At 46.5% G+C, this 144,179-nt stretch overlaps 1 protein-coding gene across 2 annotated transcripts; it reads left to right on the top strand.

Annotated features, from left to right (window-relative positions):
- Positions 1-48,532: 48,532 nt before the first annotated feature.
- CREB3L1 (cAMP responsive element binding protein 3 like 1) lies at positions 48,533-141,453 on the top strand. Of its 2 annotated transcripts, XM_088461471.1 has the most exons (12): positions 48,533-49,654; positions 97,188-97,401; positions 102,286-102,434; positions 107,811-107,886; positions 109,312-109,469; positions 110,037-110,186; positions 113,047-113,105; positions 113,385-113,453; positions 116,224-116,323; positions 135,155-135,281; positions 136,891-137,107; positions 140,823-140,927. In XM_088461471.1, exons 1-12 carry the CDS (start codon positions 49,562-49,564, stop codon positions 140,845-140,847), a joined length of 1,437 nt encoding a protein of 478 aa, XP_088317597.1. In that variant the 5' UTR covers positions 48,533-49,561; the 3' UTR covers positions 140,848-140,927. The 2 variants fall into 2 exon arrangements, with proteins under 2 accessions (XP_088317597.1, XP_088317598.1); XM_088461472.1 differs by lacking the exon at positions 135,155-135,281 and having other exon boundaries at positions 140,823-141,453.
- The last annotated feature ends 2,726 nt before the right edge of the window (positions 141,454-144,179 follow it).

The raw sequence follows: 144,179 nt of genomic DNA, 5'->3' as shown, positions 1-144,179 counted from the left end.
CTCACGCAGCCTGACCCTAACCCTACCCCCCACAGAATAATCCTAACCTTCTCCCCGCTGTAGCCTAACCCTCCCCCTCATGCCTAAACCTAACCTTAATACTTACTGTTGGGATGCCAGTGGTCAGGATTGTGGCACCAGGATTCCGAACGCCGTCATCCTGACTGCCGGGATGCTAACTACATCCCGCACCCATCTACAGTCTCCAAACACTTCTGTTATATCTCATCCTTCCTCATCACATACTGTACCACCTAACGATGAAAACACAGACACGGCTGATAATGACCCAATAACAACTTCACTACATTATCCACAACTGGAAAAAGTATAACAGAAAAAAGGAAAAAGGCACACAGGGATGCACAGGTCACATACAGAAAGAAGAAAAAAAAAACTCTTGTCGAGGATAAAAAGTAAGGATGTCCCAAAAAGTACAATTGTAATGATGAAAAGAAAAAAAAGCCAATGATAGATAATCTACTGTATATAATAAAATCAAGTGCTGATAAAAATTGTTATCAGATTGGTGCGCGCGCATTTATGTCAAACCGGATGTGCATGGCGTTCGCCTATTGAAAAGAAAAACTTTCACACACACTGAGCACTCGTGGGAAAAAGAGAAAAATAGAGTAAAAGGGATATACTGGCAAAGAAAGAGAGTAATAGAAAAAGAGGAGAGAAAGATGGGGAAGGATCAGAGGGAAAAAAAAAATAGTCAGAAGAGGGGTAAGAGAGAAAGTAAGAGGGGGTGAGAGAACTTTTTTAAACCAAATTATTTATCTAAACCCACATACCCCTTCTTTCTTTATGTGTATTCTCTATACTTATTTGCTTATAACCCTGTTGAAAATCAATAAAGTATTTTCCAAAAAAATGAAGAGAAACCTAGTATGCTTATTAATAAGGTAAGTAACTGTAGATTTTGCTTAATAATTGTAAACGGTGGGCGGCGATGTGGGTGGAGCTACAGCGGATATGGGGTATCAATTTTTTTTTTTTGATTGTCAAAGTTTGGACTGTGGGGTAGTAGGTGTTATTTCTTTGGAAAAGGTAACATACCAATCTATAGACCACCAGGTAAAGCCCGATCCACACTTAATTTACACCTACACAGAAAAGCAGGAACTATATTAAATATATAAGAAAAGCTGGGTCCATACTACACAAGAAATGCCAGATCCTTGCTAAATATATTGAAATCAACTAAATGTTTTGGCTGTCTAGCTGTGATTAACGGCATCAATTGAGTGGGACTGGCCAAGGGGTAAATTGACATTAGAATTAGAGATGAGCGGTACAGTTTTGGCACGGATCTTCCCGCCATGTTCGCATCTCAGGGCCTGATTCAGGCCCGCTCGCTAACATGCATACTCTCGCTGCTGCCGATGGTATGCAGTGTGTATGCATTGTGCGCATGTGTAAACCTTAGCGAAAGTCCACAATGCATTCGCTCGCTGCGAATAGACAGCCCAGCAGAGTGAGTGACAGGGGAAGCCGTTTGTAGGTGGTAACGGGCTGGCCATTATAAATGGGGGAGAGGAGGTGCAAACGCAGGCGTGCCTGAGCATCTCAATGGCGTTTTAGAGGTGTGCATAATTATAAGACAGCATCATAGTACACGTCACCTCGCTTGTTTTTACACTGAAGTGCTCGCAGTGCTTGCGGCAGGGTATGGTCAACCTCAAGCTCTGCGATAGCATCCGATGTACCGATGGTTGCATACACTTCCTGGACATGACGTGCACAAGTGGGCGTCTTAAAACAGGCTGGTGGGTGTCTGCATACACTATGTGATCGCTCTCTAAGAAATACTGGGCGTGCTAATGCATTGCTGTACGGTATCACTGCCAACGCAATTTGCATATACATCGTGCGAGCGATCACATCTAGTGCGCGGCTCTGAATCAGGCCCTCAGAACGAGGCAAAACATCATATTTTGCGGACGTCTCAGCAGAGATGTCCTTGAAAGATGACGGTTTGCCTCGTTCTGAGATCCGAACTTGGCGGGATGAGCAGAGCCAAAACTGATCAACTCAACTTTAATTAAAACAGGTTTTGACCGATTTCTGATAAAGTGACCTTGTTAATCATATTATATATTTATTTTGGATAGCCAGATTATTTCAGTAGCAGCCAGAGTAATAATTTCTACTACTAATGTTTTTTTTAATCTGCATTTGCATGTTTTTAATCTCTTTTCCTAATCTCTATTCTTGGAAAACCTAAATGGCAAGACAGGATCTTCCTCTCCTCATCTCCTGGGCTCCACGGGCAAACTGAAGGCGGACTGTTTGGTGAGAGGAGCACCCGCCGTGGATGAGCGACAGGAGTCAGCATCCTGAGCAGCCAGCCAGATTCCTCAAGATGGCGGCACACAACAAAGACAGTAAGGGGTCTATTTACCAAGCCTTGGATGGAGATAAAGTGGGCGGAGATAAAGTACCAGCCAACCAGCTCCTAACTGTCATTTTTCAAACACAGTGACATGGCATTTAGGAGCTGATTGGCTGGTACTTTATCTCCTTTGACCTTATCTCCATTGAAGTCTTAATAAATAGACCCCAAAGTCCGGAAATAACTGTGCTGTAGGCAGTCAAAGTGTAACATTCACTCCAGCGCAAGCTGCACTATTTTACCATGCATGCAGCACTTTTAAACATAAACATTTGTAGTCTGTTCCGGAGTGCTGTTCTGGATTACATTATTTTCCATATGACCTTCTGAAACGGCATTCTGGAGCACATTGCTGGTCTGACCATTACACTGGGTACGCAGCTGCGTAGAGCGCCACACTGAGGGCGCCTAGTGCCCAGTGATTTTATGGGACCTATTGCCCGCCTGCCAATGCCATGCAAAATCGGGGCAATACCAGGACATAGTACTCACTGCAGCTCCTTCCTGCAGCTTCTCTATGGTGAGACATCCAGAGGACAGGGCTATACTAGACTCTCCCTGCCTGTATGTGTGTATGTCTCTATATGTATTCCTGCCTGTATGTGTGTATGTCTCTATATGTAACCCTGCCTGTATGTGTGTATGTCTCTATATGTAACCCTGCCTGTATGTGTGTATGTCTCTCTATGTAACCCTGCCTGTATGTGTGTATGTCTCTCTATGTAACCCTACCTGTATGTGTGTATCTCTATAAGTAACCCTGCCTGTATGTGTGTATGTCTCTATATGTAACCCTGCCTGTATGTGTGTATGTCTCTATATGTAACCCTGCCTGTATGTGTGTATGTATCTCTATGTAACCCTGTCTGTATGTGTGTATGTATCTATATGTAACCCTGCCTGTATGTGTGTATGTCTCTATATGTAACCCTGCCTGTATGTGTGTATGTCTCTATATGTAACCCTGTCTGTATGTGTGTATGTCTCTATATGTAACCCTGCCTGTATGTGTGTATGTCTCTCTATGTAACCCTGCCTGTATGTGTGTATGTCTCTCTATGTAACCCTACCTGTATGTGTGTATCTCTATAAGTAACCCTGCCTGCATGTGTGTATGTCTCTATATGTAACCCTGCCTGTATGTGTGTATGTCTCTATATGTAACCCTGCCTGTATGTGTGTATGTATCTCTATGTAACCCTGCCTGTATGTGTGTATGCATCTCTATGTAACCCTGCCTGTATGTGTGTATGCCTCTATATGTAACCCTGCCTGTATGTGTGTATGTCTCTCTATGTAACCCTGCCTGTATGTGTGTATGTCTCTATATGTAACCCTACCTGTATGTGTGTATCTCTATAAGTAACCCTGCCTGTATGTGTGTATGTCTCTATATGTAACCCTGCCTGTATGGGTGTATGTCTCTATATGTAACCCTGCCTGTATGGGTGTATGTATCTATATGTAACCCTGCCTGTATGTGTGTATGTCTCTATATGTAACCCTGCCTGTATGTGTGTATGCCTCTATATGTGACCCTGCCTGTATGTGTGTATGTCTCTATATGTAACCCTGTCTGTATGTGTGTATGTCTCTATATGTAACCCTGCCTGTATGTGTGTATGTCTCTCTATGTAACCCTGCCTGTATGTGTGTATGTCTCTCTATGTAACCCTACCTGTATGTGTGTATCTCTATAAGTAACCCTGCCTGTATGTGTGTATCTCTATAAGTAACCCTGCCTGTATGTGTGTATGTCTCTATATGTAACCCTGCCTGTATGTGTGTATGTATCTATATGTAACCCTGCCTGTATGTGTGTATGTATCTCTATGTAACCCTGCCTGTATGTGTGTATGCCTTTATATGTAACCCTGCCTGTATGTGTGTATGCCTCTATATGTAACCCTGTCTGTATGTGTGTATGTCTCTATATGTAACCCTGCCTGTAAGTGTGTATGTCTCTCTATGTAACCCTACCTGTATGTGTGTATCTCTATAAGTAACCCTGCCTGTATGTGTGTATGTCTCTATATGTAACCCTGCCTGTATGTGTGTATGTCTCTATATGTAACCCTGCCTGTATGTGTGTATGTATCTATATGTAACCCTGCCTGTATGTGTGTATGTATCTCTATGTAACCCTGCCTGAATGTGTGTATGCCTCTATATGTAACCCTGCCGGTATGTGTGTAGGTCTATGTAATCCTTCCTGTATGTGCGTATGCCTCTCTATGTAACCCTGCCTGTATGTGTGTATGTCTCTATATGTAACCCTGCCTGTATGTGTGTATGTCTCTATATGTAACCCTGCCTGTATGTGTGTATGTATCTATATGTAACCCTGCCTGTATGTGTGTATGTATCTCTATGTAACCCTGCCTGTATGTGTGTATGCCTCTATATGTAACCCTGCCTGTATGTGTGTATGTCTCTATATGTAACCCTGCCTGTATGTGTGTATGTCTCTATATGTAACCCTGTCTGTATGTGTGTATGCGTCTATATGTAACCCTGCCTGTAAGTGTGTATGTATCCTCTATGTAACCCTGCCTGTATGTGTGTATGTATCTCTATGTAACCCTGCCTGTATGTGTGTATGTCTATGTAATGCTTCCTGTATGTGCGTATGTCTCTATATGTAACCCTGTCTGTATGTGTGTATGTCTCTATATGTAACCCTGTCTGTATGTGTGTATGTCTCTATATGTATTCCTGCCTGTATGTGTGTATGTCTCTCTATGTAACCCTGCCTGTATGTGTGTATGCATCTCTATGTAACCCTGCCTGTATGTGTGTATGTCTCTCTATGTAACCCTGCCTGTATGTGTGTATGTCTCTATATGTAACCCTGCCTGTATGTGTGTATGTCTCTCTATATGTAACCTTGCCTGTATGTGTGTTTGTTTCATGTAAAGCCTATGTGTTATATTTTTTAAGTCTTCATGGACCTATTTGTTTTTTTTTTTTTATCGGTGCCATTGTATGTTTTTTTATTTATACAAAGCTTATGTGTTTTTTTTTCTTTGGGGGGCCCTATGTGTTTGATTTTTTTCCTTTCAGGGGCCTATGTGTTTTATTTCATTTTTTTCTATTGGGGCCAAAGTGTTTTTTTTTCTTCCTATCGGAGGCCTATGTGAGTTTTTTTTTCTTATAAAGCGTATGTGTTTTATTATTTTCCTGTGTTTGTTTTGTTTTTGTTTGTTTTTTATCTAGGGGCAAATGTGTGGTTTTTTTTCCTTTCTGGGCTAATGGGTTTTATTTTTCCCTGTGGGGGCCTATGTGTTTGTTTATTTTCCTGTCGGAAGCCATTATGTTTTATTACTAAGGATTCTGTATGGTCTGATGCATATAGGAACCCAAAATGTTATCACTATTTCATCTAGAACTAGATTATTACAAACTACAACTACTTGTGTCGCTTATGCATGTCAGAGATCAAATTTAAATGAAATGCGATAAGAACATATAAATATGAGGGTTTATTCCACCAAGGGGCTCCAAAATCTTTTTTCGCTTACTAAAAAAATTAAGCTGGGGCCGTCCCTGCTGGAGCGTTCCCTCTGCAATATAGCCCTGCATTTGCAGCATTAGCATACGATTCTTGTGGAACAACAAGATAGAGAAGAAGGATTGATGTCTACGCTGTGGATGCAAAATCTACTCGTTCCAGCATTGAGAGTGGCCAACACCTCACAGGGCGATCCCGCATTGATCCAGAGGATGTTGTAATGATCTTAGAAGGCTAATCCATTATAGAGCAAATCCAACTAAATCTGCTTGACTTGATATTATTATTACAACGCCTGTGGTCCTGGGAGGAAAAAAAACCTCACTAGATGTGTCCTTAATTACACTATATTTAACAGTAAAAAAAGGGTTATCCACATTTAGTATCATTGCCTATACCATAAATTCCAAAAGACTGATAGAAAAGCTTCAAGCGGGACGGAACTTGGCAGCCAAAAAGATACCAGTAACTGGTATCCGGAGTCCCCGAGAGAGGGGTTTAGCAAGGAGATCATTACAAGCTTGCGGTTTCTTGCTCGCCGAGTACCGTGGTTTTCCTAGCAGAGCCGGCCCTGCACCAAACACCATGAACCTGGCATTATTATATGGTTTGCCTGCTTTTGGATATACGCTTGGCCTGTTTTTGGAGCCCTCTCAGTGCAATGCAGATTTACCATTCCTGGAATAACTACTTATTAAAACCCACTGTTGCTATTTGCGGAGAACTGATGAACTCTTTTTGAAGTCACACGCATTTAAATTAAAAACAGAATATTAAAACCACGGCATTAACATATAGCCCAACGCCCTGATGTCTTTCCTTTTTACATACTCTAGCATTACCACAGGGGGTGTCTCGTGTCATGGCGGTGGGGCTTTCACTTGCCATCGTGGTTACTACTGTTGAAAACCGAGGAGATGTCTGTATATGTAAGTATATTGCATTCACATGTTCGCTGAGCTAAGTGGCATCGTGTGCTACCGAGATTTTTAGAAGCCACAATTCTGGAGCCCGGGTCTTCCAGACTACTAAGCCGTGCGGTTTCTTGTAACCCTTTCACCACCGGGAATCTGTGCAGGCTTTTCCCCCAAATGCGACCAGGCTAAAGAAAATCTGCAGCAATGGAATGAATCGGATGCACCGGGAATCACTAAGGGTCTGATTTACACGTGAATGCATGTCAGCCATACTTATATAGTACCTGCATTTGGTGCACAGTGTAATATGCATTTATTCGCCCTTCTGCAGAGTTTTATGCATCCATCTCTATGCTGGTTAACAGGTATAATTATTACCAGTGGGGCTTGTACCTGCTCTATTCCTGGTACTACAAATTCACCTGAAAATATGCCCAAGTTGGATATGGTTGGTCGACAGTTATGTCGACATGAGAATGTTGACATGGGCAAACTGTCGATGTCCACTATAGACAGTGACGATGTCAACATTTATTATGTCTACATGGATATGTCGACATGATGAACTGTTGACAAACTGTTCCTAGTAGTGGGGTGGTGCCATACCTTCTCACGGGGGCTGCAGCAGCTTCAACTTCCTATTCCGGGTCCCGGCGGTCACGAGAGGATGAGTTCTGGTGGCGATGTCTCTGCAGTAATGTTCTGGTAATCATCCCTCCCCCTAGTGCCTAACCTTAACTACCCCCCTGTCCACGTAGCTTAATTCTAACCTCCCCCGCAGCCTGAGACAGTTCAGATGTCAACATTATGAGGATGTCGACATAGTGCCTGTCAACTGTTTGAACCATGTAGACATTCTGATGTCAACATTGTGGTGTTACAAAGTCGCAAGGGGAGAGATAACTGAACTGCGTACAACTCAGCTCGGCTCCGCAGCATGCACAGTGCTAAAATTATGCTGGCGTACGCTAGATGTGTACAGTTCTGCATAGGGACTAATATGCACATTGTTTTCATGCACACAGGGCCTGATTCAGACCCGGTCGCAAGCGCTGTGCGCTCGCAACCGGGTCGATGGTAGGCCAGTGCGCATGCGCACGACGTACCAAAGGGGGCGTGCTGTCGATGTTGAGTGACAGCACACCCCGTTTGGTGGGTGGGCCGGGGGCGTGGCTGCCCCTACCGTCTGGGGCCGGCCCCACTGACATCACAAGTGATGTCAGTGGAGAGTTTTGGCTCGATTAGAGGCGAAAGTTCTCTGGGGCTTGCGGCAACGAGACCCTACCACAAGGGTCTCGTCGCAAGCCCGATGGTCGCGATGGTCTTGACCATCGCGACCATCATCATGGCCGCTCGCTATAGCTGTGGGTGGTCACCCACAGCTATGCGAGCGGCCAGGAGGCCGTTCTGATAAAAAAAAATGAACAGCCCTGATTCAGAACGAGCGTCTCTGTCAGAGCGTCCAGCTCTGAATCAGGCCCACAGTGTGGACAGAACATAAGGTCGATTTCTGTCCAACTGCACACAGCACTATGGCCCTCATTCAGAGCCGCACGTTAACAACAGTACGCTCGTTGCGTTCCGATGTTGACTAACCGCGCATGCGTCGGGGTTACACCGCGCATGCGCGTACGGCAAATTGCGAGCTTTTTTTCTCTCGTTCCTAAAATAGCGTACAGGAAGTGACATGTCAAATGTGATTGACAGAACAGGGCGTTTTTGGGTGTTGACGGGGGTGGAGATGACAAAACGCAGGCGTGGCGAAGCGTTTTTGGGGCGTACATACATTAGCAGATGCGAACGTCAAATGTGTTCGGACCGTCTCATACGTCACTGAAACATCCGCTTTCCCTTCAAAATGCTCGCACAGCTTAGGGTCAGGATTACTCGACCACATTGGCGATGGCCTTCTCCTCCGTCCCGGGACTCAACGATGGTGCTGCGATTAATCGTGGCTGGTCAGTAAAGTAATTAGTGTTGGATTGAAATCCGGCTTGGTATGTGTTTGGAAAGCAGTTTATTGGGATAGCACAAAAGCGTACGCAGGTGGAAATCAGAGCTGCTAATGTCATGATTACATAATCAATTAGCGTACATTTGTGGGTTTTTTTTTTGGCTACAATTTGGTGGTTATGGCCTATTGTAAAAATAATGTCAACATCTTTTAATTAGCTCCCCTTTTTTTTGGTTTACTGTTGAATTTGCATCGCTATGTGTTTTTTTAAACGTTCCTTAAAGAGGCCTTTTTTTTAACATAAGAGGGTCAGTTTTTGCGTTTAAGGCCAGGATTAAATGTAACCCATTTGTACAATAATGTCACAATACAATGTCTGTTTTTTTTGTACAATTTATTGTTTACACACAAACAAATTGGCATAATATTGTATTGCCTTTTTTTGTGGCCAAGATATTTGATCTAAAAAAAAAAAAAACATAACTACTAACATAATCGTAAATACAAAATTTAAAAACATTTCACAAGAAAGGAGAGGGAAGTTTTGACCAGAAAGGAATATGAGCCAAGCACAGAAGGAAAGTGGGAAAAGTCGCCATTGCTGTCACCGTTTTCTCGGCCGTTTGGATGGGTGAGGGTGGGCGCCAGACCGGGTCCGGGATGCCATCGGGCTGGCCTGTCCAGAGGCAGATGTTGTGGCCTCTGGACTAGGCACAGGGCTAGGCACATTTGGAGGATTGCCTGATGTTGTGCCAGAGGTGGAGGATCTGGATGTTCCGGCAGGAAGGGAGGTCGGCTCCACCATGTGCTGGCGAACGAGCTGCTCCAGGGCATCGGCGATGCGGATGTTGGCCCTGGTATTTTCCGCCAGGGCCTGAGCAATGGTCACGTTGGCCGCAGCATTTTGCTCCAGGGCCTCAGCCACCCGTATCAGACTGGCGTCCATCCTCTGCAGAATCTCCGTATGGCAATCCGATTTAAAATTGAGTTCTGTGAGGAGGCCCACTGCCTGCGAGGGGGCACGCCCTGGACTGGCTTCTGCAGGGTCCTCAGCCGGATGTACTGGTTCCTCCCCTGCAGAGTCAGCAGAAATTCTGCGGCCAAGGCTCCCCTCTGGAGCAGACTCATCCGCCTCTGTCTCTGTTAGGAAATTGGAGAAAAGACTCACATTAGAATCTACATATTGGCACAATAGCATTTCTGAGATGGTGACATGACAAGACTTACCTTGGCCAACATGAGGAGCCGCAAAGTCTGGCATGTCCGTATCCATGTTGGACACGCCAAACACCTCCACAGCCTGCACACACCCCTGTGCCATCTCTTCTAAGTCTGTCAACTCCAATGACACAGGGGTGGGACCCCCACCTGTCCCCCTTGCATGCCTAGCCCTGTCGGCAAGTTTTTGCTTTAGACGATATTTGAAGTCTGCCCATCTGTGGAATGAATTTGGAACCATTATCCTTTTTTTAACAATGGGGTTTGTTTATAGGATGGGAAAGTGTTTACTTACCGCCGTTTGACATCCCGGGCTAGACGGACATAATCACCCACCCTATTGACAGCAACGGCGACCTCCTCCCACATTCTCCACTTCTGGCTTTGGCTCATATTCCTGGCTGCCTGGGGCAGGATGTCAACGCACTTCTGGATCAAAACCTCCATCTCCTTGCTTGTGAAATGTGGCTGCCTTTTTTTTTTGGCAGCTTTGGCGGGTTGACTGGGGCCAGCAGTCTCTTCCATGTCATCCTCCTCACCTATTTGGGTAAATATGCAGATTTAGCCACTTCTCAACTTGCACAATATTATGTTTTAAAATACTCATTGACACAAAATGCATGAAGGCCTTACCGCCGCAATTTTGACCATTGTTTCCCTGGTTTGAAGCCATGTCTCTGCTTCCAGCATGAAATCATCCAGAAATTCTATGTGATTTTGTGACGTATTTATACATGCGTCGTTAGATTGCGGCCGCATCATTGATTGTGCGTCCCTATGATTCATCCTTAATTTGTGCGGGAAAATAAACACTATTTATGGCTTGGTGTGTGTGGATTCGAGGTGGGGTTGTTGGAGTGTTGTCGGTGAAGTGGTTTGGATTTGGTTGGTTGGTTGCGTTTGGAGGATTTTGGAGAGTTGTTTTTTTGTTTGTTTTTGCTACATTTCTTTGGTTTTTACGTTCGCATTTTTTTCATTTTTTCTACATCCTTTCCTGATTTGGTAAGTTTTGTGCATTCAAATTTGTGGCCAATTGTTGTATTGTTCTGTTTTGTGGTTAGTTAATTTGTTTAACACTCATTTCATATTTTTTAGTTTTTTTTGGTTTTCGGACCCAAAGAAGTTTTTTGAGGACATCTTATATATTCGAGTTGGGTAAGTCCATTTTTTGTCTTGCATTTGCGAATGAATTACCGCATTTTGGACTGTTGGTGTAGTGACTTGCATTTGCGAATAATTTACCGCATTTTGGACGGCTTATTCATCATATAATCCAGTTTTGCTTTTCCCTTTTCCATTTTTTGGGTCCATTTGAACCCTATTTGACGTACGGTGTGCAATGTAGTTTTCAGCGATGGGCAAATGTGTTTTTCCGTTATTTTCTGTGTTGGCTTGCAACAATTTTTTACCTAAAAAAAAACCCTTTACATTTTTGACGTCTCATTGTTGCCTTTTTTACAGTTTATACATATCATGACAATACCCCGGCATGTAAGCAGCTATGGATGGTATCAGAAAGCTAAGTTTTTTTTTCTTACTTTTGGGGTGGGTCAAAAGCCTTACATTGTAAACTTTGAATTTCAGATAGATCTGGGGCGAATTGTTCTGGCCCTGCTCCCGGAAGACGACCAACCTCAAACTCGTCCCAGGCGTAGGCATCGTAGGCATGCAAGGCCCCAGATATTTCGAACACGTGTCACCCTTTTTGGAATGCCCGATGATGAGGTTTTAAGACGCTACCGTCTACCTCCCAAAATCATCATAGACACTCTCTCATTAATAGAAAGTGATCTTGAGCGGCAAATTGACAGTCCAACAGCAATACCACCACTGACGCAATTTATGGCGGTGTTACATTTCTGTGCCTCAGGATCGTTTCAAACAACGGTCGGAATAGTGGCGGGCATCTCCCAATCCTCCTTTTCCCGGATCCTGAGGGCAGTGATGGAGGCACTTTTCAAGCACCTCCATCATTTTATTCAAATGCCTTTGGATATGGGTGCCCTTAGTGTGGCCAAGGCCAATTTTTACCAAATAGCTGGCTTCCCACACATCATAGGGGTTGTGGATGGTACTCACATACCACTTCAGCCTCCAGCACGGCTGGAGGCCATATTTAGAAACAGGAAACACTATCACTCCCTGAATGTAATGGTGGTATGTGATGCCTCCCTCCAGATCCTGTCCCTGAATGCTAAATTACCCGGAAGTGCTCATGACTCCTTCGTCATCCGGCAATCAGGGATATGGCAGAAATTAACCAACCTACAAGCTGGTGATGCGTGGCTTCTGGGTAAGTGGAGACCTTTAGTACATAACAATGTTAAGCTTGATACACAGTGTTCCTGATGTGGTCTATTTTTGTTCACAGGAGACAGTGGATACCCTTGCATGTCCTGGCTGCTCACTCCTTATTTGGCTCCCACACCAGGGCCACAAAGTGCGTATAATTCCGCACTTACAGCCACCAGGCAAGTGGTGGAGCGCTGTATCGGCCTTTTAAAAGGCCGATTCAGATGCCTCCACCGCTCTGGTGGCGAGCTCATGTATGTGCCGGATATGGTGTCTAAAATTGTGGTCCTGTGTGGGATATTTCACAACATTGCCATAAGGAGTGGTGTCCCAATGCAGCCAGAGGATGCCTTACCTGAGGATGGCCCCCCCGAGGTTGGTCGAAGGTCAGTATGTGGGGGGGCCATACGCGATGATGTTGTGGCCAGATTTTTTAGGTAAGTTTGTTCAAAACTCCAGTGTTTATACCTAATGTGTTTTTTTTTTTGGGCAAACATCTAATTTATTTTTATTTTTCTCACCATCTTCTGTTTGTTCACATAATCTTTGGCACTCCAACGCTCACTACTTCCTGCTACCCTTACCAAACCTGGATCTGGTCCTTTTGGGCATATATTCTGGAACCCATATCGCAACGCCATGTTTGTGGAATCATGTTGGCATGGTCCTTCGTCAACCAGTTCTTGATTTTGTGTTTTTATTTATTTTTTTCTTGGTATGTGTTGTATTTGAATTTATCACTGTGTATTTTTTTGGGGAGTGACCACTTTGTTTGCTCTGTTATGTGGTGAATAAATGTTTGAAGAGTGAAATGGTCTTCCTTTTTTGGGACGTTAACAGCAAGTGTAACCAGGTTAACACAAGTTACATTTGACTAAGGGGTAAACCAGTACTGACGCCAGATGAGCAAAACTGAAATATGTTTTCAGCTTTCCAATCCACACCAAAAGGAAGCCTGGCCCAACCTTGGGATTTGTAAGATTGGCCTAAGCAGCTTGCGCACCAAGTAGGAACCTGGAAAATGTAGAAATCTGACATTGACACTACACCCAAAAAGGGAAATTACATTGTTACTGTTATGTGTTTCTGGTGTCTGTTTGACATACAAAGACAAAACACAATCTAACTTTTACAAAAGGCAAATCCTTGCAGGAACTTATGTCAGGCTAAACTATTTTGGTTTTGGTTTTTAAAAATGATCCACAACGTATATTTGTCTTTAAAATTTTATTGGGAAAATACAACAAAAAAAAAAAATCTAATGCCGAAGGAGGCCAGACAGTCGGTCGAGGGCCACCAGAAGGCCGATTACATGGTGGCGCATCTGCCCCACAACATCCGCCACCTCTTGGCGACGCCTCTGTTCCTCTGTGGGTGAGAAAAGTGTGTGGGTTAATACAACAATAGGGACTCCACAGAAAAACATTAATTAAAAAACAAATCACTCCTAAACCCAAAAACATAAATAAAAAGTGTGGGCTGGCAAAAATACAAGGCCTAGGTACAAATTCCCACAGGTATGATATGTGTATGCTTAAATCACCAGGAAGAGGTAAAGGCAAACCTTCACAATCAACAAAAGTCAAGCCACAAAAACACGAAGAAAGGCACGACACATGATTACATACAAACAGTTTGTGGTTTAAAAAAAAATAATAAAAAACATACCGGGAAAAAAATCGGGAGCTCCGGCAAAACCTCCATGATCCTCCTCGGAGGATCCGTCATTCCCCAAAGAATGGGGCGGAGTTATGCTGGACTCCGGGGAGGGGGTAATTGGAAGAGGGGTGGGTGGAGGAGAGGGGGAAGTGGGACGGAGGGGAAGGAGTCCCGACATTTCCGGGAGAGGGTCTGGGAAGGATGGGGAGGAGTGGGGAATAGGGGAAAGATTTGGGGTGGAGTGTTGGCTGGGGGTTGGGGAGAGTGGGCGGGAACGCCGACGTTGACGGCGGAGTCTTGGCTGTCCCCCTAAAATATGTCAAATAAATTGCGTTTAGTTTATGGACAAATCCGGCCAAACAAACAAAAAAAAAAAAAAAAAAAAATAGCAGTAGAATTATAAATTCATAAAAAGAGGGAAAACATGCAGACGCAGATATGAGTACAAATAATAAATAGAACAGACAGGAAAACATGCAGACGCAGATATGAGTACAAATAATAAATAGAACAAACATGAAAACATGCACACGCAGTTTGCCCCACAAACACAAACATTAAAACCACAATACATAACACTTACTTGCCAGGATCTGCATGCGAAAGCATGCCAGCAAGCGGGGCGTTCGCCGTTGCAGGTCGGACCACCTGCGCTCCAGCTGGCCGATGTTGCGGCGTGATCCAAAGGACCGCAGGCGGGACCGTACCTCCGCATACGCGGAGCGCTTCTGCCGGTTGGTCATGGGTTCTGGCTGGCTGGTGATCCGGCGATCCATGACCTCCGTAAGCACCAGCAGCTCACGCCTGGTGAATGCGGAGGCTCTCATGATGGCAATGGTGTTTTTCTTAAAAAACATTTTTGATAAAGTGTGTAAAAATTTTCTGATTGGCTAATGTATTTTGGAAATTAACAGGAGCAATTTTATTGGTTAGTGTATGAGTCATGTGTTCGACAGGGCCAGAAATCTCTGGAGAGTTAGGATAGGCTTGATGCAGTGACATGCGTAAGCAAATTTAAATAAAGAAATGAACCCAGGGAAATATGCGGGGATACACAGCAATAGTACAATTGTTTAATTGTGGTTCACATGTTTTTTAAACAATACAAGCGAATGTTTCATCCGTACGTATTCTGCGGGTAAACACAAACACAGACAAGAGTAAAGTTTCTTTCATTGTGTTGAAAAAAAACAAACAATTAAGCTAATTGATACATTGATTGGCATGATACGATTGATGGAGGTAGGCAGAATAAAGGAGCAGGTAATCGACATCTGACAAGGCCACTTCCTGTTTATACTTGTGCGTGCGTTCCTTTCAAGCCATTTCGGGGATGTACGCTCGCTATTTCGTACGCTCGTTAGTTAGAGGAGGGGTCGTCAGAGTTTTGGGAGGAATTTTAGATGCGAACGAAAATACGAGCGAGCCATTGAATTTAAATATTTTTGTACGTACGCCTAACGTACGTGCGCCCGCTTGCGAGTGGGTCTGAATGAGGGCCTATGCTCATTATTCAGCGTTAATTTGTATTTCTGCATCACTCTATGGGGTCTATTTACTAAGCAGTGTTAGGAGACAGAGTGAAAAGTGATAAGAAAGAAAGTGATAAGGTGCCAGCCAATCAGCTCCCAACTGTCATCTCACAGGCTGTGTTTGAAAAATGACAGTTGGGAGCTGATTGGCTGGCGCCTTATCACTTTTCACTCTGTCTCCTAACACTGCTTAGTAAATAGACCCCTATAACTGGCATACGTCCAGCATGTCGACATTCAGAATTTTGACATGTACAGAAGGCCTGATTCAGAGCCGCTCGTAAGCGGCCGCTCGTTCGCTCCGAGCGATGTTCGCACATCTGTGCATGCGTATGGGTCGTAATGCGCATGTGCCAGCGAGTGCCTGCTAATTTGAGTGACAGGATGAGGCGTTTGTGGGTGGTAACAGGGGAAGGTGCTTGAAAACGGGGAGTGGAGATCCGAACGCAGGCGTGCCAAACGGTCAAAACGGGCGTTTTAAGCGTGTGCATAATTAACAAAGCAGCGTCATCGACCACGTCACTTGGTTGTTTCTTAGCCTGAACTGTTCGCATGATTGCGGTAGGAAAATCCTACCACAAGCACTGCAGGCAGTTCAGACGCCTTTCGATGTACTCGATTAATCTAATAAATAGTGGAGATGACGTAGGATGCGAGCGGCCAGGGGGCGTCTTTACAAAATAGCGAGCGCATGTTTCGTTCGCTCGCTCAGACATAGAGGCATCAACAGACCGCAAAGAGCAAGCGCTCAATTTAAATAGCCGGCCCCTTTTTCTGAACGAGCGAGCGCAAATAGCGTCCGGCTCTGAATTAGGCCCAGAGTGTCGACATTTACAATGTTCACACTGAGAGAATGTCAACATATGTGGTTAGAGTTAGATTTAGAATTCTGTCGCCGTTTTGCACCAAACCCCTTTGATGATCAAGTCAATTCTGCAGGCAGTTCTGTGGCTGCTGTCCTTTTCCTAGTGGCACATGCATGTAGGTTCGTACATACATATGAACAGCCAACCTAACCCCATGACCAGTTTAGGCAACAGGCTCATAAAAAGCCCTGATATACCTCATAATGAAATCAAACTCTCATCCAATCACACATGAGAACTTGAAAATAAGCATTAATCTAATTGTTCTGTATCAACTGGCTCCTACAGCGAAATCCACATCCAAGTATTCTCCCCTCACATGTGGTGGATTTGGCATAGACATGTCGCAGTGACACACTGAGCTGGGAATTTTGCTGCAGATGCATTTACAGACTATAACATGTTCCTATGAATTGTCCTTATCGGGATAAAAGTGCTTTTTAAATCATCGCTGAGCTTGGTAAAAGAGTGATTGGCATGCCTAAGTGTCAGTCCATTCTTCTAAGTCCATTAATGTCTCTCTGAGGTTCTTTGTAAACGGGCCGGATTCAGATCTGTACGCTATTGCACCAACGCTGCGACTTGTGTGTGCAATAATATACTAATGAGCAGGAGGCGCATTGTGTAAATAGATGCCTCCTGCCGGCTTTTGTGATCCACTGCTGCGTCCGAGGATGCTGCCATCGGATCGCTTGCATGAACATCGCCCATCTCAGTTACTCTCAGGTTACTCAGGATGGCCGTGAAATTCATGCAGCCGAGGACAGTAACGCTACGATGGAAGATGCAGACACCGGCTTCGGCACGCCTTGAAAACGGTGCCGTCATGACCCTGTTTTCATGGACACTGGTAGTTGCAGCCCCTTCCCCACCACCAAACAGAAGTGTTTAGGAACAACAGCAACTCAGCCACGAAGCGGAAGACCACGTAAAATCACAGAGCGGTGTCAACGCCTGCTAAGGCGCACGGTACGTAAAAGTCGCCAAAGCTCTGCTGATTCCATAGCTGAAGAGTTCCAAACTGCCACTGACATTTAACGTAAGCACAAAAACTGTGCGGTGGGAGCTTAATGGAATGGGTTTCCATGGCCGAGCAGCTGCATGCAAGCCTCACATCACCAAGGCCAAGAGTGGTGTAAAGCACATCGACATTGCACTGTGGAGCAGTAGAAACATGTTCTGTGGAGTGAGAAATCACGCTTCTCTGTTTGGCAGTCAGATGGGCGAGTCTGGGTTTGGCGGATGCCTGGAGAACAGGCAGCCGTCAGAAATTGTGGGGCGCGGGACTGACAAAATAGGCAAGCCCACCCCCCGTGTTTCTGCAACTCAAACCCCACAGTGTCTCCCTAGACAGCACCCCTTCTGTCTCCCTAGACAGCACCCCTTCTGGCTCCCTAGACTGCACCCCTTCTGACTCCCTAGAGTGCACCCCTTCTGTCTCCCTAGACTGCACCCATTCTGTCTCCCTAGACTGCACCCCTTCTGTCTCCCTAGACTGCACCCCTTCTGTCTCCCTAGACTGCACCCCTTCTGTCTCCCTAGACTGCACCTCTTCTGCCTCCCTAGACAGCACCCCATCTGTCTATCCAGAAAGCACCTGCATTCAGACACTTACCCTCTCATGTGTCTTCTGGCTGCTTCTCTTCACACTGCGGCTGGTTTCTCTGTCGGTGGTTTGGCGCATGTGATGTCATGACGTCATGTGCTCCTTTTTGCAATAAGGAAACAAAAAACTTTTATTTGTACCAGGCAGCCGCAATCCCCCCACACATTTCTCTCTCTCTCTGCGATCCCCACCATATTCCCCTCTCTCTCAGCGATCCCCTCCACAATTTGCGCTCTCAGCACTTCCCTCCATAATCCCCTCTCTCTCTCAGCAATCCCCCCAAATTCCCCTTTCTCTGTCAGTGATCCCCCCACTTTCTACCCTGTATGTAACTCCGCACATACTCCTCTCTGTCACACACACACACATACACACTTGTCAGCAGGGCCGCCATCAGGGGGGGACTGCCGGAACTAGAGTCCCAGGCCCAGACGGGATGGGGCTTAACCCGCTCCTCCCACCGATGCACATGCATAGCCCGCAGTGCACTACCCACTCCACCAAGGGACAGATTCCACTCTTCAATCCACGATCGCAATGGGGGAGGAGCCAATTTGGCAAGCCCTGTCCCCATACACCCGTGAATCGTGTCATTGTAGAGGGGGCGGGGCCTAATGATGTGAGTTGCCCAGGGCCACCTGCTGTTGCATCAGAAGAAGTATGTATGTAGGTGTCTCTGTATGTGTTAGTGTGTATGTATTATAATGTATATATGTGTATGAATGTTAGTGTATATATATATGTATGTATGTGTTAGTGTGTATGTGTATATATTATAACGTATATATGCATACCAACATTTTACTTTCACTGGTCGGGAAAGGGGACGTGGCTTATCCATAAAGGGCGTGGCCTAGCGGCACGCCCCCGTTTACATCACTATGGGCGTGTCCAGTATCTCCGAGATGCTGGGCTACCCACAGGCTTCCTCCCTGCACTGTGAATTGATGCCCCCCCTACCCCAAAATCCTGCGTTTGCCCCTGCCCTTTTTCACTACAATTTTTTTTTTCCTTTGACACGCCGCTGGAAGGAGGTGCTGCAATGCGCGAGGAGCAGAGCCAGCCTGGAGGAGAAGCCAGAAGGAAGAAGCATTCTTCAAGAAGATAAGGTAAGTCATGACTCACGAGACTTAGCAGTAGTGCGGGAAGGGGTCCTGCCTATTTTATCAGTCCCCGGCCTCACAATTCCTGATGGCAGCACTGCCTGTCAGATTTATGCCACACACAATATAGTTCCCCTTACTCACCTTCGTATCATCTTCTTTCTGATGGCGGCACTGCCTGCCTGACTGCATTGTACCAACTGTGAAGTGTAGTGGATGAGGGATAATGGTATGGGGCGGTTTTTCAGGGTTTGGGCTAGGCCCCTTATCTCTAGTGAAGGGCAATCTTAATGCTTCAGCATACCAAGACATTTTGGACAATGCTATGATTCCAACTTTGTGGCAACAGTTTGGGGAAGGGCCTTTTCTATTCCAACATGACTGTACCTCAGTGCACAAAGCAAGGACTATAAAGACATGACGAGTTCGGTGTGGAAGAACGTGACTGGCCCACACAGAGCCCTGACCTCAGCCCCATCGAGCACCTTTGGTATGCTCCATCCACCAACCACCAGTAAGTGTGTCCATTTGAAAGTGAAGGAGCCTTGTGGTGGCAGTGACTACTCTCCAACTACTGGGGTCACCATTGTGGTGCGTGGTTGAAGCATGCAGTCGGTGAGTGCCTAGTGGCCGAGTGACACCAGTAGGAGTAGTCAGTAAGGATATATTACTGACAGTACAAGGTAATGCCGGACTGGCTATCTGGCAAATGCCAAATAGCCGATGGTCAGATAGGCCGGCTTGGTAGAGCAGTTTTGCATGCAAAAGGAATGTGGCGTACCGTGAGGCCACATCTCCACGACTCACGGCATGCCACCATGAGGGAAAGTTGCACCCCTTTTCTGCACATGGGCTGTTATGATACACCTGAACAATTGCATAAAACCTCTAGAACCACACTACAGAGGTCTTCTGCCTATAACAACTGCCCTTTTCCCATAGAGGGATGCTCTCAACGGTACTGAAATGCTGCCAGGTCTTAAAATCAGGATAGTAGAGGTCTATATAATATTCAGGTGATCACAGGGTTAATGCAGGATTAGTAGAGTACAATATGTGAGTACAATGAGAATGTATATTGAATCTCGTGTTGTTTGACAGTAACAGCAGGAGCTGTGTAACAAAAGGTAGCTTGATAAATGGTAACTGCAAACAAATGACACTTTCCAATATTAAGTAAGGTGATACTTAATTGGTAATGCAGGGAGCAGGAGACCATAGATCAGAATGGATTAGCAGACAAGGATTCAGGATACCAGCAGCACAGAGTCTTCACCAGGTATTCAGAATGGGATCTGTATGAATGACTGCCGGACCTACTGTATGTCCGGCGGTTCAAATCCTGATGCCAGAAGACCTGCAGCAGTGAAGATCCTGACAAGGTAAGTAACTAACTATCCCCAACCGTTCCCCCCACCTAACCCTAACCTACCTTTAGGGGTGCCTAACCCTAACCTCCCCCCCTAGTGCCTAACCCTAACCTCCCCCCCTAGTGCCTAACCCTAACCCCCCCGTAAGTGCCTAAACCTAACCCCCCTCTCCCCACAGCCCAAACCTAACCCTCCCGGGGGGGTGCCTAACCCTAACCTCCCTCCGGGGGTGCCTAACCCCCTCTTCCCCTAGCTTAACCGTCCCGTGGGGGTGCCTAGCCCTAAGTCCCCCCCGGGAGCCCCTAACCTAACCATCCCCCCCACGGCTGTCTGTGCCCTGTCGTTCTGTATGCCGGGCGTCTGGCTCCAGGCATAGGGATAATGATAGGCATCAGGATTTCTACGCCTATCATTAGTCCCCTGTCGCGATTGCACATTCGGGAAGCCGGCGGTCAGCATTTCGACCGTCGGCTTCCTGACTGCATCCCATTCAGAACAGCTAGTTTACACATGAAGCTATAACTGACAAAGAGGTGAAAGCCTGGCTGCCTTTTAACACACACACAGACCAAACACCAAACATCAATAAGGATCAACCCCCTGCAAGTGAAATAATTTACAGGTGTGATGCTGCACATAGAAGAGCAATTAATGCGTATCCCAGCAATGAAACACCAGCTGCAGACATTCCTGTGCAGCCTCTGATCACATACATTGCATCCTGGTCTCCTAGCAATGACCTGGGCCAGCATGCAAAGCGGCTACTGACATTGGCATTCAGACCTCCAACAACCAGCAGGACCTGGGGAGGTAGTGAAACGCTGTGGTGGCCAATGCGGCTTCTAACACTAACAATTACGGGACCGATTCTTGGCTCCGGTTCGTCGCTGGTACAAGGAACTCCAAGACAAATCTGTTAACATCTAGCGGTGAAACGCGCGTCGGGATGGACGGATGTCTACGGCTGTACGGCGCAGCATCCCAGCTACAAGCTTGTACCCTTAATCGGGACTTTATTGCTTAGCTACGAGGGTATTTACCTTTTATTATGCACCACTGCACATCGACATGTGCGTTTTATGCTTCTCCCTATCCCGGGGACTATAGCCTCAGTTATTACCCCTTTATAGGTGATACCAACAGTGGAGACAACAATAATACACAGTTAGCAAGCCTTTCTTTGCCTTCTATAAGGATTTATGCTTACCTTATATACACCATAAATGGGCCCTTATGTGAACCCGTATATAAATATAAAGATATAATATATAAATAAGGCTTCATGTTACACAATATCATATTAGTTGCAGCTCTCTAGGAGGTTAAGGGCTTTTTCCTCACTGTTGGAATGTTTTGTGCATTTAACATCTTGCAATGTGTGGACAGATATGATTGAAATCCCTGCTTTTATGTTATGAACTGTTTATATTTAACGAATCTTGTGCCGATTTTTGTATCAAACATCTAAGTTTATTTTCAATCTGTCTGCTATTATGTATATATGAGTGTCAGATTTAACATTTCAAAGCAATACAATTGGGTGATCGCTTATTTCATACTGTTTTGTGGCAGAGCATTTAGACTCTGTTATCTCTGCTGCTCTTTTGTATGTATACTTAGAATATACTGAGATAATAGTTATGAAAGTTGCATGATACATCTGACACCTTACATATGGATGATTATTACCATAATTGTATTTTCTCTTTACCTCGTCATTCATTATGATCTACTAATACTGTATGAATCTGATATGATGTTTATACATGTATGTAATCTACTTTCTGTGTATGATTAGAGGAGTTGGAAACACACTTACTCACTCATAGTATATTTATATTAGGGGTGTGCACCGGCCACTTTTCGTGTTTTGTGTTTTGGTTTTGGATCTGGATCTCTCTTCGTGTTTTGGATCTGGATTGGTTTTGCCAAAACCACCCTTCCGTGTTTTGGGTTCTGGGTTTTGTGTTTTGGATCTGTATTTTTTTGAAAAAAAGCATAAAAACAGCTAAAATCACAGAATTTGTAGGTTTTTCTGCTCCTATGCTATTATTAACCTCAATAACCTTAATTTCCACTCATTTCCAGTCTATTCTGAACACCTCACACCTCACAATAGTGTTTTTATGTCCAAAAGGTTGCACCGAGGTAGCTGGATGACTATGCTAAGCGACACGAGTGGGCGGCACAAACACGTGGCCCATCTAGGAGTGATACTGCAGTGGCAGACAGGATGGCAGTTTGAAAAACTAGGCCCCAAACTGTACATAATGCAAAGAAAAAAAAGAGGTGCAAGATGGAATTGTCCTTGGGCCCTCCCACCCACCCTTATGTTGTATAAACAGGACATGCACACTTTAACAAACCAATCATTTCAGCGCCAGGGTCTGCCACACAACTGTGGCTGAAATGATTGGTTCGTTTGGGCCCCCACAAAACAAGCTGGCAATTAATGTGTCCCGGCACAAACTGGCTCTACGGAGGCAAGATGTCATCCTCATCCTCCTCATCCACCGATTCCTCACCCTCTTCAGTGTGTACATCCTCATCCTCACAGAGTATTAATTCGTCCCCGCTGGAATCCACAACCACAGGTCCCTCTGTACGTTCTGGAGGCTGGTCTCCCTGGAAGAGTTGATAATTCATTTTATGAACATCATCTTCTCCACATTTTGTGGAAGCAACCTCCTACGCCTTTCGCTGACAAGGTTCCCGGCTGCACTAAACACTCTTTCGGAGTACACACTGGAGGGGGGGTAACTCAGGTAAAATAGAGCCAGTTTGTACAGGGACCTCCAAATTGCTTGATTTTCCTGACAGTACAGGTACGGACTATCTGACATGCCTACTTGGATGCTGTCACCGATGTAATCCTTTAACAGACAGACGCACGCTTGTCGCTGCTGCTTTGAGGATGCAAGTGCGGCTACAGCCTACACAATTCACAAAGACAAAAAAAAAGAAGAATATTTTTATTGTTTGTGGAGCGCACTTTGAGGGTTACACCACCCTTTAACAGACAGACGCACGCTTGTCGCTGCTGCTTTGAGGATGCAAGTGCGGCTACAGCCCACACAATTCACAAAGACAGAAAAAAGAAGAATATTTTTATTGTTTGTGTAGCACACTTTGAGGGTGTCACCACCCTTTAACAGACAGACGCACGCTTGTCGCTGCTGCTTTGAAGATGCCAGTGCGGCTACATCGCACACAAGTCACAAACAGATTAAAAAAATAGTTTTTTATTTTTTGGAGCACTTTGAGAGTTACACCACCCTTTAACAGACAGACGCACGCTTGTCGCTGCTGCTTTGAGGATGCAAGTGCGGCTACAGCCCACACAATCCACAAAGACAGAAAAAAAAGAACAATATTTTTATTTTTTGTGTAGCACACTTTGAGGGTGTCACCACCCTTTAACAGACAGACGCACGCTTGTCGCTGCTGCTTTAAGGATGCAGGTGCGGCTACAGCAAACACATTTCACAAAGACAGAAAAAAAAAGAACAATATTTTTATTGTTTGTGTAGCACACTTTGAGGGTGTCACCACCCTTTAACAGACAGACGCACGCTTGTCGCTGCTGCTTTAAGGATGCAGGTGCGGCTACAGCCCACACATTTCACAAAGACAGAAAAAAAAGAACAATATTTTTATTGTTTGTGTAGCACACTTTGAGGGTGTCACCACCCTTTAACAGACAGACGCACGCTTGTCGCTGCTGCTTTGAGGATGCAGGTGGAATCTAGACGGGATTTGGAACCGGGGACACACTACCTCCATCAATTGTCTAAATCCCACTGCACTAATGGCGGATACCGGACGCACGTCTAACACCAACATAGCAGTCAAGGCCTCAGTTATACGTTTTGCTTCAGGATGACTGCTGTCGTACTTCATCCTCATCGCTAGGGACTGTTGGAGGGTCAATTGTTTAGTAAAAGTAGTGATGTTCCTACTTCCTCTCTGGGATGATGAACAACTCCCAGCAGCAGCAACAGCACTAGGAGGAAGTGGTTCTTGATCTTTCCCTATTTTATTTTTATCGGAGAAAGTTTGGTCCTCCATTTATGTTATATTGATATATACGTGCGGCTAAAGCGCACACAAACACAGAAAATATTTTTTTATTTTTGCTGGAGAGAAGTGCACTTTGTGGGTTACACCACCCTTTAAGAAATGAGCCAGCCGGCTCTTTACTTATGGGACACAGGCGCACGCTTCGCGCTGCTCCTTTGTTGATGCACGTGCAGCCACAGTGCACACAAGTCACAAATACAGAAAATATATTTTTTTTTGGTTTGGACTGGAGTGTACTTTGGGGGTTACAGCACCCTTTAACGGTCAAGCCAGCCGGCCCTTTACTTATGACACAGGCGCACGCTTGGCACTACTTTGTTGATGCACGTGCGGCTACTGCGCACACAATTCACAAACACAGAAAATATATATTTTTTTGGTTTGGAGTGTACTTTGGGGGTTACAGCACCCTTTAACGGTCAAGCCAGCCGGCCCTTTACTTATGACACAGGCGCACGCTTGGCATTACTTTGTTGATGCACGTGCGGCTACTGCGCACACAATTCACAAACACAGAAAATATTTTTTTTTTTGGTTTGGACTGGAGTGTACTTTGGGGGTTACAGCACCCTTTAACGGTCAAGCCAGCCGGCCCTTTACTTATGACACAGGCGCACGCTTGGCACTACTTTGTTGATGCACGTGCGGCTACTGCGCACACAATTCACAAACACAGAAAATATATATTTTTTTGGTTTGGACTGGAGTGTACTTTGTGGGTTACAGCACCCTTTAACGGTCAAGCCAGCCGGCCCTTTACTTATGACACAGGAGCACGCTTGGCACTACTTTGTTGATGCACGTGCGGCTACTGCGCACACAATTCACAAACACAGAAAATATATATATTTTTTTGCTTTGGACTGGAGTGTACTTTGGGGGTTACAGCACCCTTTAACGGTCAAGCCAGCCGGCCCTTTACTTATGACACAGGCGCACGCTTGGCACTACTTTGTTGATGCACGTGCGGCTACTGCGCACACAATTCACAAACACAGAAAATAATTTTTTTTTTGGTTTGGACTGGAGTGTACTTTGGGGGTTACAGCACCCTTTAACGGTCAAGCCAGCCGGCCCTTTACTTATGACACAGGCGCACGCTTGGCACTACTTTGTTGATGCACGTGCGGCTACTGCGCACACAATTCACAAACACAGAAAATATATATTTTTTTAGCACTTGGGGGGAGCACCCCTGATGGACAGAGCACCCCCTGGACAACACTACAGCACCCCTTTAGGACTGGGACACTGCACAGGACTTTGGAGTGGACACAGCCCCTATGGAGAACTGACTGCACAACACAGTCCAGCCAGCCCCTATGGACTTTGAAGTAGTGGACACAGCCCCTATTAACAACAGCAGCACAGCACAACACAGCCAGCCCCTATGGACTTTGAAGTAGTGGACAACAGCAGCACTACACTACACTACACTACACAGCCCAGCCAGCCCTAACTCCCACCCTCCCTCTTCTCTGTCCACAGCCGAGTGAGAAAATGGCGCCGACGCGGGTACCTTATATAGGATCCAAAACCCGCGAGACTCGGAAGGCGGGATGATGACGTGTTGCCTCGATTTCAGATCCGAGTCAGGTGGGAAAAGTCGAGCCTGACTCGGATCGGACTCGGATCGGGGGGGCTCGGGGATCTTCGGATTTCAGAAATCCGAACCCGCTCACCCCTAATTTTTACTATAATTATTTTACCCAGACGTCATTTACTCTCTGAGGGGCCTATTCATCAACACAAAAATAACGTTTTTAAGGACATTTTCCTTAAATAATGTTATTTTGGTATTCATGTAGCCGCTTAGCACAGGAGATATCACAGATATCTCCTTGCTAAGTTCCCCTGCGTTAATTTCCACACTCCCCATACATTAGTACATTAGTATGGGGATATTAGTACATTAGTACATTAGTATGGGGATGTGAAAATTGTGGTATTCATCAAATTCCGAAAATTATGAATTTTCGGAATTTGATGCAGTTACTATTCGCCACTGTGAGGTGGCGAATAGCAGAATCGACTTACCTGTATCCGCGTGTGCAGGTCCCCCGACGAGTCCCTCCGGCGCTCTGCTCCGTCCTCAGGCTCCGGAGGCTGGTCGGACATGTGTGCTCCCCAGCAGAGCACAAGAAAGTTTTGAAAAAAAAAAAAGTTTTTTTTTTTTTTCTAATCTGTCATGTGGTCTGCTGGGAAACCACATGACAGACCAGCAGGACGGAGCCGGAGGCTGCTGTGCGGACAAGTAAGTCGGGGGGGGGGGAGGTGAGCGGAGGGGGGAGGGGGGGTCGGGGGGGTACACAAACTTAACGCATCCGTAGGCAGTGCTGCGCATGCGCTGGTTTTACAGATGTAACAGCGCATGCGCAGCACTGTTTCCAGATGCGATAAGGTAGTGTATGCAGGGATAACTATCTATTTCCTGAAAAGCTGTCATCGCAAAAATGACAGCTTTTCGGAATAGATACTTATGGAGAGGTGGAATGATGAATTCCACCTATAATTAGCTAGAACTCCATGCGAGTTCTAAACCTAATTATCTCTAGAGAATTTTTAGGTTTAATGAATAGGCCCCAGAGTGTTTTCTCTACCTCTATTAACTGCGGACAATCTCTAGCGAGTAATTCTCTCATTGAGTGTCCAATGTATTATGTATGACACCCAAAAGCAGAAATGAAATCTGAGTAACATCCCTGTTGTTTCCAGGGGTAAACTGCCCTCCGCTAATCTCTCACTCCTCACAGATAGCATTTGCACAGGTGGGGAGCAGTAGAATGAGGAGAGGCAGCACTATACCCTGACTTTTCTAATACTTCATGTCTGCTATTTTATTATGATATGATGTAATTTAGGGTACACTTGGATATGTCTGAGACATAGAATATTTATATGTTGAATTTGTCAGACATTGATAAATATTTAACACAGGTTGTGTTGTAATATATGATATCAACGATATTCATGTAGTGACACTGTATGTCACAGCAATCAGATGCTTGATATTTATAAGCCCGATGATCTAAATATTTCGCCTCACTACAGATGGACTAATATGTAATAACGTGGATCACAGTGAGATTTTCCTGTTTTTTGCTTTATTATATGGATATAAAATTTTGGCCCTCATTCAGAGCCGTACGCTCTGAGCAGAGCGCACGCTCTGCATGAGGGCCGGGCTCCATTTTCATGGAGCGTCCTCCTGGACGCTCGTATAGCTGTGGGTCACCACCCACAGGCTATACGAGCGTGCATTTTGATGGCCGCGATGGTCGTGACCATCGCGACCATCGAAATTGCGAGCCGGAGCCTGCGGTTGAGGTTTTCAACCGCAAGCTCCGGAGAGATTTTGGCTCTATCAGAGCCAAAATCACTCCCACTGACATCACTAGTGATGTCAGTGGGCCGGCTTCTGACGGGAGGCGTTCCCGTGGGAACGCCCCCGTCAGGGAGGCACGCCCCCGGCACGCCCACCAAAGGGGGCGTGCTGTCAATCAACATTGACAGCACGCCCCCTTTGATCGGACACAACGAGCGAAGGAAAGTCCTTCGCTCGTCGTGTCTGGCGCATGCGCACGACGGAGCTCCCTCCGTCGTGCGCATGCTCAGTGCAGACCATTGACCCACTTGCGAGCGGACAGCCGCTCGCGAGTGGGTCTGAATCAGGCCCTTTGTCTCTTGTTTTGTTATGTCTTATATATGTCACATAGTACACATGGATCTTTATAAGATGTTGTACATGCCAATATGTGATATTGTTTTCATTTTTAACATATTTATTAAAATTTAAGATTTAATTACCTTTATTGTACATTAATTTAAGAGTGCTCACCAGAGGGCCTGATTCAGAGCCGCTCGTAAGTGGCCGCTCGTTCACTCCGAGCGATGTTCGCACATCTGCGCATGCATATGGGTCGTAATGCGCATGCACCAACCAGTCAGTGCGATCGGAAATCGAGCGCTCGCAAAATAGCGAATGCCTGGTAATTTGAGTGACAGGATGAGGTGTTTGTGGGTGGTAACAGGGGAAGGTGCTTGAAAACAGGGAGTGGAGATCCCAATGCTGGCGTGCCAAACGGTCAAAACGGGCGTTTTAAGTGTGTGCATAATTAACAAAGCAGCGTCATCGACCACGGCACTTGGTTGTTTCTTAGCCTGAACTGTTCGCATGATTGCGGTAGGAAAATGCTACCACAAGCACTGCGAGCAGTTCAGACGCCTTTCGATGTACTCGATTAATCAAATAAATAGCGGAGATGACGTAGGATGCGAGCGGCCAGGGGGCGTCTTTACAAAATAGCGAGCGCATGTTTCGTTCGCTCGCTCAGACATAGAGGCGTCAACAGACCGCAAAGAGCGAGCGCTCAATTTAAATAGCCAACCCCTTTTTCTGAACGAGCGAGCGCAAATAGCGTCCGGCTCTGAATCAGGCCCAGGGTTCTTTTCTTTTCTTCGTTTTTGCAACATCTTCCCCCAGACAGGGTGGCATAGTAAGACCGCCATGTCAAAGGCTATAATACAATGACAGATGTAATATGCATTATTTAGTCTATGATATGAAAATGCATCAGCCCTGACAGCTCACAGTCTAGTTGCTATGGGGCCTATTTACCATAAAAGTGACACGTGCACTGAAACCTATCATTCCTTATCATTTTAGAACTGGTGTCAGAGTCCTTTAATCTGTGCATGCGTCAGGTGCCTTCTGTCATTTTTCATTTGAATCCGCCAATGCTAGTGGGTATGGGGACATTGGAAACAATTAGTTTACTTTTGTTGTAATAGATGCTAGTGCAATCAAAACATGATTGCCAGTGGGTATGAGGCCTAACTATATTTATGAGCACTGGAGTACAGGAGACACCCAGTCCACCAACTACAAATAAGTGCCAGGGCCTGCTTGGACAAGTGCAATTACTATCCTTTGTGTCAGATCCCCCTGGTTGCTCATAGACCATACATGCCGACGTTTCAGTTGGGCTTTCTCGGCAGGGGGCGGGTCGCGGCAAAAAAGGGGGCGTGGCTGGGCGGCGACGTGCATTTTGGGGCGGAGCATGGGGGCGTGTCATCGCATCATCGCGGCTCCGCCCCCTTTTACAATGCCGGTTTTAAAGGCATTGTGAGGCAGGGGGCGGGGCCGTGATGACGCGATTCAGCGCGAAACGCATCACTGGCCCCTCCGCTGCTGGGATTTTTATAGTAAGTGGGGGGGGGGGGGTGGACGTGTCGCTGATCGCGGGAGGCTTGCCTGCTTTCCCGGGAGGTCGGGAGCGGCACCCGATTTTCGGGAGGCTCCCGACCAAATCGGGAGGGTAGGGAAGTATGTCATAGACTTTTATATAAACTCACAAGCAGAAGTTAACGGTCGGGTCTCCTGGAACGGGCTGCCACCAATACTAGTGCAGGTGTGCTGGGGTAGTTAGAGCAATAATCTGGGAAAACCCTTTAACACTTTGCATATAGCAGTCCCACAATCAAGCAAACTCATTGCTTCCATCATTACAAATGAGCTCTGGTGGGAACAGAAACCACACATTTTTTGAATTCAATGAAATCTTTGTTATTTTCCTCTAAAACATCATACGGCTAGTTCTTCCTTATGTGTTTAGCTGTAAGCCGCCCCGCTGAATAGTACACATTGGCATTAGGAGGGGCTGACAGCACTGACCACAAACTCAGTATTCTTCGGTCCTAGGGGGTAACTAAACTCTTAAACACATCACTTTAATGAATAAACTTCTGAATCATCAAGTTCCCCTGTGGGACAAGATGTAGAAAGCTACTTCTCAATAGATGACCATAAATGGTCATTAAGATACTGCGATGTGCATTTCTACATTAACATTTTTTCTTTTATGTTATATTTTTATCATTTTCTGTAAAATACTTAGCTAAAGAGCGTGCTCTACAAACAGGGCCGGCAACAGAAATCTTGGGGCCCGGGACATTTATGTGAATCATCCATGGTCCACCGAATGTGCAGAGGTATAAGCACCCTCAGCTCCTCCTAGACAGCCACGACGGCAAAGACGGAGAAGTACCAGTGCCTCACATCATAATGCCGGCATCAATGATTACGCCTTGCGCATGCGTAGTTTATATTTCTTCGAGAAGGTAAACGAGAAGGGGGTTTTAGAGTTTACTTTTTTCTTATCATTGCTCCACTGGCCGATGCAGTTTGAAATTAAATGTATCTACTAAATATAGGCGGTTGGTGGTGCCTAAGTGTTTTAGCCCATCTGAGACCCAGGACTCCCGGGAACTTCGGGGCCCGGTACAGGTGTCCCCCTTGTACCTCCCTATCACTAGTCCTGTCTACAAATACAGTTGCAAAGGACAGTCCAGAAGACATTGCTGGACACATAATTGCTGCCAACACAAGGACTCATTCAGAGCTGTACACTATACTAGTGCTGCAGGAGACGTCTTGTGTACATAGATGCCTCCTGTCATCGTCTGTGATCCTCTGCTGCATCCAAGGACGCAGCATCTCAGCACCATCGGGCAGCAATCAGCCAAGCTTACTCAGAATGGCCGCCGAAACTCCTCTGCCAGAGGCCAGGACATCTGCGTTGGAAGAAGCAGAACATGGCCTCGGCACGCCTAGAAAAACAGGGCCGACACACTCCCATTTTCTGGAGCGCTCCCCATCGCCATCCCCAAACACCATAAGCATGTCAATTGTGCTGTGGCTTTTGGGACCGGCGTTGCAGAACCAGATCTGCACATGTGCAGTGCGGCACATGCACAGATCATATATTCGCGTGAACATCAAAGTTCCGTACATCTTTGAATCAGACCCTAAATACAAAGAGAATTTATATTTACAGCTTTCTCCAACTAAAATGCTGGAGAAAAGCTGTCATAGAATGACTACATAGATCCGTGAGTATCTTGCTAACGGGGCGGGATGTACAAAGCATCGCATCCGCATTGCGGTACATCTCCCCTCTCATCAGGTACATACGGCGGTTGATTACCGCGGTATGTACTAAGATATGCGATGAAAATCGCAAAGGACAGCTCTCCTGATAAGTTTACTTTGCTATGCCCTAGGATAGAGGGAATTCTTGGTTTAACATCCAGAAGTTCCTCCGGTATCTTTTTGCACATGCACAGAAGGCCGCGGGGTGAGATGGAAAGATCTGATTGGATCCCTCTCAGGGGAAGCTTCCTGGTAAGAAGCCCATAGACTTCTATTAGGTAACGCCACCTGAAGACGGCGTTACCCACCGGGGTGCTTAGTACATATGGAAAATGCAGTAAGGCCCCTTCAAACTGCATTTTTGGGGGGTTTTACAGCATTTGTCACTTTAGTACATCCTGCTCCAAAATCTGCAAAATTCTCTGCAATTTAAAATATCTCCACAATGCATCAGTTTCATTTTTTCCCACACAAATTATGAAATACCAGGAATTTCCATTCTATGAAAGTTAATGGTAAGTATTGAGATTAAAGGTTAACTCATTCCTTACTTTCTCACAGTCATTTACAGTGAGATAATTAGACGTAGATGCGCACTCCTGTGGGTCATTAACGATATCCCCAGTCGGCTATACAGTGGCAAACGCAGGATTTCTAGAGGGGAAGCAGTCGGGAAGCTGACGGACGAAATCCCGACCGCCGGCTTCCCGACTGTCTAATCCTGGCAAGGTACTAATGACAGGCGTCGAAATCCCGATGCCTGTCATTAGACCTACGTCGGGAGCCCAACACCCGGCATACCGATCGAAGGTAAGCTGGGTGCCGGGTGCGGACAGCCGCGGGGGGGGAGGGTTAGATTAGGGGCTTCTGGGGGGGGGACTTAGGCTTAGGCACCCCCCCGGGAGGGTTAGGCTAGGGAAAGGGGGGGTTATGGTTAGGCACCCCCGGGGGGAGGTTAGGGTTAGGCACACCCCGGAGACTTAGGGTTAGGCTATGGGGAAGGGGGGGTTAGGTTTACGCACTTAGAGGGGGGTTAGGGTTAGGCACTTGGGCGGGAGGTTAGGGTTAGGCACCCCCCGGGAGACTTAGGGTTCGGCTGCGGGGAAGGGGGGGTTAGGTTTAGACACAGAGGGGGGTTAGGGTTAGGCACTTGGGGGGGAGGTTAGGGTTAGGCACCCCTAAGGGAGGGTTAGGGTGAGGAATTAGGTTAGCGATACTTACCAAAAAGGACGATCGGGATTTTCACCTCTAACGGCGGTAAATCATACCGCCTTCTAGAGGGGGGTTTCCAAATGCTTGACTTTAGAGCGAGTGTGCCCAGTCCATGAAGAGGGTAGAATTAGCACTTATCCAGCTTTAATATGTGTCATACAGTGTATTGTGTGTCATGATACCAGCATATACAGGACCAGCGATCACAGTAAGCCAATAAATGCAGCTGAATGTTTTTATTTCAGATGTGGGCACATTTCCAGAGCATGGGGGCAAGTCCGGGAGTCTGGGGGAGCAGCAGAAGGACCTAGCACTGCCCTGGACATACTGTATGTGTACATATTGGTCTCGTTATGGAGTGGATAGTGTATTATTATACGGTATTAATAAGTAACTCATTTGATGGTCTATAGCAGTGCACCCCTACCTGTGCATGTTTTCCAGATCTCCTAGTTGGTGCACAGGTGTATAGTAAAAGATCCACAAGCACCTCCCCTCTCAGGTCTCCCAATGGGGAATCACAAAAAGTATGTATATATGATTCAGCTTTGCTCCACAAAAGGAGGTTGAGGTAATTTACACTGAACCAGAAGGACCCCCCCTCTCCCACAAACTGCACAAAGTGTGATTTTCACTTGTTTGATAGTTTCCCTCTTCCAACTGAAGATTAAAGAGCTCCTGTAAACACAATCACACGTTACACTGCAGAGCTCCTTACCCCATAATCATACATCATAAATCATACATGACCAGTGCGCCACTTGTAGTTCTGGACTGTGGGCAAGGATATGCAAATTTGAAGAATTCCGTAAATTACATCTTTGCAATTAACTCGAGTAGACAGAATGTTCAGCATAATTATGATCATTATGTGAAATGTCCAAGAAGAGGTTCTCCTAGCATCCAGGGCATATGGTGAAATGATGTCATAATTCAAATATTCCTTCTTGCTGGTTGCAGTACTGTTTATATTGGGTACATTTCATACATTAGACTATGCGATTTTGGCTTCTAGGTTTGGCTGCTGCTGTAGAGAGCACAATCACTCGGGGCACAGGAATATATTAGGGGAATAAACCTGAAAAACATTTGTCATCTTTCGCACTTATACACACTGAGGGCCTTATTCAGAGATGTACGCTGCCCCGATGGTTGGCGCACATCTCCGATGTTTTGGGGTCTGTGCATGCTCAGGACCTGTACTGCACATTTTGCTCATAGCAGGGGTCTGGCTGTTTTGTCGCCCTCGTTTTCCGGGAGGCACTAGGCCAGGGTGTGCGTCGGTGGACCCAGATTTCCTGGCCTGGCAAGTGACCAGGACCGGGTCGTAGCCTGGGATCATCAGTCGCGATGGTTACTCCTTTGGTTAGACAAGCTGAAGCTTACCGCAGCCTAACCAAAGGAGCAACCATCGCGACCGATGATCTCAGACTATGTCCTCGATCACATCGCCGGGATCGCATGCAGCAGGGAGGTGTCTGTTTCCTACAAACACCTCGTGCTGCAGTGGCATTTTAATTGGACGGAATCGCACAGCCACTTGTGTGCGGCTCTGCAATTCTGTCCATCTCTGAATCAGGCCCTGAGTCTGAAGCATCAGCGCCTATTTTACCGTCCCGCGTGAGCCTACTTACTTCCTTATGCTAATGCGAGAATCCACCAGTGTATACTAAAAATCTGTGCGTCTGAGGGCCTGATTCAGCCAGGATGGCAATTGCAAAGCTGCACGCAGGCATATACTGTAGTGTGTAGTGCACGCAGGCAGATTTGCAACTGCGATCCTTGCAGTAATGCAAATGCAGCAGAAGGTGTATGATACTCTCTGCAGCATTTGCGATCCCAGCACTGCTACGGAAGTCGCAGGCTGGTATCACCATCGCGACCAGGGGCGCTGAGAGGGGGGGGCGGGTATAGATTACTGGGGCCCAGCGGGGGCCCGAGTCCGGCGCCGCCCCCCCCCCCCTCACAGCAGCCCAGCACACGGCATGTGCTGAGCTGCAGTGGAGACTGCAGCAGCCACAGCAGTCTCCTATGCCTGTGTGGGGGAGCGATCACACTTATCGCGCACCCCCTGGCTTTGAGCAGGGCTGATGGGGCCCAGAGCACCCCCCTCCCCAGCGCGCAGCGGGGCGTGGCCACGCCTCCCACGATTAGGCCATGCCCCCTATTACCCGGGCCCAACGTGGCTCTCAGCGGGCCTGATCGCGACCATCGGTGGTAGATGGTCATGATGGTGGACGGCGCCGGAAAAATGGGAGAATGGGTCCTGTGCATTGCGCAGATTACCGATAATCAAGAATCTGTGTTCAGCACTGAATCAAGCCCTGAATGTGGAAGCCGATCCCGCCCACTGTTTGTGCATCTGTAGCAAGGTCCAGTGTACTAGTGCGGTCACTGGCCCTGATACTGAGCACCCTCATCTTCCACACCAAAGGGGTAGGGGTGCCTGGGTTCGGAGGGGGCCCCGGGCATCATGGTCCACTGGTGTGGTGGGAGCCGACGGCACCAGTGGGCCGGGATCCTATGTGATCCTGCCCTCGCCCTAGACGGTGTCGGAAGTCAGCGTCAGGCGTGGAGGAAGCGGTGGACCCCCGCCGCTGCTCCACATGCATGATGACGGCGGGTCTGAATCTGCACAGAATCAAACCCCGACAATCAGTATGCGGCAGCTTGAACTGGCCGGCGGCCAGCGAGGGATAGCTCCCCACGTCATTTCCCTAGCCCCCTGGAGCCGACTTACATTAGCCGGCACGAGGGAGCGGCAGTCAGTCCGTCAGACAGGAAGGAGCAATGAAGAGCTCCTGAAGAGAGAAGAAGAAAGAAGATGCCGGAAGTCTTGTAGGGCAGCGGCCATTTCAAAAGGGCTTGGACAGGCTGTCGTCTGCCAGATGAAGAACAACGGGCCGACGCCCACCCGAGATGGGGTTGGAGAAGGCACCAGGGGTAAAGTCGGCGCTAGGCCGTGGGCATTTTAAAGCTGATGCTAGCCGTAGCCATTGTAAAGTCAGCGCTATTTGGTTTGTATTCGGTTCTGTAATTGTACATTCTGTTGTCTACAAATGTTACTGCATTTTTGGGGATATGCATTGATGGAGAATCTAGGTATAGCAGGATAAGTAGCACAAGGGAGTGCACCACACTCAGGCTATCCATTGTTGTTCACTGGGTCGACTAGAGTTAGGGTCCCAGGTGTGAATGGGTAGTTGGGTTTCTGTAGGTGGCACACGCTAGGTGAAAAGAGGTCAGGATATTGCAGCGTGGGGTTGGGCTGTTGTGTTCGTTTGCAGGTGCTGAGATCAGGACCACTCGTTGGGAAGTAAGTGCCTGACCACACCTGCACGGCAGCCGGAGTGCGCCCCGGTCCCCCACCTCACACACGTCCACAGCCGTAACCGTCATTAATAGCATTTGGACTTGTACCCATCCCATGCTGTGTGCGAAATATATATCTGAAACAGGCGTCTGCACGCTGCAATCAAAGCCACGTCCACAACACTCCCACTAGACAGAAGACTTCCGTGCACACGCCGGGCCACCGGCCATAGGGCCTGATTCAGAGCCGGACGCTCTGAACGAGCGCCCGCTCTGAATCAGGGCGTTTTTTTTTTTTAATAGTGCGGCCTCTTGGACGCTCGCATTGCTGAGGGTTACCACCCACAGCTTATGCGAGCGTCCATGATGATGGTCGCGATGGTCAAGACCATCGCGACCATCGGGCTTGCGACGAGACCCTGCGGTAGGGTCTCGGTGACCGCAAGTCCTGGAGTGATTTTGGCTCTATCAGAGCCAAAATCACTCCCACTGACATCACTAGTGATGTCAGTGGGGCCGGACCCGGACGATAGGCGTTCCCATGGGAACGCCTCCGTCTGGCAGCCACGCCCACCAAAGGGGGCATGCTGCCACTCAACATCGACAGCACGCCCCCTTTGGTGCGAGACCCATAACGACGGCTACCCCGTTGTTATTCGGGTCTCGCGCATGCGCACGACGGAGCTCCCTCCGTCATGCGCATGCGCACTAAGTCACCATCGACCCGCTTGCGAGCGCTCAGCTCAGCCCCACTGAGATCACCAGCTCAGCGCTCGCGAGCGGGTCTGAATCAGGCCCTTAGTGTGCTCCAACAAAGGACACCTCAATCCATACTCCCTAGCGAACTCCACCCGTATTCGTACCCCTGACTCAGGGAATGTGCAGAAGCTGATCTCTTTCTTTGGCACACGCGCAGTATTCTGAAATCTGCGAGGTCCATGCGCATTGCGACTTGCATGCGACTCAGAATTATGGCTATTGGGGGTAGCTACATTATGGGCTTAAGCAATATTCATGACATTACAGGGTGTTTTAACTACTACACGCAGTGTTTTGCTATTAAAAGCATTGTCCTATTAAATGTTGGGCCTAATCACACCAAGCAGTGACTTTTACAAGCTGCCACTTAGTAAATAAACCCCATAATCTCATCAAAGTGATTTGACTTTTTTTTTACCGCTGCCAGTCGCTATTGTCGGGGAGCTGATCATTACACAAAATGTGCCCCCCACTAAATATTATTAGTAATTAGCTGGGATGCAATATTTGTTATTGCTGTATATTGATACATATACCCCAAGTGTCTACTAATTGCAAATAAAATTTCTAAAGAAGCAATGAGGGAATTGTGGGATGTTTTTACTGTTGGGGCAAAGGAGACTGTATGCCCCTTGAAGTACCATGGACATAGGCTTAAGCCACTACACAATCGTGTTGTAGACAATCCGGTGCACGACGGGCACAATGTATCGTTCCATGCTGCATGTTACAGCATGGCGTCGTTCATTGCATCGTCTCATTTGCTGCGCAGCAGATGGGGCGTTGCGATGAATGTCCCTCGTGAAGGGGCAATTGGGCATACACACTATAACACGGGTTCCCAAACTCAGGGCCTGATTCAGACCCGGTCACAAGTGCTGAGCGCTCGCAACCGGGTCCATGTTTGCCCACTGGGCATGCGCACGACGGAGCCGGCTCCATTGTGCGCATGCGCCAGACCCGGCTAGCGACGGGCGCTCCGTTGCTCCGGGTCTCGCACCGAAGGGGGTGAGCTGTCGATGGTGATTGACAGCTCGCCCCGTTTGGGAGGCGTGGCCGGGGGGTGGCTTCACAAATGGAGGTGTTCCCTACCGTTTGTGAGCGGCCCCACTGACATCACCAGTGATGTCAGTGGGAGAGCTTCCGGCTCTATTAGAGCCAGAAGTTCTCTGGGGCTTGCGGCCACGAGACCCTACCACAAGGTTCTCGTCACAAGCCTGATGGTCGCGATGGTCTTGACCATCGCTACCATCATCCTGGCCGCTCGCAATAGCTGCGGGTGGTAACCCACAGCTATGCGAGCGGCCGGGAGGCCGGTCCAAAAAAAAAAAAAAACGCCCTGATTCAGAGCGAGTGCATGTTTTCCAGTTCTCCTCACAGAATCACAAGTGAGATAATTAGCTCCACCTGTGGATCTTTTAAAATGTGTCAGTGAACAATGGACCTGATTCAGAGCCGGACGCTCTGAAAGAGCGCTCGCTCTGAATCAGGGCGTTTTTCTTTTTTTTTTGGTGTGGCCTCCGGGCCGCTCGCATAGCTGTGGGTGACCGAACTATATATCGTACGGCGGATCACATAGTGTGTACCCAGCTTAACTCCAGGCCACCTTTTCTATTTTGCCAAAGGTGAGATATTACTTTACAAGCAAATGTTCAGGTATACATTTAGGATACCGGCGGCCGCAATACCGACCGCCGGCTTCCCGACTCCTCAATCCCGGCTAGGGTTAAATGACAGGCGTCTAAAATCTAGACGCCTGTCATTACCCCTACGCCGGGAGACAGGCACCCAGTATCCCGATCGAAGGGATGCCGGGCGCCGCGAGCGGACAGCCGCTGGGGGGGGGTTAGGTTTAGGGCTCCGGGGGGGGACTTAGGGTTAGGCACCCCCCCGAGGGTAGGTGTTAGGCTACGGGAAGGGGGGGTTAGGGTTAGGCACCCCGGGGGGAGGTTAAGGTTAGGCACCCCCTGGGGGACTTAGGTTTAGGCAGCGGGGAAGGGGGGAGTAGGTTGAGGCACTTAGAGGGGGGGTTAGGATTAGGCACTTGGGGGGGAGGTTAGGGTTAGGCACCCCTAAGGGAGGGTTAGGGGGGTAGGTTAGGTTAGTTAGTAGTAGTACTTACCTGGGGACGATTGGGATTTCCAGCGCTGTCGGGCTGCCTCTGCCGGGATCTCTTCCTCTGTCGGCCTGACACTGCCGGGATGCGAACTGCTGGCCATGCGGCCGGCGGTATTACATACTGATTCCAAAGTGCATACTTAAAATATATTTATATCTGAATGTAACAAATCATCTATTATTATTATCTTTTATTTTCAAGGCTCTACGTGGTTTTCGCAGTTTTATAGAGAGTATGCCAAGTAACACACAAACAGCCATCATTGGTATAGTAAATGTAAGCTGACACATCTTTGGAACAACATGGAGCGTATTCATAGTAAGTGCATCACACAGAGCCCGGTGGCTTAGAAGGGGTTAATCCTGGTACTCCCGTAAGGCCAGACTGAGTTTGGGGTCGGACGGGGGCGCGGGGTGTGGTTCCTCTGTCTCCTCATGGATTTTGTCCTCCCATCGGTGCCCACGAAGATGCAGCTTTAATCAGTCTTCAGAAAAGCTACAATTTGTCGAGGGAAATGCAGGACAAACGAAAACCCCAAACTACCAATTCTGTCCCGTCTCCCCACAATCCTGTTTGTGTCTCCTCTCTGACTTGGTCTAATTAGAGAGGGCCACATTATAGGCCTTGTGTACCCCCCACGAGAAGATATATTAACCCTTCACTTATGAATGGCGAAAGGTGGAGTCTTAAACTTTAGCTGTGAAACGGATGTGGGTTGCATGCTGTCCAGACCTCTAAAAATACAGAGAGCGAGGCTGGAATCCTCTTACATATTACATTTCTCTTTTATTTAACTGCTCAATGCCACAAGGACTGCGGAGTAGTGCGACATCAAGGCTGATACCTTATGCTAGGAGAAGGCTGCGCTTAGCACCCAGTCCTTACGGTGTAGCCTAGAGACAGAGGAGGCAGCCACTTATTGCTGAGAAAGCAGACAATTTACTTGGAACCTGTGACATCACTGACGAAAGAGGAAACGTATGTTACTGGTGATGTCAACTAACGGTTTACACATAATGGGCCTGACTCTGAGTTGGACGCAAAGTGACTGCTTTTGCCACAGAAGCCAGATTTACTACCTTATGGTGATGCAAGATTCCGTACTGCTAATTCGGGGGTCAGTGTGACTTTTAAGTGCCTCCCACTGATTTTACGCGAAACGCTGCAACCTTCATTTTTAGTCCAAAGAGACAGATATCTTGTGTGTTGCCGCTCAGTTGTTCTCCTAGATTGCCTAGACTCCTGAGAGTAACCTAGCCTCCGGATTCCACATTCTCCCCTAATGAAGTCAGCGGTCTGGGTCCTCATGATTCCATTTGCAGCCCTGCCCCCTGCTGATCAATGACACAATCGCGGCACTGAGTAGCAGAGGGACAGGGCTGCGATGGTGCACTTCACAGTGCAATGCCCCCCGCACCGGGTGACACCGTGGGGAGGGACGCCACTGCTAACATCTACTATCTGGAATGCCGTTAAGTATGAGAGAGATCAGGACATGGAAACATGGCTAAAAACTCATGAAAGCTTCTGCACTTTTAGTAATGTGTTTTTAATCGGTCTTCCATGAGCTTTTCATGCTTTGTGCGTTTACCATTATAACCCACAGTACTGGTAGTGCACTTTACCGCATCGGCCAAGTCGCGTTCCCATACCATTGTTATGTAGCCCACTGAAAAAGCATTTACATTTTAGTTAAGTATATATTTAAATATATAACATATATAAAATATACATTTTATACGACTAGAAAAGAGAGGACTTTCCAGAAAATTGGGGAATAGGCATCACAAACGGGGGTGAACCTAAACTGACAGGAAAAAAAAGTGTATATACAGTAACAAAGTATATAAAAAAAGTGCCAAAAACAGTATTCGCCAAAATTGTCGCATCTCCTTGTACTCTGTAGGGAAAGGTGTATTTTAGAAAAGTTAAAGGCATACAAAAGCCAATACAAGATATATGTTTGATTTTACAGCATACACAGGGTATGTCTTATTCAGGTCATACATCTACGGACCGATGCCCCGTTTGCCGACGCCGATAAAAAAAAAAAACGAGAAATGGCGGACATCCATCAGTGATCGGGAATAGGGGAAATTCAACAAGTTAAAAATCCCAGACTAGGCTATCTGACCATTTTCGGGTCGGAATCTGGGATTGTAGATTGTCCAACATGTTGGATTTCTTCAAACCCCCGACCCTGGTGTCAGTAGAACTGTTCCGATACAGACTAGATGTATGGGCCCCATAACTTGACGTCTGAATTTATAGATATGCTTTAGGTGTTATAACTAGAGATGAGCGGTACGGTTTTACTCGGTTATGTTCGGATCTCAAAAACGGCATCTTACTGGCTATTTGGCTCTCATGTGTTTTGGATATCTAACAAGAGAAATTCAAATATGCGCTAATTTGGCAAAAAAGAATCGAGCCAAAACCAAACCGCTCATCTATAGCTATAACGCAATGAAAGAGGCCTTCATAGCGAAATCATTCAACCATCCTGTCAAAAATTTGAACTATACACTTTACTACTTTTAGAAATGACATTGTACAACTACAGTATAATACTACCTTTACCTGCGGTAAACATATACTTTAGACAGGACAAAAAAAACAACAACAAACTGTCTTGGTACATTAGCATTTTCCCAAAACAGCCAGAATTAACTGCACATGTGCATTAGTATATTTAGAATTTACTTTGATTCTATGGTGCAGGAAGAGTTAATTGTTTTCAACTGTACCATATGAAGCTTATCTTGTAGGGTTGGGTAAGTAGGGACTGCAGTACAGCTGTTTATATAAGGGCGGGCAGTTAGTGAGATATAGATCTAAATGTTTTCCACTCAAATCCATGTAATTTTTCTCTGAGCCTTTAATTGGTACTTGTCCCTTTAATTACAGTATTACAGAATTGTAGGCTTTGCCCATCCTTAAACGCCAGAACCTCTGAGAGATTGGGCAGAATTGCACTCTTTCAATTGTTCTCTGTTATAGCTGCAACGGCAAAATATACACTACCGTTCAAAAAGTTGGGGTCACCCAGACAATTTCGTGTTTTACATGAAAACTGACTTTTATTTATCAAATGAGTTGCAAAATTAAAAGAACATATAGTCAAGACATTGGCAAGGTTAGAAATAATGATTTTTATTTGAAATAATAATTTCGTCCTTCAAACTTTGCTTTCGTCAAAGAATGCTCCTTTTGCAGCAATTACAGCATTGCATACCCTTGGCATCCTAGCTGTTAATTTGTTGTAATCTGAAGACATTTCACCCCAAGCTTCCTGAAGCACCTCCCACAAGTTGGATTGGCTTGATGGTCACTTCTTGCGTACCATATGGTCAAGCTGCTCCCACAACAGCTCAATGGGGTTGAGATCTGGTGACAGCGCTGGCCACTCCATTACAGACAGAATACCAGCTGCCGGCTTCTTCCCTAAATAGTTCTTGCATAATTTGGAGGTGTGCTTTGGGTCATTGTCCTGTTGGAAGTGGAAATTGGCTCCAATTAAGCGCCATCCACAGGATATGGCATGGCGTTGCAAAATGGAGTGATAGCCTTCCTTATTCAAAATCCCTTTTACCTTTTACAAATTTTCCACTTTACCAGCATCAAAGCAGTCCCAGACCATCACATTATCTCCACCATGCTTGACAGATGGAGTCAGGCACTTTTCCAGCATCTTTTCACTTGTTCTGCATCTCACAATTGTTCTGTGTGATCCAAACACCTCAAACTTCGATTCGTCTGTCCATTACACTTTTTTCCAATCTTCCTCTATCCAATGTCTGTGTTCTTTTGCCCATATTAATCTTTTCCTTTTATTGGCCAGTCTTAGATATGACTTTTTCTTTGCCAGACTGCCTAGAAGGCCAGCATCCCGGAGTCGCCTCTTCACTGTAGACGTTGACACTGGCGTTACCATTTAATGAAGATGCCAGCTGAGGTCTATTTCTCAAAATAGAGACTCTTATGTACTTGCCTTCTGGCACAGTTGTGCACAGGGGCCTCCCACTTCTCTTTCTACTCTGGTTAGAGCCTGTTTGTGCTGTTCCCTGAAGGGAGTAGTATACACCGTTGTAGGAAATGTTCAGATTCTTGGCAATTTCTCGCATGGAATAGCCTTAATTTCTAAGAACAAAAATAGACTGTCGAGTTTCACATGAAAGTTCTCTTTTTCTGGCCACTTGGAGAGTATAATCGAACCCACAAATGTGATGCTCCAGATACTCAACTAGCTCAAAGGAAGGCCAGTTCTATAGCTTCTCTAATGAGCAAACCCATTTTCAGCTGTGCTAACATAATTGCACAAGGGTTTTCTAATCATCCATTAGTCTTCTAACGCGCTTAGCAAACACAATGTACCATTAGAACACTGGAGTGATGGTTGCTGGAAATGGGCCTCTATACACTTATGTAGATATTCCTTTGAAAACCAGACGTTTGCAGCTAGTATAGTCATTTACCACATTAACAATGTATAGAGTGTATTTCTGATTAATTTAATGTTATCTTCATTGAAAAAACAGTGCTTTCCTTTCAAAAATAAGGAAATTTCTAGGTGACCCCAAACTTTTGAACGGTAGTGTAATTAATAATACAAAAATAACTGCTCTCTTCCTATTGGTATCACTCTAGCTGAGTTTTTTTTTTACCACCTGAAAGTTGAATACTGTGGTGGCAGCCATTTTTAATAATGAACCAATGAGAATGCCGTCTGTCGATGCAATAGTAACACAAGTGACATCACTGTGACTGTGTGACATCACTAAAGTATGACCTGTATAATCATCGATCGGCTTATAGCACTGACTTGAGGCCAAAGATGTTAAATGTTGACCATGAACTTCAAGCTGATATTTAAAATCTGTGTTGTTAATTAAATGTATAGACTAGTTCATTCATAGAGCTGATATAACACTCATGTTTAAGAATTGCACAGCTCAGTTGTAAATGGAATATGAACTACTTGTAGATCTTCCACAGCTAAATGGAATATATACTGGAACGAAAGAAAACCCAGCTTTGGGATATCCGCAATATAGACAAGCAAAAAATACTGTTTTGTATTTTATAAGGCTTAGGCTGATGTGACAAAATGAGCATAAAGTACTATAAAAAATAAATAAAAAGAGGATACAAAAATAGTATTTCCACCCATATGCAGAGCCGTACAGATCTTGCGGCGCGTCCGTAATGCATCAACAGCATAGATGCCTGGTCATCTAATTGAATCTATATGGCATATAAATGTGTTTCTATATGCCCCATCCCCCTCCCATTCTGTCTCTCCAGCCGTGATGAGACGCAAATTCCAGTTATGTGCGAGTCTGCACACGTGCATGCATTCTCTCTCTGGGCATCTATACAGCATATAACTTATTTAGGGGCCCATTTATAAACGAGTTTTATCATATGCAACAAGTTTTAAAACACGTTGCGCATGATAAATGGTGCTCCAGTCAATCAGCTCCCAGCTGTCATTTTTCAAACAGATGACAGTTGAGAGCTGATTGGCTGGAGCAGTTTTAAAACTCATTGCATATGATAAAACTAATTGATAAATGAACCCCTGAATACAAGCAATTTTGGAAAATAGATTACATTATATGCTAGTGGAAACAATAGCTTGTCCTCAGCACAGGCACCAACAACATGACTGAGGCATTTATAAACCGTTGTCATCACTACAACACAAGTAACTTTTCTCCGGCGGAGCTGCCGCCGGCAAAAGTAGTAACCTTTTGATAGTTTGCTAGAAGCCCCATTAACAGCAAAAACATCTGTTTCCGCTGGAGAAAGGGCTTTTCCCTGTTTCATAAATAGGTTTGCCTCTTCTCATGTTAGTGCAGCTGAGCGATGCTGAGCTCCCCGCCAATACTGACTAGCACTGGTAAGGAGTGCCTTATTGCTTCACCAGCAGGTCCAGGTCACCCATGCATCACACACAGGGCCGGCTCAAGGCATGTTCGCCCAGTGCTGTCGAACAGGGGGGCCACCCCATAGAGGGCGCACCCTTCCCAACCATTCCCGATTTCAGCGGGATAGTCCCGTTTGTTGGGCACTGTCCCGCTGTTCCACCCGCGTGAAGAAGTGTCCCACGGGTGGTCGGGATGTTGGGCACCACGCTGCCCCAGCTGTGCGGTGGTGCCGGCCTCAGGGAACAATAATGGATGCCGCGCGCATGCACGCGGCATCCATTCAGTGCAGGGGGAGAGCTGGGGGCAGCCCAGCTAATGACGTAGTGCTGGGCTCACCCCCAGCTTAACGTTAAATGGGAGGCATGCAGTACAGCCACGCCCCCAAATAGCGTCATTTAGGGGCTGTGGCCTATATTAATCAGGCCACACCCCCTTTTCAGGGCATAGCTGTCCCTCACCGTACAGGGTGCTACTAGGGCTGGAGCCGGCACTGAACACACATGTTGATTGCACTGGAAGCATCCTGGGCTTCCAGTAGCACATTTATATTATTATTATTAATAATAATAATAATAATAATATTTAGTTAATTATATATATTTTTCAAAATGGTAAATTATTAATAAATAGAAAAAAGTATGATTTATTTTTCAAAAGATGGAAGTTTTTTCATGGCATGTGCGGCAGATCCAGTGTTCTAAGGGGGAGATTTATCAAGGCTAGCCTCTTCAATGTTTGCACATGAGACTTAGGGGCCTATTCATCATCACTTAATGTCTACAAAAGCAGGTGAAAATACATTTTTACCTGTAATTGTAAAAATTAAGTTATCGGGCCATTCTTCAAGAAGGCAACGCAGGAGATATCTCAGATATCTCCTACTTACCTTCCTCTTGCAGAAACTAGTATGGGGACAGAATTCATCAATCTCCGAAAACACAATATTTTTGTAGCTTGACTGCAGGCGCGTTCGCCATCTTTAGATGACGTTTGATCCCGCTTGTGTATCGCAACCGAAGGAGATCAGAGTTGTGAAGGGGGATCCTATGGGATCCCTCTATCCCTGTCCGGCTCCTTCCGGATACGTCGGGGCTCTTGTGGGTCACGCAAGCGCACTTATCCGAAGGGAGCAGTGAAGCACTTCGGAGAGACAGCTGATTTTCGGATCAGCTGTCTCCCCGCCGGAGCAATGATGAATTGCTCCGACGCTCACGGCAAGATGGAATGTTAATTATCGGGGTCCCAATAATGAACATAATGAATAGGCCCCTTAGGGGGAGACTTATCAAAGCTTGGAGAGATAAAGTGGAGAGAGATAAAGTTCTGCGGTAAAGAATTGTTACTTACAGTATCACTATGGATTGCATCAGTTTGATGCAATTTATAGGTTTGATAAGTAGCAATTCATGTACCTTTGCCTGGTCTGTGATGTGGTATACTGAAGTACAACGATCCGGTCTTCTCTGTGGTTTCTCTGTGATTTCGGGATTTTATTTTCCATAACCCTCTTTGCGCATGCGCTGCTGTAATCAGCATACTGCGCATGAATCTGGTGGCGCTGTATGCCATTGCCTGGTGAGGCAATGGCTGATGGGATTGAAATGGGCGGAGCTACAATGGAGGTGGGTCTCGAGGACATCATGTAATCCACTTTCCTGTAGGGATGGCCATTGGTGGGGAGACCATCGATGGTCACCATCGATGGTTTGTGCACCCTCGATGGTCATCTCTGCTGCAGGCACACCGGGCCGAGGGCCATGAAAAATGGGGGTGGGACATAGTGGCCTCCAGGGGGTGTGAGGGGGGCACCTAAGCTCCATTCTGCCACTAAAAAAGAAAAACCATCGGCTCCTGCTCATCCATCTATGGCTCTGCCATCGATGGCAAAAGTAGTTGACATTGGCCAGCAACCACTGATGTGTTGGGTACATCGATGGTCAATGGCCATCTCTACTTTCCTGTCCCTTTCAAGAGATGATACACACACTCCACCATCCTGAGATGTCGAATGCGGCAGAAGCAGAGGAGCGGAAAGCTCAGCTGGAGTATAAGCTTCTCCAATGGTACCTTGCTCTATGAATCCCATGAAGCAGAGAAGTGCCCTGTTTTCAGATAAACAGTACACTTCACTGCTTCATTAATATACCTCAAAGTACCAACCAATCAGCTTCTAGCTGCCGTGTTACAGGCTGTGCTTGAAAAATGACAGTTAGGAGCTGATTGGTACTTTCTCAATCTCCACTTTATCTCTTGCGAAGCTTTGATAAATCTCCCCTAATGTGCAAACACCGAAGAGGTTAGCAGGGCATGATGAGACTTGTAGTTCCAGAACAGCTGTAGAACCACAGGTTGCTTACACATGCTACATAGCAGCATACCTTCCTTATCCATTAGATTGTAAGCTCTTGCGAGGAGGCTCCTCTAACCTTTTATTTCCTTGTGCTACAAAAAATGTATGGCTGCTGTAATATGGTTTTACATCAAAAATAGTATTTATAATAATCTCTAAGTGGATATGGTGTATTAAAAAAAAAAATAGTGTGTAGAGCAGACAGTGGACTAGGGTCCTGATTCCGCAAGGACCGCAACTGCGATTCCGCACGCAGTCGGCTAATTGTTGCGTTCTATACATGCGTATGCATCGCAGTGCGAGTGAGCGAACACTCCACTGCGATCAGTGACTACACAGACCCATCGCAGAGTGACTAACAGGAAGTGCCATCTGGGGGGTGGTGACGGGGGGTGGTCGGCAAAACGCAGGCATGCCAGTGCGTTTGAACGCCGTTGCATAAATAAGCCACTGCGATGCCATATGCAGCCTGTGTACTCTGGGTCTCATTCAGACCCGCTCGCGAGCGCTGTACGCTCGCAAGCGGATCGATGGTTCCCAAGTGCGCATGCGCACAATGGAGGGAGCTCCGTCGTGCGCATGCGCGAGACCCGGCGAGCGACGGGGAAGCCGTCACTCCAGGTCTCGCACCAAAGGGGGCGTGCTGTCGATGGTGAGTGACAGCACGCCCCCTTTGGTGGGCGTGATGAGGGCTTGGCTGCCCAGACGGAGGCATTCCCATGGGAACGCCTACCGTCTGGGTCCGGCCCCACTGACATCACTAGTGATGTTAGTGGGAGTGTTATTGGCTCTGGTAGAGCCAAAAGCACTCCGGGCTTGCGGCAGACGAGACCCTACCGCAAGGGTCTCGTCGCAAGCCCGATGGTCTTGACCATCGCGACCATCTTTTTGGACGCTCGCATAAGCTGTGGGTGGTCACTGCGTGCGACGAGGTTAGCAATTCCTAAGTAAGGTCAGACCTTGTGCAAGTCTGCGTGAGGCTCTGAAGGTTCTCAATGTTACCAATGGTTTCGCAGTCTTGCTAAGGATTGCGGATGTGTGTATGGTTAGGTGGGTGTCCTTATGTTATGCTGTGACGGCATAGCAATCGCAGTGGATTAGCATATCATCTCATTGAGACTGCGTGCATAATCGTTATTGCAATCGAAGTTGCGATCCGTAATGAATCAGGCCAGGAGGGAATATGTAGCAGAAACTGAAACTCCTCCATTGTGTTATTTTCAGATACGTTTGTAGCTATTAATGTCTGTTGCTCTATACTGACCGGCGCTCAGCCGTTGCATATCATTCCTAGCAGGACACAGACATGAGAGCATGGAAGGGTTAAATCAGAAGGGGCGTGGCTTTCGCAAGTTACTGATTCGATATTCATGAAGCTGTTTTCATATTAATGAGAGAAGGCGGAGTCTCTGGGTTCTCGGCTCACGCTGCAGCTGACAGCTGGAGAAAGTCACCGGGAGACACGGGCACAAAGCAGGAGAGACCCCGGCACTAGGGAGAGACTCAGAGCAAGGACGGAGCCCATCTCCCCGGAGGAGAGGCGCAGCATGTGTTGGGGGAGAACAGAGCACGCTGAACCCAGCTAACTAACTATACACTCCTGCCCCCCATTCCAGCCCGGGCATCCCAGTACCCCAGTCCTGCCATTTGTGTCACTGCTTATGCCTGCACAGCACCCCATAACTGTACACCCCTGCACCCATAGATCCTAGTACCATAGTCCTGCCCTCAGTGACATTGCTTATGCCCCCTGCCTGCACAGCACCCTATCATATACACCCCCGCACCCAAACATCCTAGTATCCCAGTCCTGCCTCAGTGACACTGCTCCTGCAACCTGCCTGCACTGCTTCCTATCACTATACACCCCTGCACCAAACATCCCAGTAGTACGGTACCCCAGTCCTGCCCTCAGTGACACTGCTTCTGCCCCAACCCCATACATTCCTGCACCCAAACAACCCCCCTGCCTGCACAACACCCCATCACTATACACACTGCAACCAAACATCCCAGTACCCCAGCCCTGTCCTCAGTAACATTGCTTCTGCACCAACCTGCCTGTACAGCACCCCATCACTATACCCTGGGATGCCTGCCCCCTATTTCAGGCACTCCAGTACTCTAGCCCCATCCTAAGTGACACTACTTCTGCCTATAGGAGGACCCCATCGCTTATGCACCCAGTGGTGGCTCCATTTCTGTACCTAAACATCAAAGTGCCCAAGGTACCCCAAACTTCATAACCAAAATCTTGGATTACACCTAACTCCTTGATCTCATGCCAACTTCGTCCCTGCAGTTTGCACCTGGTTACTTTACAGCTGGGCACTTGCCCCTTCCACCTGATCCCCATCTGGACAGCTGTGCCTGGTGCTGTTCACATGGCCGATTGCCAACTCTTGTGACATATGACAACAAGACCATAAGTGTCCTGGGACCATGGATGGTGTCACCATGCCCCCGGAGGGCAGCTTTCACAGTCCCTTCCTGGAGCTGGAGGACCTGACAGAGGCCGATTTCATGAGCAATGTGGTAAGGGCAGGCATTGCGTGATGACACAGACATATGGGCAGTATGGTAAGGGCATGCACTGGGTGATGACACAGGTGCATGAGCAGCGTGGTAAGGACATGCATTGGGTGATGACACAGGTGCATGAGCACCGTGGTAAGGGCATGCATTGCGTGATGACACAGACATATGGGCAGTGTGGTAAGGGCATGCATTGGGTGATGACACAGGTGTATGAGCAGCGTGGTAAGGGCATGCATTGGGTGATGACACAGGTGTATGGGCAGTGTGATAAGGGCATGCACTGGGTGATGACACAGGTGTATGAGCAGTAGGGTAAGGGCATGCATTGGGTGATGACACAGGTTTATGAGCAGTAGGGTAAGGGCATGCATCGGGTGATGACACAGGTGTATGAGCAGCGTGGTAAGGGCATGCATCGGGTGATGACACAGGTGTATGAGCAGCGTGGTAAGGGCATGCATTGGGTGATGACACAGGTGAATGGGCAGTATGGTAAGGGCATGCATTGGGTGATGACACAGGTGTATGAGCAGAGTGGTAAGGGCATGCATTGGGTGATGACACAGGTGTATGAGCAGTGTGGTAAGGGCATGCATTGGGTGATGACACAGGTGTATGAGCAGCGTAGTGAGGGCATGCATTGGATGATGACACAAGTGTATGGGCAGTATGGTAAGGGCATGCATTGGGTGATGACACAGGTGTATGAGCAGCGTAGTGAGGGCATGCACTGGGTGATGACACAGGTGTGTGAGCAGTGTGGTAAGGGCATGCATTGGGTGATGACACAGACATATGGGCAGTGTGGTAAGGGCATGCATTGGGTGATGACACAGGTGCATGAGCAGTGTGGTAATGCATTGGGTGATGACACAGGTGTGTGAGCAGTGTGGTAAGGGCATGCATCGGGTGATGACACAGGTGTACAAGCAGTGTGGTAAGGGCATGCATTGGCTGATGACACAGGTATATGAGCAGCGTAAGGGCATGCATTGGGTGATGACACAGGTGTATGAGCAGTGTGGTAAGGGCATGCATTGGGTGATGACACAGGTGTATGAGCACCATGGTAAGGGCATGCACTGGGTGATGACACAGGTGTATGAGCAGTGTGGTAAGGGCATGCATTGGGTGATGACACAGGTGTATGAGCAGTGTGGTAAGGGCACACACTGGGTGATGACACAGGTGTATGAGCAGCGTGGTAAGGGCATGTATTGGGTGATGACACAGGTGTATGAGCAGCGTAGTGAGGGCATGCATTGGGTGATGACACAGGTGTATCAGCAGCGTGGTAAGGGCATGCATTGGGTGATGACACAGGTGTATGAGCAGTGTGGTAAGGGCATGCATTGGGTGATGACACAGGTGTATGAGCAGTGTGGTAAGGGCATGCATTGGGTGATGACACAGGTGTATGAGCAGCGTGGTAAGGGCATGCATTGGGTGATGACACAGGTGTATGAGCAGTGTGATAAGGGCATGCATTGGGTGATGACAAAGGTGTATCAGCAGCGTGGTAAGGGCATGCATTGGGTGATGACAGGTGTATGAGCAGCATGGTAAGGGCATGCATTGGGTGATGATAGGTGTATGAGCAGTGTGGTAAGGGCATGCATTGGGTGATGACACAGGTGTATGAGCAGCGTGGTAAGGGCATGCATTGGGTGATGACACAGGTGTATGAGCAGTGTGATAAGGGCATGCATTGGGTGATGACAAAGGTGTATCAGCAGCGTGGTAAGGGCATGCATTGGGTGATGACAGGTGTATGAGCAGCATGGTAAGGGCATGCATTGGGTGATGATAGGTGTATGAGCAGCGTGGTAAGGGCATGCATTGGGTGATGACACAGGTGTATGAGCAGTGTGGTAAGGGCATGCATTGGGTGATGACACAGGTGTATGAGCAACGTGGTAAGGGCATGCACTGGGTGATGACAGGTGTATGAGCAGTGTGGCAAGGGCATGCATTGGGTGATGACACAGGTGTATGAGCAGCATGGTAAGGGCATGCATTGGGTGGTGACACGGGTGTATGAGCAACGTGGTAAGGGCATGCACTGGGTGATGACACAGGTGTATGAGCAGTGTGGTAAGGGCATGCATTGGGTGATGACACAGGTGTATGAGCAGTGTGGCAAGGGCATCCATTGGGTGATGACACAGGTGTATGAGCAGTGTGGTAAGGGCATGCATTGGGTGATGACACAGGTGTATGAGCACCGTGGTAAGGGCATGCATTGGGTGATGACACAGGTGTATGAGCAGTGTGGTAAGGGCATGCATCGGGTGATGACACAGGTGTATGAGCAGTGTGGTAAGGGCATGCATTGGGTGATGACACAGGTGTATGAGCAGCGTAGTGAGGGCATGCATTGGGTGATGACACAAGTGTATGAGCAGCGTAGTGAGGGCATGCATTGGATGATGACACAGGTGTATGAGCAGTGTGGTAAGGGCATGCATTGGGTGATGACACAGGTGTATGAGCAGTGTAGTAAGGGCATGCATTGGATGATGAGACAGGTGTATGAGCATTGTGGTAAGGGCATGCATTGGGTGATGACACAGGTGTGTGAGCAGCGTGGTAAGGGCACGCACTGGGTGATGACACAGGTGTATGAGCAGTGTGGGCTTTTGTGGTTGAATGCTGATGTGCAGATCATCGCATCCGGCCCACTGCATACTCCCCATTGGTGGTCTTACTTTAGAATGAAGTGCGTGATTACAAAGGAGTGGTCCTGAAGAAAGCATGCATTGGGTGCAGAAGTACAGCAGCTAGCTGTCATTACTGTTGCACAGGGAACTTAATGTAACTTTACTAGAAGTATTGAGTGATAATGTTGGAGTTACATTCCTGTTATTTTGTATTGTGCGTCAACGTTGTGTGCTCCAAGCCCCCAGGTTACCAAGGGATTAATGGTTTTGCTACATGAGAAATATATTAATTGATTAGTACATGGCGTGAACGGTTGCAGACCGTCATGCTGTAACAAGCACTCATCTGCAACACTCTCAGCTAGCATCAATGTGCATCTCCTCTCCGCCTTTGTGTAATGTCACTGTTAGCAGTTATGCGATGCCTTAACCTGATTACCTGATATCTCCTGGAAGGTAACACCTGCACATTAGCAAGGCCTGCAGCCATGTGCATGTTGATACATTATTACATCCATCAGACAGGGGTCAAACAAGTCTTATAACTCCAGAAAATGTCAGCCTTGATTGGAGTAGGGGGTCAGCCGTTTCTGCTGGCAGCAGCCCGTGTGACCTAGCTCTGACCCTATGCTCTAGAGCCTGTAGGAACAAGCTTGTGGTGATACCTCTGTAGATACTGACAGAACCACTTTTATGAGCTGTACATTGAAATCTGTGATTCAGGGAACACCTCGCAGAGATTCCATTCAGTGTGTCAGAAAATGTGTTCACAATGTTATTGCTCCAGAACACCAGGGAATAACCATGAGAGGAACTTACATTAGATGCGCTACCAAACGTTCCCACACATGTCTTTAATAAATCAGATCATTGCAGTGAAATAAGTCAGTGGGGGTGAATAACGATACCCAAAAATGTCCTGGCACTGGTGCCGGCGTGCCGCTGCTCCCAGCTTTATGATGTCATAAGCAGCGTTCTACGCCATGGAACCTGTCCGTAAAGAGGCTTGGATGAGGACGGGTAGGAAAAGGATGAATGCAGGCTAAGCAGATATCTCCCCAAGAAAATAGGTGCATCTGGCAAAGCATTTCTGGGACGGGTGAGGGGTGATTCATTACAGATCGCTATTGCGATTGGCATTGCGATTACGCACGCAGTCTCACTGCGAAAATATGGTAATGATTGCAATCGCAATGCCGTTGCAGCCAAACATAAGGACGCCCCCTTCTCCTTACACACATCTGTAATCCTTAGCAAGTCTGCAAAACCATCGATAACATCGAGCACCATCGCAGCCTCACGCACACTTGCACAAGGTTTGACCTTACTCATGAATTGCTAACCTCATCACACGCAGCGAGAGCCCAAGCTGCGTATGGCATGGCCATGGCTAATTTATGCACGCCCCTGTAACGTCGTTCAAATGTACTGGCACGCTTGTGTTTCACCGACCAGCCTCCCGTCTCCACCCCCAAACGCTCACTTCCTGTCAATCACTCTGCGGTGGGTCTGCGTAGTCACTGCAATCACAGTCTGATCGCAGGGGAAGTCTTCGCGCACGCGTTCTGCAATACATATGCATGCGCAGTACGCAACAATCATCTGCGTGCATAATCGCAGTTGCGATCGGTAATGAATCAGGCCCTCAGGCAATTACAAAATATTTATTTTGAAATATAATATTATGTTCATCTTATTGTGGAGTTTACAGAGCTTTTGTCGTCACATAGGGGGAAATTAAATTCCAATTGGATCCCACTCAGGGGGAAATGGGAATAGAAGCCCTTAGGCTACCATAATTATTGGGGATTTGCGCAGCTGAACCGTGCATCTGCTCATCACTGAGAATTTAATCCCCCCCTGACCACGTTTTTCAACCACCTCAAAGGCCTCAGTAATCAGCACTCGACACCTACACTTTCAATGGGATGACGTCTCTCCTGATCTGTATGCATTCAGGGTCTCATTCAGACCCGCTCGCGAGCGCTGTACGCTCGCAAGCGGGTCGATGTTACCCTAAAGCGCATGCGCACGACAGAGGCTGCTCCGTCGTGTGCATGCGCGAGACCCGGCGAGCGACGGGGAAGCCGTCGCTCGGGGTCTCGCACCAAAGGGGGCGTGCTGTCGATGGTGAGTGACAGCACGCCCCCTTTGGTAGGCGTGCCAGGGGCGTGGCTGCCCAGACGGAGGCGTTCCCATGGGAACGCCTACCGTCTGGGTCCGGCCCAACTGACATCACTAGTGATGTCAGTGGGAGTGCTTTTGGCTCTGATAGAGCGAAAAGCACTTCGGGCTTGCGGCCAACGAGACCCTACCGCACTTTCGGCCAATCACATCCTGGACAGGCAGTCTGTACTGCGATTGGCAGATAGTTCCTACAATGGGAAGCCACTGGCCTGCCTTTCTGTCAGTCGTTATGTGCCAGGGGCTTTTGCACATTTCCAAGTCTCAGTTTTTGTTTTTTCCCCTTATACGTCACTTACAGACTGTAAGTAACAGTGCAGCTTAGGCAGGCTACGGGCACCGGAAGCCCCCTAGAGACAAGAGGTAGGAGCTGCCGCTGGTCCCTGACCCAGTGGAGCTTACATTCTATGGGGGGAATACAATTCAGCGCGATGATGAATAGCCGCGGGAGGGACCTCCCGCAGCTATTCAATTCAATGCGCTGTGCGCCTTGTCGGGAAGCAGGTAAGTCAGAGAATGCCGGTTCTCGCGACTTAACCTGGGTGTTAAGACGCGGTAACTGGCATTCTCCAACTAAAGTGCCAGGCGCGCGGATGTTAGTGCCAAGTGCGCGACTGTTAACACCACGCTAAGCCAGCAAACAACTGCACGCCCGGCACTTTTGTCGGATTTCTCCTCGCATTCCCAGGAGGGGGTGCGAGAAGAAATCCTTTAGCCGCCCAAACAGCGTGGTTCATTAAATAGCTGCGAGAGCTCCCTCCGGCAGCTATTCTACATCGTACTGAATTGGAATTACCCCCCATATGCCCTGCCACATGTACACACACACACACACATATGCTAAAATTAATTTTTATCAGGAGCTAATTAACCTACCAGTATATTTAGAATTGTGGGAGGAAACCAGAGCACCCTGAGGAAACCCACGCAAGCTCAGGAAGAACATACAAACTCCACACAGTTGGGGCCATAGGGGTCAGTTCAGTTAGAGGCGATGTGCTTTCATAACCTACCTCCATCTGCCGATCTTTCTGCCCCCCCCCCCTCATAATTGTGGTGCGAGGAAAATAAAAATTTATGTTTTCTGCCAATCAATCATATAGAAACCAATGTAAGAGAAATGTAAATTGTGCCAGTTGCAATAACAATATTCTCCTTATGTCATGACTTATACAGTACATAGCTAATCGTCCAACAAGCAGCATTTTAGGATGGGGGGTGTAGGAAAAGGGGAAATGAGTAAAGAGTGTGGGGTAATATTTTTACCAATGCTGGTGACTGGGCTTCCCCTCGCTGGACCGTGACAGTGTGCGGAGGCGCCGTGCACCCATTTATGATAGGCTCCTAAGTGTGCATAAAATAAAATGTTGCCCACCCATATGTTCTAACGTTCTAAATTACCCGATTGTTCCGGGTTAGAAGTCATTCAGTATTGCTGGGTCAGTCGTAGTGACTGTGGGTCAGGCCAACACACTTGCTGGTTGGGTATCAGTCACCTTTGGTCACTTTTCACAAGTGAAAGTGATTTATTTTTTGCTTGGAGGGGTTGGCGGGGGCCCAGTAACTGGTTTTAGAAGCCATTCACACAGTTCAGTGGGATAGCTATACTATATCCAGTAAGATAACAGAATAGATAGAAGCTCCTATATTATATTATATTATACAGAATGTGACAACCTTCGTACGGTATGCCGGTCCTCGGCCTCCCAGCGTAGGGATAATGATAGCCATCGGGATTTCAACGCCTATCATTAGACCCCTGCTGGGATTAGACAGTCTGGAATCCGGCAGTCGGCATTTCGACCATCGGCTTCCTGACTGCATCCCGACAAGCAGAGCTGGCCCTTAAGGTGCCTACACACATGGCGATCTGCACAAGATCCCACGATGTGTACGATTTCCCCTGAACTCTCCCCAGGCAGCACCCCGGCAGTCGTGTCACGATTTGGAGTAAAAAATGTCCAATCTGGCTTAAGATCTATCGTGCATCCAGTGCATTGTGCCCAGATTGGTAAATCTGCCCTACAGCACGGCAGATCTGAAGATGCGATGTACGACGAGCGGGGACGCGCATCGGGATCGTGATCGTGAGTAGAAACTCATGATTTGGGCACATTTTACACGGATTGTCGTCACGATTCGTCGAAATCGGGCAAATCGTGTAAAAAATCGCCATGTGTGTAGGCACCTTTAATCTCAGCCTGCCAGTCAGTCACATCTGAATGTGACCATCTGTCAGCCAGCGTGGTCCTCACCAGAGGAATGTACATATTTCACCCCACAGACTCAAGTATTTTAAATGTAATATGGCCTAATGGCTGGGTGAAGCATCCTTCATTTTGTTTACATCTCTGTCCTATATCTATTATAATCCAGGGTGCGAGTCTTTATCAATGTCCCTGGGCACAGTTCCATATTGATCTGACATCGCAGCTCTGTTATAAATTACAGAATTAACTGACCACTCTACTGTAGACGAGGTGGTGACACTTCAGTAGTAGGACAGGACTGGCCACAAGCAACACGGAGATCGGATGTTGTCCTCCAAATGACTGCACGTTCGTCTAATAACTTCTGCAGACATGACTGTTCTATGTCTTCTCGTCTTAAACCGTTTGGTGATATTATGCAGCAGAAGATTTGAGGGGTCACCAGGTGAAGAGTCATTTTAACTGTGTTTCAGCTTAATTTGTTTTTGGCAGGATACCAGTTTTGGCCTCAGACTGAAATGTACCTCTCTGAGACACGCAGGAGGCCTGGGTAATATATAACCTGTAGGATAATAAATGAGGCCTGGCATTGTACAGCAAGTTAATACTCAGAATTTCGCTATTCTTGGTCCAACTGGGGTTCTCTGAGCAAACTTTAAAAATATTATGGGCCCCATTTAATAACGAGTGATACTCTTGTTATCACTCGTTACTAATCTGAAATGGTGCTCCAACCAATCAGCTCAAAACTGTCATTTACAGGCTGTGTTTTGACAGTTGATTGGTTGGAGCACCATTTAAGATTAACAAGCATATCACTCGGTAATAACTGGGACCCTTAAATCGGAATTGTTATCTGCATTGTGTGGAGGTTGCTATTTGGTGAGCTGGACCTGTAATCACCCTAGCACAAAGGTCACCAAACTTGGTCCTCAAGGCACCCTAACGGTCCAGGTTTTAAGGATAACCATGCTTGGACACAGGTGACTTAATTAATACCTAATGAACGATCACTCATTCTGTCTTTCATTAACATGCATTACGCCGAATGTGATTTTGTCAGAATTGATGTGCAGAACGTCAAACATCAAACCAAATCAACTGGGAACGACATCACTCTAGTGTGTACTCGGCATTAGGCTACAGGGGATGTAGTCGGCATCCCGACAGCACCAGTATCCCAATTGCCGGCATCCCGAAGGTAAGTATCGGGGTGTTAGGGGGAGGTTAGGGTTAGATTTAGGCATTAGGGGGAGGGTTAGGGATCGGGTAGGCAGTGTTACGATTAGGGTGCGGGGAGGGGGAGGTTAGGTTTAGGCACTGGGGGATAGGTTAGGTTTAGGCACCGGGGAGGGGTGTCAGGCTTAGGGTGCGGGGAGGAGGAGGTTAGGTTTAAGCACTAGGGGAAGAGGTTAGGGTTAGGCACCGAGGAGGGTGGGTTAGGGTAGGGGTTAGAAAAATACTTACCGTGACTTCCTATGGGTGTCGGGATGACGCTATTGGTATTCTGACCAGCGGCATCCCGACAGCCGGGATTACATACCCAACCCGGCTACAGTGATGTCACTGGTGTCAAGTGATCTGGCTGATGGGGACAGGTACACCTTTAGAAAAACGAATCCTTGGTAAAGTGACGCCCTATGAGTCCAAACTAATGTCCGGTATAGAATTAAGGGAAGTATGGGACTTCACTATGCAAACTCCATGCTCCGATATACTGACAGCTAGGAAGTGCTAGTAGAAAAACATTTACAAATCTGGTGATGGGAGTTAGTTCTGAGAATGTGGAAGAGCCCCAGGAGCTTGCACTTACAATAGAGAACAGAATGACTTTTCTGGCTGCCTTCAAACTTTGGACCTTTTATTTTGAAATAATTGTCTGGATTTGGCGGTCCTCTGAGTTTTACCCTCTTATTCATTTAATCTTTCTTTATTGATATATGTAAATATGTATGTATATATCCCTATATATTGCTGGTAACTGTCTGCGTGTGTCCCTGTGTGGCCCCCTCCCACCTCTGTTTTTCTGTCGTTTCCTCCCCCACGACTGACATTTTCCATCCTGGTTCACATATCCTGGAGCCGCCAAAGTGACTGAAGCATACCCTTGATTAAATGCAAACACCAGACGCAGGCGAGTGCCGGTGCTGTACTGTGAGAAGGGTGTGAAGTGTGGGATCAGATCAGAAAACTTGCTCACTGATTAACAGGTCCTGTTATTGTTACTGAGACTGTCTCTCTATAAACAGCAGCCACACCCACCGTTGTGTAGTGTAACTTATTGGCCTCTAGGCGAAGAACCATAAATTAACAGTTGAATACAATTTTTCGGATTATCCATTTGTGCCATATGAGACGTAGGGCCGTATTCAATTACTTTCGCATCGGCGAGAAAGATCCGCCTGCCTGACTTTTCGCCGCCTTCGCCTGTTTTGGAATCAAAAATGTATTGTGCGCGCTCCCGATTTACTCCGTATTCAATTGCCAAACAGGCGAAAACGGGACCCGGCGAATGTGAAACAGGCGAAAGGTGCAGGATGAATTGGGGGAATCACTCTGTACCCCAGAAAAAGATGGGCGGACTTCGGAAATCATTATGGCAGTTTAGTATTAGCCCTAATTGCACTAGTTAGGGTACTTAGGTGGTGGTAATTGCTTGCTATTAGCGTCTTGGTAAAAGTGGTGAAGAATGGCATAAAGCAGTGGTTTTTGGAGCAAATAAGTATTTCCATCAAATTTGGGGTACATGAAAATGGGCACTAGCATATTTTAATGTCTGTAAAGTGAAGTTTTCCAAATAGTGAATTCCTCCGTCATACAAGCACCTGCAACCCAAAAACACTTGGCCCCTTCTTAGAGCACCCCCAGAAGCTTATTTCACTCGTTTTTGAAGTTGTCCCCCCACTTTTTTCATTTTCAGATGCGGTTTTTGGGGTGTTCTTGGAATTTCTTTTTTTGGATGTATTGTCCTTTTTGGGGGGGGGGGCGGGGTGTACCAAGGGTTCTGAATGGTTTCCCAACATCTGCACCCCAAAATATAGATATTGCACTTTTTTCTCCTGCTATTCCGTGGAGAAAAAGTTTTGCCTATTTCAGTGCATTGACTTTTCGCATAGGCGAAACCGGACTGGAAGTGAATACGGAGAAACATTTTCAGGCAAATTTTTTTTTTTTAAAAAAGTGCGAAAACAGCTTTTCGCTCCGAATTGAATACGGCCCGTAGTGGTAAATATACTAATGCGAAAGTGTTGCTCAAAGAAACCAATCAGGTTCTGTCTATCATTTATCTGATACATTCTAGGAAATGCTAGGTAGAATTTGATTGATTATTATTGCCAACACCTCTGCTTAAGTAAATTGACTCTGCAGGGGCGCAGTTACCAGCTTGCCGGGATGGCACTCGCTAGGTGCACCGGTTGGGGAAAGAGGAACACCCCCTGGCTCAAGAGCCCAATAAGTTTAACCAGTGGGGACCCAGTAGCCGTCTGACGCTGAGGAAGGCTCTTCGCAAATTGCCCCAGGTTTTTGGTCCGAGTTGGTCCTGGCTCTGGCCTGCGTCATGAAGCTTCCATGATGACATGACCTAGATGTGTAGCGTAGCTACAGTATAGGGAAATTGAACTTGGAGTCTAGATCTCTGCATATTTTAGTAATGGTTACATGCATGGAAACCTATAGATACATATAGCACTAAAAGATACACGAGACAAAGTAGCCTTGCATGTGGTTAGAGAAAAAATGTTAAGTTCCTCAAATGTTAAATTATACAGTGTACATAAAACAACAGGTGCCCAAAACGATAGGACACAAAATAGTGCAAGATACAGACACGGCCGCCTTTTGAAAATAGTGCACCATGTGCCAACTAAAAGGGCCACGGGCTTGGGTGGCACCTCTATCTCAATCTCTTCCTCTTGCCACTTCTAAAAAATAAATAAATAAACCGAGTAGTGGAGGTGCATACAGCCAGTGCACGCATAGCTCATGGGAGAACGGCCGTAAGGACCAATAGGAAGCAACAAGCAGAAAACTAGAAGCTTCCTATTGGCTCCCCAGCCACCACTGTGGGTTACGACGTCGCCTACCTTTTTGGAGTGTGGGAGGAAACCCGGGGTACCCGGAGGAAACCCACGCAAGCATGGGGAGAACATACAAACTTCACACAGGTAGGGCCCACACAGGTAGGGGAATGGAGCCCACAGCTCTCTAGTGGAATAGCAGAGCTGTGTAATGGATATAGCACAGGGGCCCACATTTGCAAAGGCTAATTATATGTAGAGATATACCATTTTTTTTTTATATAATTCAGTTTTTATTTATTTTTATAGTATTTAAAAAAATGGGGGTTTCATCAGGGACAAAAGATATACTAAGAGGAACAGTTGGGAACTTCAGGAGACAGCAACCGACCATGGCCCGTATTCAATTTGTGGTGAAAAGCGCAAAAAGCGAATGGCTTATCCAAAATGTAAACTGTCGCAATATATATGAGTAACTTGAAACATTCAGTGGCTATTACGGGGGATACTTAGTATTTGAGGTAAACCCCCGAAAATGGGTGTTTTGGGCTATTTTACCGCAAATACACTTTGATAAATGGGCCCCTCATACAGATGGTGCATTACCACCACAGCTTTTCCTACATGTGTTTGACAATTTTTGGATTTCAGTAGACATGATGCATTAGTCTCTTTTCTCTCTACCTGACACTGGGGGGGGGGGGATCAGTGCAAGCCAAAGGCAAATACATTCACTAACTTAACGTGCCATGGTAATAACTAGGGTAAGCTACAACAGATGTGACCCTCTTCCTAGCTCTTCCCAATGACTTTATCGGATCTTATGTACAATCGAGGGCTTAGATGTAGCCGCTGCTGGTCAAGCAAAGAGTCATTTACACTGGCAACTGGCCTACACATTGCACCCACCCGCCCATGGAGAGGTAAAGAGGAAGATACACCAGATATAAAACCAGATATACACTGTCCTTATAGGACAAGAAGGCTGAGTGATATAAAATAGCTCAGGGCCATGGAAGTGCTCATGGTAAAATGGGGCAGTATAGCAGGGTATACTGGACTACAGAAAGGGAGACGTGCTGCGATATGAAGCAAGTAGCCATGTGCTGAAGGCCATAACCAGCAGACAGATGAAGGGTTCCGTCTAGCCTCGGAGTAGTCTTTGCTTACTGTGGGCCTGATTCAGACCCGCTCGTGAGCGCACAGCACTCGCAAGCGGGTCGATGGTCCCCCAATGCGCGTGCGCTAGACCCAGCCAGCGACAGGCGCTCCGGGCCTCGCACCAAAGCGGGGCAGCTGTCGATTGTGATTGACAGCTTGCCCCGTTTTGGAGGCGGACGGGGGGGGGTGGCTGGCCGAACGGGAATGCCTGCCGTTTGGGTGCTGCACCACTGACATCACGAGTGATGTCAGTGGGTGAGCTTCCAGCTCTATTAGAGCCGAAAGCTCACTGGGGCTTGCGGGAACGAGACCCTACCACAAGGGTCTCGTCGCAAGCCCCGATGGTCGTGACCATCGCGACCCTCACCTGGCTGCACGCTATAGCTGTGGGTGGTCACCCACAGCTTAGCGAGCGGCCAGGAGGCCGTCTTTGAATAAAAAACCGGGACGCCCTGATCCAGAGCGAGTGCTCTCAAAGAGCATCCGGCTCTGAATCAGGCCCTGTGTCCCATGTGAGGTCATAATTAGGGTCGGTTGGGACTGTATAAGCCTCTGCGGAGAGCTCATTAAATGTTTGGGGTCCTAAGACTCATGTTCTTAGAAATGTAGAGGACTTTGCCAATTTCCGCAGCTGAGACATTGATAAATCAGTTCTCTGTTACATCTTTTGGGCAGAGATGTAGGATTCTCCTGTGAGTCACACAAACATGAGACTGGAGTACAGACCAAGGTATGAGCAGGACTTGCACTGAAACAGCTGACACTGTCTGATATTTACACAGTTACCTTTGTACACCCCCCCTCCCCCTTCCTTAAACGGGATAATATGGTTTGCTCAGCGAGCCGCTCCACTTACTCAGCCCGCGCAGTTTTGCTGATGCACACGTTTGTGTAGTGTTCCCTCCAACTCTACAAGAACCATATCAGTTTTCAGGTGCTGCATGTCGCATATAAGTGCATGTTATCTTTGATCTGGAATGATAAAAAGATGGATAAAAGTAAATTATGCAGACATAGAATTATCATTGTATAAGTCACTATTTAGCCCTCAAGGGACAGTTGAATGCAAGTCCATTTGCAGACTGTGGGGTCTGTTTACTAAGCAGTGTTAGGAGAAGTGAAGAGTGAAAAGTGATAAGGTGCCAGCCAATCAGCTCCCAACTGTCATTTTTCAAACACAGCCTGTGAGATGGCAGTTAAGAGCTGATTGGCTGGCACCTTATCACTTTTCACTCTTCACTTCTCCTAACACTGCTTAGTAAATAGACCCCTGTATCTTGCACCGTTTTTCACTGCGGATGTCTCAGAACCAAAGCGTATGCAGCTATGCAGTGGCATATCTATAATGGGTGCAGGTCCCTGAGTCAGGGGGGCCAAGCTGCCCACTTTGCAACCATTGCACTGTCTTGCCAATAGGCCACATGTGTCATGTTTCCGGTGAATTCTAAAAAGATATGGCACCACTGCCGGCTCAGGTGAAAGTTGAGACTGACACTGTGCCAGGGTCTTTGGGGTCTGTGTAGTAATCCTTGGAGAGAGATAAAGTGGATGGAGATAAAATATCAACCAATTAGCTCCTACCTGTCACTTTACAGGCTGTGTTTAAAATTGTCAGGAGCTGATTGGTTGGTACTTATCTCCTTCCACTTTATTTCTCTCCAAGGCTTAGTACATAGGGGTCTAGTTACTAAGCAGTGTTAGGAGACAGAGTGGAAAGTGATAAGTGATAAGGTGCCAGCCAATCAGTTCCCAACTGTCATCTCACAGGCTGTTGACCCTTATTTTCTGTGAGGGGGGAGAGAAGTGCAGAGACTGAGGGGTCTATTTACTAAGCAGTGTTAGGAGACCAGAGTGAAACATGATAAGGTACCAGCCAATCAGCTCCCAACTGTCATTTTTCAAACACAGCCTGTGAGATGACAGTTGGGAGCTTATTGGCTGACACCTTATCACTTTCTTATCACTTTTCACTCTGTCTCCTAACACTGCTTAGTAAATAGACCCCTGTGGCATTTATTAGTATACCCACTGAGTGGGCAAAACTGGGCTGTGATGGGTGACAACATAATTGCGAGCCGTTCAGAGTATAACTGCGTAAAGGCGAGTGTACGCATTTAGGGGTCTATTTATCAAGTTGTGAAAAGTGTGGAGAAGTGGACCAGTAGAGAAGTTGCCCATAGCAACCAATCAGCTCCTACCGTTTATTTGATAGAGTGTACTTGATAAATGCTACCTCAAAGCTGATTGGTAAATAGACCCCTTAGTTCCCTGCACACAATGTTGGAGCAATTATGGCTGACTTGTGTTCAATTCTGCATCAGCCCCTTTTAGGTTTGTCAAATTATATACTCTATTAGGGTTAAATTATTGAGATAGATTTAAAAAATTTAATTGTTTGTTTACTTTGAAAAAACGCGGTTTAAACGTAACCATTAATATGTATAAATAAATTTGAGGTCAATTCAATATTTATTAAAGTGTTGGTTTAATGAAGTGGAGATGTTGCCCATAGCAACCAATCAGATTCTACTTCCTTATTTAGCACCTTCTTGAAGATAAGGTGAACAGCCTCTGGCATGTTAGGACAATGCAGGACAATGTAGGACGTCCTTATTTAGCACCTTCTTGAAGATAATAGATAGAATCTGATTGGTTGCTATGGGCAACATTTCCACTTCTATAAACCCGCACTTTAATAAATATACCCCCTAGAAAGCCATAGAGGGCAAGCATCATTAATTATGAATAGAAGAAAGACTGTCTCGCCATCAGCATAAAGAAGGGATCTTTGCTGTAAGAGCTGTGGAATTCCTTACCACATGAGGTAAGGCCCCCATACCCGATGCGATATGCACCTTGCGATGCGACGGACGAGCCAATGGCGCGATCGGGTGGCCGACCCCGATATGCCGGCACCCCCCTTCACTACCCACATAGCGCTTCATGGGATCGCACATCACTCCCCCCAGATCAACTGAACATGCAGAGAGATCTGGAGGTGCGATGTACAATCCCACGGGAGCGCGCACTGGCCGATATCATGCCCACACACGGATCGATATAGCAGCAATATCGTTCCAATCCGTCGGACCGGCTGCTATATAGCCCCGTGTATGGGAGCTTGTACTGATGGTGCATTCACTAGCAGAATGTAAAAATGGATTGGATGCCTTTCTTACTAGCTGTTACAAGCTGCGATGGAACTGTGCAGTTCTTAACCTTATTACATATCAGGCTAGGTCAAAGATATGCAACATTTGTATAACAGGGTATGCTTGCAGTTGTAGTTCCACAAAATCTGGAGAGCCACAGGTTACTTAAATTAGCCTCAGAAAAGCAAAAGACGGGTTGCTTTTGGATGCAACGCAACTCTTCTAATTACCCATGTTTTAATCATTTTAATATAAACAATATTCTATAGACGTGAACTAGTTTAAAAAGTGTTGGAAAAAATGCTTTTAAAATCCTTCTGAAAAAAAAAATGTTTAAGAAAGAAAAACTTTTGAATTTTGGGTTAATTTGTAGATGAGCGTCTCTTCTGCAGGAGCTGTCCCATCTGAAAATGCCATTATTTACCGTGCCAGTCAATGGAGATGACCGTCTGCATAGGGAATGGGTTTAAATCTCCCTAATCTGTTTCAGTGAGGTTATGAGCAAAACAGGGGCAACTTAATCCCCAGAAACATCATCCGTTTTCAAAAATAAATATGAAAACTTTAAAGAAAAAAAAACTGTGTGAAAAGAACTGAGAAATGGGGAATAAAATGCTGGGATACATTGCGTAGGCTGATTCCACGGATTTGGGTTTATTTATAGATTATTTACATTTTAATCCATTTATAAAGCACATTTTATACTTTATTAATACTGTATGACAGTGAGAAATGCAATCTGTTGGGTTCATTCAACTAGAGGTGCATTGGAGCCACACGGGTAAATTTACTAAAGTGAGAGTTTTTAGAAAGGAGTTTTAGAAGAGTTGTTGCCCATAGCAACCAATCAGATTCTACTTAACATTTACCCAGCACCTTCTAGAAGATAGCTAGAATCTGATTGGTTGCTATGGGCAACATCTCTTCTAAAACTCACTTCTAAAAACTCTCACTTTAGTAAATTTACCCCACAGTGTGCACTCGTTGGATAACTGCTCTCTCCTATCTACTTCATCCTCCAATCTCATCTTCCCGAATCTGCTTTCAGTGTCCTTATGTCCCTTCTCCCTATTGTATCTTAGGGTCTGCAGTGTTTCCGCACATTGCTTTGGTTAACTGAGTTGGACTTTGCTGGCTCTGAGCCTTCTCCCCTTTGATATGAAGCCAGTTGGACCTGCTGCCGTCTCTGCCTCATCTCACTCTCTCCAGTCGGGAGAAATCTTTCCAATTCCTTTTTACTTTTGAACTCTAGGATATTTCTGTCCCGGAAACCTGTCATTCAAACAATTCTCTCTCTCCCACCCAGCCCGATTCAGCGTACAGGCCGTCCACTCATGTAAGCAGATGGTCCACTCCTAAGCACTTGGAGTGGGCTACAGTACACATAATGGTGCAGTGGATAATATTCCTCTGTAGTGGAAGTCATTAAATCTCAGGGCTGACGCCCCCAGACTTCTGCTGTATTAAAGTCTGCAGAGAAAATGTACTTTTATTTAGCACATGTTATAGTAAATAAATGCAGTTTTACCTAGAATGGCCTAAAGGGAAAAACAGTAACAGACACTCTGGGGGGAGAGAGAACGTCCCACTGTCTTTATCTGGACTCGTAGGTAGGGCGTGATTCAGAGACGATCGCAAAACCAATCGCGGCTGCGTCTTTTTGCGCAGTGGCTGTGCGAAAATATCTCAGCCGCCGGGAATCGTATTGAGACGCCCACGTACAAGGGCACGACCATCGGGCACACATCTTTCGACCATTGAACTCCTTAGTAACCCTATGCTAGTGCAGAACGGCCTACGGAACTAAGACGCTGGGACCTTAACAACTGTGCAGCACGGGATTGCAGATGCAAGCTATGACATGTCCTGAAACGTTTGCGACATGACTGCATGTAAGTCCCCCCCCCCCACCCCGCCTCCGTCACCACCCACAAACAGTCCTTAACTTATCACTTTGCAACTAAATTCTCTCCAGGCCGCCGTCACAAGACCATTGCGGCACATGCGCAGTGGGACTCTGACAACAGAAAAAAAACATTATTTGCGGAAAAAAAAATCAGCATTATGTCTATGTCTGAATCAGACCCATAGATGGAAATGTATCAAGCCATGGAGGGAAATAAAGGGGAGAAGTTACCCAAGCACCAATCAGCTTCTAACTGTCATTTATCTAGCACAGTCTACATCTCCCCGATTGTGAGTTGCCTGCACATCATAGTTTAAAACTGGCCACTGCTACGGACAAGGTGGCCCAGTGGCCTGTTGTTTTTGTGTGTGTGTCTGAATGGGATGCAATCGGGAAGCCGGCTGATGTAAGCCCGACAGCCGGCTTCCCGACTGCTTTATCCCGGCAAGGGTTAAATCTAGACGACTGTCATTTTTCCGACGCCGGGAGACCGGCGCACGGCATCCCGATCGAACTGATGCCGGGCGCCACGAGCAGGCAGCCGCAGGGGGGGAGGTTTAGGTTTAGGGCTCCCGGGGGGGACTTAGGGTTAGGCACCCCCCGGGAGGGTTAGGGCTAGGGGGAGGGAGGGTTAGGGTTAGGCACCCTCGGGGGGAGGTTAGGGTTAGGCACCCCCCCTGGGGGCCTTAGGTTTAGGCAGCGGGGAAGGGGGGGGGTGAGGTTTAGGCACTTACAGGGGGGATTAGGGTTAGGCACCCCTAAGGAGGGTTAGGTTAGTAAGTACTCACCTACGGACGATCGGGATTTCCAGCGCTGTCGGGCTGCCGCTGCCGGGATCTCTTCATTTGTCTGCCTGACGCTGCCGGGATTCGAACTCCCGGCCATGCGGCCGGCGGTATTTCATACCGCTTCCGTCTGAATAGGGTATGGGTGTAATCATGGATCCTATGATTTGGTCTGGTGTGGGGAGCTTCCTTTTGGAATTCTCCAGGCAGCAATATCTGGTGGTTCTAGCAGTGGGTTCCTAGACGTTCGGAAATGCAGGAAAAGCCTTTCCTTAGCCCGATAACATATCAGAGGGGGAGGTGTAAAATAATTCTCTAGCTATGTTTTGCTGTCTCTTATAACAGTGGTTCCCAAACTTGGTACCATAGCGCGATGTAGTTAGGAAGCCGGCTTCCCGTCACTGAAATCCCGGCATGGGACTAATAGGCGTCTAAATACAGATGCCTATCATTAGCCCCACAGCGAAATCCCGACGGATAGCCACGCGGGGGGGGGAGGATTAGGTTTAGGGTCCCCCCGAGGGACTTAGGGATAGGCACCCCCCAGGACGGTTAGGGTTAGGCTAGGGGAAGGGGGGGTTAGGGTCAGCACCCCTGGGGGGAGGTTAGGGTTAGGCACCCCCAGCGGGAGTGTTAGGTTTAGGATGCGGGGAGGGGGGGTTAGGTTAGGCACCCCCGGGGGGAGGTTAGACACCCCTAAGGGAGGGTTAGGGGGGAGAGGGGAGAGTTAGGGTAGTTACTTACCTTAGTCATGATCTTCATCTGCCAGCCTTCCGGCGTCGGGATTTCATCCGCCAGGCTGAGGTCCAGCGGTCATCCATACTGATTCCGCCATAGCACCCTGGGGTGCCACGGGTTGATTGTTTGCTGTCTCGTATAAGATGGCTACTAACGTCACAACATTTAATAGGCAGAAAGGAGTATAAAATTAATAGATAACAACAAACAGAGTTGACAGCAAAAGCCTGTGTAAAAATGACAAAAAATAAACCCCATAAATGCACAGGGTGAATGTAAGTACACGGAACTCAGAGAAAGCCGTCGTGTAGAGTTAGCAAAGGCCTGTACCCATTTCATGGGAAATCCACTTTCTTAGTAAATCATCTTCACTAAATGATAATAAGGTAATTGCTAAATTATTGTTATTCGTTTTTCTGCTGCCTCCCGCTGGATAAATAACTATGGGTCTGATTCGGCAAGGATCACTTACCGCAATCGCATACGCAGTTCTGCTGCAAAATTATCCAAATGAGTGCGTTCGCAATGCCACCGCAGCACAACATAAAGACGCTTACTTCCCTTTACTCACATCCGTAATACCTTGCAAGTCTGCGAAAACATTGGTACCATCGAGTACCATCGGAGCCTCACACACAATTAAGGCAGGTCAGACCTCACTCACAAACTGCTAAACTTCCTGTTGGTATCTAGAGGTCAGGCTGCGTATGCCATCGCGGGGGCTTAATTATGCACTCCCCTGTAACGGCGTTCAAACACACTGACACACCTGCGTTCACTCGACCACCCTCCCTGTCACCACTTACAAACGGTACTTCCTATCAATCACACTGCGATGGGTCTGTGTACACACTGCGCTCTCATTCCCGATCGCAGTGACTAGTTCGCACACGCGCACTGCGATGCATATGCATGCGCAGATCGAGAAAATCGTCCGACTTCGTGCGTCTTAGCACTTGCGATCCTTGCTGAAATAGGCCTTATATGTCAAAGTTACCTGCGGGTGTGCTGGAGAATTCAGGTAACTTGTAGCGAGTGAGTCAGTGTGAGCTCTTACATCTCTTATTATAACTGCTCCATACACTATTATAATGATCTTTTATATATAGGGCGCCAAAAGGAGTTCGCAGCACCATATATTACAGTAGCACTGGGGACGCTGCTCTAACTACTGTTACATTTTTCCCTCATAGCAACAATAAGGGTTATTAACAAACCAATAGAAGTGCAACATAAATGCTCTTCTGTGACAGCACAGTTTTATGAGTTTTTTTAGGGGAGGGTGCAGAACGTTGGAGCAGAGGATTTGGACAGATGATGGGCATTCCTTGTTAATTAGCAGTATTTCAGAAGACAAAATTAAAAGTTTAAATAAAAAAGGGGAAGGTCCTAAAGAGGTTGTAGGATAAGATGCGTAAGATGTAGCATTTTTACTTTCTACAACCTGTGATTTTACAGAGTAAAGCACTTCCTAATATGTAGGCACTATATAGGATGGAAATTAGGTGTAAGCAGAAAATATGTACAAACGTAGCTGAAAACACATTAGATGTACTGTATTAACTTCATTTCATATAGAGGAGTGTTTGTCGCCTCAATCTTCCTGTATAAGTGTACCAGGACTCTGATGTCACTGCTCTGTGCTGTAGGAGACCCTGCTCCTTCTAGTATATAACTCTCAGTGTGTGGTCCTTGTTTTCCTCTATTCCCCTCCTTAGATCGTGATGCTGTCACATGCCAGGGCCATAACTAAGGGTGAGTAAGCGGTGCCATTGCCCAGAGCTCAGGGGGTGGCACCGTCACTGCCCCAGGGCACCTGGATGTGGCTCGCAGGGTCCCTGGGATGGTACCCTTCAGCCAGTAGCACTACTGCAGAGGAGCGTCCATGAGAGCCTGCTCTGGGCAGTGCTCTGCTTTCTAGTGCCGGTGGCCTCACCACCTATGCATGCCATGATGACATCATGGGTTTGGCGGCAGGGGCGGCAATGAGTCCTGCTTTGGCCCTGTCACGTGCAGCCCTTTCATCACTGACATGGGAGAGATGTTTCACACCTTCTAAAGAGGAGAAGTGAAGTTTCCCATAGCAACCAATCAGCTTCTACCTATCATCAAGTGTATTCTATAATATGATAGTTAGAAGCTGGTTGCTTGCTACACATCGCCACTATACACACAAGTCGACAGATCACACCTGCTGATGATCTAATTTGTTACAGGTTTATTCTATCCCCGCCCACTTCAGAACGAAATGGGTATGAAATACCGGCGGCTGAATAGCCACCGGTTCATATTCCAACGCCGACAGCGCGAAGGGAGAAGAACCTGACCGGGTTGGTAAGTACCCTATCCCTACCCCTCTCCCCCCCTAACCCTCCCTTGGTGGTGCCTAACTTTAACCTCCCCCCTTGTCTAACCCTAACCTCCCCTGGGGGGGGCCTAACCCTAACCCTTCCTCACCACATCCTAAACCTAACCCTCCTGGGTGGGTGTCTAACCCTCCCCCTAGGGGTGCCTAACCCTAACCTTCCCCCAAAAAAACCTAACCCTGCTACGCTCCATAGATTCAACACCCCCCCCACCCCCCCCGGGGCTAAGTGCTAAGACGCCCGGACTGACCTCGATCGGTCTTTCTGTTCCGGCGTTGGGATTAAGATAGGTGTCTTTATTTTGATGCTTATCTTAAGTCCCCCGTCGTGTTTTAATTGTTGGGATATGGACCGGCGGCATGTAGTCCGCCGGTCTATTAACTACATCCCCTTCAGAACATCCTGTAGGAGATGAAGGTTAAATAAAGTAAGGTGCTCAGGGGTCTATTTACTAAGCAGTGTTAGGAGACAGAGTGAAAAGTGATAAGGTGCCAGCCAATCAGCTCCTAACTTTCATTTTGGAACACAGCCTGTGAGATGGCAGTTAGGAGCTGATTGGCTGGCACCTTATCACTTTTCACTCTGTCTCCTAACACTGCTTAGTAAATAGACCCCTCAGTCTCTAGACAAAGGCCCCTTTAAAGCCATCAAGTTGTAAGTGCTGTGACCAGACAGCTGCTAGATCCACAACACATCTCTGTGCAATGGCAGTGTGAGCATTTACTAATATGCTGAGTTGTACGCATTTAAACATACGCTTGGTTTTATAGCTGCCATTATTATCAGCACACACTTGTACCAGCATTCCATCGGAAAACAGACGTATCTTCACATATGGCTCAATTCTACATAGCTCTCAATTCCGTTGACCTGTCCCTGCATTCACCATCGCTAAACCTTGCCTACGTGTGAACGCCCTGTTACGACCCAGTTACGCCACTTCATCCAAAGGCGGAGGTACGACCGAGTTGCATAAGATTCTGAATCGCTCCTAAAATACTGCTCTGTTTAGCCCACCTCATGAGCAGGAGGACACTGGGCCTGATTCAGACCCGCTCGCAAGCGCTATGCACTCACAAGCGGGTCGATGGTGGGCCAGTGCGCGAGCCCCGGCGCTCGCATACAAAAGGGGCGGCTGACGATGGTGATCGACAGTTAGCCCCATTTGGAAGGCGGGGAGGGGGGGTGGCTGGGCAAACGGAGGCGTTCCTGCAGGAACGCCTTCCGTTTGTGGGCGGCCCTACTGACATCACTCGTGATGTCAGTAGGTGGACTTCCTGCTCTATTAGAGCAGGAAGTCCACTGGGGCTTGCGGCCACGAGACCCTACCGTAAGGGTCTTGTCGCAACCCCGATGGTTGCGATGGTCTTGACCATTGCGACCATCACCTGGCCGCTCGCAATAGCTGTGGGTGGTCACCCACAGCTATGCGAGCGGCCAGGAGGCCGCACAAAAAAAACCAAAATGCCCTGATTCAGAGCGAGCGCTCTTTCAGAGCGTCCGGCTCTGAATCAGGCCCACTGTATTTTACATGTCTTTTACATGTGTCACTTTTTGCTAAGAATGTGCTTTTCTGCAGATCTGCAACTAGCAGGTGCAAAACGCGTCAGTTTAATAAATATATAGGGCAATAAGTGATCTTTCTTGGATTTCATTTAAAGAATCTCATTCCATAAAATGAAATCTCTTCTTTGATTTGGTTTAAATCTAAGAGTGCTCAAGTGACTCCACCAAGGAATATCTCGGATCCATCAAACTCGGAAAAGATCTTTTGTGACGTTCCACTGTTGGCAGGAAAGTGCCTGGACCTGGAAGCCAAATTGGCAGCATCTGTGCAGTTGCAAAGTTTACATTGGACATACTTGCCGCCTCTCCCGAAATGTCCAGGAGACTCCCGAATTTTGGGAAGTCTGGGAGGGTGGACCCCAATCCTAGATCCCGCTTCTTCTTTTTTTTTTGTGAAGTGGTCAGCTTGGGGCCAGACCTGCTGTATTATAGCGCAATTCTTGTAATTTAACATTGGTAGTCACGTGCCCTCCACACTTGCTGCGTGCAGATTCAAAAACTACAGTAGACAAGAATGACATCGTTTGATAGGAGGAGCTGTGTGCATCCATGAGTTGTTTCATCATCATATCAACTGCGTGAACATCTGAGTAACCCTTGTTAATAAGGATGTCCAGCAAATTCACGCTGCTGTGGCAAGTGAAGCTGGGGCCGACCCCCCCCTTCCCCCATTCTGAGAACGTCAACCAGTTGCCTGTCGACATTTTAACAATGTCTACATCAGTGGTGTCAAACTCGGGCCCTCCAGCTGCTGTGGGACTACATATCCCAGCATGCCCTGCCAGAGTTTTAGCATGCCCTAATAGCCAAACTCTGGCAGTGCATGCTGGGCCGTGTAGTTTCACTGCAGCTGAAGGGCCCGAGTTTGACACCACTGGTCTACATCATAGCTGTTGACATTGTCATTGTCAACTTTTTGACTACATCCCAGTATGCAGTTGGGAACAGAAGGCGGCACTAACTGTTTTGTTTTTTTTATGTAGAAAAGATAATGTTCAATACATAATTACCGGGTATATCACCGGAACTAATATATCGATGATAATGATCAAAAAATATGAACTAATATATGGATGGTAATGAACAGGAATACATTATGCCAAGGTTTGGAGATAGTATTGTTCACTATAAGCGTTTTATTGATGATGTTTTTATTGTATGGTCTGGTTCCATTGATCCTTTACTTGAGATGGTTCAGGGCTTGAATACCATGGATTCAACAATTAGGATCACGATAACTTATAAGCCTAAAGAATTTATGTTTTTGGATGTTACTATTTTTGACACTGACCTAGGATATGGGTACAGACTGTACAGGAAGGAGACTGACTGTAATGCTGTTTTAAATAGCCGCCATCCACGTCCACTTATAGAAAGTTTACCTATATCTCAATCTTTTCGGTTGCCTAAGAATAACTCAAATCCCATCACTAGAAAAGAAAAAGTGGGAAATGATTAACATACTCCTGGAAAGAGGATACGAGAAACTGGTAGTGACAAATACCTTAAGAAAGCACTCCACCGGATGTAGTTATTAGACCGGCGGCAGACGGCTAAAGCCCGACACGGACTTAAGATAGGCGTCAAAATACAGACGCATATCTTAATCCCGACGCTGAAATGCAGAAGGACGCCGTCCCAAACAAGGAAAATGTGGGGTGTCTTTGTAGTTAGCCGCGGGGAGGGGGGGGAGGGCTAGATTTAGGCACCACCGGGCGGACTTAGGGTTAGATACCCCATCCCGGGAGGGTTAGCGTTAGGCTGTGGAGAGGGGGTTTAGGGAAGAACACCACTGGGGAGAGGTTAGGGTTAGGCATCCCCCTGGGAGGGTTAGGTTTTGGGTGCGGGAAGGGGGGGTTAGGTTTAAGCACTCCCGGAGGAATTTAGGGTTAGGCACCACCCAGGCAGTTTTAGGGTTAGGCACCACTAAGGGAGGGTTAGGGTTAAGTCGGGGGAGAGGGGAGGGTTAGAATACTTACCAGCCCCAGTTGGGAACTCCTCCTGTTGGGTATTTCAATCCCATTCCATACAATTACAATCTACACAAATTGAGATTAAGGATGAGAATTTTGTCTTTTTCACTACTTTTAACACTGGTAGTTTTGCTACTCATGTTTCAATTAATCAGCATTGGATATTGTTTCATCTGATCCGGCTGTGAAGAAATGTGTACCTAAGAAACCTCTGATTGCCTATAGAAGAGGACCTAATTTAAGTGACATACTTATGCTCTCAGATATGGGACCTGTGCCCAAGAGTGGCAGCTGGCTTACGGCGAAGAAACAGGATTGTTTTCATTGTTTAAAATTCACAACTTATAGGAGCATGTCAGTGGGCAAACGCTTTAACCATCCACATACTGGAAATTGATTGAAATTGAACATTGTTTTTCGTGCCTATCAGAAGGCCTTATTTATCAACAAGTTTTATCATGCACAACGAGTGATAAAACTCGTTGCGCATGATAAATGGTGCTCCAGCCAATCAGCTCCCAACTGTCATTTTTCAAACAGATGGAGCACCATTATCGTTCGTTGATAAATGAGGGCCTTTGTCATCTACATTCTTATATGTCCTTGTTTACTGGTCTACGTTGGTAAGACTATAAGACCATTCAGGGATTGTATGGCCACCTAACGTTCTTCGATTAGATTGGCATTGAAACAGGTACCAAGTATCCTTTTTAAGATGCATGCTAATTGTTAGAGTTGTGGCACCAAGATGTGGTGAGAGAGCTATGGAATATTGGGATGTGGGCACCCCTGACCACCATTATCCACACTATTAGTCTGAATGCAGAGCATCCGGCAGAACCAAAAGCACACCATACACTACAGAACCAGCGCTATCATTAGGTGAATCCAGGCAATTGCCTAGGGCATCAATGGTTAGGAGCCACCTAAAACACTGACATGTAGTGACTTTAATACTTACTCAGCACTGGCCACAGTCATGAAACATATGAAGATGTTGGCTGTAGTACCATGGGGTCCCGTTCCGGGAACCCCTGCACTAAGGGAGAACTCAAACACCCCCCCCCCCCCAGCACTGTAATGTCTGGAACTGAAACACAGTGCGACGCTTAGCTCTGCACTGTCAGCAGCCGAGTTAGGAAATTGATACAGGTGTGATTAGACCTGACCCATTACGATGTTTGTTATACCACTGTCATTGGGGTATGTCCGAATTTCTGGGGTCTCAGACTCTGATATGGTTCTGGTGGCTGGGAAGAGGAGAGGGTGCGGGGGTAACCTGCTTAATGCCTCCTGCCACAGAGAACTAGGCCTCAGCCATATACGAGCATATATACATAGAATAAATGACCTGATCACCACTAGTGTCTTGTTGTAGTACTTTGGGAAATGATCAGGGCATCTTAATTATTCTGCAGTCAGAAGTTCACTATTCAGTGTTATGCACTAGCGCAGTGGTGGCGATCCCTGGCACTCCAGCTGCTATGGGACTACATATCCCAGCATGCCCTGCCACAGTTTTAGCATTCCCTAATAGCAAAACTCTAGCACTAGCGTCTTTACAACCTTGAGTGCAGCAAATAGTGCATGACATAAAGCCTCTAATTAGAATCATAGGAGCCGACTCTGTGAGTGCTCTGCAATTCCTGTGCCACCATTAGTCACAGTAACGAGAGCACCCCCAATCTTTTTAAAAGCTGGATCCTATGATTAGCAGCATTATATACAAGGGAATAGCTATACAAGGTGCTGGCAGCATGACTAGCACTGGGCCAATCTTTACCTACCTCCAATCATTGCTGATGCGTCCAAAGAGGACAATTAAGATGTATTACTCATGTTCACAGACCCCACACAGCACAGGAGACTTCCAGACCCAAAGGGTTATATTTACTAAAGTGCTGGTTTTTAGAAGTGGAGGTATTGCCCATAGCAACCGATCACATACTCTCTATTATCTTCTAGAACAGCGTTTTTCGACCACTGTGCCGTGGCACGCTAGTGTGCCGCGAGCAGTTGTCAAGTGTGCCGTGAGGTCAGAGCTGACTTTACTTGTACTTCTGGTCAGGGCCGGCTCCAGGGGTCTGAGCACCCTGTGCCGGCCCATTAGAATGCGCCCTTTCATCGCGCGCGGCGAAGCCGCGTGTGACCGAATTTGGGGGATGTGGCCTAATTAACATAGGCCACGCCCCCTGTGTGACGTTATTTAGAGGCGTGCCTGCATGGCACGCCTCCAAATAACGTCAGGCTGGGGGTAAAGCCCAGCACTCCGTCACTGGCTAAGCTTCCCCCAGCCCTCTCCCGTCAGTGAATGGATGCCGCGCGTCCATTCACACTCCGGGGGTCCAGCACCGCTGCACAGCTGCGGCGGTGGGGGTCCTCAACCTCCCGATTAGACCACCCGCGGGCCACTTCGGCCCACGGGTGGAGCAGCGGGACCGTACTGTCCCGCTGAAATCGGGATGCTGGGGAAGGGTCCGCCTTCTAGGGGTGGCGCCCTTGTGCGACCGTACTGGTCGAACACCCCTAGAGCCGGCCCTGCTTCTGGCCCAGGCAGTGTTGGGCTCTTCAGGGAAGCTAATGTGATTGTTTTTTTTTCTGTGGGGCCCAATGTGTTTTATTGTTTCTGTGGGGGGGGGGGCAATATGTGTTTGTTTATTTGTGATGGCCAATGTCTGTTCTTTTTCTTGTGGGGGGCCAATATGTATGTTTTTCTCGTGAGGGACTGACGGTGTACCTTAATTTTAAAACCTTGGCCCTGATTCAGACTCACTTGCAAGCGGCTGTCCGCTCGCAAGTGGGTCGATGGTCTGCACTGAGCATGCGCACGACGGAGGGAGCTCCGTCGTGCGCATGCGCCAGACGCGACGAGCGAAGGAAAGTCCTTCGCTCGTTGTGTCTGATCAAAGGGGGCGTGCTGTCGATGTTGATTGACAGCACGCCCCCTTTGGTGGGCGTGTCGGGGGCGTGCCTCCCTGACGGGGGCGTTCCCAAGGGAACGCCTACCGTCAGAAGCCGGCCCACTGACATCACTAGTGATGTCAGTGGGAGTGATTTTGGCTCTGATAGAGCCAAAATCACTACGGGGCTTGCGGTTGAAAACCTCAACCGCAGGCTCCGGCTCGCAGTTTCGATGGTCGCCATGGTCACGACCATCGCGGCCATCAAACTGCACGCTCGTATAGGCTGTGGGTGGTGACCCACAGCTATACGAGCGTCCGGGAGGACGCTCCATTTTTATGGAGGGCGGCCCTCATTCAGAGAGTGCGCTCTGCTCAGAGCGTACGGCTCTGAATGAGGGCCCTTGTTTGGTGTGCTGCGAGTTGAAAAAGGGTGAAAATCACTGTTCTAGAAGGTGCTAGATAAATGATAAATAGAATCTGATTGGTTGCTATGGGCAATGTCTCCACTTTCAAATACCTACACTTTAGTAAATATACCCCAAATGCTCATTAAACAGAAGTTACTGCGCACAACTGCAAACAGCACTATAACACACTAATGCCTGAGGGATTCTAACTCTGATCATTTATGACACAATCTGAACATCACAGCCACCAATTAGACCATTATTGTCCTTAAGGAAGGCTGCTTATCCGTGTATTATTACCCAATCTCGTTTTATAATTGTTTTGTTCCCAGTTATAGGGCGGAATTCATTTGTTTTCGCGGCCCGCATCTCCCGTCTAAAGTGACAGGAGATCGCGGGCTGCTATTCAATTGTGCCAGCTTTTCACGCTGATCGCACCCAAAGTGGTCGGGTTTAGCCGCGTAAATCGGCCAACCCCGACCAAAGTGCTGGGCGCGATCGCGAAAAGTGATATTTGGGCGCCCAAACATGTCACTTTTCGCACATTTCAGCTCTCATCCCCCAGGGGCTGCGAGCTGAAATTTAGCGCTTGGCAGAAGATTGCGCCCGACAGGAGCAAGATTAGAATAGCTCCGTCGGGCGCGATAGGGGATGAAAATAATTGAATTCCGCCCATAAAGTGCAATAGAATTTGCGGGCGCTATATAAATGGATTTTAAATAAATCATTTAAGAAGTGGAAGTAATCATCTTACTGGCTTACACTTGTTGCAATATCAATATGAAACTTTATTTTACTATACTTTTTTACTATTGTGCTTAGTTTGTACTGTCAGGTCGGAACCTTTGTTAGTTTCTTTGTTGTTTGTCATACACGTGCTTTGATTTTTTGGGCTCACACTAAGCTCACATTGCACATCTGGTAAATAGTGCAGAGTATTGTGTTATTACTTCAGACCTGCAGTTACGCATGCATGGTGTGTGCTATTGGATAGCGTACATTCGTTGCTGCACACACATGTGACTGCACCATTCTAACCCTGCACTCCCGGGCTGCGCAGCCAGACATAAGGCTCCACACACTTTCCATTTTTGCATGCTTGTTCCCCATTGGCTGACTACTTCCAGCCACCGGCCAATCCAGCTTCCAGGTCTCATGCCGGGTGTAATCTCCTGCAGTACTGTTATTAACCCATTGCTCCCTTTCTCTCCCAATCCTGCTTAGTATACTGCACAGTGAGCTTGCCTGGGAGAGGTGCAATGTTGAAAGGCCTCAAACTATTGTTAAAAGTTTATTTGCAGTACATATAAAGGGTTTATTTTATTCAGAGGTTTTTTTTTCTATGCAAAAAGGCACTCATAAAAGGTTTATGCAAGTTTATAGTACTTTCCATACTCTGGATAAGTGTGCAGATGCTTATTTTATTCATTTCAGGAATAATGTAACTGATTTGTTCCTGTTATAAGAATGAAAAATGAAATTAAATAAAAAACCTTAAAAAAAGCACAGAATTTATATATCTAAGTTTCTTTTCTTTGAATCACTAAAACTGTGCTTTTATATTACGTCCCTTTTAAAGCACTTATTTATGAAGGTGCATACACAAACAACGATTTTTTGAATGATTATCGATAACGAAATCGTTCACTTTCTGAGTTAAAACGATGAACGATTATCATTCATGCGCGTTAACGTTTGTAGTTCAGTCAGACTGACCAACTCAACGATTTTCAGTAAGGGAATATTCAAAAATCGTTTGTAGCTAAAAAAAAATCGTTCATTACATTTAGTAAATGAACGATTTTAGTAAATAATTTTCGTTCATTTTTCCCTTGAAAAAATGAATGAAAATCATTTACTAAAATCGTTCATTTACTAAATCGTGTGTGTATGCAGCTTCAGTGTTGCACAGTACACATAGGTTGGGATGCAAATGATCCGTGCCTTGTGTTAAGCTGCATACACACACAACGATTTTGTTACCAACGATTTTACGAACAATTTTCTGTCAGATTATCTGTCAGATTTTTTAAAGTGTAATGAACGATTTTTTTGAACTACAAACGATTTTTGCATATTCCCTTAATGAAAATCGTTCAGTTGGTCAGTCTGACTGAACTACAAAGTACAAACGTGAATGCGCATGAACGATGATCGTTCATCGTTTTAACTTAGACAGTGAACGATTTTTTGAACGATTGAACGATAAACGATATCGCTATCGATAATCATTCAAAAAATCGTTGTGTGTGTATGCACCTTAAGTAATGATACTGGAGGCGTAGGGTGTTGATTCACCTGGCAGCGCATGCTTGCTGGGAATTGTAGTTCAACAGCTGGATAGCCTCAAGGTTCATGACCTCTCGCCAGCAGTTTCCTTCCCCAGGAGGAGAGAAACAGACCTCAGTTTTATGAGATGCTGCTCAAATAAATGAGCTAGTTGTAAACACGTGTTTTCACATAGGAATAGCCCTGAAATATGGTCTGTTTGATGCTGGTGTGGAGAATCCCTGTTTCTCGTTTTTTATTAACGCACAGCAGATTATAATGTCTTTGTTCTGCTATTAATGCCACTTTTCCACCATATCATAATAAGGATAATGAGAAATCTCACATAATGAACCGGTTTATTTGCTACGCAGTCCCTTAGCTCTATGGGTCTGATTCAGATTGAGGCCCGTATTCAATCAGAGGCGAAAAGCCGCGATTGGTGAAAAGTTTTTGCCGATGCGCGGTTTTCGCCTGTTTCCGAAGTATCGCCCTATTCAATCCCAGGACGTTTTCCCCTAGGCGAAAACTTCACAGGCAAAAACAGGCAAAAAAGTTTCTCCACCCAAAGGCAGGAGAAAAGAAGTGCAAATTCCACATTTTGTGGTAAACATTGGGGGACTTGGTTCAGAACCATTTGCCACTAAATGACTACTTAGGCAAAAATAAATATCTTAATTCACCCCAAAGAATACATGTCATTTTTGGGGTAAAAATTTAAAAAGTGTTTGAAAATGAGTTTTAAGTATTGGGACGGGTATTTTGGGGTGCTATATGGATGGGACAGGTGTTTTTATGATTGCAGGGGGCTGCTGCAGTTTTTTTTCCTAAAGTTTTTTAAAATGCACTTTATTAACTCCAAAATATACTCATTTAAATGTACCCCCAAATTAGCTACAGCAATTATGTTTCACCCAAAAAATAGCTTTATATAATTTTTCACACTAATGCAAAAGTGCATATAACAGCCATTTGACTCAATGTAGGAACCCAAAATACTTTTATTACATCTATTAATACACTTCTATATTGATTACCAGGGTCACTTACGCATTTTTGGGGGTACAGACTGATTTCCCCCCAAAAAATAAGTATTTTTCGCTAGTTTCGCCTGTTTTGCAATTGAATAGTATTAAAGCGAGAGCGTGCAATGTGAAAGTACACGATAACTTTGCCGCAAACGAGGCGAAAACATTGCGCTTTTCAACGCTAATTGAATTCACCCCTTAGACGCTAATGCCATCACAGCTGCGATCTCTCATGGACTCGCCATTGCAAAAATATGCTAATGAGTCACTGTCCAGTGCTTGGAGACACCCATTGAAAGCATCTCACATCTGCCGCTCACGCAGAAAACTTCACCCTTCTGAGTAAGTTTAAGGTGCTGCAGACACAGCGTGTCTCCAGGCATGCAGAGGGGTCTCCCGCTGCGAGCAAGGACGCAGTGGTTAATTTATGGATGCCCAGGAAACAGAACGGTCCAACACGCCTGCGTTTTTCTAACTACCCCCGTTACCTCCCTCGAACACTGATACCTGTCACTCACTTGTCACTCACTTGTGAGCGTAATCGCAAATCAATCGCTGTGCGTGCGCAGTGCGGCTTACGTGCATAAGCAATGGCTAATCAATCTGCGCAAATAACAGCATTCCATCCAGGCCCTATACCTCTATAGGTACCTCTATTCTGTTATCCTCTTATGCATACGAATGTTCATAAAATCTGGAAGGTTAGCATAGAATGGATGGTCTACAAAGCAGCTCGGTGTCGTATCTCAACAGAGCGACTTCCAACATCGAGCATGATGGCCCAGTAAGACAGGAGCCAATGTAAATGTTGTCCTGCAACTAAGAGCAAGAATGGAGAAAAGACACAGAGGAGCATAATCGCACACTTTGGCTCAGGGCCTGATTTAGAGATGGCCGGATTTGCAGAGCCGCACACAACTGGTCCTGCAAATCCATCCATCTCAGATGCGAATGCAGAAGGCGGAGTCAGACACCTCCTTGCTGCATATGCGATCCCAGCATTGCGACAGACGTTGCAGGCTGGGTTCACCATCGCGTCCATCACGGCCGATGGTTGCTACTTTGGTCAGGCTGTGGGAGCTGAAGCTTCCCGCAGCCTGGCCGGTGCCTGGTCACGCAAGAGGCCAGGAATCTGCGTCAGCCGATGAAGACCCTGGCCTCGACCCTTCCCGGAAAAGGGAAGCGACACACCTCAGGTTTCCAGAAACGATGACCAGACACGACCCCGCTCTGCCTCCCAAAGTCCGCAGCATATCGATAATGCTGCGGTTTGGGGAGTGGAGGTCTGCTAGCGAGATTTCGGGACCCGTTCTGCACATGTGCAGAATAGGTCCTGCGCAGGTGCAGACCCTTAATCATCAGAGATGTGCGTTCATCCGCGGATGAACGTACATCTCTGAATCAGGCCCTCAGTCCGCTGCTGATATTGCAAATCTTTCCAAGCTGCTCTGAGACTGCAAAATACCAAAGGCAGTAATGCCAACCATGGTGGCATCACTGGCCTCTTCCCAATGAGTATCTCCTGAGGTTGGTAACATTGGCAGTGACTCACCCTAGAGCTTACCCCTTAAAGACCAATTACAAGTCTTGACAAAGGATAACCTGTCAGCAAGGATATTAAGCATGCTTATTGCAGCAGTGTCGGTTTCACGCACTAAATAGAGCCAGATGACCACACACATATGAAAGACCTGGAGGAGGCCTTTGAAGGAACCTATAAACTCCAGCTGATGTTTATTCAGCAACAATACATCTAGCAGACTTATACAGTCACAGTCACAACATTGACAAACAAAGTCAGCTGTGTAGGCGGCAGTAACTCAGGCGCTCACCTCAGTCTTTACCAAAATTATAGGCAGATAAAAGGACTCACTGATAGACTAATGCTAGCCATATGCTGCTCAATAGTGCAGCCGACCAGGGAAGAGGGCAAGATGAGATGGATAGATAAGATAGATAGATAAGCAGAGATAAACAGCCACTTTTAGATGTCCTGAGGTCCTCCCTAGTTTCCCTGTGAAGCTGGAACTGATCCCGAGGGTCATTCTAAACTGCTTCAGAGTCCCAACATTACCAAAATTCCCCAAGGTGACTATCCAACACAGACAGCTTAGATGTAGGCCAAAATCACTTCAACAGATTCTCGTTTTCCAAAATGATGTCCAAGATAACGCCTCTAAGGCAGCTGATGCTCCGTCCCTTTCTGGGAATATGGATGGTTCAGTTATAAATGTTCTTAAACCTAAATATGAGAAGCAATAGCAATACAAAGCCGCCTCATTAGTAACCTAGAATAAATGCACTTGCATGTCTCTTGTTTTCTCTCTTTTAAGATATTTTATTTGTGCCAGTACTGTAGATTGCACCGACAGTTTAATAATTATTATTAGACTCTTCTATTTATACGGAGAACAGGGGTTCCGTACCGCATTTCACCTACAGCAATTTGCAGGGGTACAATATCCCCATCTTGCCCATTTCACTTTGAATTGGGTGGGATGCGGGAGATCCATGCACTCTTCAGGAGGTTCGGGGGGACTACCTGAAAACTTGGGAGTCTCCCACACCTTCCAGGAGAGTAGATAAGTATCATTAATGAAAAAAAATAAAATATATCAAAATGCAGCAAAACGCGTGATCTTTCCACATTTTCTATAAATACATCATCTCCTCTTCTCATAGCTGCCTGCGCTCATCTCCACTGCTCTCATCTCATAAACTGTCTCTTTGTCTGCTTTAGAGAAGATATCTCAAATGTCTCCAACCATGTTATCAGCTGTCTTCTCATCTAAAATGAAATCCTACTGTAGTATGACAGTGTGCATGTCTAGCACAATCCAGAAAGAACTTAACATCAAACTTAAAAAAAAAAAAAATGGGCACATGGCATAAAATAAAAAGAGCTTAAAATTTAAAAAGCTCTAATCAACCAAAGCCAAAACTGAGGGATTACTATACAAAGAGGAGAGGGCCCTGCACACAAAGCTTACATTCTCAGGGATGGGAGGACACAGAGAGGGATGGGGGAGGTAATGATGAGGAGTGGACGGTAAGGAGAGTTAGAAGGAGGGGTGGTAGGCTTGAGCGAAGAGACGAGTCCTAAGGGCACGTTTAAAAGATGAGAGATTGGAGAAGTCTGATCGGGCATGAGATGGCATGCCAGAGGCTGGGAGCAGTGCAGGAGAGAGGTGATAAGGGGAAGAGGTGATTGGGTAGGTAGAGATGAGGTGGTCATAAAGCAAAGTGGGCAGGAAGGAGTGTGAATGGAGATGGATTAGGCTGGAGATGTAGGTGAGGACATATTGTAGAGTCAGTGGAGCGATTGGCAGAGGTCAGCAGCAGAGGTAGCGAAGAGAGTGGGAAATGAGGGGTAGCAGCAGAGTTGTCGATAGAATGAATGCTGTGACCCTCAAGGGGAAGTCAACCTTACTCAACATTTACAGTTTACATTAACTCTAAAGGGGCTTCACTTATCTGTGGAATTATCTAGCTTGGGGACATTCTGGACTATTGGGCTGGCCACGGTGTAGATGCTACATGTTACTTAGCTTTAGCACACCCTCTCAGTAGTGTCAGGACTAGAGGGATGGCTGTGGCAAACCCTCCTAAGGTTGTCTATATCCCCGTTGATTAAAAAAAAAAAAATTTGGTGGAAAGTTAAGCTGCCCCTCTCCTTTTTTATTGATACTTATTTCTCTTCTTAATTTGTCCCCCTAATGGCGGCAGACCTGGCCCCATGATACAGCTGGGGCTACAGGTCCACAGGAAAACCTCAGGTGAGATCAATTACCTTCCTTTCCCTACATGAGGTGGTGATCTGAGCACAGGTGGGCAACTGGAAACCCCCCTAAGTGTTACAGCATTTAGGTCCATATAGTATCGTAATTGGCTGATCCAATGCATGTGATTCTGGGGCAGTCCATTGTTTTGAAGATCTTATATAATATCTTAACATGACCGGGGATTCAAACAACAATGGGTAGAAAGCTAATGGATTGGATATTTGAGACTCTCTGTGACGTAAAAAATAAATATCATGTCTGGGAGAGGGTTACACAAACCTGCCTAGCAGCACTTAGTTTGCTGATTGTAAACAGATAGTGGGAAGAGGAGACATTGCACATACTCTACTTGAGTGTATTGAACCAATGATTAAAGGCAGAGTTTATTTTTTTTTATAAAAAATAGACAAAGACAGAAGAAGTGAAAGAAAGAGAAAAAAAAGAGAAACATTATTAAGTGCCGTTAGTCTGTACAGTTTTAATGTATAACACAATGGTAAAACCTACTGCTAAACCCATGTGTACAGCATATGTCTTATATCCTGTTCCTTATTATATCCCAGTGCATTTGCTGAGCAGATCTTTAAAATCACACCGATGTAAAACTGGGATCACAGACTATTGTGTGGTCCATAAGGACAGGTTTCACTCCCTGGAACTTGTATTATTAAGGTAATTTATTAAATGTGGCCTAGATAACTAGATATTTAGATATATACATAAATAGACATATTGCCGGAGATGTACTAAGCCTTGGAGAGAGATAAAGTACCAACCAATCAGCTCCTAACTGTCACTTTACAGGTGGTGGAGGTCTGTCCTTGGAGAGAGATAAAGTGAATGGAGATAGCGTACCAACCAATCAGCAATACATTTTAATTTTTCAAACATAACCTGTAACATGACAGTTAGGAGCTGATTGGTTGGCACTTTATCTCTCTGTAAGCATTGATACACCTACCCCACTGTACCTTCTGTCACCAGAGATGGTTGCTTCCATCGCCCTGGGAAATGGGAATCAGAGCTGCTCTATAGATACAACTGTGTCCAATGCAGTTAATATGGCAGAGCTTTGTCATATTCCAGGTCATGAACAACTCTGCCTGATGATAAAGTCATGGTTACAAGGGACAGAAGGTGCAGTAAGTAGAAAGAAAAAGCAACGTATATATGGAAAAACTTCCTTCTACAGTATATGCTTAATTGATATCTTGAAGTCTGCTGAGGGATGTGCCTTTCTTTACTCCTCACGAGACTCTACACTAGAAATGGCCATCGATCATCGATAGTTATTGAACATGGATGGTTAACTGTTGATGGCCGATGGGTTTGCCATCGATGGCAGAGAGCCAATGCTTCTCCGCCATCAATGGCTGAGTGGGACCCAATGGTTGTTTTTTTTTTTTATTGACGGGACAGAGCCTAGCTGTGCCCCCTGGGGACCATTAAGCTATGCCCCCATTTCTGATTGGCACACGGCCCGCTGTGCCCACAGCAGCGGTGACCATTGAGGGATGCAAATCATCAATGGTTCACCATAGATGTTTTTTTGTCATTGATGGTAATCACTGATTCAACCATCAATAGTGACCATCGATAGACACCCCACCGATGGCCATCCCTCATTTACACCCATTTCAGTTCCCCTATTAAACTGCTGCAATGAGGTAATAAACTTTAAGATATCGTAGCTTTGTATTGTACGGTAAGGAGAGTACAGAGCAAGTATGTGAACATGTGGACTACACTGTCATCTCTTGCCTAAATATAGAACATTGGGTTGTGATTTATAACATGTGGACCTTATTTATGAACCTCATTCTATTAACACTGCAAAACGCCTTAATTTTCTATGCCGGGATGTGATGGTTTGCCCAGTGCAGGGGCACCCCTAGTCTCCGCTCTCCGGGAGGGCTCCACAAACTACTGTCTTGTCTTTTTTCTTTTACTTTGGTCAGTTTGCACCTAGAAATCCAACTGCAGCAAGAAGCACACAGAATGGCAGCACGGATGGTGTAATGGTTAGCCTCACAGCACTGAGGTCTTGGGTTTGATTTCCACCATAACTCTGTGGTGTTTGTATATTCTCCCCATGCTTGTGTGGGTTTCCCTGTATGTACTCCAGTGTCCTCCCACACTAAAAAATATACTGGTAGATTATTGGCTACTGACAAAAAATTATCCATAGTGTGTATAAGGAATATAGGCCCTGATTCAGAGCCGGACGCTCTGACCAGAGCGCTCGCTCTGAATCAGGGCCCACCTCCATTAATATGGAGCGTCCTCCTGGACGCTCGTATAGCTGTGGGTCACCACCCACAGCATATACGAGTGTGCAGGATGATGTTCGCGATGGTCTTGACCATCGCGACCATCGAAACTGCGAGCAAAAGCCTGCGGTTGGGTTTTTCAACCGCAAAGCCAAGAGTGATTTTGGCTCTATCAGAGCCAAAATCACTCACACTGACATCACTAGTGATGTCAGTGGGGCCGGCTTCAGACGGTAGGCGTTCCCTTGGGAACGCCTCCGTCTGGCAGGCACGCCCCCGGCACGCCCACCAAAGGGGGCGTGCTGTCAGTCACCATCGACAGCACGCCCCCTTTGATGAGACACTCCGAGCGAAGGAAAGTCCTTCGCTCGTCGGGTCTCGCGCATGCGCACGACGGAGCTCCCTCCGTCGTGCGCATGCGCAGTGGGGACCATCGACCCACTTGCGAGCGGACAGCCGCTCGCGAGTGGGTCTGAATGAGGGCCATAGAGTGTAAGCTTCACTGGGGTAGGGACTGATGTGAATGGCCAAATTTTCTCTTTAAAGCTGCAGAATATGTGTGCGCTATTTAAATAACTGGTACTAAACAAATAATAAATAAATGTGTCCATTAAAAGAATAGGATGACACAGGATTTCTGCCTGCTCTTTGCTTTTACAAAAGCCAAGATAAAATGAGTGTACTTTTTTCCGCACAGCGAGGAACAACTGTAAAAGCGAACCCCCATTGCATATTTTTATCCAGTTTAAACATTTTTACTTTTTAACTGCTCCACAAAATTAGGCGCACCTGTTCACCTCCCTCCCCCCCCCACTACACCCAGCCTCTGCCACTGCAGTGCCAACTTCCAGTCTAATGCAAAGGCCATTATACACCACAAATTCATGGGCTTATGTGGAATTTTAGGTGGGCAGTGCCACCAAAGAGTGTGTGCCTGTAGTGTGTGTATTTGTGTGCCTTTGTTGTCGGCATGTTTGATTGTCTGTGGTGTAGGTGCTTGTGTGTAACTAAGTAAATGGAATAGGTCCCCTAGTAACGTGCTTAGCGCGTTTCGCTGTGCATTGTCACACTGTTCCTCAGATGATGTTTCTATTATTATTCTGTATTTCTATTGATTGTTGATGTTAAATGCCCTTTATGTGCACAGATCGGCCTGGTAATTACATCATTTGTTAGTGTTTTAAATTCTAGCTCTGTTTTTAATTGTATGTTTCATATCCCTTAGTTACAGCAACAAATAAGGTGGCAAACGTAATTGGGACTGATGATGTAGAACAGAGGTCTTCAAACTTGGCCCTCCAGATGCTGTGGAACTACACATCCCAGCATGCACTGCACATAGTTTTAGCATGCTGTTATATCAAAAAGGTGGCAGTGCATGCTGGGATGTGTAGTTCCACAGCAGCTGGAGGGCCAAGTTTGAAGACCCCTGGTGTAGAACATACTGTAGTTCTTTATAGAATGCTGTGGAATATATTGGTAGCATAAACATAAAGGTTAATAATAATTACTATGGTTTTGTTTATTTCAGTATTTGTACACTGATCAAAATGAAGGTGTGAAGGGTGCTGGGGGCTGAGGTTATTTTTAGGCACTTAAGTCACTATAAGTTTTGGGATTTCTGCCTTCTACACGCCCTTTGTGATTGCAGGAATGAATCTAATTTTGCTAGTTTTCCTAACTGTAAATTGCTACTTAGTAGCGTGTCTAATGTCCTTCATTATGTACAAAATGTGTCTTTTCCTGGAAGACTTGTTAAATAGAACTTGGCTCATTCACACCCCTGTAAAACTAGAATAGTCTGCAGCCGCCCATGTCTCTAGTTGCTGCTTGGTTGTGTACAAGGTGGCAGGCAGAGGACTTCTGGTTTTTACATTTCCAAACTGTCCCTGTAGCTATCAGATTACTTATTTCTTCTGCATTCCAAACCTTCCTGCCCAGTGTCAGAAGAGTCAGTAGGTGGGCAGATGTCTGTAGGTGTATATGAATATATCTAATGCAGGGTACACACTGTGCCGATAGCCAGGGGCGCAACCAGGTATGGGGGCCCCATAGCAAAATTTCCTCTGGGCCCCCATTGGTCTTCCTATACAGTGCCCTGTAGTTGTGCTTATTATGCAATACCCCCTGTAGTAGTGCCCCTTATACAATGCCTTCTGTAGTTGTGCCCATTATGCAATTATGCAATGCCCCCTGTAGTTGTTCCCATTATACAATATCCCCTGTATTAGAGCCCGTTATGCAATGCCCCCTGTATTAAAGCCCCTTATGCTGTGCTCCCAGTAGTGCCCCTTTTACAGTGTTCCCAGTAGTGTCCCTTATACAGTGCCCCCTGTAATGCCCCTATGCTGTTCCCCCGGTAATGCCACTTATGCTGTGCCCCTGGTAATGCCGCTTATGCTTTGCCTCCGGTAATGCCCCTTATGCTGAGCCCTCAGTAATGACCCTCATGCTGTGCCCCCAGTAATGCCTCTTACGCTGTGCCTCCGGTAATGCCCCTTATGCTGAGCCCCCGGTAATGCCCCACATGCTGCCCCCGGTAATGCCCCTAATGCTGTGCCCCCTCCGCTGTGCAGTACTTACCTGTCTTCATGCGTGTCAGGGCTCGCCGCTCCAGCTTCACTCCGGCATCTGTCTGTGCCTGCCGCTAACTGGATCTAAATAGATCCAGCAGGCGCGCAGGCTCCTCACATGTTGGGGTAATGCGGGTGACGTCGTCACATCACCCGCACACCCGCATCACTGGGAACGCTGGCTTCTGAAGCGATCAGAGGTGTCTTTAGTCTCTGATTGCTTCCCAGTTGCACCAGAAACCAGCATCCCCAGTTGCACCAGCTACAGATGGTGCAGGGGAGCGCTTCCTTGGCAGGTGGGCTCCCTAAGCCGCCAGCCCCATAGCCAGCGCACCCCCTGCACCCTCTGTAGTTAGGCCACTGACGATAGCGCCACCAACCAATGGACCCACTGACCGTGCAGCCGATTTTGGTAAGCATAGACACTTAACAGTCGGCCGTCCAATATGTCTGGCCAGACATCACAACTGGGTGGGCATTTAAATATGCCTGTCCAGTTGTGATGTCATTGCCGCTGGTTCCTGTGGCCAGCATATGGGTCGGTCGTGTGTACACACACACTTATGCTGGGCATACACTATACAATTATCTGTCAGATTTCTATCCAATCTGGCTGGTTGGAATGAAAACCTGGTAATGTATGGAAGTTGATCATATGGTCTTAAACACTGGAGAACTTCAATATGCATTTGAAGTTGTACTGTATTGAGGCAGGCGTATATGTCTATGGAGGCAATCTAAAGAGTGTTGTGTTGTACACTTTTTTAGCCAGCTAAAGTGTTGTTCGACATGGCAGTGGCAGTATAATAGTGAGAGAGCACATGACTGGCAGTATATTAGTGAGGGAACACATCACTGGCAGTATAATAGTGAGGGAACACATCACTGGCAGTATAATAGTGAGAGAGCACATCACTGGCAGTATAATAGTGAGAGGGCACATCACTGGCAGTATAATAGTGAGGGAGCACATCACTGGCAGTATATTAGTGAGGGAACACATCACTGGCAGTATAATAGTGAGGGAGCACATCACTGGCAGTATAATAGTGAGGGAACACATCACTGGCAGTATAATAGTGAGGGAGCACATCACTGGCAGTATAATAGTGAGGGAACACATCACTGGCAGTATAATAGTGAGGGAACACATCACTGGCAGTATAATAGTGAGGGAACACATCACTGGCAGTATAATAGTGAGAGAGCACATGACTGGCAGTATATTAGTGAGGGAGCACATCACTGGCAGTATAATAGTGAGGGAGCACATCACTGGAGGTATAATAGTGAGGGAACACATCACTGGCAGTATAATAGTGAGAGAACACATCACTGGCAGTATAATAGTGAGAGAGCACATCACTGGCAGTATAATAGTGAGAGGGCACATGACTGGCAGTATAATAGTGAGGGAGCACATGACTGGCAGTATAATAGTGAGAGAGCACATGACTGGCAGTATAATAGTGAGGTAACACATCACTGGCAGTATAATAGTGAGGGAACACATCGCTGGCAGTATAATAGTGAGAGAGCACATCGCTGGCAGTATAATAGTGAGAGAGCACATCACTGGCAGTATAATAGTGAGGGAGCACATCACTGGCAGTATAATAGTGAGGGAGCACATCACTGGCAGTATAATAGTGAGGGAACACATCACTGGCAGCATAATAGTGAGAGGGAACATCACTGGCAGCATAATAGTGAGGAGGCACATCACTGGCAGCATAATAGTGAGGAGGCACATCACTGGCATTATAATAGTGAGGAGGCACATCACTGGCAGCATAATAGTGAGGAGGCACATCACTGGCAGTATACTAGTGAGGGGGCACATCACTGGCAGTATACTAGTGAGGAGGCACATCACTGGCAGTATAATAGTGAGGGAGCACATCACTGGCAGCATAATAGTGAGGAGGCACATCACTGGCAGCATAATAGTGAGGAGGCACATCACTGGCAGTATAATAGTGAGGAGGCACATCACTGGCAGTATAATAGTGAGGAGGCACATCACTGGCAGCATAATAGTGAGGGGGCACATCACTGGCAGCATAATAGTAAGGAGGCACATCACTGGCAGTATAATAGTGAGGAGGCACATCACTAGCAGCATAATAGTGAGGAGGCACATCACTGGCAGTATAATAGCGAGGAGGCACATCTCTGGCAGTATTACAGCGAGGGAGCACATGACTGGCACTATAACAGAGTGGGGGCACATCACTGGCAGTATAATAGGGAGGTGCACATCACTGGCAGTATAATAGTGAGGGGCCACATCACTGGCAATATAATAGTGAAGGAGACCATCACTAACAGTATAATAGTAAGGTGGCACTTCACTGGCAATATAATAGTATGAGGGCACATCACTGGCAATATAATAGTGAAGGGATACATCACTGGCAGTATAATAGTGAAGGTACACATCAATGGTCGTATAATAGTGTGGGAACACATCAATGGCAGTATAATAGTGAAAGGGCACATGACAGGCAGTATATTAGTGAGCGGGCCCATGATTTGAAGTATAACAGTGAGGGGGCACATAACTTGCAGTATAATAGTGAGGGGGGACATTACTGGCAATATAATAGTAAGGGAGCACATAACTTGTAGTATAATATTGAGGGGGCACATTATAACTGGCAGTATAATAGTGAGACAGGGGCACATCACTGGCAGTATTATCTTAAGGGGGCACATGACTTGCAGTATAATAGTGAGGGGGCCCATGATTGGAAATATAACAGTGAGGGGGCACATGACTGGCAGTATAATAGTAAGGGAGCAGATAACTCGCAGTATAATAGTGAGGGGGGACATCACTGGCAATATAATAGTAAGGGGGGCATCACTGGCAGTATAATATTGAGGGGGCACATAACTGGCAGTATAATAGTGAGACGGGAACATCACTGGCAGTATTACCTTAAGGGGGCACATGACTTGCAGTATAATAGTTAGGGGACAGATTACTGGCAGTAATATGGGCTTTAAATGAAAGTTTGCTCGACCTGTTGGTAGATGGGATCTCAAGGCTCAGTGTGCCATTGTTCATGAACTCCCAAACAGGCAAGTCAGAATAGAATGGCATTGTTGAGATCAGGTGACCCCAAAAAAAGATTCTGGGTCCTGGGCCACAAACTGCTCAACTCTGTAGTATATAATTCTCAGAGGTTAAATGCATGTTATAAATATGATCTATTAGGTCAGTTTGCTATGCAGTGGATGTATATTTTATGTTACACCTTTTAATGTGCAGCCCCAGCATGGATATCCTTAAAACCTGGACTGTTAGGGTGCGTTGAGGGCAGAGTTTGGGAAAACCTGCATTAGACAATAATGTATCTATACATTTCTGTGCAGATAATTTTAGGATCAGTGAGTTGTAATGTCAGATGTCAAAGGTCATAACATTATTTTACATAACATTATTTCACCTTCACTACACACTTTCCGAGGTGCTTATCATATCTAGGCGGGATATTTTGCCTTCACTAACATCCTAGAGAAATGCACTTGTTCAGAAGTGTTAGAATCTGTGCAGGACACTGTATCCCACAAATTCTTGCTCTGTACGCTGCCGCTCTTCCGGCCAGCAGGCTGTTAGGTATCAACTATTTTGCTTAAGATGGCTCACAGATGCTACTGCTTGTTCTGGGAGCATTCCCTCTCATTCATTGCCTTAGGCTTTGTTAGGGTTCCTGTGTCACACCTGTGCTGGAGGTAATTCCTGCTAATCCAGTGTGCGAATCAGTGTTCCCAAATGCAATCCTTGTTGTGACCTGGATTGGACTTGGATCTGGCTGTAATCTCCTGCGTGTTTGCTGGATTCTGCTTTTGCTTGCTGCCAGTCTTGACCTTGGAATATGTAGCCTTTGCTGCTAGCTCTGACCTCAGATTGTGTAATGACCTTGATTTGTCTGCTACCAGCCCTGACCTTGTATTGTTTGATGATCCTGCCTTGTCTGCTGCCAGCCCTGACCTAGGATTGTTACTCTTCTGTGCTATTACCCATTAGTGCCTTGTACTTGGTCTGTTGATTGGACTTATGCTATATCTGTCTGCTAGCTTAGTAATTATTCCCTGGTACAGTATAAGAGAGCTTCTCATGAAAGAAGAGTGGGATGGACAAAAATGTAATCAGATAAGCCCATTTAGAACTTGCACTTTCAGTTTATACACAGACACTGCACTTTTTTTAATTACCGTATTTGGATATATTTACTGCATTAGAAGGTGATTACAGATTTGTCCTTATATGTACACCCTGCGCAAAATGTACTAAGCAGCATGTCCTAATACCCAGCGGTTTGGTAGCGGGTTCTAAACCCCGGCGGTTTGGTGGTGGTTTCTAAATGACACCAAAACCACCGCTTAGTGCTTTTAGCCCTAGCCCTGTTCTACTCTATTCTAAAATGTGTTTTGAAAGTGGTTTTTCAGCGGTTTTGGCCTTAGTAAATCTATGGATATCGCTCAAACCTCTGAGGTTTAGAACCCGCCGCTTAGTAAATTTTGCCACATGCCTTGAGCGATGTAGTGTAACAACTTTTTCTTTCAATTCACAATGCAGATGCTGCGAAACACCACCTGTACTAGAGGCGCAGGGCTGTGACTTTAACCGCACAGGAATTAGTTTTGAATGAACAAAGTTGCAGATAAGGCACAGCGGGACTTGGTGTGAGAAACTTGGACACTGCTTTGTAGCACTTTGTATACAGATTCAGGCTCATTCGCACTAAGATATGCAAATGTTGAACATTACATTGATCAGTGCGATCTAGCAGAGTAGTTTTGTCGCATCAAGTTGTTTTATTAGTGCGTATAAAATGCACATTTTAGCAAATAAGACGATCGACGTGGACAAGTCACATGGTACCTGGGTGGCCCCCATTTACCAACGAAGGCAAATACCAGCTGAATTTTTTGTTTGGTATCACTGTGATGCTAACAAAAAATTCACTGGTATTTACTAATACTTACCCCTCCAGCGAGGTTCTCGTCCTCGGCCAGGTCCTCTACTGGCAGCCTAACGATGCCTGTGACGGGGCTCCGGTGTTATGCGCTGAAGCCGGAAAGGCACCGCTGGTTCTCCATTGCCGGCAATGGGGACCGCGTAGCTCTCGCCATATAAAAGATGGTGAGAGCGATGCTGTGGCAGACAGCTGTAATCTTAGATTAGCGCTGTTTGTTAAATGCAGAAACGAGAACATAACCCCTTTAGCGAGCGATGAAGCGGTTAAGCTTAGTTGGTAAATGGGGGCCTATATGTGTAAACTCTGGGCCTGATTCAGACCCGCTCGCAAGCGCTATGCGCTCGCAAGTTGGTCGATGGTGGCCCAGTGCGCATGCGCGGCGTGCGCGGGCCCCGGAGCGAGTGCAAAAAGCACTCGCTCCGGCGCTCGCATCCAAAAGGGGCAGCTGTCCATGTTGATTGACAGCTGCCCCGTTTGGAAGGCGGGGAAGGGGGGTGGCTGAGCAAACGGAGGCATTCCTGCAGGATCGCCTGCCGTTTGTGGGCGGCCCTACTGACATCACTAGTGATGTCAGTAGGTGGACTTCCTGCTCTTATAGTGCAGGAAGTCCACTGGGGCTTGCGGCAATGAGACCCTACCGCAAGGGTCTCGTCGCAAGCCCGATGGTCGCGATGGTCTTGACCATCGCGGCCATCATCATGGCCGCTCGCATAAGCTGTGGGTGGTAACCCACAGCTATGCGAGCGGCCAAGAGGGCGCAACAAAAAAAAACATGCCCTTTTTCAGAGCGAGCGCTCGCTTTTTGCGAACGCCTCTGAATCAGGCCCTCTGTACCAGACATTAATGAAAATGCCCCTTACCTCTCTATTGTGGCGTATTTCTGTATATCTTTCTGGAGTCTGGATTGGCGTGTGGAATGAATATAAAAATACACTGTAGTGTAAAACTAATAATCCAATTTATTAATTAAAACACTAATGTACAAAATCACAAGTTTGCATAATTTTATCTGGAATAGGAGTGAGCGATAGTCCCACAAGGTGGCGTCAGTTAAAAGAGACAAGAAACAATTGCCTCTAATCATGAATATTAGCGCCATAACAAGGTTTTATTGCGCCCTCTGCTGGCCATACCCGCTGAGCGCATGATGTCATGTCAAGGGGGCGGGGCCTCCAGCGTTAGGAATTACAGCACTGTCCGGAGCATCCTCAGGATGTTCCGGGGGGCTGTACACGCTGCAGTGTGCATGTTTGGAGCATCCAAATGACCATTCTGGCTGCAGGGATTTGTTCCAGGCACCCTGCTAGCCAGATGCTGGGGCCGTGGGGCAGCGACGGTGCCGCCCACAGAGTTCTGCGCTCTGTGCTGAGGCATCGGTTGCACAACCCTAGTTATGGAACTGCTGAGGATGACTGCTCTTTACAAGCTTGATGCAATCGAGGAAAAGAGAAGGATTTGGTGAACAGTAATCCAATGAATAAACCCCACATGTTCTGACTTCCTTACATCAGGGTGTGTGTGTGTATATATATATATATATATATATAAAAACATTCAACAAGATCTGGCACTCCCATCAAACGTTAGCTTACTTGATCTGGTGCCCCCACATAGTGTACTCACAGACCCTCCAAAGGTGGAGTCACTCGGACACAGGTGCATAGAAAAGTGTGCAATCATCCACATTTCAGTTTGATAACTGTCTTCAGGATATAAGATATAAGCTATAAGATATCCTGAAGACAGTTAATAAACTGAAACGTTGATGATTCCACAAAATCTGCTCTGCTTTCATATTGTTACTACTGTATAACAGAGAATAGGAGCCACACATCACAGTGAATCAGTGTCTACATTGTGTTACTTACTTTAATTAGTGCCGGTAGTTTCATTCATACAATCTTGACATTATGTGCCATACTTTATACAGGTGGTGAAAGTGAAACTCAGGTGGCGCCTAATGTTTTCAAAACCTAAATTATAACAGGCTGTACTGTTTGCAATCTGCAGCCTTTTTTTATTTATATTGTGATGGAACTGTTTTGTGACTTCAATTATCTTTAGATATACAGCAGCACAGTGCATTATCTATGGTACTATGACAGCTCTCTGTGGGGGAGATTTATCAAATATTGGAGAGATATAGGGGCCTATGTATCAAAGCTTGATGAGAGATAAAATTGTGAGAGAAAAAGTATTAACCAATCAGCTCCTAACTGTCATTTTTCAAACACAGCCTATAAAATGTAAGTTAGAAGCTGATTGGTTGGTGAGTAATATCTCACAATTTTATCTCTCTTCAAACTTTGATACATAAGCCTATATAGCAACCAATCAGCTTCTGTCATTTTTCTGGTATAGCCTGTAAAATGACAGTTAGAAGATTGTTTGGTACTGCACAGTGGTTCCTTCCACCATTATTACTGCAGTCATTAGTCCCCTTGGAATTTACAGGCTGTATATTGGGCAAGCCTAGGAAATATCTCCCTCCATCACGTCTCAATAATGCCCCATAAATGAAAAACAAACATACATTCACTGTTTATCTTTTTCCTCATTGTCTAATTTGTTGTCTCCTCCCCCTCCAGCATTTCTCCGAGGCTCTCGATGATTTCTCAAATGAGCTGTTTAACAGTTTCTTCGATGACCCTCCCCTCCTGGATCGGGATTCCCTGCTTGATATGGAGGTGGATAGCCCAGCTCCGCCCATACAGGCGGAGCACAGTTACTCGCTGAGTGGTGACTCCGCCCCACAGAGCCCAGCGCTCACCATTAAGGAGGAAGATGAGGACAGCCCAAGCGGTAAGTGTTAGTCTACCTAGCGGTTACCCAGCACTTGGGAATGGTGGCGATGGCCAGTTATTTGATTATTTTTCGTAAAGTAGGTAATCTGGGGCTGGCAAATTTCTGTGGCACTAGACGTACCAGCAAGAGGCTGACGGGCATGCCGGGACATGCAGTTGCTAAGTAGCTGTACAGACAGACTGACAAGGTATACTGGGACTTAAGGTGCATACACATGTAACGATTTTTTGAATGATTTAACTATAACGACGTCGTTATCGTTCAAAAAATCGTTCACTTTCTGAGTTATAACGATGAACGATAATCGTTCATGCGCTTTCCCGTTTGTAGTTTGTAGTTCATCGTCCATTTCAGACTGACCAACTTAATGATTTTCATTAAGGGAGGGGACATTTTTCGTTCATCGATGAAAAAATCGTTCAAAAAAATCGTTCATTACACTTCAAAAAATCGTTCACTTTTTCAAGAGAAAAACTGAATGAAAATCTTTCATTAACAAAATCATTACATGTGTATGCAGCTTTACAGTTCCACAATAGCTGTAGCCACAGGTTGCCTGTTATAGGAAATAAATGGACCGCGCTACCCTATGTTTAATGAGACACAAAATATAGATGTTCTACTATCCTTTCAATGGTTCCCCCCTTAGTTCTAATCAATCAGAAGTTATATATGAAATTGGGCGCCAAATAAGTATTCAATATAAAAATGTTTATTAATACTAGAAGGATTCTGGGCGAATATTCATAAAAATACGTAGAATATACATAAAATATATACGCCAGTGGCATACAGAGCCGTAACTAGACTTTTTGGTGCCCTGTGCCAGAAAGAGCATGCCCCCACCCCAAGCCCCCACCCCCCCACGCCCCCTGTTTTTGCATCCGAAAAAGGGCCATGGCATCATGGGGAAGGGCCAGGGAAGAGATAGGGGAGGCCAGGAGATGCTGGGGATAAAAGAAGAGGAAGCTACAAGTGAGAATGATAATAAAGAGAAAAGTAACAGTCCCAAACAGCAACCCCTGCCCTGCGGTGCCATGGCACACCACCCTAGTTACGGCCCTGGTGGCGTATATATTTTATGTACATTCTACGTATTTTTATGAATATTCGCCCAGCATCCTTCTAGTATTAATAAACATTTTTATATTAAATACATGTTTGGCACCCAATTTCTTATATAACTTCTGACAGGTTGCCTGTTGAACGCCGTAGGGTCAGTTCCCAATTGCTCACTGCCTGATTTGTTATCTTGCAGGCTTTTTCACCCTCGGTTTACTTTAACAAAAAGAGACTGTTATTAAATATTATATTTGTGTTTGTAGTTGCTTATTAATTCCAGAATCAGCCTCTAAACATCTGCTGATTCATAAGGATTTTTCCTAGTTTCCTATTATCCAAACCAGCCCTGGCCACAGTTTAATGATTGAGGGATGGCTTGATTTATTCTTTGCTGTGTTTAATTAACCTGCAACGTAATGGTAAACTTTAGTCATCAACCATTCAGTGGGATATCATCCTCTTAGATTTGTTAGGCTGACCAGACTTTATGTTTGCGCAATACAGTTGTTACACAGCGTACATGGGTCCTGGTCTATGACAGCCACGGAATCCATAGGGATCCTGGTCCCCGGATTGATGTTCACAGTTCTCATGACTCAGTGGGTAAGCAGGAATTACCCCAATGAGCACAGGAAATCCTGTAACTTTGCAAAAGTGACTTTTTATCTTGGACAAGAGATCTTCCCTGCCTGTTGTCAGCACTGACAGGTCCATTGTATGCTGGGACTAACAATGGATAGGAGGTCAGCTGTCAGTTCACACTGTGCGTATCGTGTTGGACATTGGTGAGACCTGTGACAAGCTCCTTCGGGACCGAGATGCCCACTTTTAGTGTCTTTAGACAACCATCGGCTGGCAGCGTCAAAACTTGCACCAGACTCCCAGTCAGACCATCTCTATGCACCCGCTTTGCCACCTCCCAGTCAGTGCCCCGGAATGCACAATACATACCTGAGACTGTGAGTCTCATTGGCAATTGTGCTTCTGTGCGCAAAAACTCTGGACGCATGCGCCGTAGAAAACAATCGCTCAACTACGTCCGTCATCTACATTGTGCCTGACTCAGGCCCTATCTGTCTTGACAATAAAAAAGTAATAAAAAAAGAATGTGAAATTAAGTCGGGCCCACAAACCAGTTATAAATGACTTACCAGTAAAATAAACACTGTGAAATGGTTTTGGTCAGAGACATATAATACTCCCGGTCATGGATGGGTTAAACTTCAATTTTAATACCATTGATACACTCATACGTATGGAAGTTTATATTCATCAGCAGCGCTGTAACAGAGCGGCAGCGCACCGTGCCGGCCCCACCCCCTAAGCCCGTGACGTCTGGGAAGTAGAGAACTGCGTTCAAGGCAGCGCTACAGGCTGCAGGGTGCCTGTCCAAAGTGTCCTTTGGATGTTCCAGGTGGCTATGCGGTAGCACTTCTGGCTGCAGGGTGCCATACCAGGCACCCTGCAAGCCACATACGGTACCCGTGAGGCAGCGACGGTGACGCCCCAAGGGCCCTGAGCCCTGTACGACGGCACAGGTCACACATCTCTAGTTAAGGCCCTGTTCATCAATGCAAAGGGATGCATCTCTCTTACAGCAATTTGACAAAATGGACATTGGTTATCAACATTTATATATGTAGCACAAATCTATTCCATAGCTCTTTATATTATCATTGCCCACATTTATATAATCCTGGCTGCCTTGTTGTGAAATGACGCTATTTTTATAGTAGGTGGCATATCTTGCTCTATGTTATAAAAAAGCTGATATTTATCATGGGTGACCTTTGGGCTTCTGATTGTTATGAGTGGTGGAAAGGTCAGGTGATAACTATGAAACTCTCCGAGACCTGGTACTTTTACGGTACATAGGCCACGGCAAAGTGTTCGGGGTTGTGCCCACATCGAGCCCCCACAGAGTGGGTGTGCCACAGCAGAGGCTGGAGGGGGTGTGGTCACACAAACTTGGGGGTGTGGCTACACCTTCCAGGCTGGTCCCAGCCCGATATACTTCAATTCCCTCCTCTCAGTGGCCCTGGAGGTAACAATGAAAGCCCTCTTTACCTGCCAGGTAAACAGTCACCCACAAGATGGGAAGGAGACTTATCTAAAAGCAGAAAAAAGTTACTGAAAAAAGAAAAAATAATAATAAAAAATCCAACAAGATATAAACACACAATAAAGATAAAAAGGCAGCATACTGTCAACTAGTTGAGTCCATTCTGTTGTCAAACTCTATATGATTAATGTGAGAAAACACAGAGGCTAATGCTGAGTTGAGCGAACGCCTGTTTTGCGGAGCTTAACTTGCTTTTTTTATTGTATGGGGCATGCACTGAAACTGTGTGCGCACAAATATGGGCCATATAGAGCCATAGGCATTTCAATCACATCTACACTTATGACTGAAGGTGCGTAATTGGGCTGCATATGAGGTTGTGTTGACACAATTGCAGTCTTGGACTTAAGCGTAAAGTGTGGCCTGATAATAACTGGTTGGAAACCAAGCATACAGATGTGTCCATATACATCTTACCTCCGTGCGCTACAAGTCACGTGGAACATAACGTGCGAGCGCCATCCGACTCGGCCCCGCCGAGCATCTCTTCGTGCGACTTTTTGCCTTCGAATTCGTCTTATTCACAAAATGATGTGAATAGGATGCCCAAGCAGCTTCTGCTGATTGCAATGATATGCGGCATGCCTATATTCTGTGTGCCGCTGTATTTGCATGCGAAATGCTACGTTACATTGTCACAGCCGCTGACACGGTAACGTAGCATTTCGCATGCAGATATCACCGCAATCACACACAAAATATAGGCATGCCGCATATCATTGCAATCAGCAGAAGCTGCTTGGGCATCCTATTCACATAATTTTGTGAATAAGACGAATTCGAAGGCAAAAAGTCGCACGAAGAGATGCTCGGCGGGGCCGAGTCGGATGGCGCTCGCACGTTATGTTCCACGTGACTTGTAGCTCACGGAGGTAAGATGTATATGGACACGTCTGTATGCTTGGTTTCCAACCAGTTATTATCAGGCCACACTTTACGCTTAAGTCCAAGACTGCAATTGTGTCAACACAAACTGATATACAGCCCAATGATGCACCTTCAGTCATAAGTCTAGATGTGATTGAAATGCCTATGGCTCTATATGGCCCATATTTGTGCGCAATCAGCATAAGCTGCTTGTGCATCCTACTCACATCATTTTGCGAATAAGACGCATTTGAAGGTTAAAAGTCGCACAAAAAGACGCTCTGTGCTACCAAGTCACGCACTAGAAGGGCTGTTTAACACGCAAGGAAGTAAGATGTATGTGGACACATCTGTACAGCTAGAAGGCAGGCGCAGAGCAAGAGCACACATGTCCGATTGTCTTCCAACTCTGCGTCAGGCCCACACCGTAACTCAATACCCCCAGAACAATAGGCGCTTCACCCAAGCAGTCAGCCTACTGTACCACTTAAAGCACAATGATGCTGGAAGTCTGGATTACTAACATTTACTTTAGGCTCTGCTGTCTTTCTCCCCTTTCATTCTCATCTGGCCAAGATGCTCACTGTACGGACGTTTTAGTGTCTCATGATGACAAATGTTTGGAGCACTCAGCAATACTATGCCGGTCATTCTAGCAGGTAGGAGTGAGGCTTCTTCTGTGTAACCAGTGAAGCCAGGATCCCTGCCCTGCTGATAAGGCAGGAGAGCGATGGTGCCAAGACATTTCTTGCTGGGTGTGGGAGAAGTGGTGAACGTGTAGAAGCATTTGCAGCAGATAATGGAATAACCTATTTATGTTTGCCTCTCAGAACCTGGCAGTGCGGTCTGGGCCTTGGAGCATGAACTCTGCTCGTTACTGGTGAAACAGGAGCAGAATATTATCTCACAAGTAGAGTCCACACATCCGATTGGGTCCCTGGAGATAACCTCTGGACCAGGAGTACTACAGAATGAGGAGGTGAGTAACAAGGGGTGTGATATGCCATGCATTGCAGCAAAACCAGAGTATGGGAATTAGATGGCCAGAGCCGTAGCTAGACTTTTTGGTGCCCTGTGCCAGAGAGAGCATTGGCACCCCCACCATTTTTTAAATAGGGACGTTGCACCTGAAAAAGGGCCATGGCCTCATGGAGAAGGGCCAGGGAAGAGATAGGGGAGGCCAGGAAATGCTGGGGATAAAAGAAGAGGAAGCTACAAGTGAGAATGATAATGAGCAGGAAAATTGAGAGGCCCAAAAAGCGCCCACTGCCCTGTGGTGCCCTGTGCCATGGGACAGGTCGCACCACCCTAGTTACGACCCTGTAGATGGCAAACAGCTTATTAGAGCATTGTCTAATCCTGGTTAGAGGCTTGACAACACTACTAGGAGACTGACGTTATATTGTGTACTGTAAATACAGTCTTGCTCTAGTGTATTTTTGAAATAGATGTTCTTCAGGTCATGCCCACTCCCGCACTGTGCATTACAGAGGTTCAGTCCAATCACTGAACAACCAGATCTGTCACCATACGGAATCGCACAATCTGATCTGAGTGATCGCTGGTAATTCAGAACAATCTGGTGGTTACATTACACACTGTAGGAAGTTGTCACCATTTGGTTGAATACAATACTCTACATGTGCGTCCAGGTTTAGAGCTGAAACTGTTGACCGTCAGTTATAATACCTTTCACTGTAAATAGCAGTATTATCCCTAATTAGATGAGTGTGTTGTCTATAACTTAGGAAGCCTGAGTTAGGCCAGCCCAAATCAATAAATCACTTTTTATTATTGTAGTGGCTATTAAAGGGTAGGAGGACATTCACTATAGGCTGTCAGCTATCCATGATACAACTGAGCGGTGTCTTACAATGAGCTAACTAACAGAATGCAACCAAACATGCATAATTATCATTATTTATTTGCAATAAGCCGCAAACTTCCGCAGCGCTGGACAGTCGTAATGACAGATTGTACATTAATACAGAACTTACAAGGTTTAAGAAGGAAAAGCACTTGGGTGGGATGTACTAAAGTGAGAAATGCATTAATACCCCCGAAATCCAATTTTTGGGGGTTTTAACGGATTTTCCATATGTACAAAACACCAGAACCCGGTGAGTAACCCAGGTGGCGTTACCCGATAGAAGCCTATGAGCTTCTTTTCGGGACGTCTCCCCTGAGTGGGATCCAATCGGATCCTTCCATCTCTTCTGCATGCGCTATAAGGACACCAGAGGGACTACTAGGTGCTAAACCCGGAAGTCCCTCTATGCTTGGGCATCGCAAAGGACAGTGCTTATCGGGAGAGCTGTCCTTTGCGCTTATCATTGCATTTCTAAGTGCATACCGGGTAAGCTAAAGAGAAAAATTGGGTTCTGATCAAATGAGTCTCCCATATCCAAAATGCTTGGGCCCATGGGTATTTTGGATATCGGAATATTACGTATTTTGGAATATTTGCATACCATAATGAGATATCTTGGGAATGAGACCCAAATCTAAACACAGAGGGCCTGATTCAGACCCGCTTGCAAGTGCTATGCGCTCGCGGACGGGTCGATGTTTGGCCACTGCGCTTGTGCACGCCGGAGCCGGCTCCGACGTGCGCATGCACGAGACCCGGCTAGCGACGGTCGCTCCGGGTCTCGCACCAAAAGGGGGCGGCTGTCGATTTTGATCGACAGCTCGCACCGTTTTGGAGGCGAGCAGGGGGGGTGGCTGGCCAAACGGAGGCGTTCCCGACGGAACGCCTGCCATTTGGGAACAGCCCCACTGACATCACGAGTGATGTCAGTGGTGAGCTTCTGGCTCTATTAAGAGCCAGAATCTCACTGGGGCTTGCGGGAACGAGACCCTACCATCGCGACCATCACCTGGCCACTCGCAATAGCTGTGGGTGGTCACCCACAGCTATGCGAGCGGCCCAGAGGCCGCACCAAAAAAAATAAAAAAACGCCCTGATTCAGAGTGAGCGCTCTGTCAGAGCATCCGGCTCTGAATCAGGCACAGAATCCATTTGTTATATATACAACTATACACACAGCCTGCAGGTCATTTTATACAATATTTTCAATAATTTTGTGGCTCAAACAAAGTTTGTGTACATACATGAAATTCATTTATGTTTCATATACACCTTGTACACAAAGCCTGAAGGTAATTTTGTAAAGTATTTTTAGTTTGTGTACATTAATTGAACCATCAAAAAGCAAAAGTTTCACTATATCAGTGAGGCTAAAAATATTCTGTATTTCGGAATATTCCGCATTTTGGAATATTTGGATATGGGCAGTGGCGGGCTGGGCCGGGGGCAGGGTGCCATGTGCCCCCCGGGCCGCAGCGCCATGCGGGCCGCTGGCCGCGGGCAGTCTGTGTCTCTGTGACACAGGCTGCACCACGCGTGTAGCGCTGACCGGACGGAGTTCGGTCAGCGCTACAAAGTGACTAATACACAGTCGCCGAAGCCGGCAGCTGTGTGTTTGTTTTGAGTGGCAGCCAATGAGAGTCTGTCAGACTCTCACTGACTGCCGCTGCGCCCACTACAGGAGCCGCTCCATCTTCCGGCTCCTGCAGTGGGTAATGGGAGAGACGTCATGTGGCACTACAAGGGGGAGAGCACTACTGGGGGCACTACAAGGGGGAGAGCACTACTGGGGGCACTACAAGGGGGAGAGCACTACTGGGGGCACTACAAGGGGGAGAGCACTACTGGGGGAACTACAAGGGGGAGAGCAGTACTGGGGGCACTAAAAGGGGGAGAGCACTACTGCGGGCACTACAAGGGGAGACCACTACTGGGGGCACTACAAGGGGGAGACCACTACTGCGGGCACTACAAGGGGAGACCACTACTGGGGGCACTACAAGGGGGAGACCACTACTGGGGGCACTAAAAGGGGGTTTACTACTGGGGGCACAACAAGGGGGGGACTACTACTGGGGGCACTACAAGGCGGGATTACTACTGGGGGCACTACAAGGGGGGTACTACTGGGGGCACTACAAGGGGGAACACTACTGGGGGAACTACAAGGGTGGATTACTACAGGGGGAACTACAAGGGGGATTACTACGGGGGGCACTACAAGGGGAGGACTACTATGGGGGGCACTACAAGGGGAGGGGCTACTACTGAGGGCACTACAAGGGGCGCGACTACTACTGGGGTCACTACAAGGGGGAGACCACTACTGGGAGCACTACAAGGTGGGGACTACTACTGGGGGCACTACAAGGGGGGGACTACTAGGGGCATTACAAGGGGGGGACTACTACTGGGGGCACTGCATAGGGGGTGCCACTACTGGGGGCACTATATAAGGGGCTTACTACTGGGGGCACAAGGGGTACTGCACAGGGGGGACCACTACTGGGGGCACTGTATAAGGGGCACTGCATAGGAGGATCACTACTGGGGGCACTACTGGAGGCCTGCATAAGGGGTCCTCTCCTGGGGCACAGGGGGCACTGCATATGGGCACCACTACAGGGGGCTGCCCCTAATCTTTATTTTTACTTTACATTAATTCCATATGGACCCTCCTCCTCCCTGGAACACTTGAGGGGGGGGGCGCCATAGCACGCACGTGCTCCGGGCACTCTGGCTACACGCTACTCCTCTGCCAGGGCCACCTGCATGCATTTGCCCCCCAGGCTAATAGTTGCCAGCCAGCCCCTGGATATGGGAGACTCAACCTGCAAGTGGAGAGAAGTTTTGAGTGTGAGAGGTGGTTATCAGGAAGTAGGCGAATTCTAGGAGAGTGAGTGGGAGAGTATCTCTCATGACGAGGTCATAGACTTACAGTATGTAGGGAGGGAGTTGGTGAGGGCTTTGTAGGTGAGCACGCCTTGCTTGCATTGAACTGTTGCATCAAAGTGAGAAAGATTTTAATATCTATAGCAGAGGGTATAACCAGATAGCAGGAGGTAGCCGTAGTCAACACGTGAGGTAATTAGAGAATGGATAAAGTAACAAAGGAGGAGGAGGCGATAAGGTAAGGATGACATAAAGACAGTGAGTTTGGGGAGCTGGGAATGGTCTTATGTTGTGTACTATGAGGGAGACTGGATAGTGCACAGTGATACTAGGTGCAGAGCTCAGAGATGGTTACTTTGGGGGCAGGGGCGTTTCTAGAGAGGAGGGGGCTCGTGTGAAGTCTCCGACACGGGCCCCCTCCTCTCCGCTCGGCGCCGGCAGCGCACTGAGCTGTGCGCAGCCAGTGCCGGTGTTATAGACTCTGGGCACTAGAGTGTGTCCAGGGTCTATAGTGCATGCACAGGTCACCGGGAAAATGGCCGCGGCGGCCATTTTCCCTGTACTGCGCATACGACGGGAAAATGGCCACCGCTGCCATTTTCCAGTTGCTTTACAGCGCCGGAACCCCCGCCGTCGTGGGACTTTGGAGAGGTAAGTAATATTATGGGTACAGGGTGTGCGGTGCGGGGCCCCCCTGGACCCAGGGGCCCCTGTTCCCCGCACACCCTGCACCCATTATAGATACGCCCCTGTTTGGGGGGTATTCATGAAGCACGGAGAGAGATAAAATTGTGAGAGATAAAGTACCAACCAACTTGTTCCTTAAGCCGGGTACACACTAGACAATACATATCGTTCACATCGGGCAGTGTGTACCCGCAATGTCGCTGACGAGGCGCGCTCCCTGCATGCAGGTCCGACGGGGTGATATAGTCAGCGGGGGGCCATGCTGCCAAATGCAGCCGCAGACGACATCGTGCTGGGTGCACGTTGTTAAGTGTGTCCCCAGCATAACTGTCACTTTGCAGGCTGTGGGGTCTATTTACTAAGCCTTGGATGGAGATAAAATGAACGTAGATAAAGTACCAGCCAACCAGTTCCTAACTGTCATTTTGCAAACACAGCCTGTGACGTGGCAGTTAGGAGCTGATTGGCTGGTACTTTGTCTCCATTCACTTTATCTCCATCCAAGGCTTAGTAAATAGACCCCGCAGCCTGTAAAAAAGATAGTTATGAGCAGATTGGTTGGTACTTTATCTCTCACAATTGTATCTCTGTCTAAGCTTCATGAATACCCCCTTTTAAGCTTTAGATAGTGTTGGGGGACATCCAAGTGGAGATGGCAGATAGAGAATTGGGCACGCAGGATGAAAGGGCAGCCAGGGAAGGAGTGGTAGATTTGGGTGGCATCTGAGGTGGTAGTGGAAGCTGAAGGACAGTATTAGGTCACAGAGAGCAAAGCAGGGGGCACAGCCTTGAGGCGTTGTATGCTGATAGTACATAACATGGAATGATAGAAATGATTGACATTTCCAGCATTTCGGAGGTGTTTAGGTCTTTACTAACAGTCACTGACTGTTCTCTCTTTTACAGAATGTCTCCAGAACCCCAATATCGCACATAAAAGTAGAGCCAGGAATACCAAACCACTTGCTAAATGCACCACCAGGTGAGTGATAATTTACACTTAATATATTTATTTGTACATATGATTCCAAAATGGTTATCCTGTGCTATAAAGGGAACCTTGATGAATAGACTATTATAAGGCTCTCAGTGCCTGGTGCTGGACAGAGGGAGACTACATATTTAGTACAGACAGTGTGTAAGATCAGTACAATTATACTGACAGCGGAGTCCTCGGTGATCAGTGAATCACATTTATGAGTGTTAAAACCATGGCGTTCATCAGGAGGTGAACAGAACGCAATCAATGTACCATGAACAACTCAATCATCTCCAGTGACTCTATTAAGCTCTCTGTGAAGTCTGTTGGGGCACAGAAACGGCGTTTAGTTCTCATGAGTGCAGGAAACCGTTATGGGCAGCACAGACGGTGTAATGGTTAGCATTACTGCCTCACAGCACTGAGGCTGTAGGTTCGATTCCCACTACAACCCTAACTGTGTGGAGTTTGTATATTCTCCCTTGCGTGGGTTTCCTCCGGGTACTCCGGTTTCCTCCCACACTCCAAAAAGATACTGATAGGTTGATTGGCTCCCAATAAAAAAAATAATCCTAGTGTGTATGTGTGTGAGCATGTGATAGGGAACATAGGGGGTAATTCAGACCCGTTCGCGGGCAAAGGACGCTCGCAAACAGGTCGATGTTCCCCCACTGCGCATGCGCATGACGGAGGGAGCTCCGTCGTGCGCATGCGCGAGACCCGGACTGCGACAGCCAAGCTGTCGCTCCAGGTTTCGCACCAAAGGGGGCGTGCTGTTGATGTTGATTGACAGCACGCCCCCTTTGGTGGGCGTGCCTGCCAGACGGAGGCGTTCCAATGGGAACGCCTACCGTCTAGAGCCGGCCCCACTGACATCACTAGTGATGTCAGTGGGAGTGATTTTGGCTCTGATAGAGCCAAAATCACTCCTGGGCTTGCGGCAGCGAGACCCTACCGCAGGGTCTCCGTCGCAAGCCTGATGGTCGCGATGGTCAAGACCATCGCGACCATCATCATGGACGCTCACATATGCTGTGGGTGGTCACCCACAGCTATGCGAGCGTCCAAGAGGACGCTCCATTTTCAGGGAGGAGGGCCCTGATTCAGAGCTAGCGCTCTGGTCAGAGCGTTCAGCTCTGAATCAGGCCCATAGATTGTAAGCTCCGCTGGGGCAGGGACTGATGTGAATGGCCAAATACTCTCTGTAAAGCGCTGCGGAATATGTGTGCGCTATATAAATAACTGGTAATAAATAAATACACAATTGGCTTCCATGAGCTGGTAGTTCTGGTGAGCTGATTTGTCAGACAACCACCTTTTCTAACCCTATGACACGCACATGTTTCATTTAATATGCAAATTACTTGATGTGACCCAGTGGTGTATTGTATTATACTCCTCTTTTACTTTTGCTCTTTCTCACTGTAGATGTATTGGGGGTCATGCCTCTTACTCCTCCCAGTAGTCATAGCAGTGATAGTGATGAATCTCAAAGTCCTCGCTCTCTTCCACCTCCCAGTCCGGCCCGTCCAGCGGCTCGCTCCTCCCATGCCATCTCCTCATCGCCGCTGCTTACCGCTCCTCATGTGAGTATGATGTATTTCATCTATCTATCCCACTGAGCTGACTGTCTAATCCAGTGGTTCTCAAACTCGGTCCTCAGGACCCCACACAGTTCACATTTTCTAGGTCACCCAGCAGGTGCACAGGTGTATTCATTACTCACTGACACATTTTAAAAGATCCACAGGTGGAGCTAATTATCTCACTTGTGATTCTGTGAGGCAGGGCCGGCTCAAGGGGTCGGAGCACCCTGTGCTGGCCCCCTCCAGAGCGCCCTATCTCGACCGAAAATGGGTGCGTGGCCTAATTACCATAGGCCACGCCCCCTACATGATGTTATTAGGAGGCTTATCCGGTTTACCCCAGCCCTCTCCCGTCATTGAATGGATGCCGCGCACACTCTATGGGGGGCGCCCCTGTGCGACCGGTCATTTCGAACACCCCTAGAGCCGGCCCTGCTGTGAGGAGACCTGTGTTTGGGTTCCTGAGGACTGAGTTTGAGAACCTATGGTCTAATCTAAAGCTATGAGTGGTACCTGCTGCCGAATCCAGCATTATTATTACAGAGTGATGTGCTTTTTGGTACTCAGAAACTGCAAGGCACATCAGGACCTCTGATGCTGACGGAGGAGGAAAGACGTACCCTGGTAGCAGAGGGGTACCCCATTCCCACCAAACTCCCCCTCACTAAAACAGAAGAGAAGGCGCTGAAGAGAGTCCGCAGGAAGATCAAGAACAAGGTGAATAGGGAGCTCTATGGGATATAAACGTGAAGCCTTAATGAACCCTTGACCCACGCATTTCATGACATTGTACTTCATTTGCATACAATTCCATATTGTTACTGAACTAGAAACGCGTCGGGCCACGTGTCTCCTTCAGCTAAATTATATGGTACAAAATTTGCCAGTGTAAAAATTAAATTTTCAGCTTAGACCTTTAAATGAAACTAGGAAGCAACATTGATGAAACAAAATTCTTTTATTATTATTATTCTCAGTGTATTTAAATAGAATAAAACTGGGCAATTCATTTAATTAGAAAAGCAAATAGATATTATTATTGCTGTTGGTAATGCATCGCCTCTCTAGCTTTCTGGGTAAGGCACTGCTGCTATTACTAAAGCGTCTGTGAATGAGTTAAGGTGCGTATCCACTAAGCGTCTGTGAAACGAATGCACGATTACGACATTGTAATCGTGCAGTCGTTTCACAGTCTCTGATGTGCTTACACTGAACGTTCAGTCGTTCAGTGTAGGCATATCATTCATTCCCGAACATGGGCAACCTGACGACATCGTCAGGTTGACCAGCATGTTCGGGAGCTGATAGATGTCAAAAACGACCAGCGGACGTGTGCATCGCTGGTCGTTTTTGACATTAAACTGACCGAGTTGTGCCCGATTTAAAATGATTGAACGATAATGATGTCGTTATCGTTCAATCGCCTGGTAAAATCGGGTAGTGGATACGCGCACCTTTACACTCATCACTTATACCAGATTGTATTCTGACTATGGTCCGGATTCAGGGCCTGATTCAGAGCCGCTCGTAAGCGGCCGCTCGGTCGTTCCGAGCGATGTTCGCACATCTGCGCATGCGTACGCTTTGTAATACGCATGCGCGAACCAGTCAGTGCGGCCGAAAATCGTTAGTTCGCTAAATAGCGAATGCCTGCTATTTTGAGTGACAGGCTAAGGCGTATGTGGGTGGTAACAGGGGAAGGTGCTTGAAAACGGGGAGTGGAATTCAGAACGCAGGCGTGCTTAAAGGTCAAAACGGGCGTTTTATGGGTGTGCATAATTAATACAGCAGCGTCATCGACCACGTCACCTGGTTGTTTTATAGTCACAACTGCTCGCAATATAGTGGTAGGAAAAACCAACCACAAGAATAGCGAGCAGTTCATACGCTGTTCGATGTACTCGATTAATCTAATAAATAGCGGACATGACGTATGGTGCGAGCGGCAAGGGGGCGTATTTTTCAAAATTACAACCGCAAGGTTTGCTCACTCGTTCAGACTTAGAGGCGTGAACAGACCGCAATTAGCGAACGGTTCATTTGAATAGCCACCACTTGTTTTAGAACGAAAGACCGCAAATAGCGAGCGTCTCTGAATGAGGGCCTTTGTCACTCTACACTTTATCACTTTTTTGAAGGCTTAGTACACCTCCCCCAATGAATTGTACGTGATTGTACACCTTAATATTTTGGTTTTCTAAAAAGCAGCCGTGTAAGGAGCGCACAGGCCGGGAGCTCAGGGAGCCGGGACACAATACATGCATTACTCACGTGTGTCATGGTTATCCCAGGACACTTTCATGTTTAAAATAACAGAGCATTTTCTACATTGGAAGCAGTGCTGACACTACTATTAGGAAAGCCTGGGGCACCATTGGTTCGTGGGCGCCTTACACATGGAGGGTCTGATTCAGAGTTTCACTAACTCCATTCTTTGGACGGACCTTGCAATTTTTCACACTGTGGGGTCATTCAGACCCGCTCGCGAGGGAAGTTCGCTCGCAAGCGGGTCGATGTTGTGCGAATGCGCATGCGCACGACAGAGGGAGCTCCATCGTGCGCATGCACGAGACCCGGCGAGCGACGAGAAATACGTCGCTCGGGGTCTCGCACCAAAGGGGGCGTGCTGTCGATGGTGACTGACAGCACGCCCCCTTTGGTGGGCGTGCCGGGGGCGTGGCTGCCAGGCGGAGGCGTTCCCATGGGAACGCCTACCGTCTGAAGCCGTCCCCACTGACATCACTAGTGATGTCAGTGGGAGTGATTTTGGCTCTGATATAGCCAAAATCACTCCTGGGCTTGCGGCAGCGAGACCCTACCGCAGGGTCTCGTCGCAAGCCCGATGGTCACGATGGTCTTTGACCATCGCGACCATCATCATGGACACTCGCATAAGCTGTGGGTGGTAACCCACAGCTATGCGAGCGTCCAAAAGGCCGCTCCACATTTAAATAGGACGGCCCTGATTCAGAGCGAGCGTTCTGCTCAGAGCGTTCAGCTCTGAATCAGGCCCTGTATACGCATCCAAGCCAAGCATTGGCAAATTTGAGCAATTGCGGGCGATTTAAAGTCGTGCGCATTGCAATCTGCTTAATCTGTGTCATGGGGTGGCATTTGGGCGTTTGCACATAGTCGAAAGCCGCGTACACACTAGACGATAAATTGGACGTTAGGAACGATAACGATATCGTTATCGTTCACGGCGTTCACTATCGTCCAGTGTGTATGCATGATATTGTTAACGATACGTGCTCCCGCTGAACGTTAACGATGTCTTTCATCGCCCGTACTAGCAGGGCAACCTAGGGATGAGGGAGGATGCGGTCACTGAACGATATTGTTAATGATATCGTTTAGTGTGTATCTTTAATGTCGTTAATGACATTGAGCCCGGCAGTGCAGGGGAAACACTTAACGATATCGCTCATGGAGCATATCATTAAGTGTGTATGAGCCTTAAGTATTCTGTGGGTACTCGCTATTGTGTCGGCCCTGTTAGTCAGGTAAAGCTGGGTAATATGAAAGTGATTGTGATGGTTATGTACATGACTTTGGGTCCCTTTTGACTCCATTTCAGATCTCAGCCCAGGAGAGCCGGAGGAAAAAAAAAGAATATGTGGAGTGTCTGGAAAAAAAGTGAGTTAGGAATGTACTGCGCCTTCTCTAGTCCTACGCTGAGCACCATGATCCTATAGTGCAGTCTTTTCTCTGCATTCTTATGTACGTGATACCTGCTTTTGTGCTGCCATTGCCCCTGGTGCTCTCGCTGCTCTCACTATCACCGTTATATTGTTCCTGCACCTGACGCCTTCTCTCTGTACCGTTTTCCCTGCCTCAGTCTGACGCCTGTCCGCTGTCATTACTGTCTCTGTCTGTATGTCTGTGTTACACTGTGCCTGTGTCGCTCTCTCCCAGGGTGGAATCCTTTACATCCCAGAACAGTGAGCTGTGGAAAAAGGTGGAGACTCTGGAAAGCGCCAACAGGTGAGATGTGACACATACTGGGCAATGGGTGGAATAAATAAGGCTTCCTCTAATGTGCATTACTCACTGCTTACAATCATTACTACACAAGGGTTGTGGTGGTTATTCAGAGCCGGTCGTTAGCTCTACGAGCTCGCAACCGGGTCGATGTTGCTCCAGTGCGCATGCGAACAACGGAGCCGGCTCCGTCGTGCGCATGCGCGAGACCCGGCTAACGACGGGTGATCCGTCGTTAGGGGTCTCGTAGCAGACGGGGCGAGCTGTCGATGTTGAGTGACAGCTCACTCCGTTTGCATGGGCGGGCCGGGGGCGTGCCCGGCCAAACGGAGGCGTTCCTGTCGGAACGCTTGCCGTTTGGGGGTGGCCCCACTGACATCATCAGTGATGTCAGTGGGGAGCTGGGGACCCTGGGGACCCTAAGGTAGGCTCTCATCAACCTGGGGAGGTTGATGAGAGCCTACCTTAGGGTCTCGTCGTTAGCCCCGATTGTCGCTATGGTCTTGACCATCGCGACCATCACCCCTAGCGGTCGTTAGAGCTGTGGGTGTTAACCCACAGCCTAACGACCTGCATGGAGGCGGACGTTTAGGATGCAAGCGGCCGCCCTGTTTCAGAACGACCGCTTGCATCCTACGACCGCCTCTGAATGAGGCCCTCTGTACCATCTCTTTAGTAGCTGAGGCCTATGGATCCTGCTCCATAAGGAAACTACAGGATAATATGGACACTAATATTTCTGCTCGCTTAAAGGAGATGTTTACCCATCACAAACTTTATCTGTTCACTTCCTCCCACTAGGGGCCCCGATAATATCGGCCGATTTTTGTGCTGATATTATCGCACCCATGATAATAGGATAGACTGAAACAGGCGAAAAGTTTTCTCCATCTCAGACCTGGAGAAAAAAAATGAATCCCTATTTTTGCCTACAGATGTGGAGATTTCTTTCAGAACCCTTTGGACAACCCTCCTAATGATAAATTAACCCAACATTTTTTTGCGTAAGTTGTGTACTTTGGCGAAAAACGACCGCACACATTATGGGTGGAAAAAAAAAAAAATCTGTCAAAATGATAGAAAGCTGTTTTTTTTTTCCCAGACATTTACTGTTCCACGTAAATTGGGGGCACGTTAACATGGGTGCAAGTATATTTTCGTGTCGTAAAAACGTAGTTTTAAAAACCGTTAAAAAAATGTCTGCTGCGACTGTGTGCGATGTTTAAAACACTTGGTGCATCCAGACCGCCCCCTATAATATCAGACCCAATACGTTGAAACCATTTGCAACTTTTTTTTTCACCCAAAATTTGCGGCTGTCGTTTTTCGACAGAGTTCGCAACTTACGAAAAAAAAATTTGGTGATGTATTATTAGGGGAAGATCCTATTTTTAGGGAAAAATAGGGAGTTTGTATTTTTATTCTCCTGGTCTGAGATGGAGAAAACTTTTCAACTGTTTATTTGCCGAAAAAACGGCCAATTTTGCCGGGTTTTGTTCAGAAATCGTCCGTTTTCGCCGCTAATTGCATACAGCCCAAAGTAGCAGAACAGGGGACTGATGCCCCAACTGTTCAGGAGATACTCGTCCCCAGCCACCTCCACAGTAGCTCACCCTGCATTGCTGCTGCAGGCCGTAGAATTTCAGCCCTTTGGGCCTATTTATCATTAAATATTTGTGGCATATTCCGATACCCGGGAATATTTAGTATCCCCAAGATATATTATGGAGTGATCGCAGCAGATCGGTCCCTCCATGTGCAATAGCAGCAGCAGCCCCCATAGGTTTCTAAGGCGATGCTGTCAGATTTACCTTTCCATTCCGGAGTTTGGTCCCCGCAGCTTACACAACTAAAAATTACCAGGAGAGGTAAACCCCCCCCCCTCAATGGCCGCTGTGCATGCATGGTCTGTAGATCACGCATGTGCAGGAGTCTGACGCAGGAGTGAAGAGACGGTCTCGCTTATTACTAAATGGGCCCCCTTGTGACACATTAGCATTAATTGGTCAGTTGTCACAGTAAATTATTGAGGTGTCCCTGAGTGAGTATCTCCAAAGCTATAAGGCTCCCAGGCAATGGGCCTCAGCTGGGAAAGAGGGGGTGTAGGCGGCCATTTTTGAGTATGTGTGGAAAGTTTACAGTAATTCTGCTCAGATATTTTTTTCCATCTATTCTTAAAACACTAATGATCCAACTTGGCCCTTACACTTGTCTCTCAAACACCGTAGCGACATGAACAGCCAATATAACCCACATCACCCAGTACAGAGTCAACTACTCCGGTTGGTCTTGTATATTTAACTCTGATTAAATAATTCGACAAACATAGCTGGAATTTGGAAAATAAATGGGAAAAAAACATGCGTAGATGACTGTGTGCAGGGTGATTCGGGTCATGTTGGAAGATACACCAAAACTGTGTCTTAATAGTAGCACCCAGCTTGGAAAAATTGCATAATGTTAAGTTTGTCTGTGAATAAAGTGGAACACTAGTGCCACCTGCTGTCCTCAATCAGGCGCTGCGGCAGTAGCTTATTAGTCACGGATGAGCGCTTTTGGTACATATGAAAAGTATCAGTGTTTCTTCTACACAATGGTCGGAGTTTGGGGTGGGCCAGACAATTTGAAAAATCAAGTCCGATTTTCCATTGATGAATGTTGGCAGGTATACAGATATTAATACTAACCGTTACTAGCAGTGACTAAAGGGTGCTTAGTACTGCATGAAATGCACCTTACAAAGACGGTAATTCTGCTGAATTCTGATCCCCAGGTCTCTGCTACAGCAGTTACAGAAGCTGCAGACTTTGGTAACAGGGAAAGTGCCAAGACCCTGCAAACTTGCCGCAACACAGACAGGAACATGTCTTCTGGTATGTCCTATGGTAACCAGTATAACAGTAACACACTGGAGTAGCTGATCTACTGTATATGACAGTGACAGATGGTGGAGACCACTTACATGTGTGTGAAAAATCCCCTTTGTGTGATACATGCAAACTTGAGGCTCCACTCATTTAGTTATATGACTCTAATAGACAATGTATGTCCTGTGTTTGTAGCACTGACTGCTGGTGCTATAGTCTGCAAAAGCTAAACCCTTTTTCATGCCAGTCCAATACATTGAGGAGCCTGGCTACACATAGTGTGCATATGACAGTAGGCAAATCAGCGTATGTATCACTAATAAACTAATACAGCCCCCTATGTGTGTGTGTGCCTATGTGCACCTCTGCCAAAGCCAGCTCCGGTTTATGCAACACTCATGAAGTCTTCTCTGCTTTGTGTGCACCTTGCTGACTGTACGCCGGAAGGTGTGCACAGGTGACTGATCATTATCCATTGTCGTTTTCACTGAACCTTCTGTAGTGTGTGTGTAATGGAGCCTTCTAAAAGTGTGATGCTTATTGAGCCTTCTGTAGTGTGTGTGATGCTTACTGAGCCTTCTGTAGTGTGTGTGATGCTGACTGAGCTTTCTGTAGTGTGTGTGATGCTGATTGAGCCTTCTGTAGTGTGTGTGATGCTGATTGAGCCTTCTGTAGTGTGTGTGATGCTGATTGAGCCTTCTGTAGTGTGTGTGATGCTGATTGAGCCTTCTGTAGTGTGTGTGATGATGATTGAGCCTTCTGTAGTGTGTGTGATGCTGATTGAGCCTTCTGTAGTGTGTGTGATGATGATTGAGCCTTCTGTAGTGTGTGTGATGCTGACTGAGCCTTTTGTAGTGTGTGTGATGCTGATTGAGCCTTCTGTAGTGTGTGTGATGCTGACTGAACCTTCTGTAGTGTGTGTGATGCTGATTGAGCCTTTTGTAGTGTGTGTGATGCTGACTGAGCCTTTTGTAGTGTGTGTGATGCTGATTGAGCCTTTTGTAGTGTGTGTGATGCTGATTGAGCCTTCTGTAGTGTGTGTGATGCTGATTGAGCCTTCTGTAGTGTGTGTGATGCTGATTGAGCCTTCTGTAGTGTGTGTGATGCTGATTGAGCCTTCTGTAGTGTGTGTGATGCTGACTGAGCTTTCTGTAGTGTGTGTGATGCTTACTGAGCCTTCTGTAGTGTGTGTGATGCTGACTGAGCTTTCTGTAGTGTGTGTGATGCTGATTGAGCCTTCTGTAGTGTGTATGATGCTGATTGAGCCTTCTGTAGTGTGTGTGATGCTGATTGAGCCTTCTGTAGTGTGTGTGATGCTGACTGAGCCTTCTGTAGTGTGTGTGATGATGATTGAGCCTTCTGTAGTGTGTGTGATGCTGATTGAGCCTTCTGTAGTGTGTGTGATGCTGATTGAGCCTTCTGTAGTGTGTGTGATGATGATTGAGCCTTCTGTAGTGTGTGTGATGCTGACTGAGCCTTTTGTAGTGTGTGTGATGCTGATTGAGCCTTCTGTAGTGTGTGTGATGCTGATTGAGCCTTCTGTAGTGTGTGATACTGATTGAGCCTTCTGTAGTGTGTGTGATGCTGATTGAGCCTTCTGTAGTGTGTATGAAGCTGATTGAGCCTTCTGTAGTGTGTGTGAAGCTGATTGAGCCTTCTGTAGTGTGTGTGATGCTGATTGAGTCTTCTGTAGTGTGTGTGATGCTGACTGAGCCTTCTGTAGTGTGTGTGATGCTTATTGAGCCTTCTGTAGTGTGTGTGATGCTGATTGAGCCTTCTGTAGTGTGTGTGATGCTGATTGAGCCTTCTGTAGTATGTGTGATGCTGATTCAGCCTTCTGTAGTGTGTGTGATGCTGACTGAGCCTTCTGTAGTGTGTGTGATGATGATTGAGCCTTCTGTAGTGTGTGTGATGCTGATTGAGCCTTCTGTAGTGTGTGTGATGATGATTGAGCCTTCTGTAGTGTGTGTGATGCTGATTGAGCCTTCTTTAGTGTGTGTGATGCTTACTGAGCCTTCTGTAGTGTGTGTGATGCTGACTGAGCTTTCTGTAGTGTGTGTGATGCTGATTGAGCCTTCTGTAGTGTGTATGATGCTGATTGAGCCTTCTGTAGTGTGTGTGATGCTGATTGAGCCTTCTGTAGTGTGTGTGATGCTGACTGAGCCTTCTGTAGTGTGTGTGATGATGATTGAGCCTTCTGTAGTGTGTGTGATGCTGATTGAGCCTTCTGTAGTGTGTGTGATGCTGATTGAGCCTTCTGTAGCGTGTGTGATGATGATTGAGCCTTCTGTAGTGTGTGTGATGCTGACTGAGCCTTTTGTAGTGTGTGTGATGATGATTGAGCCTTCTGTAGTGTGCGTGATGCTGATTGAGCCTTCTGTAGTGTGTGTGATGCTGATTGAGCCTTCTGTAGTGTGTGATACTGATTGAGCCTTCTGTAGTGTGTGTGATGCTGATTGAGCCTTTTGTAGTGTGTATGAAGCTGATTGAGCCTTCTATAGTGTGTGTGAAGCTGATTGAGCCTTCTGTAGTGTGTGATGCTGATTGAGCCTTCTGTAGTGTGTGTGATGCTGACTGAGCCTTCTGTAGTGTGTGTGATGCTTATTGAGCCTTCTGTAGTGTGTGTGATGCTGATTGAGCCTTCTGTAGTGTGTGTGATGATGATTGAGCCTTCTGTAGTGTGTGTGATGCTGATTGAGCCTTCTGTAGTGTGTGTGATGATGATTGAGCCTTCTGTAGTGTGTGTGATGCTTATTGAGCCTTCTGTAGTGTGTGTGATGCTGATTGAGCCTTCTGTAGTGTGTGTGTGATGCTGATTGAGCCTTCTGTAGTGTGTGTGATGCTGATTGAGCCTTCTGGTGTGTATGTGATGATGATTGAGCCTTCTGTAGTGTGTGTGATGCTGACTGAGCCTTTTGTAGTGTGTGTGATGCTGATTGAGCCTTCTGTAGTGTGTGTGATGCTGATTGAGCCTTCTGTAGTGTGTGTGATGCTGATTGAGCCTTCTGTAGTGTGTGATACTGATTGAGCCTTCTGTAGTGTGTGTGATGCTGATTGAGCCTTCTGTAGTGTGTATGAAGCTGATTGAGCCTTCTGTAGTGTGTGTGAAGCTGATTGAGCCTTCTGTACTGTGTGTGATGCTGATTGAGCCTTCTGTAGTGTGTGTGATTCTGATTGAGCCTTCTGTAGTGTGTGTGATGATGATTGAGCCTTCTGTAGTGTGTGTGATGCTGACTGAGCTTTCTGTAGTGTGTGTGATGCTGATTGAGCCTTCTGTAGTGTGTGTGATGCTTTCTGAGCCTTCTGTAGTGTGTGTGATGCTGACTGAGCTTTCTGTACTGTGTGTGATGCTGATTGAGCCTTCTGTAGTGTGTGTGATGCTGATTGAGCCTTCTGTAGTGTGTGTGATGCTGACTGAGCCTTCTGTAGTGTGTGTGATGCTGACTGAGCCTTCTGTAGTGTGTGTGATGATGATTGAGCCTTCTGTAGTGTGTGTGATGCTGACTGAGCCTTTTGTAGTGTGTGTGATGCTGATTGAGCCTTCTGTAGTGTGTGTGATGCTGACTGAGCCTTCTGTAGTGTGTGTGATGCTGACTGAGCCTTCTGTAGTGTGTGTGATGCTGACTGAGCCTTTTGTAGTGTGTGTGTGATGCTGTTTGAGCCTTCTGTAGTGTGTGTGATGCTGACTGAGCCTTCTGTAGTGTGTGTGATGCTGATTGAGCCTTTTGTAGTGTGTGTGATGCTGACTGAGCCTTTTGTAGTGTGTGTGATGATGATTGAGCCTTCTGTAGTGTGTGTGATGCTGATTGAGCCTTCTGTAGTGTGTGTGATGCTGATTGAGCCTTTTGTAGTGTGTGTGATGCTGACTGAGCCTTTTGTAGTGTGTGTGATGATGATTGAGCCTTCTGTAGTGTGTGTGATGCTGATTGAGCCTTTTGTAGTGTGTGTGATGCTGATTGAGCCTTCTGTAGTGTGTGATACTGATTGAGCCTTCTGTAGTGTGTGTGATACTGATTGAGCCTTCTGTAGTGTGTGTGATGCTGACTGAGCCTTCTGTAGTGTGTGTGATGCTGACTGAGCCTTCTGTAGTGTGTGTGATGCTGACTGAGCCTTCTGTAGTGTGTGTGATGCTGACTGAGCCTTCTGTAGTGTGTGTGATGCTGACTGAGCATTCTGTAGTGTCATTTATGCTGCTTGAGCCTTCTGTAGTGTGTGTGATGCTGATTGAGCCTTCTGTAGTGTGTGTGATGCTGATTGAGCCTTCTGTAGTGTGTGTGATGATGAGTGAGCCTTCTGTAGTGTGTGTGATGCTGACTGAGCCTTCTGTAGTGTGTGATACTGATTGAGCATCTGTAGTGTGTGTGATGATGATTGAGCCTTCTGTAGTGTGTGTGATGCTGATTGAGCCTTCTGTAGTGTGTGTGATGCTGATTGAGCATTCTGTAGTGTGTGTGATGCTGATTGAGCCTTCTGTAGTGTGTGTGATGCTGATTGAGCCTTCTGTAGTGTGTGTGATGATGAGTGAGCCTTCTGTAGTGTGTGTGATGATGACTGAGCCTTCTGTAGTGTGTGATACTGATTGAGCCATCTGTAGTGTGTGTGATGCTGATTGAGCCTTCTGTAGTGTGTGTTGTGCTGATTGAGCCTTCTGTAGTGTGTGTGATGCTGACTGAGCCTTCTGTAGTGTGTGTGATGATGATTGAGCCTTCTGTAGTGTGTGTGATGCTGATTGAGCCTTCTGTAGTGTGTGTGATGCTGATTGAGCCTTCTGTAGTGTGTGTGATACTGATTGAGCCTTCTGTAGTGTGTGTGATGCTGATTGAGCCTTCTGTAGTGTGTATGAAGCTGATTGAGCCTTCTGTAGTGTGTGTGAAGCTGATTGAGCCTTCTGTAGTGTGTGTGATGCTGATTGAGCCTTCTGTAGTGTGTGTGATGCTGACTGAGCCTTCTGTAGTGTGTGTGATGCTTATTGAGCCTTCTGTAGTGTGTGTGATGCTGATTGAGCCTTCTGTAGTGTGTGTGTGATGATGATTGAGCCTTCTGTAGTGTGTGTGATGCTGATTGAGCCTTCTGTAGTGTGTGTGATGATGATTGAGCCTTCTGTAGTGTGTGTGATGCTGATTGAGCCTTCTGTAGTGTGTGTGAAGCTGATTGAGCCTTCTGTAGTGTGTGTGATGCTGATTGAGCCTTCTGTAGTGTGTGTGAAGCTGATTGAGCCTTCTGTAGTGTGTGTGATGCTGATTGAGCCTTCTGTAGTGTGTGTGATGCTGACTGAGCCTTCTGTAGTGTGTGTGTTGCTTATTGAGCCTTCTGTAGTGTGTGTGATGCTTACTGAGCCTTCTGTAGTGTGTGTGATGCTGACTGAGCTTTCTGTACTGTGTGTGATGCTGATTGAGCCTTCTGTAGTGTGTGTGATTCTGATTGAGCCTTCTGTAGTGTGTGTGATGATGATTGAGCCTTCTGTAGTGTGTGTGATGCTGACTGAGCTTTCTGTAGTGTGTGTGATGCTGATTGAGCCTTCTGTAGTGTGTGTGATGCTGATTGAGCCTTCTGTAGTGTGTGTGATGCTGATTGAGCCTTCTGTAGTGTGTGTGTGATGCTGATTGAGCCTTCTGTAGTGTGTGATACTGATTGAGCCTTCTGTAGTGTGTGTGATGCTGATTGAGCCTTCTGTAGTGTGTATGAAGCTGATTGAGCCTTCTGTAGTGTGTGTGAAACTGATTGAGCCTTCTGTACTGTGTGTGATGCTGATTGAGCCTTCTGTAGTGTGTGTGATTCTGATTGAGCCTTCTGTAGTGTGTGTGATGATGATTGAGCCTTCTGTAGTGTGTGTGATGCTGACTGAGCTTTCTGTAGTGTGTGTGATGCTGATTGAGCCTTCTGTAGTGTGTGTGATGCTTTCTGAGCCTTCTGTAGTGTGTGTGATGCTGACTGAGCTTTCTGTACTGTGTGTGATGCTGATTGAGCCTTCTGTAGTGTGTGTGATGCTGATTGAGCCTTCTGTAGTGTGTGTGATGCTGACTGAGCCTTCTGTAGTGTGTGTGATGCTGACTGAGCCTTCTGTAGTGTGTGTGATGATGATTGAGCCTTCTGTAGTGTGTGTGATGCTGACTGAGCCTTTTGTAGTGTGTGTGATGCTGATTGAGCCTTCTGTAGTGTGTGTGATGCTGACTGAGCCTTCTGTAGTGTGTGTGATGCTGACTGAGTCTTTTGTAGTGTGTGTGATGCTGATTGAGCCATCTGTAGTGTGTGTGATGCTGATTGAGCCTTCTGGTGTGTATGTGATGATGATTGAGCCTTCTGTAGTGTGTGTGATGCTGACTGAGCCTTTTGTAGTGTGTGTGAGATGCTGATTGAGCCTTCTGTAGTGTGTGTGATGCTGATTGAGCCTTCTGTAGTGTGTGTGATGCTGATTGAGCCTTCTGTAGTGTGTGATACTGATTGAGCCTTCTGTAGTGTGTGTGATGCTGATTGAGCCTTCTGTAGTGTGTATGAAGCTGATTGAGCCTTCTGTAGTGTGTGTGAAGCTGATTGAGCCTTCTGTACTGTGTGTGATGCTGATTGAGCCTTCTGTAGTGTGTGTGATTCTGATTGAGCCTTCTGTAGTGTGTGTGATGATGATTGAGCCTTCTGTAGTGTGTGTGATGCTGACTGAGCTTTCTTTAGTGTGTGTGATGCTGATTGAGCCTTCTGTAGTGTGTGTGATGCTTTCTGAGCCTTCTGTAGTGTGTGTGATGCTGACTGAGCTTTCTGTACTGTGTGTGATGCTGATTGAGCCTTCTGTAGTGTGTGTGATGCTGATTGAGCCTTCTGTAGTGTGTGTGATGCTGACTGAGCCTTCTGGTGTGTTTGATGCTGACTGAGCCTTCTGTAGTGTGTGTGATGATGATTGAGCCTTCTGTAGTGTGTGTGATGCTGACTGAGCCTTTTGTAGTGTGTGTGATGCTGATTGAGCCTTCTGTAGTGTGTGTGATGCTGACTGAGCCTTCTGTAGTGTGTGTGATGCTGACTGAGCCTTCTGTAGTGTGTGTGATGCTGACTGAGCCTTTTGTAGTGTGTGTGTGATGCTGTTTGAGCCTTCTGTAGTGTGTGTGATGCTGACTGAGCCTTCTGTAGTGTGTGTGATGCTGATTGAGCCTTTTGTAGTGTGTGTGATGCTGACTGAGCCTTTTGTAGTGTGTGTGATGATGATTGAGCCTTCTGTAGTGTGTGTGATGCTGATTGAGCCTTCTGTAGTGTGTGTGATGCTGATTGAGCCTTTTGTAGTGTGTGTGATGCTGACTGAGCCTTTTGTAGTGTGTGTGATGATGATTGAGCCTTCTGTAGTGTGTGTGATGCTGATTGAGCCTTTTGTAGTGTGTGTGATGCTGATTGAGCCTTCTGTAGTGTGTGATACTGATTGAGCCTTTTGTAGTGTGTGTGATACTGATTGAGCCTTCTGTAGTGTGTGTGATGCTGACTGAGCCTTCTGTAGTGTGTGTGATGCTGACTGAGCCTTCTGTAGTGTGTGTGATGCTGACTGAGCCTTCTGTAGTGTGTGTGATGCTGACTGAGCATTCTGTAGTGTCATTTATGCTGCTTGAGCCTTCTGTAGTGTGTGTGATGCTGATTGAGCCTTCTGTAGTGTGTGTGATGCTGATTGAGCCTTCTGTAGTGTGTGTGATGATGAGTGAGCCTTCTGTAGTGTGTGTGATGCTGACTGAGCCTTCTGTAGTGTGTGATACTGATTGAGCCATCTGTAGTGTGTGTGATGATGATTGAGCCTTCTGTAGTGTGTGTGATGCTGATTGAGCCTTCTGTAGTGTGTGTGATGCTGATTGAGCATTCTGTAGTGTGTGTGATGCTGATTGAGCCTTCTGTAGTGTGTGTGATGCTGATTGAGCCTTCTGTAGTGTGTGTGATGATGAGTGAGCCTTCTGTAGTGTGTGTGATGATGACTGAGCCTTCTGTAGTGTGTGATACTGATTGAGCCATCTGTAGTGTGTGTGATGCTGATTGAGCCTTCTGTAGTGTGTGTTGTGCTGATTGAGCCTTCTGTAGTGTGTGTAATGCTGACTGAGCCTTCTGTAGTGTGTGTGATGATGATTGAGCCTTCTGTAGTGTGTGTGATGCTGATTGAGCCTTCTGTAGTGTGTGTGATGCTGATTGAGCCTTCTGTAGTGTGTGTGATACTGATTGAGCCTTCTGTAGTGTGTGTGATGCTGATTGAGCCTTCTGTAGTGTGTATGAAGCTGATTGAGCCTTCTGTAGTGTGTGTGAAGCTGATTGAGCCTTCTGTAGTGTGTGTGATGCTGATTGAGCCTTCTGTAGTGTGTGTGTGATGCTGACTGAGCCTTCTGTAGTGTGTGTGATGCTGATTGAGCCTTCTGTAGTGTGTGTGTGATGATGATTGAGCCTTCTGTAGTGTGTGTGATGCTGATTGAGCCTTCTGTAGTGTGTGTGATGATGATTGAGCCATCTGTAGTGTGTGTGATGCTGATTGAGCCTTCTGTAGTGTGTATGAAGCTGATTGAGCCTTCTGTAGTGTGTGTGATGCTGATTGAGCCTTCTGTAGTGTGTGTGAAGCTGATTGAGCCTTCTGTAGTGTGTGTGATGCTGATTGAGCCTTCTGTAGTGTGTGTGATGCTGACTGAGCCTTCTGTAGTGTGTGTGTTGCTTATTGAGCCTTCTGTAGTGTGTGTGATGCTTACTGAGCCTTCTGTAGTGTGTGTGATGCTGACTGAGCTTTCTGTACTGTGTGTGTGATGCTGATTGAGCCTTCTGTAGTGTGTGTGATTCTGATTGAGCCTTCTGTAGTGTGTGTGATGATGATTGAGCCTTCTGTAGTGTGTGTGATGCTGACTGAGCTTTCTGTAGTGTGTGTGATGCTGACTGAGCCTTCTGTAGTGTGTGTGATGCTTTCTGAGCCTTCTGTAGTGTGTGTGATGCTGACTGAGCTTTCTGTACTGTGTGTGATGCTGATTGAGCCTTCTGTAGTGTGTGTGTTGCTGATTGAGCCTTCTGTAGTGTGTGTGATGCTGACTGAGCCTTCTGTAGTGTGTGTGATGCTGACTGAGCCTTCTGTAGTGTGTGTGATGATGATTGAGCCTTCTGTAGTGTGTGTGATGCTGACTGAGCCTTTTGTAGTGTGTGTGATGCTGATTGAGCCTTCTGTAGTGTGTGTGATGCTGACTGAGCCTTCTGTAGTGTGTCTGATGCTTACTGAGCCTTTTGTAGTGTGTGTGATGCTGATTGAGCCTTCTGTAGTGTGTGTGATGCTGACTGAGCCTTTTGTAGTGTGTGTGTGATGCTGTTTGAGCCTTCTGTAGTGTGTGTGATGCTGACTGAGCCTTCTGTAGTGTGTGTGATGCTGATTGAGCCTTTTGTAGTGTGTGTGATGCTGACTGAGCCTTTTGTAGTGTGTGTGATGATGATTGAGCCTTCTGTAGTGTGTGTGATGCTGATTGAGCCTTCTGTAGTGTGTGTGATGCTGATTGAGCCTTTTGTAGTGTGTGTGATGCTGACTGAGCCTTTTGTAGTGTGTGTGATGATGATTGAGCCTTCTGTAGTGTGTGTGATGCTGATTGAGCCTTTTGTAGTGTGTGTGATGCTGATTGAGCCTTCTGTAGTGTGTGATACTGATTGAGCCTTCTGTAGTGTGTGTGATACTGATTGAGCCTTCTGTAGTGTGTGTGATGCTGACTGAGCCTTCTGTAGTGTGTGTGATGCTGACTGAGCCTTCTGTAGTGTGTGTGATGCTGACTGAGCCTTCTGTAGTGTGTGTGATGCTGACTGAGCCTTCTGTAGTGTGTGTGATGCTGACTGAGCATTCTGTAGTGTGTGTTATGCTGATTGAGCCTTCTGTAGTGTGTGTGATGCTGATTGAGCCTTCTGTAGTGTGTGTGATGCTGATTGAGCCTTCTGTAGTGTGTGTGATGATGAGTGAGCCTTCTGTAGTGTGTGTGATGCTGACTGAGCCTTCTGTAGTGTGTGATACTGATTGAGCCATCTGTAGTGTGTGTGATGATGATTGAGCCTTCTGTAGTGTGTGTGATGCTGATTGAGCCTTCTGTAGTGTGTGTGATGCTGATTGAGCATTCTGTAGTGTGTGTGATGCTGATTGAGCCTTCTGTAGTGTGTGTGATGCTGATTGAGCCTTCTGTAGTGTGTGTGATGATGAGTGAGCCTTCTGTAGTGTGTGTGATGATGACTGAGCCTTCTGTAGTGTGTGATACTGATTGAGCCATCTGTAGTGTGTGTGATGATGATTGAGCCTTCTGTAGTGTGTGTGATGCTGATTGAGCCTTCTGTAGTGTGTGTGATGCTGATTGAGCATTCTGTAGTGTGTGTGATGCTGATTGAGCCTTCTGTAGTGTGTGTGATGCTGATTGAGCCTTCTGTAGTGTGTGTGATGCTGACTGAGCCTTCTGTAGTGTGTGAAGCTGACTGAGCCTTCTGTAGTGTGTATGATGCTGACTGAGCCTTCTGTAGTGTGTATGATGCTGATTGAGCCTTCTGTAGTGTGTGTGATGATGATTGAGCCTTCTGTAGTGTGTGTGATGATGATGAGCCTTCTGTAGTGTGTGTGATGATGATTGAGCCTTCTGTAGTGTGTGTGATGCTTATTGAGCCTTCTATAGTGTGTGATGCTGATTGAGCCTTCTGTAGTGTGTGTGATGCTGACTGAGCCTTCTGTAGTGTGTGATGCTGATTGAGCCTTCTGTAGTGTGTGTTGTGCTAATTGAGCCTTCTGTAGTGTGTGTTGTGCTGATTGAGCCTTCTGTAGTGTGTGTGATGCTGACTGAGCCTTCTGTAGTGTGTGTGATGATGATTGAGCCTTCTGTAGTGTGTGTGATGCTGATTGAGCCTTCTGTAGTGTGTGTGATGCTGATTGAGCCTTCTGTAGTGTGTGTGATACTGATTGAGCCTTCTGTAGTGTGTGTGATGCTGATTGAGCCTTCTGTAGTGTGTATGAAGCTGATTGAGCCTTCTGTAGTGTGTGTGAAGCTGATTGAGCCTTCTGTAGTGTGTGTGATGCTGATTGAGCCTTCTGTAGTGTGTGTGATGCTGACTGAGCCTTCTGTAGTGTGTGTGATGCTTATTGAGCCTTCTGTAGTGTGTGTGATGCTGATTGAGCCTTCTGTAGTGTGTGTGTGATGATGATTGAGCCTTCTGTAGTGTGTGTGATGCTGATTGAGCCTTCTGTAGTGTGTGTGATGATGATTGAGCCTTCTGTAGTGTGTGTGATGCTGATTGAGCCTTCTGTAGTGTGTATGAAGCTGATTGAGCCTTCTGTAGTGTGTGTGATGCTGATTGAGCCTTCTGTAGTGTGTGCGAAGCTGATTGAGCCTTCTGTAGTGTGTGTGATGCTGATTGAGCCTTCTGTAGTGTGTGTGATGCTGACTGAGCCTTCTGTAGTGTGTGTGTTGCTTATTGAGCCTTCTGTAGTGTGTGTGATGCTTACTGAGCCTTCTGTAGTGTGTGTGATGCTGACTGAGCTTTCTGTACTGTGTGTGATGCTGATTGAGCCTTCTGTAGTGTGTGTGATTGTGATTGAGCCTTCTGTAGTGTGTGTGATGATGATTGAGCCTTCTGTAGTGTGTGTGATGCTGACTGAGCTTTCTGTAGTGTGTGTGATGCTGATTGAGCCTTCTGTAGTGTGTGTGATGCTTTCTGAGCCTTCTGTAGTGTGTGTGATGCTGACTGAGCTTTCTGTACTGTGTGTGATGCTGATTGAGCCTTCTGTAGTGTGTGTGTTGCTGATTGAGCCTTCTGTAGTGTGTGTGATGCTGACTGAGCCTTCTGTAGTGTGTGTGATGCTGACTGAGCCTTCTGTAGTGTGTGTGATGATGATTGAGCCTTCTGTAGTGTGTGTGATGCTGACTGAGCCTTTTGTAGTGTGTGTGATGCTGATTGAGCCTTCTGTAGTGTGTGTGATGCTGACTGAGCCTTCTGTAGTGTGTGTGATGCTGACTGAGCCTTTTGTAGTGTGTGTGATGCTGATTGAGCCTTCTGTAGTGTGTGTGATGCTGACTGAGCCTTTTGTAGTGTGTGTGTGATGCTGTTTGAGCCTTCTGTAGTGTGTGTGATGCTGACTGAGCCTTCTGTAGTGTGTGTGATGCTGACTGAGCCTTTTGTAGTGTGTGTGATGATGATTGAGCCTTCTGTAGTGTGTGTGATGCTGATTGAGCCTTCTGTAGTGTGTGTGATGCTGATTGAGCCTTTTGTAGTGTGTGTGATGCTGACTGAGCCTTTTGTAGTGTGTGTGATGATGATTGAGCCTTCTGTAGTGTGTGTGATGCTGATTGAGCCTTTTGTAGTGTGTGTGATGCTGATTGAGCCTTCTGTAGTGTGTGATACTGATTGAGCCTTCTGTAGTGTGTGATACTGATTGAGCCTTCTGTAGTGTGTGTGATACTGATTGAGCCTTCTGTAGTGTGTGTGATGCTGACTGAGCCTTCTGTAGTGTGTGTGATGCTGACTGAGCCTTCTGTAGTGTGTGTGATGCTGACTGAGCCTTCTGTAGTGTGTGTGATGCTGACTGAGCCTTCTGTAGTGTGTGTGATGCTGACTGAGCATTCTGTAGTGTGTGTTATGCTGATTGAGCCTTCTGTAGTGTGTGTGATGCTGATTGAGCCTTCTGTAGTGTGTGTGATGCTGATTGAGCCTTCTGTAGTGTGTGTGATGATGAGTGAGCCTTCTGTAGTGTGTGTGATGCTGACTAAGCCTTCTGTAGTGTGTGATACTGATTGAGCCATCTGTAGTGTGTGTGATGATGATTGAGCCTTCTGTAGTGTGTGTGATGCTGATTGAGCCTTCTGTAGTGTGTGTGATGCTGATTGAGCCTTCTGTAGTGTGTGTGATGCTGATTGAGCCTTCTGTAGTGTGTGTGATGATGAGTGAGCCTTCTGTAGTGTGTGTGATGATGACTGAGCCTTCTGTAGTGTGTGATACTGATTGAGCCATCTGTAGTGTGTGTGATGATGATTGAGCCTTCTGTAGTGTGTGTGATGCTGATTGAGCCTTCTGTAGTGTGTGTGATGCTGATTGAGCATTCTGTGGTGTGTGTGATGCTGGATTGAGCCTTCTGTAGTGTGTGTGATGCTGATTGAGCCTTCTGTAGTGTGTGTGATGCTGACTGAGCCTTCTGTAGTGTGTGAAGCTGACTGAGCCTTCTGTAGTGTGTATGATGCTGACTGAGCCTTCTGTAGTGTGTATGATGCTGATTGAGCCTTCTGTAGTGTGTGTGATGATGATTGAGCCTTCTGTAGTGTGTGTGATGATGATTGAGCCTTCTGTAGTGTGTGTGATGATGATTGAGCCTTCTGTAGTGTGTGTGATGCTTATTGAGCCTTCTGTAGTGTGTGATGCTGATTGAGCCTTCTGTAGTGTGTGTGATGCTGACTGAGCCTTCTGTAGTGTGTGATGCTGATTGAGCCTTCTGTAGTGTGTGTGATGCTGACTGAGCCTTCTGTAGTGTGTGTGATGCTGACTGAGCCTTCTGTAGTGTGTGTGATGCTGACTTAGCCTTCTGTAGTGTGTGTGATGCTGACTGAGCTTTCTGTACTGTGTGTGATGCTGATCGAGCCTTCTGTAGTGTGTGTGATGCTGATTGAGCCTTCTGTAGTGTGTGTGATGATGATTGAGCCTTCTGTAGTGTGTGTGATGCTGATTGAGCCTTCTGTAGTTTGTGTGATGCTGATTGAGCCTTCTGTAGTGTGTGTGATGCTGATTGAGCCTTCTGTAGTTTGTGTGATGCTGATTGAGCCTTCTGTAGTGTGTGTGATGCTGATTGAGCCTTCTGTAGTGTGTGTGATACTGATTGAGCCTTCTGTAGTGTGTGTGATGCTGATTGAGCCTTCTGTAGTGTGTGTGATGCTGATTGAGCCTTCTGTAGTGTGTGATACTGATTGAGCCTTCTGTAGTGTGTGTGATGCTGATTGAGCCTTCTGTAGTGTGTGTGAAGCTGAATAAGCATTCTGTAGTGTGTGTGATACTGATTGAGCATTCTGTAGTGTGTGTGATACTGATTGAGCCTTCTGTAGTGTGTGTGATACTGATTGAGACTTCTGTGGTGTGTGAGACAAAGTAATTCTGTGGGTGTAACTAAGCGTTTCATTGTGTTTTTTAACGAGCATTCTGGGGTGTGTGTGACACTAACTGAGCCTTATCCTGTATGTGTGCACCACTAACTAAGCTTTATCCTGTATATGTGCACCACTAACTAAGCCTTCTCCTGTATGCATACACCACTAACTAACCTTATCCTGTATGTATGCACCACTAAATAAGCCTTCTCCTGTATGCATACACCACTAACTAAGCCTTATCCTGTATGTGTGCACCACTAACTAAGCCTTATACTGTATGTGTGCACCACGAACTAAGCCTTATCCTGTATGTGTGCACCACTAACTAAGCCTTCCCCTGTGTGTCTATCACTGGTTGCAACTTCCCCAGTGTGTCTATCACTGGCTGAGCCTTCCCCTGTGTGTCTATTACTGGATGAGCCTTCCCTTGTGTGTCTATCACTGGCTGAGCCTTCCCTTGTGTGTCTATCACTGGCTGAGCCTTCGCCTGTGTGTCTATCACTGGCTGAAACTTCCCTTGTGTGTCTTATCACTGGCTGAGCCTTCGTCTGTGTGTCTATCACTGGCTGAGACTTCTCTTGTGTGTCTATCACTGGCTGCACCTTCCCCTGTATGTCTATCACTGGCTGAGCCTTCCCTTGTGTTTCTATCTATGGCTGATCCTTCCCCTGTGTATCTATCACTGGCTGAGCCATCCCTTGTGTGCCTTTCACTGGCTGAGCCTGCCCTTGTGTCTCTATCATGGGCTGAGCCTTCCCCTGTGTGTCTATCACTGGATGAGCCTTCCCCTGTGTGCCTATTACTGGCTGACCCTTCCCTTGTGTCTCTATCACGGGCTGAGCATTCCCCTGTGTGTCTTATCACTGGATGAGCCTTCCCCTGTGTGTCTATCACTGGCTGAGCCTTCCCTTGTGTGTCTGTCACTGGATGAGCCTTCCCCTGTGTGCCTATCACTGGCTGAGCCCTCCCTTGTGTGTCTATAACTGACTCAGCCTTCCCTTGTGTGTCTATCACTGGCTGAGCCCTCCCTTGTGTGTCTATAACTAGCTCAGCCTTCCCTTGTGTGTCTATCACTGGCTGAGCCTTCCCTTGTGTGTCTATCACTGGCTGAGCCTTCCCCTTTGTGTCTATCACAGGCTGAGCCTTCCCTTGTGTTTCTATCTATGGCTGACCCTTCCCCTGTGTATCTATCACTGGATGAGCCTTCCCCTGTGTGCCTATCACTGGCTGAGCCTTCCCTTGTGTCTCTATCACGGGCTGAGCCTTCCCCTGTGCGTCTTATCACTGGATGAGCCTTCCCTTGTGTGTCTGTCACTGGCTGAGCCTTCCCCTGTGTGCCTATCACTGGCTGAGCCCTCCCTTGTGTGTCTATAACTGGCTCAGCCTTCCCTTGTGTGTCTATCACTGGCTGAGCCCTCCCTTGTGTGTCTATAACTAGCTCAGCCTTCCCTTGTGTATCTATCACTGGCTGAGCCTTCCCTTGTGTCTCTATCACAGGCTGAGCCTTCCCTTGTGTCTTTATCACAGGCTGAGCCTTCCCCTGTGTGTCTATCACTGGCTGAGCCTTCCCTTGTGTCTCTATCACAGGCTGAGCCTTCCCTTGTGTCTCTATCACAGGCTGAGCCTTCCACCGTGTGCCTATCACTGGCTGACCCCTCCCTTGTGTGTCTATCACATTCTCAGCCTTCTCTGAAATATGTACTACTGATTGAAAAGTGTGCTTAGTTTACAATACTGTGCCTGAGCAATATGTTTACTTTAATCTTAGAGTGTGTTTAGCCTAAATACCTCTGATCAACTTGCTTCCCAATCATCTCTATGTCTATGAGACCTTAATCTCTGGCTTTGTATTCTGTCCTGGAACCATAAACTTTGGCCTGTCCCTACTGGGTTTTTTTGCCTCATCACTCAGCTGTTGTCTCTCTGGTGTCGGCTTCTGTCTAGTGGTGACACCTGTGAGGGGTAAAGTAATACAAATTCCATCGTATCCTAGAGTATTTCTCTTGTGTGCGTCCTTATTAAAGTTATTGCTCATGAGACATGTTGACAACCACAAGTAATGCAGAAGGCCATGACAGTATATCGATCACCAACCGAGACTTTGCTGAGTCGTGTCTGATAGAACCAAAAGCACTACAGGGCTTGTGGCAGCGAGACCCTACCGCAGGGTCTCGTCGCAAGCCCGATGGTCACGATGGTCTTGACCATCGCGACCATCATTTTGGCCGCTCGCTATAGCTGTGGGTGGTCACCCACAGCTATGCGAGCGGCCAGGAGGCTGCTCCAAAAAGGAGCAGGGACAGCCCTGATTCAGAGTGAGCACTCTGTCAGAGCGTCCAGCTCTGAATCAGGGCCAGAGCCTTTTCTGAAGCATTCAGCAATTTGACCAGACAGCATAACAATTTTAGACTATTTACTGCATATGGGCAGAAGACGAGCCGCAATAGGGACTGGTGGGAAATCCGGTCAGCCGATAAGTATGATTCACCAGTGTCCAGCTCTTAGCCAATTATTATTATCATTATCCTTTATTTTTAAGGTGCCACAAAGTTTCAGCAGCACCTTAAGGTGCCTACACACTTGGCGATGTGCTCATGATCAAACATTGTGTCCGATTTCCCCTTGAACTCTCCCCGGCAGCTCCCCGGCAGTCGTGGGCACGATTTTGTGTTAAAAACTGTCAAATGTGACAAACGATCTATCGTGCATCCTAACTATTCCAGTGTATCGTGACTGAGATTGTCAGATCTGCCATACAGCACGGCAGATCTAAAGAAGCGATGTACGACCTGCGGGGACGCGCATCGTGATCGTGAGTGGACACTCACAAATTTGGGCATATTTTACACGATTTGACATCACAATTTGTTGCAATCGGGCAAATCGTGTAAAATATCATCTAGTGTGTAGGCACCTTAACTCTCTCTGCATCCCATGTCATCCAGCTCCAGTGCCGAGATCAGTCCACATAGTCGCCACCAGTTAATGGCCAATAAGGACACAGATTTGGTCGCTTGCTCTCAAATTTGCCTGTACATTGGAAGCTGCCAACACAATTGTGTGTATGTATGTGTACCACAATTAGGCCCCCATTTACTAATGAGTTTTATCACCAAAACGAGTGATAAATGTCAGTGTGTAGGATAAATGGTGCTCCAGCCAATCAGCTCCCAACTGTCATTTTTCTAACAGTTGACAGTTGGGAGCTGATTGGCTGGAGTACCATTATCATACGCAGTGAAATTTATCATTCGTTTTGGTGATAAAACTCGTTAGTAAATGAGGCCCTTAGATTATAACTCTAAGGCCCGTATTCAATTTGAGCCGAGCCGCGATAGTCTTTCGGCTCCCGGACTTTTTCGCCTACATCGCATGTTTTGCAGGCGGAAAAGTATCGCCCGCGTATCGCCGTATTAAATTTTAAAGTACGCGAAAATGGGACCCAGCGAAACTTAAACAAGCGGAAAGTACTGTCAGATTTGGGAAAATCAGCCTGACACCCCCCCAAAAGATGCTCTGACATGGGGGTTAGCTATGGTACCCCCCGATTTGGCTTGCTGAAGGTATTTGGTGTTTTTAAACGTGCTCAATAGCTGCTCAATAGCGTTTTTGTATAAGTGGTGAAGAATAGTATGTGGGGGGGGGGTTTGCAGAAAATAACTTATCCCAGCAAATTTTGGGTACTTGAAAATGGGGGTCAGCATATTTTAAAGTTGCTAAAGTGAAGTTGAAAATATCATGAAAAATCCACCTGCCGCAAACACCTGCAATGAAAAAAAACACTTGGGGCATACTTGGGGACCCCCCTTGAGTCAAGTTTGCTGGTTTTTAACTTTGTCCCCCAACATTTTTTTTTTTTTGCCCCCAAATTCAAAGTGACTTTTTGGGGTGTCCTTAAGTGTTTTTTAAAAAAATGTTTACACAGTTTACCTTTGGGGGACTGTCTAGAGGCTGCACGGGGGTCCCTGCAACGTTGCACCCCAAAACCCCAATTCTACACTTTTTTCTGCTTGCTATTCATAGGCAAATATTTTTCGCCTATTACATTGCATTGACTTTCCTCCTAGGCGGAAATTCTTCCAATTGAATACAGAGTAAAATCAAAACAGGCGAAAATGACGTAGTCGGCGAAAAGTTTTCGCCAAAACACACGAAAACGGCTTTTCGCTTCAAATTGAATACGGGCCTATATGACTTAAATGTGGTAAAAATGTGGTTTTCCACTACAAATATTGATTTTACTTAGTCACATTTCTTAAAAATAATAGTATTTTGTGGGGTGGGGGGCAAGGATAAGGGATACTTCCACGTGACTCCCATTTGCTGTATATATCAGGGGCCTGTATCAGCTACCTCCATAACAGAGCAGATGAATGGTAACAAATTTAAGCCGCCTTCAGATCTTGCTAATTACGGAGAAAGATGAGCAGCGCTGCGGGTGACCGGCGGACGTCTGCAATATGACGTGACCATGCTATATGGAGCAGAAGATCCTAGTCCTCGGGGAGGTTTCCCCTCCAAAGTACTATTACCAGGAAGGAAGTTTTAGTCAACTTCTTAAATAAAGTGGCAAATTATTTTAAAGAACATTACGTTGTGTGTTACATTAATCAACGTAACCAATCCTTACCTTGTCTCCATGCACCACTGGCTAAGCCTTCTCCTATAATTTTGTTATACAGATAATAACGTAGGAAATCTCCTTTCTGCATGACTACCAAACTAATATATGCAACTTGACTCGCTGATGTCTTTCTCCTCTCTGCAGGTTGTGGTTCTGTGCTTTATTCTTGCCTTTGGGTCCATTATTCCATCCTTCCCAGAGTTCTCTTCGGGGACTCAGACCGTGAAATCAGCCCCTCTCTTGGCACCTGACCTGTATACCCTCAGCCAGAGTAAGACACTGACATGACCAATTCTTCCTAGGCTTATGGGCTGACCATCACCTGACGACTAGAGCATGAGACATTCTGCTTACTTTGGACTACAATAGATTGTTATTAACATCATTATTAACGTTTATCCATATGGCGACAATGGACATTCATGGCACTTTACAATTAGGGACATTCATAGTTTTGAATCAAGGCTGGGCATTAATAGACGGACAAAGCGGTAAGAGGGCCCTGCTCGTTTACAATCTGTAGGATGGAAATTGTCCAAAAACAATCGTTACACCAAACCTGGTCATTGAAATTGACTGGAAAGTTGTTAAGACATATCTGACATGTCTGAACGATGAACGATTTTTTCCCCGATGGTCAGATAACGATATCTGACATCTGATGTGTTTGCAGTCAGATTTGGATGATTCCATTCATTTTAGTGCCGTCAAAAATCGTTCATAGTTCAAATCGTTCAAATAGTTGGTCAAATCGTTCATCAAATCGTTCAGATCATTCAAATCGTTCATCTGACACATCTGACAAATCTGACCGTGTGTATGCTCCATTAATAATAATAAATGGTTTTCTAATGTCACAAACCACGAAAGAAAATCACATCCCACGCCGTATAATAAGTACTAAATACGTTATTCAAGAATGAAGGGCCTCTTGGTCCGTGGCTTCCAATTCCCGTTGTTAATTTACGCAAATCACTGATGAAATAAATATCCGTTCCAGAGTGATGCATGGAAAAGAAGCCTTGCGTCCTGCACTGGTATTCAGAAGGCCAACTCTCAGCCAATTACTGGGACATAATGGGGTATATTTAGGAAGCGGCGGCTTTGACTTTAAAATTTAAAGCGGCACTAATTTTAAGTGCAAAGCATGCTGGACTTTGCATTTGATACGAGAGTGTTGCTTTAAATTTGAAGGTCAAACCCGCCGAGAAGCTCTTCATAAATAGCGTGTTAGAGAGATTTATCTAGTTGCTGACTATCAATGTCCTGCCAGAATTTACTGTACTCTGACAGAGTGTGGTGAAGCGTGACATGACAATACTGACATACCAACCTCAACGTTATATCATGCTACCGCTGGCTCCGAACGATGCTGCCGAACTCGTTCATTCATTCAGACAAGTTAATTAAAGTGTGAGGCACACGTCGGGGGCTTTACTATTTACATTACTGTTGTTATGCATTACTTGTGGGAAAGTGTACTTTTTTTTTTTTCCATTTATGGATTATTCTCCCTAAGTGATGCTTAGAAAATTGATATTTGTTCTAAATTGCCACCAAAAGAAATCCCTAAATATCCAGTGGGACACAATATAAAACTTTGGTTAGACAAAGATATACTGATTTCCCTGTTAAACTGATGCATCGCAAATGCTGAAGGGGTAGATGTATCAAGCAGTGTGAAATGTGGACAAGTGGAGACGTTGCTGATACCAACCAATCAGCTTTGAGTTAGCATTTATCAAGTCCATGCCTTAAAATGATAGGTAGAATCTGATTGGTTGCTATGGACAATAGAGAGAAGACAAATCACAAAATGTGGTCTATTTTGATTCTCCTTCTGAAATACCATATCCATTTAATGTGCATTGATTTTACAGTCCGCTCCCGAAACCTGCTGTCCTACGACGAAGGGGACGGGGCTTCAGAAGAGGGTCTCACCACAGACTTGGGAGTCCATAGAAGGACAAGTTGGGCCACTGACCCAGGAACTCTCCACAAGCATCTCGAGAACACGGCTCATGAAAGGGACAAATACCTTGGAGAAACAGACCGGGAGAACCGGACAGATGGAGGATTCACAAGGCAAGAAGAGGGGTGAGTGTCACTAAGGCTGTGAACTGTCTTAATTTACCTTGGGATGAAATTGGGTCACATCTTGACCGTCCTTAAGCTATCTACACAATTTTAGTTGGTCAACTTGACCAACCACTGTAGCCGGGTACACTCTAGACGATGTCTAGTGTGCCCAACATCTTCCACGATAGGACCCGGCGGGGGAGCCGGCATCGACAAGTGCATACACACTTGCCGATGCCGGCAGCGATGGAACGACGGCGGGGGCCATGCTGCATTGGCAGCATGGCCCTCTCTAACGATATCCCCCATCGGACCTACATGCAGGGCCAACGGAGGATGTAGCTGACGACAAGCAGAAGAACATGTCGTCTTGCGACATAGTGGGTACACACTAGACGATGTGCCCGATATGTTTCTCCGATCCTCCGGATCAAACGACGTATTGTCCAGTGTGTACCCAGCTTTAGACCCTGTGGATTGGTAGCGAGATGGTTCAGCGGTTATGCCAAATGGATTCCAGCTTGGAATGGACAGCACTACTGATTAGCCCCTGTCAGTTCACATGGAAATAAAACTCTAGTAGAAATGTAATTCAATCGTTATCCATTCATCTGCCGAAAGTACAGTATACAGTGGTGCTTGAAAGTTTGGGAACCCTTCAGAATTGTCTATATTTCTGATGAAATTCGGCCTAAAACTACCTCATATCTTCACACAAGTCCTAAAAGTAGACAAAGAGAACCAAATCAAATAAATGAGACAAGAAAATTAGACATGCTCATTTTTTATTAAGGAAAATGATCCAATATCACATATCTGTGAGTGGCAATTGTATGTGAACCTTTGCTTTCAGTATCTGGTTTGACCCCCTTGTGCAGCAATAACTGCTTCTAAACGTTTCCGATAATTGTTGATTAGTCCTGAACATTGGCTTGGAGGAATTTTACCTAATCCGTACAAAACAGCTTCAACTCTGTTATGTTGGTGGGTTTCCTCCCATGAACTGCTCGCTTCAGGTCTTTCCACAACATTTCCATTGAATTAAGGTCAGGACTTTGACATGGCCATTCCAAAACTTCAAATTTATTCTTCTTTAACCATTCTTTGGTCAAATGACTTGTGTGCTTTGGGTCGTTGTCTTGCTGCATGACCAACGTTCTCTTGAGATGCAGCTCATGGACAGATGACCTGACATTTTCCTTTAGAATATTGTGGTATAATTCAGAAGTAATTGTCTCATCACTGATGGCAAGTCGTCCTGGGCCAGATGCAGCAAAACAGGCCCAAACCATGAAACCACCACCACCACCGTGTTTCACAGATGGTATGAGGTTTTTATGCTGGAATGCAGTGTTCTCCTTTCTTCAAACATAACGCTTCTCATTTAAACCAAAAAGCTCTATTTTGGACTCATCTGTCCACAAAACATTGTTCCAATAGTCTTCTGGCTTGTCCAGGTGATCTTTAGCAAACTGCAGACGGGCAGCAATGTTCCTTTTGGAGAGCAGCGGCTTTCTCCTTGCAATCCTGCTATGCATACCTTTGTTGTTCAGTGTCCTCCTAATGGTGCACTCATGAACATTAATATTAGCTAATGTGAGAGAGGCCTTCAATTGCTTTGAGGTTACCATTGGTTCCTTTGTGACCTTGCAAACTATTGGTGTGATCTTTGTTGGTCGACCACTCCTGGGGAGGGTAATAATGGTCTGGAATTTCCTCCATTTTACACAATCTGTCTTACTGTTGATTGGTGGTTCAGCTCACAGAATGGCGGCCTCACTATGGGAAGATGACCGATACATGTTATTATTTCATTATTAATATTATTACCATTTATTTATATAAGGCCACTGATTCTGCAGCGCTATACAGAGAATATTAGCCACTTGCATCAGTCCCTGCCCCACTGGAGCTTACAGTGTAAAGGTGCATATCAACTACACCACAGGTTCTCAAACTCGGTCCTCAGGACCCCAACCAGTGCATGTTTTCCAGGTCTCCTCAAAAAATCACAAGTGAAATAATTATCTCCACCTGTGAATCTTTCAATATGTGTCAGTGAGTAATGAGTACACTTGTGCACCTGCTGGGTGACCTGGAAAATGTGACCTGTGTGGGGTCCTGAGGACCGAGTTTGAGAACCACTGCACTACACGATAAAAGAACGATAACGACATTGTTATCGTTCAATCGTTCCTTTATATTGTGCAGTGGATAATGGCCCTCATTCAGAGGCGCTTGCAAAATGCGAGCAGTCGCTCTGAATGAGGGCGACCGCTTTGTTTTTGAAGTGCGGCCTTCTGGTCGCTAGCTAAGCTTTTTTACCACCCACAGCTTTTTTACCACCCGACTAGGTTGATGGTCGCGATGGTAAAGACCATCGCGACCATTGGGGCTTGCGACGAGACCCTAAGGTTGGGTCTCAGCAACCGCAAGGCCCAGGGAGCTTCCTGCTCTGATCGAGCAGGAAGCTCTCCACCGACATCACTGCTGATGTCAGTGCGGCTGCTCACAAAACGGCAAGCGTTCCTTAAGGAACGCCTCCGTTTGTGAAACCACCCCCCCGCCACGCCTACAACACGGGGCGAGCTGTCGATCAACATCGACAGCCGCCCCTTTGGTAGCGAGCTCCGGAGCGAGATAATTTCTCGCTCCGGGGCTTGCGCATGCGCAGTGCAACCGCTGTGCGTGCGCAGGGCCTAAACATCGACCCGCTTGCGAGCGAGTCTGAATGAGGTCTAATGTGCCCACACTGATCGATATGTCGTTCGTGCAGGCACCCACCCTCATCCCCGAACATGCACAACCTAACGATCTCGTCAGGTTGACCTGCATGTTCAAGTGATGACAGATGCCGACAACGACCAATGGGAGCGCGCATCGCCGGTCATTGCCGGCATAATTACTGCAGGATTAATGAACGATTGAACGACATTTTAATCGATTAGTGGATATACGCCTTAAGGGACAGATGAGAGGACAGGTGGATATACGCCTTCTGGAGAGGACAGGTGGAGAAGTTTCCCATAGCAGCCAATCAGATCCTAGCTAACATTTTATAGACTGTACTAGGTAAATGATAGCTAGCTGCTGATTAGTTGCTATGGACAACTTCTCCACCTGTTCTCTTTAGAAGGGAGGCAACTGGAGTACCCAGTGGAAACACACACAAGCGAAATGGAGAACATACAAACTCCACACAGACAGGGCCCTGGTTGGTGATCGAATTCATGACCCCAGTGCTGTGATGTAGCAATACTAACCACAGTGCCACTCTACTGACCACAAGTATATTGAGAGACCACACAGAGTTATAGCCCGTGCCAACAATAGTGGCAGGCCTGTAACTTATATAAACTCAATGTAAACTATCTTCTGGAATTATTTTATAACAATAATGCTCCTCTTATTAGCAAACAGTCCTAACAAAAATATGTTTGGTAATGAAGTGGTCCACTAGGCTTAGAAGCTAAGGAGTATGTTTACTAAAGGGCGGGTTTATAGAGTGGAGATGTTGCCCATAACAACCAATGAGATTCTACTTAACATTCATCTAGCACCTTCTCGGAGACAATTGTTAGAATCTGATTGGTTGCTATGGGAAACATCTCCACTTCTAAAAACCAGCACTTTAGTAAATACACCCCTATGTATATTTCCAGCTGTAGATGTGCGAGGACGTGTATTCTTCTATGATGAGCTCACAACTGACCGTGACCTTTCTTCTTCACAGGGACAGAGGCTCAGAGTTCTTGTAGGGCCGGGGGCAAAGGGAGAGGGATCGAAGCTGAGCACTATACATGGGGGAGCAAGAGAAAAAAGATGCTGGGATATCTGGAATCAGAGACTAAGGAATTATGGTGATCTCATTGTCAACACAGACCAGCAACCCCGACACGTTTGGGCCTGCGGATTCACGGCGTCCGGTTAATGTGCGCAGAGACTTGGTGATCAATACTGCCATGCTTGTCCACAAGTGCCTTAGAAGAGACTGAATACAGCTTCTATACACCGAGCAGTATATGTGTGTTCCATCTTCCTGCCTGAGATGTTTCATTGTAAGAGGTCCCAGCAATTCCTCATGATGCCAATCAATGACATGTAACTTTCAAGGGCAGCCAAACACCCGGCTCTGCCAGTTGTCTTTCAAAACTGGAACCCTCTCTCAGTCCCTGCCCCCTCGCCCCAAAGATTTCTGTCCCTGTACAGATCGCACTTGGATTCCTGGAGAAGATTGTTAGTTAGCGCAAGCTTTGTACGCACGGGAGGCTCCCGAAACAGATTTATACGTATGCTTCTTCTTCTCATCTCCGCTCTGTGCCTGCTTCAGTCAAGCAAAATAATAATAATAAAAAAAAAACAATAGCATCAGCAGTACGTCTCCTGTGTGAGTCACTGGATGTAAGGGGCACAGTGGGAGCATGAAAGAGGTCAAATCGAAAGACAAAAGGGACTAAGTGACATACAGAAGTGTAATAGGAAAGAGAAAGCAAACAGGGAAAATAAAGAGCAATAATGAAGAACAGTAAGAGGACAGGTTATCTCGAGTTTTAGGCTGCGTAATGCACGTAACAGATTAGCAAAGCCTAACTGGAGAAGGCAGGGGATACACAGGGCCAGATATGGTGAATCAGCCTGGTGAGCAGAACATGGCTTCTCCAGGATGCAAGGAGTTAATGAGTCAGCTGCAGATGTTCCCAGATATGGAAAAGTCAGTGAGCAGTGACTCCAGTAATTCCTAATCGTCCTTCCTGCTGCTGACAGATCACATTCACCTAATGAGATCAGGCATTGCATCCGAGACTGCCTTTCCCGGCACTCGTATGCCCCAAACTAAAAGCTCTTTGGCCACTTCTATGCCATTTCCTGGAACTCAGAGCCCCAATATACTATGAGCTGTCAGTGTAGTCACCAACACACTATTACCTTAAAGTGTGATCACCGACACAGTATTACCAGCAAGTGTGATCACCAACACTACTATTACCTGATAGTGTGATCTCCAACACACCTATTACCCAATAGTGTGATCTCCAACACTACTATTACCTGATACTGTGATTTCCAACACTACTATTACCTGATATTGTGATCTCCAACACTACTATTACCCGATAGTGTGATCTCCAACACTACTATTACCTGATATTGTGATCTCCAACACTACTATTACCTGATAGTGTGATCTCCAACACAGTATTACCTGCAAGTGTGATCACCAACACTACTATTACCTGATAGTGTGATCTCCAACACAGTATTACCTGATAGTGTGATCTCCAACACTACTATTACCCGATAGTGTGATCTCCAACACAGTATTACCTGCAAGTGTGATCACCAACACTACTATTACCTGATAGTGTGATCTCCAACACTATTATTACCTGATAGTGTGATCTCCAACACTACTATTACCTGATACTGTGATTTCCAACACTACTATTACCCGATAGTGTGATCTCCAACACTACTATTACCTGATAGTGTGATCTCCAACACTACTATTACCTGATACTGTGATTTCCAACACTACTATTACCCGATAGTGTGATCTCCAACACTACAATTACCTGATATTGTGATCTCCAACACTACTATTACCTGATATTGTGATCTCCAACACTACTATTACCCGATAGTGTGATCTCCAACACACTATTGCTTGAAAGTGTGATCTCCAACACTACTATTACCTGATAGTGTGATCTCCAACTCCAACACACTATTGCTTGGAAGTGTGATCACCAACACACTATAAACTGAAAGTGTCATCACCAACACTACTATTACCTGATAGTGTGATCTCCAACACTACTATTACCTGATAGTGTGATCTCCAACTCTACTATTACCCGATAGTGTGATCTCCAACACACTATTGCTTGAAAGTGTGATCTCCAACACTACTATTACTTGATAGTGTGATCTCCAACTCCAACACACTATTGCTTAACAGTAATAACAGTTACTGAGATTCCGAATATACTATTACCTGAAAGTATCATTAATTACCAACACACTATTACCTGTAAGTAACAATAACAGTATCAGTGAGCCCAAATATAGTATTACCTGTAAGTCTGAACACCAACACACTATTACTTGTAAGCCGTAATAACAATAACTGAGAACTTCAATATACTATTACCTGTAAGTGTGGTCACCAACACACTATTAGCAATAAGTAGCAATAACAGTAGCTTAAAGACCCAGTATACTATTAAAGGTAAGTGTGATCACAAACACTTTTACTTGTAAATTGTAATAACATTAACTGAGCTCCCCAATATACTATTATCTATAAGTGTGATTTCCAACATACTATTACCTGTGTTATCACCAAAACACTATTACTAGTAAATAAATAGTAATAACTTTAATTGAGAGCCCCAATATACTATTACTTGTAAGTTTGATCACACCAACACACTATTGCCTGTAAGTAGTAATAATAGTAGCTTAGAGCCCCAATATACTATTACAGGTAAGTGTGATCACCAAAACACTTTTACTTGTAAATTGCAATAACATTAACTGAGCTCCCCAATATACTATTATCTATAAGTGTGATTTCCAACATACTATTGCCTGTATGTAATAAAAAAAAGTAATTTTGAGTGTTGATCTACTTTTACCTGTTAGTGTGATTTCCAACATAATATTACTTGTAAATAATAACATTAGCTGAGGACCCCAATATACTATTACTTGTTAATCTGATCGCCAACACACTATTACCTGTATGTAGTAATAACAGTGACTTTGAGTGCCAATATTCTATTACCTGTGTGATGCATTCCGCCGGTCATCGCATGCATGCCGGCGTTGGTAACGCCAGTATGTCACCCCAAGTGCTGCCAAACATCACTGGCAGTTGGTGTGGCTTCCCTATTTGAATAGTGAGGGAAGAGAATGTACTATAGAGGGGAGGGAGGAGAATGTGTTACTACACAGTGGGGGAGGAGAATGTGTTACTACACAGGTGAGGGAGAGGAATGTCAAATGTGTTACTTGAGGGTGAAGGAAGGGAGTGTGTTACAACATGGGTGAGGGAGAGAAATGTGTTACTACAGGGGTGAGCAGGGGT

This window comes from Taudactylus pleione, unplaced genomic scaffold, assembly GCF_031769625.1.
Source record: "Taudactylus pleione unplaced genomic scaffold, aTauple2 ptg001060l, whole genome shotgun sequence".
Taxonomy (NCBI): Eukaryota; Metazoa; Chordata; class Amphibia; order Anura; family Myobatrachidae; genus Taudactylus; species Taudactylus pleione.
This window is presented reverse-complemented; position numbering and strand designations above follow the sequence as displayed.

Bases quoted from the DNA above. Each gene is read 5' to 3' on its own strand.
- CREB3L1 (XM_088461471.1), top strand. From the start codon at position 49,562: ATGGATGGTGTCACCATGCCCCCGGAGGGCAGCTTTCACAGTCCCTTC. The intron at 97,402-102,285 runs GTAAGTGTTAGT...TTTGCCTCTCAG, and splicing joins AGATGAGGACAGCCCAAGCG to AACCTGGCAGTGCGGTCTGG. The intron at 113,454-116,223 runs GTGAGATGTGAC...TCTGATCCCCAG, and splicing joins ACTCTGGAAAGCGCCAACAG to GTCTCTGCTACAGCAGTTAC.